Source organism: Tenrec ecaudatus, chromosome 14, assembly GCF_050624435.1.
Source record: "Tenrec ecaudatus isolate mTenEca1 chromosome 14, mTenEca1.hap1, whole genome shotgun sequence".
NCBI classification, from domain to species: Eukaryota; Metazoa; Chordata; class Mammalia; order Afrosoricida; family Tenrecidae; genus Tenrec; species Tenrec ecaudatus.
Window position 1 is genome coordinate 106,234,317 of NC_134543.1, and position 144,179 is coordinate 106,378,495.

The following is a 144,179-nucleotide window of genomic DNA, read 5'->3' on the forward strand; positions in this document are numbered from 1 at the left end:
GCTTCCCCACCCCCAATCTCATGATCCCCATTCTACCTTGCAAGTATGGTTGGACCAGAGGATGTACACTGAGACAGATAAGGACTGAAAACACAGGGAATCCAGGGCAGATGATCCCTTCAGGACCAATGGTGAGAGTGGCGATACTGGGAGAGTGGAGGAAAGGTAGAGTAGAAAGGGGGAACCGATGATAAGGATCTATATATAATCTCTTCCCTGGGGAATGGACAACAGAAAAGTGGGTGAAGGGAGACATTGGAAAGTGTAAGATATTTATAAATTATCGAGGGTTCATAAGGGTGGGGGAGTGGGGAGGGAGAGAGAAAAATGAGGAGGTGATATTAGGGGCTCAAGTGGAAAGCAAATGTTTTGAGAATGATGAGGGCAATTAATGTATAAATGTGCTTTACACAACTGATGTATGTATGGATTGTGATAAGAGTTGTACGAGCCCCCAGCGGTGGGGGAAGGCCAGCCCCCACATCTAATCCTGGGCTTAATAGGTGCAATTGTATGATTGAAATATATAAATATTATAATAAAGTCATAGAGAACATAAGAGATAGAAGAGAGATTGAAATAATGGAGTCAGACACATTTCATAGTAGTATGCCCACCTCAACCTCACATGGAGAGAGGGGGAAGATAAGGAGGACAAGGGGAAAGGGAACAGGGGAGCGAGGATGTGAGAGGAGAGGGCAACTGATGAGGGGCCAAGAGAGCTATTTATCGCTAACCCAGGCCTATATCCCTTTGGGGGTGTGCAAGCCCACTAATTACAGGTAAAGACATACATCACAGGAAGGGGTTGCATTATAGGTTATACAGCAATGAGAGGGGGACAATCTAGGGATATACATGCAATAGGAAGAGGAGGGACTGGGAGCACCCATGTGATTCAGAGTGGCAGCCTAACTTTGGATGTCCCTGAGCCGGTTTGACCTCTGGATCTGCATAGAAACCATTATCAGTAGGGTGTAAACCCCACCTACAGGGACTAGACTAATGGTCAAAAGCCTTTTGGGAGAAGTAGCCCATTGTCCTTTACAACAGGGAGTGGGTTCTACCTGTGGTGGGACCAGACAGTAGTCTGGCAACTGACTGCCTTTAGGGAGGTAACTTGACAATCATTTACCACTAGCTACAAGCAGTGTCCTAAGTCTAATAGATATTTGGGGGATACATCTTTCTGTTTCCCACACCCAATAAAATACCAAAAAAAGAATAGAAAAGCTAAATTATAATCATATTGAGAAAGAGTAGTTATAGGTTGATTATAGGTACATAAACAACCAAGCCAGTGAACATGAAACAATCATTCATCCTAGGGGTAAAAAAAAAATTGTATAAGAAAATGTCATCTGAAGTTAGCAGAGGGACATTGGGCCTCTATCCAAGTACTCCCTCAATGCAAGAACAGTTTGTTCTATTAAACTGGCATTCCTTGATGTTCACCTTCCCAGCACGATTGCTGAAGACAAAGCCAGTGCATAAGCAAATGTGGTGAATAAAACTGATGGTGTCTGGCTATCAAAAGATATAGCATTTGGAGTCTGAAAGGCTTGAAGATAAAGAAGCAGCCATCTAGCTGAGAATCAACAAAGCCTACATGAAAGAGGCACACCAGTCTGTATGATCATGAGGTGTTGATGGGATCAGGTACCAGGCATCAAAGGACAAAAAAATCCTATCACTGTGAATGAGGGAGAGTTTGGCGTGGGGACTCAAAACCCATCTGTAGGTAACTGAACACCCCCTTACAGAAGGGTCGCAGGGAGGAGACGAGCGAGTCAGTGTGCAGTGTAGCAAAGATGCAACATACAACTTTCCTCTAATTCCTAAATGCTTCCTCCTCCCAACTTTCATGATTCCAATTCTACCTTACAAATCTGGCTAGACCAAAGGATGTATACTGGTACAGATAGGAACTGGAAACACAAGAAAACCAGGACAGATGAACCCCTCAGTACCAGTGGTGAGAGTGGCAATCCTGGGAAGGTGGAGGGAAGTTGGGGTAGAAAGGGAGAACCAATTACCAGGATCTACATATAACCTCCTCCTTGGGGGAGGGACAACAGAAAAGTGGTTGAAGGAAGATGTTGGACAGTGTAAGACATAACAAAATAATGATAATTTATGAATTATCAAGGGTTTGTGAGGGAGGAAGGGTGGGCGAAGGACGCGAAAAATGAGGAGCTGATACCAAGGGCTCAAGTAGAAAGCAAATGCTTTGAGAACGATAAAGGCAACAAATATACAAATGTGCTTGCCACAATGGATGTGTGTATGGATTGTGATAAGGGTTGTAGGAGACCCCAATAAAATGATTAAAAAAAAATAAAATGTCATCATGATACAAATATTTGACTTTGAGGTGAGCTGTGTGATGTACCAGCCCCCATAATCAAATGGATCCAAGGGGCGGTTGTGCAATTGAGGGGTAACATTAAAGAGAGAAACATTAGACAAGGTAACATTAGACAAGATAAAGCATGCAATTGCTCACCTTCAAGACAGCCATATTTTCAGCAGCCAGATCCACGCTGAGTGAGAGAATATATTTCCAGCAAAGGCTTGTATACACTCTAGGGGTGTGCAAGCCCCACTAATTACTGCTACCTACCTGCATAACAGGAAGGGGTTGTACAATAGGCATACATGTGACAGGAAGGCATACACTTAACAAGATGGGCGGGCTCTCGAGTCAAGATGGCAGCCTAACCTTGGTCATTCCTGAGTTGGCTTAACCTTAGTTGTCTTTGGACTCTCCCTCAGGGGAACAACCCATCATCCCTATCAGAAGGGAGTGAGTGGGCTCTACTTAGGGTGGGACAGACTATAGAGTCTGATTGCTCTAGATGGCAGATAACCTTTAAGAAGTTGACCTCCAAGTGTATAGTCAATGCCTTAAGTTTAGCATATATGATGAGGGGAAATCCTGGGGAATAACTTTTCTGTTTCCCACAGTGAACAGCACTAACATAACTATACTATCATACACACAATATCAGTTTAACTAAAAACTGATTTTAGAAGAACAGGGGAAAGGAAATTTGTGTGTGTGTGTTGGAATAGTAATGTCAGAGAACTATTTAGTTCTGTCATTGGAATTTTCTGTCAAAGGTAATAATTAAAATATGAAGAATCCTGAGAAATAACACTATAATCATATTACTTAAAGTATTGAGGATGTAAATATGGATTATTCTTTTCATTGATAAACTAAATTTAGAAATTGATCTATAAGGGTAATTACTAGAAAAATAGAAATATGATTTCTAATTTTGAAACTACTAGAAACAAACCCTACAAAAGCTCAGTCGACCTAGCTATAGGGTGACTTAAGGATCATTTTTTCTTTAATGAGAAAAATGGATCATCAGGAAGTGTTAGGTAGCTTAGCCTAGGGAATTGGGAAGTCCATGTACGCATGTCCAGGAGAGCCAGCAAAGGACAAAGCTGGATTTTCCCGCCAGTGGGTGGAGATGGGCGTTACACCTGGAGCAGCCCACCTGGGCCAGGTGATTGCAATTCAGCCAATGGGATCGACCTGGGGTCGTTCACCACGCCTCCCCCGGGAACCCTTGAAAAGGCAGGGACCAAGAGGGAGAGGGGTCTTGTCTTGGCTTGTCTTGTCTTGCTTGGTGGTCTGGTCGTCTTCTTGGGAGGAGAGAGATCCTTGCGTGTCCCGGAGCAGTCTCTGCCAGGCCGCATGGTCACGTAAAACCTGAAGCTTCTTTTAACACTCATTAAATTCACTTGGATCACGAGCCTGGCTTCGGTGTGAAATCTTTCTCGCGCAGAGCCAAGGACTGAGTCTGGAATCTAGTCCCGGAGAGAGAGACCTTACAGAAGCAGTCGGTGTCTATGGCAGTAATCCTGATGTGTCTCTTGTATACATAGGAATCACCTGGAAATCTTTTACCATAGAGATTCTGGCTCGGCTAGGGCAGAAAGGTAAATTCTCAGCAAGAGGGTGAAGTGGACTAAGCCCATTCAAAACCTATGTTTGGTGATAGATGATAATTGGGCAAGAAAGACTTAAAAAAAATCGAGTCCCATGATATTTGTTATCCTAACAGTCTTCTTTGATGCTCTCTGCCCTTGAAATATGCAACCTTTCCCCCTCTCATGAATTTAGAAGCTTCCTATCAAAGAGTCTATTATTTAAAAATAAAAGAAGATGCTTGCTCATGCGGTACAGACTTACTTACGCTCTTCTAGCAACAGTCTTTGTAACTCCCACCAAAGACTGGGTAGGACTATGCAGATGTTAGGTGCTTGTGACCCACCAAAGGATAACTGGGTAGCTTGTTAATTATGTAAATATAGTTCATGGCACCATTGTGGGGGTGGGACAAAGCCAGTACCGTATATGGACACCATGCAGGATTAGTCAGGTTGCCACTCCACCTGAGGATTACAGTGAGCCTGGGGGTTTCATGACCGTGAGAAAGAAGAGTCAAGACTGAAGTGTGTCTTTTGGACTTGAAATTCTCATGCTGTGAGCTTCCTGGAGCCAACAGAGCGCGGGTGATACCAGAGACAGCAAGCAGCAGCAGAGGAAGCAGAACCCAGAATTAGCCTGGGCTGGTGATCGCAGTTTTCTTCCCCACTTATGAAACCAGAGAAAGTCAGATGTCCCCACCGCACCATTTCTACATTGATAGAAACACACACACACACACACACACACACACACACACACACTGTTGCCATCAAGTTGATTGCGATTCATTGAAAACCCACAGGACAAGCCAGAGCTGCCTCACAGGGTTTCCAAGACTGGAATCCCGACAGAAACAGGCTGTGGATACTTAGAGCAATCTCAATAAGGGCAGTAGATTTGTCAAGTGTCCATTTCCTGGAACACGATTTCCTGTTACATTTCCTGGAACACGGCGGGAGAAGCCCAGTAAAGGGGGTCACTCTACTATTGTTGCTTCTAGTTGCATGTGAGCCTGCATGTATCTCAAAGGGAAAACGTGAAAATGCAAGTAGATGAGTGGGGACTCCAAAGCGCTTTAGAACGTTCTCTTGATGCTTGTGAAGGACGACACGGGGGTGAACACCTCTTCACTGGCAGCCCTCGGCCTCCAGATTCTACTTCTGACGAAAAAGCTTGCAACACCCAAACATCTACCTTTGCAGAGCTGCCTACTTTCTTCCAACTACTTCTCTGTCGCTTCTCTGGCGGAAGGATAGACATGGGAGTACTGTGATTTGTCTTCATATCGCACATTTTGACGCCCCCAATATGTTTCGGTGTTTGTACCTATATTTTTTCCTTTTTACTAAATACTTTTATTGGGGCTCTTACATCTCTTATCACAATCCATACATTCAGCCAGTGTGTCAAGCACATTTGCACATATGCCGCCATCATCATTTTCAAAGCATTTTCTTTCTACTTGAGCCCTTGATATCAACTCCTCATTTTCCCCCTCCCTTCCCTGCCCGCCCTCCTTCATGAACACTCCGTCGCCCTTCACCCACTTGTCTGTTGTTTGTCTCCCTGGGAGGGGGTTATATGTTGATCCTTGCAATCATTTCCCCCTTTCTGCCCCCACCTCCCCCTAATCCTCCTGGTATCTCTATTCTCGTTGTTGGCTCTGAGGGGTTATCTGTCCTGGATTACCTGTGTTGTGGGGCTCTTACCTGTAGCCATGTGCATGCTCTATGTATCTATTTTTATAGGACATTTAGTAAGTGAGCAAGAGTGGCATGTTTCAGCTATAACAATGTTGACTCTCATCAGTGCTCCCGGGCTCTGAAACAATTCTGGCTCACGTTTTCTAACTTTCAGCCAATTTAAGGATCATTATGGGGCTAAAAATCAGGGTCGGGGGGGGGGGGCTTTACTGAAACTTGTTACGTGTTACTTGTTGAGTTGGGCTTGGGTTTATTACTGTGGAGTCCAGTCCAACTCCTGGTGACTCCATGTGTACAGAGTAGAAGTGCTCCATCGTGTGCAAGGATGTGCCATTGTAGAGTCAGATAGCCATGCTTATCTTCCGAAGCATCTTTGGGTGAGTTTGAACTGCCAGCCTTTCCAATAACCGTCAGCCATGAAGAGATTCCATATATCCCTTCAAGAGGTTCCCAGAATTGGGTCAACCTCTACGGTTCCCAACTTTGTGATGACGTTTAGGAATGTGGGACACCGTCAGTTCCCGATGCCCTAAAACAGCCCATTGGAGACTCCAATGGAGCCAGACTCTTCTGAGATCTCGTGAATGTGTCTGTGGAGACCTGGAACCAAATCCATCTAGCTGAAGACAGTTGACCTTGACATTGGGCCCTCAGCGTGATGGTGGCTATATATTTCAGGGTCCAGTGCAATGCACTGGTCTATTTTAGTATACCAATGAAATGGTATACTCCAGAACTGCTACAGGATGTAGGGGATACCCAGCAGCGATCAAGCCCAGAAGAGGAAATATCTAAAGTGCATTATTTGAAGTGTATTATCCACACGATGCTGCATCCACATCTAGTGAGTAGCCGCCACTAGACATCCTACAGGGCAACCTCCTACAAGACAGAACTCTCCTGCCCAAAGTAGTAGCACACAATACTACCAAAGTCATGAGAACTCTGATGAAACCAGCAATAGTTCATTTGTCTTGTCAATTAATTAAATCTTTTAGCTTGTGGTTGATGTCCAATTTATGTGGACATCAATTTGCCTATGTACCGTTTTTTTTGTCAAGGCTGGAAAAATATAGAATATTTGTTGTAGGATGACAACTAGCTGTAAGAACGTAATGATAGGATGCTAATCGAGGAACGAAGCCTACAGCACTGCCTCTCGTGCCCACAGCAGATGAATGCAAGTGCAGTTCCAGAAAGCAGTCTCTTTTTCTTTCTTTAATCATTTTATTGGGGCTCGGACAACTCTTTATGACAATCCATAACCATCCATTGTGTCAAGCACCTTTGTACATTTGTTGCCATCATCATTCTCAAAAGATTTGCTGTCTACTTGAGTCCTTGGTATCATCTCCTCATTTTCCCCCTCCCTCCCTGCCCCACCTCACAAACTCTTATAATTTATAAATTATTATTATTTTGTCATATCTTACACTATCCGATGTCTCCCTTCACCCACTTTTCTGTTATCTGTTCCCCAGGAAGGAGGTTATGTGTAGAACCTTGTGATCAGGTCCCCCTTTCTACTTCACCTTCCCTCCACCCTCTCGGTATCACCACTCTCACCACTGGTCCTGAAGGGATCATCTGTCCTGGATTCCCTGTGTTTCCAGTTCCTATCTGTACCAGTGTATATACTCTGGTCTAGCCAGATTTGTAAGGTAGAACTGGGGTCATGAGAAAGGAGGGGAGGAAGCAATTAAGAACTAGAGGAAAGTTGTATGTTTATTATTGCTACACTGAACCCTGACTGGCTTGTCTCCTCCCTAAGATTCTTCTGTAAGGGCATAACCAGTTGCCTACAGATGGGCTTTGGGTCCCCACTTCTCACTCCCCTTCATTCACAGTGATATGATTTTTTGTTCTTTGATGACTGCTACCTGATCCCTTCGACACCTCGTGATCGCACAGGCTGGTGTGTTTCTTCCATGTCGACTTTGGTGTTTCTCAGCTAGATGAATGGCTTTCTTCCCTAGCAAAAGGCCATGCAATTATGCTGCAGTCACTCTTTAAATAACTCTCAGACAATTTTACCATCTCTTCCAGATGCTTGTTCTGTGTTAGTGGCTTCAGATTGAACTGTGGCTTGAGGGCTAATTTTTAAAAAAATAAAGTTTTATTTAAATAAAGTTTTATTGGAACACAGCCACAGCCACTCATTTATGGCTGTTTCTCTTTGGCTGTTTTCATGCTATAACAGAGTGGAGTAGTTGCAATAGAGATCTGGTCTGCAAAACCTAAGATGCGTATTATCTGATTCTCTAAAGAAAAAAGTTTCGTTTTTGGTTAAACCAACCACAAGCCATCCCGGAGTCAAAGGGAAGGAATGGCTCGCACCTCTTCTTAGAAGAATTAGAGGGTCTGCATTAATTTAACAAAAATCAATTTGATTTTGACATTTGTTTGGTTCTTAATTTTACAAGCTACTTAAATAGCTCTTCTAATAATTTGAAGGCATGTGAAATTTTCCTGTTAGAGAAAGTTGAAAAGTGGAGATCAATTGTGTTATTTTAAGTCATAGTCTTTTGAAAATTTCCATATCAGTTCCTTTTGGTAAAAATTTGGCTAATAATCCTTTCCAGGATAGGTTAACAGGGTTACCTCATATTACCAGAAATAATACTAAGTATAAAGAAGGTCTTTAGTGCCTGGGAAAAAGGTATCATAGTAAACATTTGTCTAAAGTTAAGCTATACTCAGTTAACCAGTTGCAGATTTTGGAAATCAACCGATTGAAGGATTGAATTAGATGGCATGATGAAAAGTGATGCTATTACGTTGTGGAACAGTAAGTAGTCGAGTGTTTGGCCAAACCACAGGGAATGATAGTCTAGTTAAAGTCAGCATCAGAGAGTCTAAAACCTAAATTCCATTTGTAACAGCAGTTTTCCCCCAGTACACTCATTTCTTAGGAAACCTCTGAACCACTAGAGGGGTTGAAGCCAATTATGACTCTTTCTTCAATGTACACATCTTTATAGCACCTATGAGAACATGTGTGCTGCAAAGAACTTTCCCAGAGATGAATGTACCCAGGGCTACAGAATCCCCTCAAGAACCTGGCGGGAAAGTGAAACGTTGGCAAGGAGGATTGGAAAGAAAGCGAAAGAAGCGTGTGAAAAAGCATTTGAACGTGTAGAGATGTTGTATGTAAACTGGTGTGTTGTTTTCTTCTCAGTGGAGCAAGTCTGAGCATTTGTCACCTAAGACGGTGATAGTCAGTACCATCGGGTTGTTCCCACCCATCACGACTCCATGTGCACAACAGAACAAAGCACTGTTCCGAGTCTCACGCCCATCGTTGGAGCCACAGTGTCAGCCCATCTCCCTGAAGACCCTCCTCTCTTTGCTGCCCCTCAACTTTACCAAACACGATGCCCTTCTCCAGGGACTGGTCTCTTTTGACAACATGTCCAAAGTACGTGAGACAATTGGCTGGAAGGTGGTATTTCCAGAGAGGAAGACGTGACAGCAGACCCCTTGTAACTTACAGATAGTTGTTTTCCCACCTTGCTTTCCTATTTAAGCAGTATTACGTGATCATGCCTCACGCGACACTGATTGTCTAGGTTCTGGGGACACGGCAATGAGTAAAACTGACAAAAATCCTTGTCCTTGTGTATTTACCTTCTAGGATAAGGGAGAATGAAAATAAACAAACTACATAATAACTGGTGGTAAATGCAATGGAGATGAATAAATAAAGGAAGAGGGATAGAAAGTGTCAGGTGGTGGGGTGGGAGAAGGAACTTGGAATCATCTATAACATGGCTAGGGAAAGACTCCCAGTTAAGCAAAGCATGCTAACCCAAGCATGAAGGACATGTGGGTTCAAGCTATGTAAATAGCTGGGGCCAAGCATTCATTGATCAGAAGAGCAGGAGCAAAGGTCCTGTTGTGAAATTAGGTCTGGAGTGTCTGGCAAAGAAGTCAATGTGGTTGCAGTGGTGTGAGGAAGGGGGGTTGGGGGAGATGAAGCTAGAGAGATAACAGGAGCCAGGGTTTGTAAACTTCTGTACAAATATTAACTATGAACAAGACAAAACAAACATTAACTATGACGTGCGTGTGAGCTGGGAGGTGGAGGTGTGGCATGATCTGGCTTGCTTTAACAAGATGCTTGTAGGTGCTGAGTTGAGACTCGTCTGGGCAGGACATGGGGAAAGGCAGAGAGAGGCTTAGGAGACCTTTCCGATCACTCAGGGGAGGAATGACTGTGGCTTGGGACAGGTCTTAGCCATGTAGCTGGGAGAAGTGGTTAGATTGTGGATATATTTCAAAGGGTGACTAGATTTCCTGGAGGATTAGCTGTGACCTATAAGTGAAATGCAGGAGTCATGGGTAAGCCAGTCATTCAGGGGACCAATACACAGATGAAGAAAGGCTCACAGACACTAGCCATTTGTGAGAGGCAAATCACAACGAGACACCACTTCGCGCCAACATTAATAACATAGCTAAAAAATACAAGTAACAGAAAACAGCAAATCCTGGCAAAGTCGTGGGGAACCTGGAACTCTCCAACACTGGTGGGGGGGGGGCTGTGGAATAGTGCAGGCCTGTGGGACAGCACAGCAGTGTGGGGTACACTGACAACGTTGCAAAGAGAAATACCCTATGAGTCAGCAACACCTCTCCTTGGCATGTATCCCAAAGAAAGAGAGCCATGGCAGGAGTAGAAACAGGCACACACCATGTTCCTCACTGCACTGCTCTCTATAGCAAAAAAGATGGAAATGGACTAAATGTCCATCAGTAGGACTGATAAACAAACTTTGGAACATACACACAATAGAAATCTATCCAATATTAAAGAATAACGAATCTGTGAAACATCGCCTAACAGCGATGAACCTGGAGGACATAAAGCTGAGTGAAATGAATCTGTCTCAAAGGGATAAATATTGTCTGAGACTAGTATTATAATAATTCAAGAAAAGGTTTCCACACCAAAAGAAGCATACCTTGGTGGTTCCAGGGATAGGAAGAGAAGGGAGGGAGGGGAAATCGCAGGTTAGAGGGTAGGTAGGTGCTAACTTGGGTGGAAAAAAAAACTAACCAAGACTCACTGCCATCAAGTTGATTCTGACTTATGGTGACCCTATAAGACAGGGTAGAACTGCCCCTGTGGGTTTCCAAGACTGTAACTCTTTATGGGAATAGAAAGCCTGGCCTTTCTCTTGTGGAGTGGCTTGTGGTTTCAAACTGTTGACCTTGTGATTAGCAGCCCAATGCATAACCACTACGCCACCAAGGCTCCTTAACTTGGGTGAAAGAGAAGACAATGTACGATAAGAGCTAGGTGGGGGGAAAATGATGGAAGGAGGGCAAGGCATTGGGAGTTTTACAAGACTTAAAGGCAATAGGGGCAAATGCTGTTATACATACAATCTTCCAGCAGTTGTGACCTAAGAGTAGATGCCTAGATAGATATGTAGACTGAGCAAGTCTAAGAGGGAAAGAAGGAGTATACCCACAACCATATAAATATATTTTAAAATAGTAAGCAGTTCTATTGAAATACAATGTACATATCATACCATCCAGTGGGTTAAACATATTAAAAAGATTTATGCAATCATCACCACAATCAATTTTAGAATATTTCCTTCTTTCTTGTACTCATTATGATTAGCTCCCCACTCCCCCTTAACCTCCTTTGCCATAACACTAAGAAACTATTCATTATAGCCACTGGCTTTATAAACTTACCAATCCTGGATTTCATATAAAGAGAAAACATACAAAAATAAACCCCAAAAAGCCAACAGCAATAACAAAACAGAAAAACCTCAATTAAAAAGAAAGCAAAAAAGAATAGAAGAGCAAATTTAAAATAGGTTAGAGGAGAGAGCAGAAGATAAAGTGTTAAAATTTAACTTAACTCCATCGGCATCATTCTAGTTTCCAATGCACTCTGGCAGCAAGTCTATTCACAGTCTTGATCAATGGTCAGAGGGGATTCACGGGACCCTGCAGATGAACTCTGGCTATCACTGTCATTCACAGCCTTCTGCAAAGCAAGTGCTCAGAATTTAAGCTCTAATACCATTCCCTCCTCTGATCATGGATTTTATTACTTACAATCCTTGAATCACACAGGCTGGCACGCTTCTTCCAATGGACTTAGCTGACACCCCACTTAGGTGGTTGCTTGTTTTAAGAAAAGCCTTTTTAAGACTCCAGGCACAATTTTTTCTGATAGCTGGGCACCATTTGCTTTCTTCATCACAGTTTCTGATAGCATTCAAATATTCAGTGGTCTCTTCCTGAGGGTAAGTATGGAGGAGCGTCCTGTAAAGATTTGACAAGTGATATTTGTCCATGTATATATATCTTTGCTGCAAGTGTGTCTATAAATGTGATAAAGCATATAGGAGACAAAATTATGAAAACTTCTAAACACTACCAAACTCCTTGAGTCTTTATGCCTGAAGGATAGGCCCATGTCTCAGGATAAGTTCTATTGGCATACCGTAGTTAACAAAGACAATGGTCTGCATCCTACCTCATTGGGTAGCTTTGGGATGTGAGCAGCGTTGTAAGGTATAACCACTGGTCTTTCTCCATTCAGAGGAGCGAAGATGAAAATCGAAAGACAGCCCTTCTTTGTCGCAAATAGTATCTTTAAACTTAAAAAAAGGAAAGAAAATCGAAAGGCATGGAAACACTTAGTCCAATGGATTAATGGAGCCATTAATCCTGAGGCCTGAATACTAGATGGGGCCTGGGTACCACTAATAACGGCTCTAAAGAGGATTCCATTCAAAGGTCCTGGAAAGAGAGAAAGACAAATGTGGAACAAAACCCCAAATCACAAGAGACCAGCCTTGCTGGTCAGATAAAGACTGGTGGGACTCTTGAGACTTTGACCTTTACCATTTGGTGTGGAATTCAACTCACCCCTGTGGTAGAATAATGAGCCAATTGAAGAACAGACGGACAGCATTTGCCGAAGGGCAAAGTTCAGAGGGTGAGGAAAGGAACCAGGGAACACCAGAATTGGGACAAGTGCTGGTACATTAAGTCAGCGGTTCTCAGCCTGTGGGTCTCAACTCCTTTGGGGGTCTAACAACCTTTTCACAGGGGTCACCTACCATCAGAAAACACATATTTTCCACAGGGAATCCAGGGCACATGATCCCTTCAGGACCAGTGGTGAGAGTGGTGATACCGGGAGGGTCAGGTGGAAAGGGGGAACCGATTACAGGAATCTTCATATAACCTCCTCCCTGGGGGATGGACAACAGAAAAGTGGGTGAAGGGAGATGCCAGACAGTGTGAGATATGACAAAATAATAATTTATAAATTATCAAGGGTTCAAGAGGGAAGGGGAGCAGGGAGGTAGGGGAAAAATGAGGAGCTGATGCCAGGGACTTAAGTGGAGAGCAAATGCTTTGAAAATGATGAGGGCGATGAATGTACAAATATGCTTTACACAATTGATGTATGTATGGATTGTGATAAGAGTTGTATGAGGCCCCTAATAAAATGATAAAAAACTAAAAGAAAGAATATATTTCCAATGGTCTGAGGAACTGAGACACCACTCCTCTATCGGTCTCCTGGCAGGTCCGCCCACCTGCAGATACGCCCACCTACGAGTACTTGAAGGGATGCCTTCATCGCGCCAACCCCATCACATACACACCATACAAATAGAGGTGTATGTGACAGGGTTGGCGACATAATGTACTTATGTGGATCAGTCACACATGTGTAGAGAGCAGCTGCTGTGTTGAAAGCAGGTACTCTGTTAAAAGCAGCTACTGTGTTGAAAGCAGCAGTATTGGAGGTAAAATGACACTTCACGAATTATAATTACTGGGTAAATGTAAAATCATCAACTACTATATATACATACCTATATACACACACACACACACACACATTTACATATCTGTACCATGGGAACTTGATCTGGATGCTGATCGGTCTTTTTATATTCAGCTGTGGTTGATGTGAATACTGCCCCCTTGTGATAGTAGCAGTATGTAAAAAACAACACAGAATGGTTAAATCACAGGAAACTTTAATGAACAGTATTGACTGAACTATGTCATGTATCATCTTTTGTATTATTAACGCTATTGCTATATATTATTTTCATTAGAAAACCATCCCTTGACAATGGATCATGTAGAGAAGAACATTAAGAAAAGAAAATATAGTGAGGGTTTTTTTACAGTATGGTTTTACCTCAGTAATAACAGCAGGAATTGAGAAATTGCAATGTGTCATTTGTTGTGAAGTTCTATCAGCCGAATTTTTGAAGACAGACAAACTAAAACACCATGTTGCTAGCAAGCATCCGAGCTTCGCTGGTAAGGATACCAACTGTTTTAGAAGCAAAGCTGATGGACTCAAGAAAGCCAGACTTGACACTGGTGGCAAGTACCACAAACAAAACATAGCGGTTATTGAAGCTTCACATTTGGTGGCACTCAGAATCTCCAGAGCTATGAAACCTCACACCATTGCTGAGGATTTACTGTTGCCAGCACCAAAGATGTTCAAGTTATGATCGGAGACTAATTTGTTGTGAAATTGAGTGCAATTTCCTTATCTAATGACACTGTCTGCAGAAGAATAGATGACATGTCTGCTGATATTCTTGATCAGGTAATCCAGGAAATTAAATCTGCTCCACTTCCAATATTTAGCATCCAGCTTGATGGCTCTACAGACATTGCAAACTGTTCAGTTACTGGTTTAAATGAGTTATTTTAATGATGGTGATTTTAAAGAGGAGTTCTTTTTGCAAACCTCTTAAAACGACAACTACTGCACATGATGTATTTGACACAGTTGATTCATTTCTGAAAGAGCAGAAGATCCTTTGGGAAAAGGTTTGTGGTGTTTGCACAGATGTGCTCCAGCTATGCTAAGATGTTGATCTGGATTTCAACGTTTGGTACTGAATGAGTCACCAAAAGTCATCGGAACTCACTGTATGATTCATTGGCAAACATTAGAAACAAAGACACTGCCAGAAGAGTAATGCAAAGCATCACAAGTTCTGTCAATTTTGTAAAGGTAAGCACTTTAAACAGTTGACTGTTTTCACAACTGTACAATGAGTCGAATGCGCTGAATAATGCTCTGCTATTTCACATTGAAGTGAGATGGTTGTTGAGAGGAAAAGTTGTAAAACATGTTTTTGAGCTTCGTGATGAACTCAAAATGTTTTTTCATCAGAAGCAAGACCGCAGTTGGAAGCACATTTCAATGATAAAAGTGAACTGCAGAAAATAGCTTACTTGGTTGCCATCTTTGCTATCATGAATGAGTTAAATTTATCACTGCAAGGACCAAATGCAACATGCCTCGGTTTGTCTCAAAAGATCTGATCATTCCAAATGAAACTTCAACTTTGGAAAAAAAAATTGGACGAAAAGAAAATTTACATGTTGCCTACCTTAACTGCTTTCTTTGAGGAACATGACATTGAACCAGACAAAAGGATGACAATGATAATTTCTGCGAGAGAACACTTGTGCATGCTTGCAGACGAAATTTCATTGTACTTTCCAAATCTACCTGACACCCCATTTGCATTTAGAAGCCCATTCACAGTCAAAATTGAAGATGTTCCTGAAATAGCACAAGAGGAGTTCATTGAACTTATTAACAGCTATGCAGTGAGAACTGATTTCTCTGCAATATCAGTTATAAAATTCTGGATCAATTGCTTGCAGTCATATCCTGTTCTGTCTGAGACTGTGTTGTGCCTTCTTCCTCCATTTCCAACAACATATCCTTGTGAAACAGGGTTTTCCAGCTTGTTGGTTATCAATATAAATATAGAAGTATGTCAGGGGAAGCCAGCCCCTAACACATCATTATGGGTCCGGTAGGCGCAATTGTACAGTGATAATAGGTAAAGATCATAGTAAAGTTATAGAGAGCATGAGAGATAGAAGTGAAGTATTGAAATAAATGGAGTCAGACACAATTCATAGTAGCATGCTCACCTCAGCCCCACTTGATAGTCCACGTGGAGGGAGAGAGAGAGAGAGAGCTCTAATGCTAGTCCAGGACTTTTATATTCTCTGGGGACGTGGAAGCCCCCTAATTACAGGTGAGGACATACTTCACTGGAAGGGGCTGTCCTATGGGTAATACAGTAATGAGAGGGGGGTAGTCTAGGGACATACACGCAATAGGAAGGGGAGGGATTGGGGTTATACATGTGCCAAGATGGGCAGATCCTAGGTTTAGGGTGGTGGCTTAACTATTCCCAAAATCTATTCCCTAGATCTCCATAGGAACCATTGTCAGTAGGCTGTAAACCCCACCTACTGGAACCAAATAGATGTCTGCAGGCGTCCATTGTCTTTTACAGCAGGGAGTGGGGCCCACTGCAGTCTGGCAACTGGGAGGATGGCTGTGAGCCTCCCCCTATAGAAGTAGCGGTGTTGTGGAAGATGCTCTTTGTTGTGCTCTTGCAAAGAGTGCCACAAAATTTCTGATTTGGTGAGAAAGAAGCTATCAACCTTCCTAGTGATGTTGACTTTTTATGCTGCATACTGTCGCAAAATAGAGCAATGTAGTTTCCTGTTGTTATATTAAGACTGTTACCCATGCTACAAGACCATATATATATATATATTTTTTAGAGACGGGGTCTCGCTATGTTGCCCAGGCTGGAGTACAGTGACTATTCACAGGCGCGATCCCACTACTGATCAGCACGGGAGTTTTGACCTGCTCCGTTTCCGACCTGGGCCGGTTCACCCCTCCTTAGGCAACCTGGTGGCCCCCCGCTCCCGGGAGGTCACCATATTGATGCCGAACTTAGTGCGGACACCCGATCGGCATAGCGCACTGCAGCCCAGAACTCCTGGACTCAAGCGATCCTCCAGCCTCAGCCTCCCGAGTAGCTGGGACTACAGGCGCGCGCCACCACGCCCGGCACAAGACCATATTTTTAATCAGAAATATTTCACAATATATAATTACATATTGTTTTGTGATTAATCACTATGCTTTAATTGTTCAATTTGTAGCAATGAAAATACATCCCGCCTATCAGATACTTACATTATGATTCATCACAGTAGCAAAATGACAGTGATGAAGTAGCAATGACAATAATGTTATGGTTGGGGGTCGTCATAACCTGAGGAGCTGCATGAAAGGGTTTGGGCATTAGGAAGGTTCAGATCCACTGCATTAAGGGGATTTCAAGCAATGCACCGACACAAAATGTGTTTGAATTGCTGAATGTAAAACTGATGTTTTGCTCTGGACACCTTCACTCAATTCACAATAAAAAAATGCTGTGTTTTTTAAAGGGAGGTGAGACAAAGGTTTTTAGTCTGATTCATTCAGAATCATGCCATCTTGAACTAAACTTCAGGGAGAAGCGGGTGTGGCGGTGGGGAGGGGGGTGCTGGGGCGGGGGCGGTGCAGCCAGCAGTGCAGTGAGGACTGAGGCGATTCCTGGAGGAGAAAGTGGAATCCGAGACTTTCTCCTCTTGTCAGTGCTTGTTTCCCACGGGGGGGGGGGGGCGGTTCGTCTTTGTCCTACGATGTCGCCATGAGTTCAAATCAACTTGCTGGCAGTACGTTTTCGAGTGAATTTGAGATGTTATGGGCTGGAAACATGAATTTGGGAATCTACGTGGGAATGAAAGACATGAACCTGAACGAGATTCCCAAGGGAGAGACTGTACTAGAGAGGCTACCATCTGGGCCCTGGAGCGCTGGGATGTTTCAAATCAGAGGATTGGGGGTGGGGGGCAGCAAAGGAAACTAAGTAGCTGCTCCCTGGGAAAGAAAGACAATGTGTTGAGGGATATACGGGGAGCAGCCCTCAAACGCCAGTGACGGGGGGAGGGGGGGGATGGAGGGGGGAGTGTCAAGGGGAGAGAGTGGGGCATGAGTGACGGGTGTGTGAATGAATGGGAGGAGGGGATTTGCGGGGAGGGAGGAGGGATGATTATTTTGTGGAGTTTTCCTTTGGAGGAAGCAGAAACGGAACAGTGGGGGAGACGAAGTGAGGTTGAGAGAAATGCTTTGTTTTTAATGGGAGAAATAATTATATATTTGATTGGTAATGGGAATATTTATTTTTAATAATAACAATAATTTATTTTTTAAAACGGGAATATTTAGTAGACAGAAAAAATAAGTTGATGCATCAGAAGGCCGGCAAAGTTGCTGGACAAGCTTTAGGCGTCGCCTGCCTCATAGAACTAAAGAGCCTGACTTCGTGCAGAAGTGTCTTCTCTTGCTAGGCGCAGAGAAATGCTTGCTGTCTGGGGATGGAAATGGTTTCTCTAGGGACAGAAGTAGAGTTTGCCTGACGCTTTTGAGAGTCACAATCTTTATATTTGCAGTGTGTGTGGATGAAAATGCTGGCCTGCCTCAGATCTCACCTAGGGATACATTTTTTCTGACACCCACAAATACCACGCAACCTTTACCATCCAGTCGCATCTGACACCTGGTGACCCTAAATACAACAGAATGGAACACTGCTCAACTTGCCCTCACGAAAACAGATTTACCAATGGTATTGTGATCAGCTGAAGGGACTGGTGTACGTAGTTAAAGTTGAGTACTGCTGGCTTAGTTCACGTTGGGCTGCTAACCACAAGGTCAGCAGTTTGAAACCCCAGCAGCTGCCTTGGAGAAAGACGAGAGGCTTTCTATTTCCATAAAGAGTTGCAGTCTTGGCCACCTGCAGTGACAGCTCTCCTCTGCTACCTATCGGGTTGCTATGAGTTCGAATGGACTCAATGGCAGTTGAGTTTGGTTTTTGGGGTTTTTTTGGTGGGGGAGTTTATTTATCTGCGGCTGGTCTAACAGAAAAACCACAAGTGGGTGACTTTAACAAACACATCTATTTTCTCTCTGCCATCAAGTTGATGTCGGCTCATAGCGACCCTGTAGGACAGAATAGAATGGCCCCAAATGGGATTACAGTAACATGTGTGTGGTTAGAACTTTCAATACAATTTGTTTTGATGGGGGCACATTTTAATCCATCACAGGGACCAAATAGAAGCTTCTCCTTTTACCTCAGAGATAAATGTTTATGTAAAAAATTAAGGTTGTTTATAAATTATCAAGGGTTCGTGAGGTGGGGGGAATGAGGAGAAGATACCAAGGGCTCAAGTAGAAAGCAATTGTTTTGAGAATGATGACGGCAACAAGCATACAGATGTGCTTGACACGATGGATGGATTGTGATAAATTGTACTAGCCCCCAATAAAATGATTTTTAAAAAATGATTTTATCCAGTTCAAGAGTTAACCAAGAGAACGAAAGTAGCATATTTTACGTCCCCCTGAACTACTGGGCAATGTTTCTATGCAACTACAAAATGACACACTATCAAGCTATATCCCTATTGTTACATATTAATATATTTACATATGTACATGCCTATGTTTAGACCTCTATAAATGTCTTTTGCCTTCTAGTGCTTTCCTCTATTTCCTTTTACTTTCCTCCTGCCCCGCTATCATGTTCGACCTTCATTCAACTCTCTGTACTTCCTCTCCGCTACATTGCACTTACAAGTTACGTATTAAGGTAGCAGGCGGACATTGGGCCTCTACTCAAATCTTTCCTCAATGCAAGAACATTTTGTTCAAATAACCTGACATTCCATGCTGGCAGTTCAAGTCCACCGGCCACTCTGTGGGAGAAAGATGAAGCAGTTTACTTCCATAAAGATTTACAGCCTCTGCCTGGTAGGGCATGATCAAGAGTAATGTAACCAATAGGAATTACTGAGACCCAAATGAAGACTGAGCATGATAGTGGGACAAGAGGAAAGTCAAAGGAAACAGAGGAAAGAGCTAGGAGGCAAAGGGCGTGTATAGAGGTCTAAATAAAGGCATGAACATATGCAAATATATTTACAGATGTAAATATCTGAGGCAGGATGTATTTTCATTGTTACAAATTGAACATCATTAAACATAGTGATGAATCACAAAAATGTGTAATTATATATTATGAAATATTTGTTTTCTGATGGTCTTAGGTGACTCCTGTGAAGGGGTCGTTCAACCCCCAAAGGGTTGAGATCCACAGGTTGAGAACTGCTGCTCTAGATGCTTCCCTAAGTCAAGAGAAGAACAGAGGAAACCTTCAACAGAACACTGAGCTATATCTACTGGTGATCAGAGGCACAAAGTTGAGGGATCACACCTGGTGGGTGGCTTCCCTGTGATCTGAAGATCTAAGGTTTGGAAATAGCTATGGAGAAGGAGAGAGGGGTGTGTGATGAAACTGCAGAGTGGGATTTAAGTCTGGAAGCATATTCATAGTGTGTGCACCACTCCATACAATTGTATGGATTTCATAAGAAAGATTTGGTTCAAGTGTGGGGCTGATGGTTGTTTCTCTGCTGGATGAAAAGGGGCAGAAAGGAGTTAAAGGGACTGGGAAGACTGAAGCCTAGGACTCATCTCAAACCACACATTCCAGCCTGACATTTCAGACTTCAAAACATTTGCTGATTTGAGAGAAGAGGCTATCTATCTTCTTCCTTCTCAAGACTGGAAACAGCTCTACACACTAAGAAGGTATTAAAAAATATTTATATTTTGAATTACTATCTCACTCCGCTCAATATTTCTGAATACAAGGATAAGGTCTAAGTTTTTATCTCCCAGGGATGAATTTTGACCTAAGAACTACATATTTACATACAATGAAAATAATTAGGCTGGTGAAAAACTCAGATAAAATCCAATATGGTACACAAAAATGTTTATTAGAATAAAGTTAAATGGATTATATCCAAAATTAAAATTATTTCACATCACACGGAGGCTTTATCCCCATTCACTTTTTAAACACTTTTTATAGACTATGCTTTAAATAATTTGCACACCTGTAAACAAATCTTAGATTTCCAAAGATGCAATGTCTCTATGAGCTATTGAACATCAAAATTTATGGAGGGGAACAGGCACTATTTCTCATTGCGCTAAATATGTCTGAAAAATTTTGCCAAGAAAAGTAGATTAAAATAATTCACTTGACATCACTTGACATGAGGCTTTAAGTTATGAAAAGTTTTTTAGTAGCAAACATTACCAATGCTGAGATAAGAATATTAAAACCATTCATGGCTAATTCACTTAAGTGTTTGCATACCTAGGTTATTTTTTTTTATGAAAAATTACCCAAATTTCTTATTAGAAAAGGAGGCAATTGTCTGATTCCACCAAGATCTGAGTACATTCTAAACCTTTCATTCAGGAGGGGAAAAAAAAAAAAGGATACAAACATTCTTAACCCTACCAAATAGGAAGAAAAAAAAATTAACATTAGGACCAACCTTTCAAGCTGCCTTTTGGAAAATAAATTTAAAAACAGAGGTAGATGGTTAAATATTAGTGGTGAACTTACTCAGGTGAGTGATTTTTGTCTCGATACTGGTGCACTCATCAAATTTTAACGCTTGAAGCCAAGTAGTAAATAATTTTAGAAGTGGAGAGTAAGAACACGAGTTATTTTCCTTATGTCAGAGAAGTAGTAAAAATAAACCAGGCTGTAGACCCCCTGCCAGGAGCCCTGGTGACATAGTCATTCAAGGGCTCGGCTGCTAACCAGGTCAGTGGTCCAAACCCACCAGCCGCTCTGTGGGAAGAAGATATGGCAGTCATCTTCCATGAAGATTTACAGCTGGGGAGACCCCATGGGGCAGTTCTACTAGGTCCTAAGAAGGGAGCAATGGTTGGAATCGACTTGACGGCAGTGGGCTTGGTTGATTTGGTAAGACCCCTGTGAGTGATAGGATTGTTTCAAGCACTACGATTCATGCAACTCTGTAAAGTAGGAGAAGGAGCAGGGCCCTAGCTGTGTCTGAGACCAAGCCAGAGCTTCTACAGGCCTGCTCAGTCAAAGTAGGACCGCAGGGTGCCTCGGCGGCGGACGTCGCAGGTCCAGCAGTGGAAGCCTCCTCCCAGGGAATTGGCGTGGCGAATGTTAACCTTAATGGTGCCGATACCTGTATGGAAAGAGAGAGGCCTGGTTAACAAGATGGACCGAGACGGAAATCTCGTAGACAGTACGCCTACAGACTGGTGGGGATCCTGGGATCTGAATTCTTCCATCTACCCAAACCCGGGTAACTTTTTCTTTGGATTTTATTTTCACCATCTCTGTTTGACCTGTTCCATTGTGAATATAAAATCACTAGAAATCCAGCAGATGCTGATGTTTTATCCCGTGGACTAGTCAAAATTCGGTAAGCGGGGTGCAACAGATAAACCTACCAAATGTTCAAATTGGTAAAAAAAAAATAAAACGTCAGGTCTTTTACAAGCACGGTTTAAGTTTGCCAGATGGTTTCTCGCTTTACTCTTTGTTCCGTTGGGGAAACCTAAGTCAACCTGGAAAGTTCACTTTACACACTCCCGTGTAAGCAGAGTTTACCTGACATGGAGGTGACTTTACCAGGCTACCTTATGGAACAATGGACAATGTTAGTAGTAGTTTAATGACATGTTGTGATGTGCATGGCCCATCAACCAGTTGTATTAATGTACTGTGGCATCCATCAAACAAACAAACAAAGCAACATCTCTCTGTAGACCCCTCAGTCAGTTCCACCTCCACACCAACTCGACTTGTCAATGGAGAACTATACTCCCTCAGATTGTTGGGCTGTGAACCGACAGAAGTAGATTGCCAGGAATTTTTTCTGCGGCACTGCTAGGTAGATTCAAATCACCAACCTTCCAGTTAGTAGCCCAGTGCAAACTGTTTACACCACCCGGAGACGTGTGTGAGACATGCTGTTGTATGCTGCTGAATCAATTTCGCCTCATCAAACTCGTAGGCAGAAGACCTGCTCCATGTGACTTCTTAGCTACAGGGGCAGATTGCCAGATCTTTCTTCTTCCATGGAGCGACTGGTGAGTTCAAACCAACCAGCCTCTTGTTTAGCCGGCATGGGCTTGGCCATTACTTGCCCTGGGCTCCCCATGCGAGGGTGCAGAAAGACGATTTGTCTCCTTTGACCAGTGTCAGGAGTCAATTCTGACTGGACAGCCGGCATGTCAGAGTGGAACCGTACTCCACAGGGGCCACTGGCTGACTTTTTGAGCAGTATAACCAGGCCTTTCTTTTTTTTAAATTTTTTTTTTAACCAGGCCTTTCTTATTAACTGCCAGCACAACTCAGGGCCTCCTTCCTCAAGGAGCTTATTATTTCAGGGCAGAAGATGAACTGTAGAGTCAAGAAGGGGTCTATGTTTACCCTTAGGGATGGGGAGGTGGGATGAGTCATTGTGGGAAATTCTCCTGAGGAAGTGAGACTGAACAGGGAGTGAGAAAGGGTTTGGATGGGGCAAGGAGTAGGACTGGGGTGCGAAGTGGCCTCAGGATTAAGGTCAGGCTATCTGTCCCTGTCTTGGAAACCCTATTGCTGTAAGAAAAATTAACTGGTGGCAGCGAGTTTGGTTTGGTAAATGTAAAACACAATTAAGATGCTAAGGACGGAATGTGAAAAAATAATGCAAGATACTTTATTAGTAATTTTGTAGTGATGATACAGCTAAACAAAAATCATAATGGTAATAAAATATATTCAAACAGAAAAAAAAGAAGCGGACTTTTAAACATGTGCATGGCAATCTTCCTCAGCATGCTAACCAAAGCCCCAGCCCACTAACCATTCCCCGCCCACGGGATTTCTTTTGGAGCCTGGCAATCTCTAAGGAAGCTGGTAGTCAGTCGCCCCGGGAGCCGCTGGGGGGTTTCATTGCCAGCAGAGCGCCTCCTCAGGTAGCTAGGAGCACGTTACTCCCGAATGTTTTTGTCAACCGACTTTACTTTATAAAACAAACAAACAAACAAACAAAAACCCTTCTAAATCGTAATAGGCATCTTTCAATATTTTAAGTTGAGAAATAACTTTATAGTCTTCCTAGGCAAAGTCACTGAACCCAAACAATTGTTATTGACTGAAAGCCAGACACCCCGCTTACTGCCCCCCCCCAAAAAAAGTTGACATAGTATTAGAGGCCAAATAGTTTGAGCATAATCTAAAACTGATAGGTGATCAAAAATGGGATGTGAAAGGAGCAAGATAATTTTTTTTGAGTAGTGTAGGTGAGATACGAAGTATAAATTAAATAAAAATATTGAAGTTTCAACAGGAAACTTACGGCCTGGCTTCAGCAGACACTTATGACCCACCAAGTGTACCAAGAGCACATGTATTCCTATGTAATCGCCCATGTGAACTCCCTCTCTTCCACGTTTTCTCCATCGGATTGGAATCACTGGTTTAAACGTTGACTGTCAGAACCAGCGCTCACGCGTTCGAGTGAAAACTATTTAGTTCAAAGGAAAATGGTCTAGATGGATATCTGCGATTGTTTCATTGTTGCTTCGATCGTTTTGTTACGTCATTCAGTGTGCTTACCTGGAGGTCGCTTCTGTCATGGCACCTGGTTGCTGTGACCTACCATGGCGTTGGCCCGACTCATGGCAGCTCCGTGTACAACGGAATAAAATGCTGGTTAGCCCTGTATCATCCCCATGATCGGTTACAGTTGACCGTTATAACCCACAGAGTTTTTTATATCAGCTGGTTTTTTAGAAATAGCTCGCCAGGCCTTTCTTCCTGGTCTTACTGTGGAAGCTCTGCTGAAATACGTTCAGCATCATTGCAATATTCAAGTCTCTCCCTCACAGCCCCTTTAGACTATGTAATGACAATTGCACACGGACTTGGCGACCCATGGGGTTGGTCTGCCCTGTCCTACTGCAGAGCTAGGAGTCCCAATTGACTCAATGGCAGGGAGTTGCTTTTTGCTTTTCCCAAGGACTGTCTCGGGAGCGCTGCAGGCATCTCCGACCTTTCATAAATTTGAAAACTAAAACATGGTCTTTCTACAAAATAGTCATCTGGTGCTTCTAAAAGGAACAGAAAATGGAATTAGATAAATTATACATCAGACCGACAACATTGACTTACTTCTAGTTAAGCGTTTTCGTGTGTGCCCAAGTGTTGCACTTATTGTACATACCCAGCTTTTCAAACATCTTTTGAATTGGCACTTCGTTGGCGTCCACCATTACCCGCTTCTCATCCAGCATTAAGACATTCATGGAAAGCCATTTGGATGACATCCAGAGTGGGTGGTCTGAAAGCAACAATATCATAGCACATCTGTTATAGAATTTTGTGTAAAGCAAGGATTCATGAGGGAAGAATATTACGGTGATGGCCCAACTCTGTTTATTGTCCACCTTCCCCCACAAACTCTTATTTTAAGATTAAGGCAGATTTATCTATAAAGGCCATGAATCAATCCATACCTATCACACCACTTTCTGTTAGAAAGTCATTTTGTGCTTTAAGGGATATTTGTCTCATATTGTTTCCCCCCTAAATTGCTAACATTTGGGGTGTTTCCTGTTGGCAACAGATCCTTGATTATTAAAATGAGAAAGCTATTTGCCCTGTGACTGTGTCAAAGTAAACGTACCGTCTGGGATGACTGGTTTTGGAGGAATAACGATGGTCCATCCTGCTTTCTTGAAAAGATCAATCTGCAAGACACACACATAAACCCAAAGATCTTAAATCTATACATACTCTTTATTTTTAAAAGTTTTATTTTAGAGGGGGAAGGAAAGATGGCGACTGCAGGATGGGGTCCCAGCTTCTCAGATGCCCCCTTTCACCCGTGTTCTCCTTCCCTGCCATCCCCTCCACCCCGGGGGAGGGCTTCACACTGCCCCCACCCCACCCCCACTGGGAAGCCTCAGGCTTGGCCCTGGCCCCGCCCCCCGCCATGCAGTTCCCATCCCTGAAGGCCCATGGCCCCGCCCCCGCTCTGGCCAGTCCGCTGCCGAGCTCCACCCCCCAAAAGTTTTATTTTACTGATGATAGGTATTACATTGATTGATTTTTTAACAGTTTTAGTGACATATAATCCACGTACTATGCAGTCCAATAGTTTGAATGTTACAGTTATTCAATCATCACTGCAACTTTAGAACATTGTATTCATTTTGTGTATTTGTTATTAGCTCCCCATTTCACTCCAAGCACCCCTACCATAACTCTAAGGAACTATTATTCTAGATATTGTCTGGATTTCATATAAAGAATATCATAACACCCTCCCCCTCCCCTAACAACAATAGCAAAATAAAACCCTGAAAAATAAACGATAAGATGGTAAAATTTAGCCCAACGGTATCTTCTTCCATTCGTTTTCTTACGCAGTCTGACAAGGTCACCATACACAACCCTGGTCAACGGTCTGAGGGAATTCAATGGAAGCTTAAATGTGTAGGGATCCTGGAAACGGAATTGGAGATTTCACTGTCCTCCATAACTTTCTACAAACTGGATATGCGGAATTTAAGCTTGAGTGCAATTCCCTCCTCTGATCCTTGATTGTATTATTTACAACCCTTGAACCACACCGCTGATGTTCTTCTGTGTGAGCTTAGCTGACTCTTCATTGACACAGCTGCTTGTTTTAAGACCCCAGACACTGTTCTTTCTTTCTGATAGCCAGACACTATCAGCTTTCTTTCTTTTTTTTAAAACAATAACCCACAACATTCGGACCAACTCAGCTTTCTTCACAACACTTTGCTGAAACATCGGATCTTCAGACTATACCACAACTCTTAGTCCTGATCTCTGATAACTTCATTTATATATAATTCTTATTGAGAAGCTGCTTTCTCAACTGCAAAGAATTAAGTTAAAATTCCAAAACATTTGGCTTATTTTGCCCGAATCCTAATCTTAAAATACAGACGACATCCTCAGATTAAAGTTAAAACGGATTAAAAACCATAAAGCTTTCACCATCAATACCTTTCTCCAGTTTCAAAGACTCAACATTAAAGGCAGTCCCTGAGTTCCAGGTGTCCATCTCCCCAAAGCACCATGCACTGACCACTCCTACTGGACCTTTAACCATCGTGTTTATTTGCCTTCAGCGTTGGCTGAGCGTATCGCCTAGACCACAGATTGCTAGAAGAATGAACAGATCTTTGCAGTATAGCCTGAATGCGCCTTGGAAAGGAAGATGGTGAGACTTGGTCTCATTGTCTCTGGCTAGGTTACCAGGAGGGGCCCGTTCCTGGAGAACGACTTCAAGGGTGGGCACACGACTGTCAGCGAAAACGAAGCCCTTCGATGAGCTGGAGAGACGCCACGCTACAGCCAAGGGCGCCAGCACAGTGAGGGTGGCGAGGCTGGTGGAGGACTGCTTTATCTCAGGTGGGTACAAACTGGGGGAGCCGAGGGGATGGCACTGAATAAATGTGCCCTCCCTTTGAAATGACTGAGCCAAACCGCACTCACAACTAATTCTCCAGCACACGCATCTTCACCTGCTTCACGCACAGTTCTGTAAATCATTGACAAGCTTTGAGCCTTTTCTTGGACGAATCAGACTAATGCCGTGGAGTTGATTCTGACTCGTGGACCCTATAGGACAGAGCAAAACTGCCCACAGGGATTCTAAGGCGATCTACTTACGGAAGCAGACTGCCAGAGAGAGTGGCTGGTGGGTTTGGATCAGCCACCACTTTGGTTAGCAGCTGGGTGTTTTAACAGCTCCCCCCCCCCCCCAACCAGGGCTCCCTGTTGCAATGAAATACAGTTAGCTAAGAAAAATGACAAGATTTTCTCTCTAATAAGAAAAATTCAAGAACGTCTTTCTAGGTCAAACCCTCCGTCGGTGCACTCCATCCTCCTTCAAGCCTCTCCTGTTAGTGTCTATCCCGTGTCCGTGACGGGGAGAGGGAGGTGCTGGGCTGTCAAAGAACCATACGGCTCCTTGAATGACTCTTACTGACAAATTCAGTCGTCCATACAGTCTACATTTCTGCTTAGCAGACCAATGAATTCGGTCACAGTGAAAGGAGGACGTCACCCTGATCAATGGAAAAGAAATGAAGCGACATGGCACGATAGTGTACACGTTTTAAAAGGCCCGCTCCAGCCTAGCACAGCACACCAAGTGACTCACTGCCCCAACGGAAGGCAGGAGGCTGCAGGTGACGGGCGAGACCAGCTCTAGGGCAGTGGCTCGCTCTGCTCCTCCCTACCAGGGGGCTGGCCAAGGAGGCAGAACCCACTGGCGAGCAGAGCAGACCCCTGTTCCCCCGGGGTCATCTTTGCATCTCAGCTGCTGTTGCTGAGCCTCTGCTGCAAGTTAGGACAAAACACCATTTCGGTTGGGTGACACCTTGAACTTGGGACTTAGATGACAGCAAGCAAGCCGAGGTCAATGCCTGGTGGCACTGCAGTCAAGACCTTGATGGCACTGTCTACGGCTCAGTGTTAGATGTCTGGTTGCCAACACTCAGCGCCACCCGATGTTTGAATGGCACGGAGCACCACTGATTCTGTCGCTTGGAAGCACATAGGCACCGAGAAAATGCTTTACATAAAATTGGCAACTACTTCTGTTGCTAGACTTTATTGCTCTGCCAGAATCCTACACAGGGCTCGGGCCTCTTACCTGGTGACATGGTCTGTCGGGGTTGGAAAGCACAAGGCCAGGTCCGATGATATTGAAGGTCGCATCGATGTGCATTGGATTGGGATCACTAAAGGAGATGATGTGCACTCTGTAGTCTGGCGCAAGATGCCGACGCATCCATTCGATGCCCAGGTAGTTTGTAACCTGGAAATAAAAGGAAGCCATGCAGTGTAACCACCTGGTTCTACGTTTAGGTACCCACAGATGCTCAGGATGAAAAGATTTTCATTTAAAAATAAGAAGCACAGTAAAAACAGTGTAAAATTCCAGACACAGCCCTTTCCAACCTGGCTCCTCTGAGCAAAGATATCTCTTCCAGCTCGGATGAAGTCAGCAGCATCGAAGCACGGCTCGAATTCAGTTGTGACAAATTTTCCCTGAGCAGCCAACCTGTGCCTGTCTGCCACCGAAGTGATGGGGTAATCCTACATGGAGCCATAAGAAACACAGAACATCTTGGTACACGAATGCCATTTATCACGCAGCCATGACTAAGAACGGGAGTTTACATTCACCATTTCCTTCACCAATAAACACTACACAGTCCTAGATGACGACATGCTGATAATAGTGATACTTCCTAGTCTTTCCATGAATGGCCCAAACACAGGTGCTATAAGGACACACACTTCCTTTCTCTGTGAGTTCTGTTCTGGAGACCAGGTTCTCTTTCTAAATGAACCACGTGGGACTTCCCTAGTCTGTGCCCGAGGGAGGCTTTCGGGAGCCTAAAGGGACCTGAGGTTATAAATAAAGCACTGGGTCTAGGACCTCGCATGGTAAGGACAAGTCTTACCGGCTACCATTATTGCTGCCGTTTGTATCACAAAATCATTTACTTTTTCTGGCAGTTACATAATCTGCTGTCAACTTGCAAAGGGGTGGAGTCTATCCTGTCAATCAGGTCGCAGCTTGATGACCTCATTCGGAGGCTCCACGGAGATAAATAGCTCACTGGGAGGCCGGATACACAGACTCTCTGCTGGACATTCCTGACGACAAGAGACATGGAGCTATGCTGATGGAACCAGAGCCTTGGAGCTGGAGGAGCCACGTGGAGACCCACGCCAGTGGTACGATGCTTCCACCGCCACTGGATCTACAAGACTTTCCACACACTGGCCTGCGTTCCTCCTTCACTCAGCATCATTGCATGTGTTGAGTGAGTCTGAAGAGGAATTTACAGACGGGTATCAGACATATATGGGCTAATACTTAGGGGCTTGATCAGAACTGAGCCGGGATGTTTTCTTAATATCCAGTTGCTCTTTGATGATATAAAACTCTTATACACATGCGTCCACCTGGATTTTGTTTCTCTAGTCTAGCCAGACTAGCACGCTTTTATTTCCATCACCAAACACTCATTTCCAAAACAGCAGTGAGTGCTCTCAGTGTCTGACGTGTACACTACATACAAAGAATCAGAGAATCTCAATCTTGGCCTTTGTGGTACATCTGCAAAACTTACTCAGAAGACTGCCTGTCATCCGGGACTTACTTGGTCATAGAGCTCATTGGCCATGGTGGGCTTGGGAGCCGTTGTCCACTTGGCCCCGCGGTGGAAGTAGTCTTTGATGATCGACCGGTACGCGCGGTATTCAAAGAAGCGTGCACGCCACGCCATGGGCGCCTCGATGATCTCATTTCCCACGACGATCAGGATGTCCCGAGGCATCGCCCCATACAAACCTGTCAGGTCAGAAAGGTGGCAGGGCAACCTCAGGAATGCTCATTTACAAGGCAGCAAAGTCCATATACAATGATCCCATCTGCTTGGCAAACAAACAGCATCTCTACACGTGTGTGCATGCATGTAATCATTTGAAAATGGAAACACCTAGGATGGTACATACGAGGGCGCAAGCACGCCTTCTATGCAGAGGGCTGAAGCCAAGTAATAATAACAATAATAATAAAAATAAAACTGAAGCACTAGGGTCCCTGTTCAGAGATCCTGAGCTACAAAGTTTCCACCATATGTAAGTGCCGTGCTTGCTACACAGAAACGGTTTCTTCCTTGAATCCCAGGATCACACAGTGACGGTTGGAGCCCGGAGTCTTGCCAGGGCTGGAAACAGTTACCTTGAACCCAAAGAGGTGCTCCTTCAAGTAGAAAGAAAATGTTTTGAGAAGGATGATGCCAACCGATGTACAAAGGTGCTCGACACGATGGACGGATGGATCGTGCTAAGAGCTGTTTGAGCCCCCAATAGAATGAACAATAAAAAGACGGTGGTCTTGCAGCAATGCTGGTTAAACATAAAATGAAAACGTTTGTTGTCTTCATTTCCATTCTTGAGGCAAAGTCGATGAAACCCACACTTGTGTGAAGAAATGATTCTACAGTTTAGGAGAGGCCGCTTCTCTCAAAGTGACCACAGATTTGCGACGGCACTTAGAAGGTCTTGCTCATCTCAACAAAAAGCAAACACAGGTTCCTCAGACCTGAATACTCTTTGAAGTCTTGTGAGAGATTAAAGCTCTGAGAAATGACCAGGCCTTTCTCTTTACTACGCAGCAGAGAGAAGACATTAAGATTAACCCTAGCAGGTGTAGCAATCAGACTCCCACTTACCCGTAGACTCGAAATCAGGAGTTTTATACTTCAAAGACCAGTCAATAGGGTCAGGTCTCCTCACTGTCACTCCTTCCATCTTCAAAATATTGCACATTTCTTCAATTTCAGCCACAGCCTTCTTCAAATGTTCTTTGGGAAAATATTGGCCCCCGTGTTTCTGGTAAAACGGCCAGTACTTCTCATATGTGTTGGCCTAGAAGCAAAGAGAAAGTCAAGAAAACACTTCCAGGAGAAACATGCGAGTCCTCCCAAGTTCAAAGGCATGTAGAACATATCCGAACGAAGGCCAGGTCCTGCTCGGGGTGGGTCCCTGGCATGGGGCACACCGTCTCTTTGGGCAGAAATGCCATCCGTGGAGCACAGAGCCCTAAATGCCCTTGCTGTCAGGAGTTCTCGCACGGCTTCTGCCGTGGCAGCGCGCTCCCATGCACAGCGTCCCTGTGCTCACAGACTGGGCTGCCTCTTGCCCAGTGTTTACCTTGATGCACAGACACAGCAAAGGGTCAAAGGTGCTCTGCTCTCCAGTCTCAAGGAAATTCAACGAGAGAACAAACACAGTGGCACAAGAGAACGGAGACACACCTAGACGAAGTCAAAGGGGCCCTGTGCCATGGCGGGGCCACGCCTGCTGGACTGGCACCTGGAAGGCTGTGGGCACACCTCACCAGCTGCTCGGAGACTCAAGGGAGCGCTCTACTCCGGCCACTGAGCGGCGACAAGCCGAAGAAATGGACCTGATGGGAGTCCATCTGTCTTTGCTCTTAAATAGGGAGCCAAGAAACCCAGGGGAATACCTGTACTGGGAAATAGTTCTTTGTGGGAAAATAGGACACTCTCTTCTGGAAGGTCAAGGGCCAGCCTCTCAAATAGGCTTTGTTCCTCTTAGAAACCCCTTGTTGATTTTCTGCCCAACAGAAAAGCACTTGGCGAAACTGTGTGGCAGGGCGGGCAGGCCTGCTGAGGGCCCCTCCCACCCTGTCCTTTCTTTTTTTTAAAACATTTTATTAGGGGCTCATACAACTCTTATCACAATCCATACATATACATACATCAATCGTATAAAGCACATCTGTACATTCTTTGCCCTCATCATTTTCAAAGCATTTGCTCTCCACTTTAGCCCTTTGCATCAGGTCCTCTTTTTTCTCGCCTCCCCGCTCCCCCCTCCCACATGAGCCCTTGATAATTTATAGATTATTATTTTGTCATATCTTTCCCTATCTGACATCTCCTTTCCCCCCCTTCTCTGCCGTCCGTCTCCCAGGGAGGAGGTCACATGTGGATCCTTGTAATCAGTTCTCCCTTTCCAACCCACTCACCCTCTACTCTCCCAGTATCGCCCCTCACACTCCTGGTCCTGAAGGTATCATCCACCCTGGATTCCCTGTGCCTCCAGCTCCTATATGCACCAGTGTACAACCTCTGCCCTATCCAGTCCTGCAAGGTAGAATTCGGATCATGGTAGTTGGGGAGAGGAAGCATCCAGGATCTGGGGGAAGGCTGTGTTCTTCATCGGTGCTACATCGCACCCTGACTGACCCGTCTCCTCCCCGAGACCCCTCTGTCCACCCTGTCCTTTCATTAGCTGTCCCCCACCACCTGCCCCGCCCCGCCCCCCATCCAAGCACTTGCAAGGCCTCGGCTTCTTCTGTCTGGAAGAAAGTGAGGGAACCGAGAAATTCCAATCTTTAACAGCTGAAAACATGCTCCACACTTAGAAGGTTCCAGAAGAGATCATCTGCTCTTTTAGTCGACAAGACCGTTGGATTAACAACAGTGGACAATTCCAGAAGCTCCGTCAGTTGGCTAAGGAAGACTTGAACGAGACTTGAGTGAGGCTGGCTTTTAAAAGAAAACTCTGGTATTCCTCATTTTCTATCTAAATTCCTAGTCAAGTGAAAGGAACTATATATAGGTGATGCTTCTTGATGTAGTTTATCACAAGAGAGCAGAATTCCAACCAGGAGATCCAAGCTCCAAGAAAAAGCCATGGCCCGCCATCAAAAGACTGTTAAAGCAATGTATATTCATGTAGTGTTTTAAGTATTGAAAAAATTTAAAGTGGTCTCTTAAGTGTTTCTATCAATCAGATGCTCAGCTGGCCGTCCTGAGCCAGTCCGATAAGAGGGCTCCCATCAACCAGGCAGCTTCAGAGAATGCTAAGTATTGGACAGAAAGGGGACACTTCCAGGTCTAGAAATGAACTCACCTCTAAGGCTTACTTTTCAGCCCAGCAAGAGCCCGGGCTTGAGGGGGAACAGCAACACTAGCGAGGAAAGCGAACCTTCCAACAGTCAACCTTTGAGATGGAGCGGGCAGCACGGACCCAAGGACGACGTTCAGAAGGGGTAGGAAGGGCGGGATGGAAACAAACACGGGGACACGTGGGATGAGTGATGTGACGCTGCGGCAAATGTGCGTGAATTGCTGAGTGGGAAATGGATCTGCACTGCACACCTTCATCCATGCACGATAAAGAGGTGTTTTTTAAAAAGCGGGAAACCTGCACGACGGGATAGTGTATTCGAGTGTGTCCACTGAGCCAGACGTGCTGTTGAGTCTATGAAATAAAGTAAGCACTCGGTCTTCTTTCACAGACAAGGCAAGTGGCTCAGGGGAGCAGCACGCACCTTACTTCCGGGACAGGCCAGACTTGAACTCGAGACCACTCGACTCACAAGCATTGCATCAACACGACAGTGGCATCAAACTGGAACTCAGACAGGTCCCTGGCAGTTTTGGCTCCAAAGGACTCCGCCATATCCGACTAGTTGTAACGTTATTAACCTGATGTGTAAAAATGCTTAGAACTTGCTCAGCACGTTTCTTACTGTTCCCAAAGACGACGCTCATCTCAACGGGACGAAATGTCCAGACGTCTAGCTCTCTCATGTCCAAGACGGTAGCTAGATTGCTTAGTGTGTGCTTCCATTTTTCCTTCAGGCTGCTAAGTATCAAACAAATGGGAGCAGATCTGCCTTTTGCTGGTCCAGGATCTAGTTTTACATCAGGGAGGCTGTAAACAAGCCTGATGCGTGAGACAGACAAAGCGGAACAAAGAAGTTACGAAATAAAGCTTGCCAGACTCAGCTCTAGGGGCCACATTTTGCCTGCCGCCTGTGTTTGCGGGTGAAGTCTTCTGGGAACGCCAGCGTGCCCGATAGTTTCTGCCTGACCTGCTTTCTCACGGCAGTGGCTGCGTTTCAACCCTAACGTACTGTCCACAACGAGCCTGAACGATTTCCTACTTGGCTGTGCGCACGACTGACTACCTGATGGTTCCCACTTCTCAGTCTGGCCTCGCTTTGCTTTTGTGGCCCTACAAGCAAACAGCAGTCTCGATTTCTGGCCCAGAGAAAATGTTACCATCATTAAACAGTTGAGTTTTTTTTTTTTTAAATAAAGCTCAATCCACACTTAAAAAAGTGGGGCGAGGGTGGTGACTTCCCTGTTTTCCCTCCTGGGAAGTCCTGCCGCAGAGACCAGAAACAGAATAATAATGACTCTTTATATTCTTCTCAGACACAGCCTGAGAGGAGGCCTCCATTCACCACTTCGTCCTTCTCATGCCAGGCACATCGCTTCCATTCTCCTCCAGGACAAGCAGCCTTTGAGATTGTAACACTGGGGCGACAGATGTGCAGCTGCATCGCACTGCCCCAAACCTCCCCAGGCATCCTGCCTGACCGCTTGTGCACAGCAAAGCTTGTCTTGATAAAGTAAACTTTCCTGGGAGAAGAAAAGTATTTAAACATGTGTGAATGTGTTTGTGTAGTCTAGAAACTGGCCACGGTTGGACAAAGTCCAGATGAGCGAAGCTGGAATTGTCTACAGTTCGTTTATAGGCCTGTCAAAGTTGAGTTAGCAAGCCTCTACTGAGTGATTGCAAATTAAAGTGCATCCCATGAGAGGCATCTATGGCACAGAGCGATCAGCCGCACGAGAACCTGGACAGCCCTTGGGAGCCTAGAATCCTTCAGGGGAGTTTGCCAAACAGACTCCAAGTACATGACAGTGTGTCAACCTTGATTAGTCTTGTATCTTTCTTTATTTAAGAAAGATAAAAAAAAACAAGCGGGGAGCGGGGAAGGAAGGGGAAAAATGAGGAGCTGATACCAAGGGCACCAGTAGAAAGCCAATGTTTTGAGAATGATGATGGCGACAAATGTACACATGTGCTTGACGCAATGGATGGATGTGCGGATTGTGATAAAAGCTGTATGAGCCCCACAAACGTGTTGCATGAGCCCCCAATAAAATTATTTAAAAAAAGATAAAAACAAAATACAAAGTATGTATCTGGTAGGAAAATAAACAACATCATTTTAAGAAGCAGTCCTCCTGACAAATAACATTCTCTCGTTTCCTCAAAATTTCTCTAGCACTTATATTTTACAACATATCTTATGCTCTAATTATCTATAAACAGCTATATTCTGTTTTATTATTTCCAAACGGATGAATTTTCCATGCCATTTTCTCCAACTAGAAGGTTGGATTTTGTCTTAAAGAAAGCATGTACAGTGGAACAGCAAGGGAACTGAGCAGTGAGGTCCCCAGGGAATGTTGAAGGTGGACTTTGGGGCCAGGGCGTGGTGCCCCAACAGACTGGACTGGAAAACACTCCTAAAGGCCAACAAATGATCCTTGAACTAACTGCAAAAAAGAAAAAAAGAAAGCATGTGTATTTTGGATTTATAGTTGGACACTCAAATTGTGCAAGGGACTGACTGGCTCCAGGACCCCTCCAGATGCCAAGGTCTGTGGATGTCGATTCTGACCCTTGAATAATACAGGTTTGAACCGCAGCTCTGCGAACATGGGAATTTGCTTTTGATGTGTTTTTTTTTAAACTCACTGTGATGCTGAACGAGCAGTTCATCTCCCTATTAAATTGCACATGTCAAATAAATAAGATTAGACATTTCTAGAATTTCTCCCCTATATTTTTCAAACCATGTCTTTTGTGTCAAACCATGCAACATCATGGGGCCCATAGAAGCCCCACTGGTGATGCCGAAATCCAGGGTAAGGACTGGTGAGATAAAGAAAAGGAATTCCCGAAGCCCTACCTGCATGCAAGCCTCGCACTTGAGAAAAAAAAATCCTTTTTAATCTTGGGTTACAGCCCCCCTCCCCCTCCCTCACTCCCTACTGATGGTTCAGGATGTACTGTACTTGCATACAACCGAAGCACATCACACATCTCCTATTACACTTCCACTCATCTCTAGGATTTATAATGCACAATATAATGTACCACACATACTTGAGTATAAGCCGACTCGAATATCAGCCGAGGCACCTAATTTTACCACAAAAACTACACTAAAAATGTGCCGAAAAACCTGGCTTATTATACCCGAGTATATGTGGTAAATGCTACATAAGTAGTGATGTATGCTCTCTCTTCGCCTCTGTGGGATTGCTTAGATAATTGTATTGCTTTTTCCCCAACCCCAAATACCTGCCATCGGCGTTTGGTTGAATTGGCAGATGCTGAACCTGTGGCTGTGTAGGGCCCACCGGATGTTTTTTCACCCTCCATACTGTCCTGGCCCACAGCACAGACCAGAAACAGTCGGACAGACAGACGAAAAGAATGCTGCTGATGGTACCGATATCCACAGCCAGTGTGCTTGCCATTGTGATTATTATGGTTTCTGTACTTTCAATTACTTAGCATGCTGCCTTTGATCTTCACGTTGAATCCTGTCAGGCAGACAGAGAGTCTGAACACAGGCAGGCCCTCAATTATGAATGAGTTCTGTTCTGAAATGCCTTTTCGTTGAATTTGTACGCAAGCCAGAATAGGCAGGCACAATTCATGTCTAAAGTCAATTACTTGTTTTGGTAGACAGTGTACCTGCTTCTGCTTAAAAACATAAAACAAAACACTCCCAGGCACATGGGATCCCTTTAACACAGTAGTGCAGTAATTGTACTGGTGATAATGCTCTGGAGCATGTCACAAAGTCGTGCCTGCTTGTCTTACGGACCGTATTTATTATGAGAGCCTCCAAAGAGTTGGTGGCAAATTCCTACTATCTTTTCATTCCATCTGCCCACAAGCTTTTAGACGCTTTATAGGGACTGGTTTGTAAGTAGGGGTTTTCTGTTACGTTGGGCATCTGTAACCTAGTGCCTATATCTTCCAGTCTACTTGGGCTCAGACATTTCCGGAATCTTGCATAAACAAGGTCAAAGAACTGATTAAAGGAAGCGAACTATCAAGTTTTTATCAAACACCTAATTGATTCCAGGTCTCCTGACTTTGGCATAGTCTACTTTCCGTGGCGACCAGACCATTACAAAGTCTAAAGTCATAAGTCAGGTGACAAAGAACTCAGAATGCCTGAGAATTCTGATTCTATACTATGACACAATATAAAAGTCAGTGATTTTAAAGGCCAACGGAAGGATAAACTGGAGCCTGAATTTCACATTTTATGCCACCCAATTAAAATGGTTAGTGGATAGAGTACTAAAGACCCTCCCTTTTTGAAATATGTAGATAGCTTGCATGCATTTGGAGCACTGGCCCAGAACCCAGAGCAGTTTCAAACAGGATGAATACTTTTCTGTTACTCCGTCTTCCAGGAACCATCTCCTTCAAGTCTGGAGCACATCGCGTGGCCGTTGCTTTCTCTTGGTCCGCACGGCACTCCAATTGCGCGCTTCGCCAGGTGGCTGGCCCAACGCATTCAGTGCCAGGCATTGTCCCTGGGAAGCCACCCTCTCGCTTCAAGATAGCAATTCCTTTTGTGTTCATACCTGAGGAGCCTTGGTAGGCAAGATGCTAAAGAACTTATTTCCTCAGTTCCTATTCGGAATAATAGTGTAACCAGTCAAATTTAAGTACCGTGAAGATCTCTCTGACCCACTAGTCTCAGCAGCTAAGTGGGGTCTAACTGGACAGGACACCTTTCTGTAGGTGGCGCCCTCGGGCAGCATACATTCCACGGCCACGGAGGCCCTGGCAACACTCCCCATTAACAGAAGGGCACTGTACATTTTGCCAAGTAAATCCTGAAAGGCTTTGTGAAAGGTGCCAATGGAGGTAGGTAGTGGAAAGAGAATGGCTGGTTATCTTTGGACTGCAGATAAGGACACGGGAATATTTGGGGGAAAAAACAGGTGGGAATGACAGCTTGTTGGGAAAAAGTTGTCTAGTTTGGCTGATATGGGGTTAACCTATAAAGGCTACTGAAAACCAGGGTGGACCACGAGAGGAGAAAATGACTCAAACAGGAATAAGTATCTGCTAACCTGCCACACTAATACACAATCTGTTAAATCGGGGGGTTCAGAAAGTTCTTAGGGAAAATCCCATTATTTTAAACTATTTTTTTTTACAAACTGTTGAAGCCCTCTCATACAGAGGTCTCCTTCGCCCCAAGATTAATATATAAACCATAGCCCTGTTTTCTTCTAAGACTTTTGTGGTTTCAGTTTTCACATTTAATCATCCCCTAAAATTAATTTTTGTATAAAGAACATTGTTTGCATGTTTAATTTTTCTGAACCCTTGGCAAGGTGTTTCAACACAGAAGAACACGATTTAAAGGAAACACTTGTTATAGACCTTATATTCTGAGCCAAGGAAATCTTTCCAATTTAGAGATTGACCTCTTTTCCTAAAATAATAAGCATAATAATTACAGAATAATCAGATGGCACCGTAACTGTTTTTCAAATATACCAGGGTAAGTGAAAACGAGTACTGCTGTAAAATCATGGAGCCCTTTGTTAAGCAAAAATATCCACACGTGAAGGAGCCATGCTAGCATGGTTGGGTAAGCACAGGGCTGTTAAGGTTCCCAGTTCAAACCCACCAACCTCTTCTCAGGAGAAAGGTGAGGCTCCTGTAAAGATTTACAGCATCAAGACTCAAAGGTCAGTTCTACTCTGCCCTAAAGGAAGTTTCAAAAAACAGCTATTAGAGGCTTCTGAGGGAAGCTCTCCTCTTGGATCTAAGGGGCCCTGCAGCTCCCCTTTGCAGCCCCTTTGTTTCGACTGGAGTTTTTTTCACCCCCGCATAGGTGCTCTGGAGAGCAAGACCGTGGATCGCTAAGCAGACTTGTCTGTAGTCATCCACTGACTGAAGAGATGTGCTTAAATGTTTGCTTTGGCGTAAACCCGTGTGTGTGAGTGTGAGTGTAAGTGTGTCTGTGAGACCTGGTTTGCTTTGGCATAAACCCGTGTGTGTGAGACCTGATTTGCTTTGGTGTAAACCCGTGTGTGTGAGTGTGAGCGTGTGTGTGTGTGAGACCTGGTTTGCTTTGGTGTAAACCCGTGGCCACCACACTTTTTGACTCTCGATGACTGGGATGGGGAGTGGTCGGATGAGAGCCAGATTAGGAAGGCTCTTTAAGGTCTTTACCCTAAGCAGGGGGAAACATGCAGAGTAGAGGGGTGAAGGGAACTGGATGAGTCACATGATCAAATTCAGGTTTTAAAAATCACCGGTGGCAGATGGAAGGTGACATGGAGCGGAAAAATGGGCAAGACATTTCTAGGCGTTTGCCACTAATAGCCTGGGTAGAAGACAAGATCCCAACGTAAAGGAAGTGCCAGAGAGGAAGGAGAGGAAATGGATATGCGATTCACTTTGACAAAAGGCTTATTGGCTCCTGGAGGCAGGGTGCGGATGAAATAACAGAAGGGAAAAATCAAAGGTGATTTTTTAATACGAGAAACAAGAATGGTCTGGCTTTGGAGGATGGCTCGAAATTCAACTGTAGCCGTGTGGAATTGAGGGCGTGTAGAGCCACATCTAGGTACAGGGTAACGAGCTGCTCTAGACTGCAGTTAGGAAGGAGATCAGACTGCAGATGGGAGTGGAAGCTAATAGCCAAGCGACGGGAGCCCAAATCCAAACCCGATCCCAACATTATTATAGGCGGTCAAAGAAGATGTGAGGGATTGTCAACAACCGGTACTCCCAGAAGCGGTCTCTCAGAGCCCAAGGGAAAAATTTCAAGACGGAAGGGTTTGTCATCAGTATAAACAGTGTCAAGTGACGGCATAGTGGGTTACCCACTGGGCTGTAACCACAGTCCGCTCAACGGTTCAAATCTACCAGCTGCTTCTCAGGGGCAAGGTGAGGCTTTCTGCTCCTGTGAAGATCTGCAGCCTGGGAAACCCACGGGGGCAGTTCCACTCCGTCCTATTGGGTCCCCTTGAGTTAGAATGAACTCAATGGCAGTGGGTGCGGCTTTGATTGGAGCCACTGTATTTGGGAGGTCGTGTGAGAGCAGATATAAAACACGCTGGGTGTGGTAACCAGATTGCAGAGGATGAGTGAATACGGTTACTTTACCTTCACTTCCTCGGTGAAGGGTGGGACACAGGCGTTCTCTGCTCTGCCCACGATCACTTCCTCTAAGGGATCCCATTCGTTGTAAGAGGAGACTGGGCAGTCCTTGGGCAGAGGATCAGTGGCCTTGTCTTCAGCTGCGCAGGCGTTCCCGGAGGAAGCTGGCGCTGCCTGGGTGCTCTGGAAAGTTCGCTGCACCCATCCTGTTAGGTTTCTTCCAAGCTTTTGAAAACAAAGAAAAGATTACAGTGTAGCCTTGTATAGTGTGGGGCTGGGGGTGGGAAGAGGAGGTGGAGTGTAAATCCACAATCACACAAGTCAGACACTTCAAATCCTTTAGGCAGGGTATAAATATAGATGGTAATGATACATAGCTCACCAAGAAGAGGTAATGATTACTCTCTTGTTGATCAGCAGGTTATCAATTTATCTGCATATATGTTAATGGGTATAATTCTTTAAACCCCGCTCCCCCCCCAAAAAAGGTTTTGTTCCCACTGACCACAGACTGCCACGGAGGACCCAGAATGGGGTTCTGCAATCAAGCCCTATGGGAAGCACTTCAGACGCACCAGTTTCAAACTAAAGAGCCGCACCTCACATTCTCTGGCGCCTCAATTCTGAGAGTGACCAAGGGCCATCTGCGCCGCTTTACAGATGTCCACAGTGCCCACGCGCAGATAGGGTTAACGCACGCATACAGCGAAACCAAAAGGAGCCGCCCAGAACTTCGCAAGCGCTCTTAAATCTGCAAGGAAGGTCTATAAAACGGGAGAGCGCTCATCGACTTACGTAACCCCCCTGCCCCCCATTTCTGCTCCACTTGGCTGCCTTAGGAAAGGGGCCAGAGCAGAGCTGGGGACTGACAGCTGTCCCGCAGGCAGTTGCTGGGGGAAATGAAGCCGCCCAAGCTATTCCTGTCCGGGCGTAAGGGAGGGTCTGCAGGCGCGCGCTCGCGTCCCAGGGAAGAGGAGGGCGGGACGGGGCCAAAACTGGGCAAAGACGGAACGCGGTCCAACTCTTCTGACCACTCGGGCCTCCATTAGTACACGTGGGCTCTCTCGTTCCCTAACACCCCCCTCCATTCCTCCCTCCCACATGCCCCCCCCAATATCCCTAAACCCTATACCCACCCTCGACCCTGAACGCCACCACCACCTAGCTTGTTCTCATCAGTGCCACTCGCCGTCCTTGCTTATTGCCAGACCCCCCCACTGCACCCACCCCCTCTCCCCAGGGACGCTCGGATGAGCGCAGCCGAGGTTCGGCAGCGGAGCGGGGTGAGCCCTGCAGAGACGACCGCACCCCCCACCCCCACCCCTGGCGACGCGCAGGGTGGGGACGCAAAGCGCGCAGCCCTTTCCCAGAAGACCACCAAGTCCCCTGCCACCAGCCCGGGCCTGGCAGGGCTTGCCCACCCGCGGCCCCGCGGCGCTGGCGTGGGAGCCTCTCTGGGGGCGCTCAGAAACCCCGAGGCTCCGGGCGGGGCTCCGCGCGCTCAGCCCGACGCGGCCCGCGGCGCGCTCACCCGAGACCCGATGTAGTGCACGGCCTCGGCGCCGCGGCTCCCGCCGCGCAGGCACCGCACCCGCAGCATCGCCGCGCGCCGTCCCGGTGCACGAGTCCAAAGTTCCGAGCGCTCGGCGCCTGCGTCCGGTCCTTCCTAGAGCGCGCACGGGCAGGCCGTCCGCGGGCGAGCGCAGCCCGCGGCCTTTTGTAGGCTCGGCCCGCCCTTGGCCGTCACCTAACACCCGGGCCGAGCGCCCATTGGCTGCGGGAGCAGGTGGCGCGGCCTTGGGTGCGGGGGGCCGGCCGGGCGGGGCCGCCCCGAATTAGGAACTGTCGCCGGCCAGCGGCGAGGGCCCCTGTGCGCTCCACTTTTCAGCCTGTGATCAACTGACGCTTCTGCTGAGCTGGGCGCGATCCGAGGGAGTAGTGTTTCATAGGGGGTGGGGTGTGTGTGTGTTGCGGGTGGTGGTGGCCGACTTAGGACGAAGCCACTGAATGCATACAAAGTTTTAAAATGTACGGCTATAAATTTAAATATACGTACAGATACACGCGCGTGCGCTGACCCCCGACCCCTCGGTGGGCAGCTAGTAAAGGTTTAGGTGGCTTCTTAGAACGACCGCACTATCGAGTTTCAGACTGGACAGGGCTCAGTCTGGAACTCACTGCCTGCTGGGCGTTCTTTGGAAAACTTGCCACGTGGAATTAACTTTGCGGACTTCTGGCTTGAGAAAATCATGCAGAGGGACAAAAGCAGACAGTTTCTTTCCTTGACAATTTAAGTTTTTTTGGTGTGTGTTTCAACTTGATTCGGATACTTTTTGTTAGTAAAGCTGTTGCCTAACAGGGCAAGTCTTGGTTGCTGCAGATTTGTGCAAAACTAGAAAGTTGGGTTTATCCTCTTTTAAGTTCCTAGCTGCCGAAAGGGCAGGGAGATTTGGGTTTGTGTACTTACAAAACATGTACCTAATCCTTTTTAACAGGTTGTGTTTGGGATTCTGGTGACTCAGATTTCTTGTCCAGGGTCCACGGTGGAAAAGTCCCAAGCAAGCAGGATGGTTTGGCAGAAAGAGTGGTGGACAAGTGGTTCCCAGGCGCATTGCCTCTGCTAGAGGTTGATTACTATGTGTCTTTCTGAGCTGCAGTCTTTCTTTATCCACAAAACCGGAACAATTGCCTAACTGTTCCTGGCCCACAAGGTTGTTGAGGGGCCCAACGCCAGAAAGTAACAGACACGAACGAACCTGGTGTTGCACTAACAGCTTTAATGAAAGCCAGGGTCTACTTTTCCCAGTTCTCACAGAAGCAAGGCCCTAGAGGTGCAGCAGTGAAATAACTAAAACACTGGGCTGCTAATGGCCGGAACCCACCCAGCACGCTGTGGGAAAAAGACGCTCCTAGCTGCTTCCATAGAAACGTACAGCCTTGGGAACCCCATCTGAGCAGTTCTCCACAGTCACTATGAATCAGAACCAACACGATAATGAATCTGATGTCGGTTTTAACAATCGGGAAGTACCCAGGTGAAGCCATTTTCCGGTTAATCAAAAGGCCCCTTGGAACAAAGGCCCTGTGGTCTACTGCTGAGGAATCAGCCTGGAAAGTCTCCGTGCTCATAGAATCATGCTGAGTTTCAACAACGCAACAGCAGGTGGTGGTGGTTTGTTGTTGTTTGTTTGTTGTTTAAACAATAGGGAAGTCCCTACATATAAAGAGTCTGCAAGCCTAGATTAAGATATTAGCTCTGCTACTAATTTACAGTGGGAGTGGAACCCAAACTTTCCTTCTCCCTAGTGAAGGCTCACATCAGATCACAAAATAGAGGGGCGTCCGTGTAGCTTCCCAACCCCTGAGAATCAAGATGACACAAAAACTTAACGATCAAGTCTGTTTTTTCAACTTGGCATCTGTCCACATCTCCTTCAGTCATAATCTCTAGAAAAATTATAAAGTCATGGGAAACAGAAAAGTTATTCCCCAGTTTGTCACCCCATAATATACGCCAAACCTAAGGTGCTATTTGCAAACACTGACTATATACTTGGAGGTCAACCGCTTAAAGGTTATCTGCCTGTATGACAAAATAATAATTTATAAATAATCAAGGGCTCATGAGGGAGAGGGGAGCGGGGAGGGAGGGGAAAAACGAGGACCTGATGCCAGGGGCTTAAGTGGAGAGTAAATGTTTTGAGAATGATGAGGGCAATGAATGTACAAATGTGCTTTACACAATTGATGTATGTATGGATTGTGATAAGAGTTGTACGAGCCCCTAATAAAATGATTTTAAAGAAAGGTTATCTGTCTGAAGATTATCAGACATCTCGATCAGGGTTGCTCATACTTTTTCAGCATGAAAGCTACTTATAAAATGGTTAAGTCAAAATGATCTACCAACTACAAAAAATGCAAAACATATTTATTACATTTATTCATAAATGCAGAGAATTCTTTATATGTACAATGTATGTTTATGTATCTTGCATAACCACATGAATCCATATTGCACAATATAAATAACTATGTACATTTTTTGTCATTACCAGTTTACTCTGAAGAATTGCACTGAATGGAATGAGCCAGGGATGCATGGTGTGGACAGTAGCTGCTGACAGCCAGCCTCAAGCACACTTCCAACTGATCATCAGTCGTGGTGGAACAGTACTTAGACTTAATGATCTTTATGTGGGAAAGGCTGACTCACATTAATAAGTAGAGCCGAATAATGCAGTCAAGGAGGTAGCACATTTTCTCAAGTTTGGGTACTTTCCCTCTGCGAGTAAGTTCCAGAATTGTTCGGGCATTCTGGACTTCAGCTGAATGTTGGCTTGTAGTGTCAATATCTCCCATTCCAAAGGAAAGTGATATGTTTTTGTCTTCTTACTTGGTCCAGCTCCCCCACTCATTTTAATACCCTTTCTTATGTTTAAGAGGAAAAAAAACAAGGTCTAAAAATTGGTGATAATTTAGCTCGTCAGTTTTGCTGCATTTAGCAGAGTTGTTTGCACATGCATTTGACACCAAAGATTGCATCTGATTGACTGCGCTGTATATCAATTAAGTGAGGGGATTGATGATAGGCTTACATCTATTTTTTTAATGCCATGTGTTCTATCCACACTACATTTGCGATCGACTAGTAGATCACTATTGACATACTGAGCACCCCTCATCTAAAGCAATCAGACCCTATAGTCTGTCCCATCCTAAGTAGAGTCCATTCACTTCTGGTAAGGATAATGGATTGTTCCCCTGAAGGCGATCCCAAAGACACCTAAGCCAACTCAAGGACGACCAAGGTTAGGCTGCCATCTTGACTCTAGAACCCCTCCCCCCATCCTGTCAAGTGTATGCCCATTGTACAACCTTTTCCAGTTACGCATGTGGTTAACCACCTGCCATTGGGTGGACTGGTGAGAGTGTGTATAAGCCTTGGTTGGTAATATATTCTCTCTCTCTACAGATCTGGCTGCTGAAGTCATGATGGTCCCACGGGAAGCATTCACAGGCTTTATCTTGTCTCTTTGATTTTACCCCTCAATTACACAACTGCCTCTTGAACTCATTTGATTGTGGGGGCTGGTATCCCATATAAAGTCATACTAGCATTTATCACGTTACAACTTAAATACAAGGGGGTACCCACACCCCTCCACCTCCAAAATGGAAAAAAGCTTGCTAGGGGTGCTTTCACAGTACACATTTTTCCTCCTAGGTGAGCATCCAGCAACTCCCTCTTGAGTTAGTGCACCCAGTGGCGTCACCTGGGAAGGTTCTCTCTGGTCACAGTGAATTTTTTCATAAACAAAGTTTTGCTCGAACCTCATTTTTTGGAATGGATGATTTAACAGAACAGTGTATGGCTGTGAAATTTTGTTTCCTGCCCTAGAAAAATGCCACAGAAACTGTTGTGATATTGAATACAGCTTACAAGGATAGTGCTATGGGAAAACCGCAAGTATGTGAGTGGTTTTTCTCATTTCAAAAGAAGTGAAATGTCAATTGGTGACAAAGTTCATTCTGGATATCTGTCAAGTTCCTGAACAGACAAAAATGTTGGCTTGTAGTGCGTTTGGAGTTTGTTCCATTAGGTCAGACTGTTAATCAAGCTTTCTATTTAGAGGTTCTGAAAAGATTGCATAACAGAGTGTGACAACAAGTCCTGATTTATGGCAGACGGGGGACTGGTTGTGCTACCACGACAATGCACCCGCTCATGCAACCATCTCAGTGTGTCAGTTTTTGGCACAAAACCCCCCCTAAAAAACCCAGCATGTCTCGCTTGCCCCACACACCTTACTCAACTTGCCTCACTGTGTGACTTCTTTTTGACTCTGCAAATGAAAGGACAGTGATTTGATGACATAGAAGAGGTGAAGGAAAAAACAAGGGAGGCACGTGCTGTAAGCCATCTAAACAGATGAGTTTGAAAATTGTTTCCAAGACTCAGATTTGACAAATGTATTAAGTGTAATAGAGAGTACTTTGAAGGCGATAAGATTGTTTTGTAACCTATTTATAGGGGTGGTTATTTTGTTGTGTTGTTGTGGTTTTTCTTCTTCTTCTCTCTTTTCCTTTTTCTCATGTCTACCCGTTTAGGAGAGGGGGGATAACCGATCCGGAGGAGAAAACGACAGGGTCAATGACTCTGGGGGACACTGGAGAGGAGAGGCAGGAGGAAGGGAGCCAACAAACCCAGTGTCAAGGGAACAAGAAGAGACCTAAAATTGATGGTGCGGAGGGCGGAGAATGCCTGATGAGGTTTGCTCAAGTGCAATATAGCCAAGAGAGAGTACTGAGAGTTGAATGAAGGTCGAACATGATAGTGGGACAGAAGGGAAGTAAAAAGAAACAGAGGAAAGAACTAGGAAGCAAAAGACATTTGTAGAGGCATAAGTTGAGGCATGCACATATGTAAACACATTAATCCAGCGGTTCTCAACCTGTGGGTCGTGACCCCTTTGGGGGGGGTCAAACAACTCTTTCACAGGGGTTTCCCCATTCATAACAGTAGCGAAATTAAAGTTAAGAGGTAGCAACAAAAATGAGGACCTATATTAAAGGGTCGTGACATTAGGAAGCTTGTGAACTGCATTAATATATAATGATAGGGATAAAGGTCATGTACATACATTTAAATATTAAGCATTAAGCTAGCAAATGGGCATTGGGTCTCTAGCTCAAGTACTCTCTCAATACAAGAACACTTTGTTCCGATAACCCGGCATTCTGTGATGTTCATCTTACAGACATGATCACTGAAGCAAATGTGGTGAAGAAAGCTGATGGTGCCCGGCTATTAAAATATATAGTGTGTGGGGTCTTAAAGGCTTGAAGGTGAACAAGCGGCCATCTAGCAGGGAAGCAGCAAAGCCCACATGGAAGACGCACACCCGCCTGTGCGATCACAGGGTGTCGACTCCTGAGGAAAGGAGACAGCCAGGGTGCAGCACAGCACCAACGGAACACACAGCATCCTTCTAGTTCTTTCATGCTTCTCTCCCCGCTTTATTGTTATCGTCCAGCGGTACAGACCTTCAGTGAGTGAGGACCTGAAGAAAAAGGCTGGCCAGTGGACTGATGATCCGAAGGCAAGTGTTATTTCCAAAGTACAGCTATATGTATAATGAGGCAAGGGTGCATAGAGCGAATAGTGTAACAATAGCATCGCGATAAGGTTGCTCTAAGCACAAACAGTCCCTGGGACCCTGCTTATCTCAACAAATGCAGCCGAGTTCTCAGTGTACTCAGGGCATCCCAGAATGTGGGAAAACATGTTGCCATCGTCCCAGCGTTCCAGGTTGTACAGTGTCCTCAAGTGCTCCAGAGAGTCACCAGTAAAATTCAGTGACTTGTGACTCTCTATAATTCCCCTTTTTTATTTTATAGCTAACGTTAAAAAGCTAAAATCAAACAAACAAAGCAGCTATCTGCCAAAGCTATGTTTTTTTTTCTTTCTAAAAAGCTGCAGGATACAGAAGTGGACCATTTGGCGACGTTGGACTTGTAAGCGTGGGATCATCCCAGCTTCTTCTGTTCTTATTGCAAACCTAGAACAATTTCACCTGGAACAATGCCAACTTCCTTATCACCTAGATTCTACGTCCTAGAACAATTCCAACTCCATATCACATTGCTCCTCACATCCTTGTCACATTTCTTATCAAATGCCTCATCAAATCCTCAAGACATTTCTTATCACATTCCCTATTGCATTTCTTCTCACGTGTCCCACTGGTTTCAGGTCAACACGGGTCTCCAGACGCAGTTGGGGATGGGCTTCATTGCGCTGTCGAAGGGCCATCAGTTTTACTGCACTCACTCCTGCACAAACTTTGCTAAAGCATTTATAAGGCAAGGGCCAAAAATTAGTAACACGATTAAAATGACGAAAGGCCCTGGAGGGCCCACAGGAGGGGTGTCAGCCACAGGGATACAGTGATTAAACCATGCTTCACACCAACCTTGTCCTTTGTCTTTCACCTAACTCCTTCCTTACTTCTGCTTGGGTCTGCCTAACAATTCCAGTTTTGTTTGCATAAAAGCAACAATCGTTCCTAGGGCTACGCATAAGCCACCTTGCTGGGCTGTAACAAGGGCAGAGGGCCCAGGGCTGAGGATGCTGTCACTCCTAGACCTACTAAAAGGGGCACGAACACAGGGACAGCTGTGCGAGATCCGGGGCTCTTAGAGATTCTACCCAAGTGTACCCCTCTTTCTGTCCCACTAAATAGGGACACCTGGGGAGCAGGGCGGATGTTACATGAACTAATACGCACAGCTCAGAGTACTTGTTTTGGTTGAAAATAGGGACCTACAGACAAGGAAGGGGTGGGTACAAAAGTACAAACAAACCAGGTGGTAGCGGAGCTTTAAATGGGGTGCAAAGTGCTGCTAAGGGCAGGAGAGCCACCCACCCAGCCCAGGTCTCTAGAATTAACTTAGTTAGGGTCTCTTTTAGGATCCGATTCATCCTTTCAATCTGCCCTGATAGCCACTGCGTAATTTCCAATTTGTGCCTAAAATTTTCCTTAATGTTTGTATGTATAGTTTTAGCAACCAATCCGGGTCTATTGTCTGACCCAATGCTGTCAGGCACCGCTCACCTAGGAACTATTTCATTTAATAACTTTTTACCTACTACCTGAGCAGTTTCTTTCTTGGTGGGGAATGCTTCTACTTAACCTGAAAAGGTGTTTACAAAAACTAATAAACACCTATAATTCCATTGCCCTTATTTAATCTCTGTAAAATCTACTTCCCAGTGCTTTCCTATCTCGCATCCTCGTACCCTGGTCTCAAAAGGGTGTGGAGCGCTGGCAGGTCGAACCTTGACTTGCAGGCAACTCTGGCAGGCAGTAACCCCTTCTTCCGCATGTTTGGCGAGCCGGGGGCCCAAGTAATCTAATTGGACTAGTCCTGCCAGTTTGCTAGAGCCTAGATGCGTACAGGCAGTGTCCGTGTGCAGCTGCTTCACAAGGCTCTTCCCTGCCAACAAGGAGCCAGTACCAGGTCCATTCTTAAAGAGGTGGCTGAAGCGGCTTCATCTGCCTTTTGGTTCCCTACGCCACTGGGTCTGTTACTTTTTGATGGCCAGGACAATGCATAACTGTCAGGGTTAACCAGCCCCTCACACATCATCATAGGTCCGGTAGGCACAATTGTACAGCGATAATAGTAAAGATCATAGTAAAGTCATAAAGAGCGTGAGCGATAGAAGAGAGATTGAAAAATGGAGTCAGACACAGTTCATGGTAGAAATGCTCACCTCAGTCTCACTTGGTATTCCATGTGGAGAGCGAGAGGGGGGAAGCAGGACAAGGGGAAAGGAAACAGGGGAGTGAAGATGGGAGAGGAAAGGGCCATAGGGGAGTGGAGAAAGGCCAAGAGGTCAAGAGGCCCGAGAGAGCTATTTATTGCTAACCCAGGCCTATATACCTTTGTGTGGGGGGGGGGGATGCAAGCCCACTAATCACAGGTAGACACACGTCACAGAAAGGGGTTGTACCACAGGAAGGGGTTGTACTATAGGTAATACAGCCATGAGAGGGGGACAATCTAGGGATATACACATAATAGGAAGAGGAGGGATTGGGGGGCTCACATGTGACAAGAAGGGCAGATCCTAGGTTCAGGATGGCACCTAACTTTGGATGTCACTGAGCCGATTTGACCTGTTCTCTGGCCCACCATAGAAACCATTATCAGTAGGGTGTAAACTCATCTACAGGAACCAAGCTAATGGTTGCAAGTCTTTAGGGAGAAGTAGCCCATTGTCCTTTAACAGCAGGGAGCAGGCCTATCAGTGTTGGGCCCAGACAGTAGTCTGGCAACTGACTGCCTTCAGGGAGGATGTCTCTAAGCATCTGACCTCCCACCATATGTTTGTTGGCCAAAAGCCCCAAATGTTTGACATGTCTTTGGGGGAGACAAAGCTGGGGGAAAGTCTCTTTAAAATCCCACAATTCCCCCTTTTGTTTTATATATAAAATTCAAAAGAGCCACATGGGCATTTTCTATACATTAAAAGCCGTCAAGGCAAAACTTCATGAACCAATTAATATATCCAAAAATTCAGGCTTATGGTAAACATTTTGATTCCAGGCACTGGGGGATAAAGTCCTCCTAAACCTATCTGCTATTGGAGGAAGATATGAAAGGGATTGGATGCCACGGCAGAAAGAAATAGAGCCGATAGGAATGTCTGCTTCTATAGGGAGACACAATCAAGCATTTGCTCCCTTTGAGGCAGCACAGGTTAAGGGGAGAAACTGTAAATGATAGATTACCGCAGGAAAATGTACTTGGACTACATCTCCAACTACCAGAGTGGCGGTCTTCCTACCACTCAGGGATTAAGTCCCAGTTCTGTTCCCCTTAGTGCTAGTAGCCCACATTTCCCCCTTCTGCATTACGTTTAAAATTTAATAGTGTCATGGAGGCAACTTGGTCTCTCTTCACATCTCTTAGCTTCCTACAGAAGTGACACGAGACTGCGGGCATCAGAATTATGATGAACAACACAGTCAGACTGGAACTTCAACTATGTGACATGCTTTTAACCCAAGCACGTGGGAACCAGTCTTTTTCTGTCTTCCACCGTTTGTTTAATCACCTCAGCTAGGGGAATGCCTTAAATCCACCCTTGAATGTATAGAAAATATCCTATTTTAGCTGGATCACATCTAAAGAAATGTTTCCTTTAAACCCTTGCAAATGTTTCCTAATCCAATCCCAATCATGCAATGTCTTATTATATGGTAAAGAGTTATACAAAAATCAGTTATATTCTATTCACATTATAGTATTAATTGAGAAGTCCAAAATCTTAATCTTTCAGCAAAACAACAGTCTGTAGTAATAGTCCAGTCACTATTGTATCAAATGTTCAGTTTTGATAGAGTCCCAGAGGGTCCCTTAGACAGCATCAGCAATGGAAGAAATATCTCAGCAGTCAGCTATCGCCATTCTAAGGAATCTGCAAGGTCTTCTTGACATTTTGGATAAACTCAGTAGCAGGATGGGGTCAGGTCACGCATCAGCTTCCCTCATTTCTTCTGGGCCTTGCTGGCAGGAAACAAATCCACCTATCTCCTTTGCCTGTGAAACCATAAAACATAAACAAACCCCTCTCTTCTGGGTGTCAGCAACCTGGAAAAATAATTATGACTTTGTGGTTTCTTCATCTCCTTTTTGCTCATCTTTTTTCCAAACGTGGTTGCGTCCTCCTAAGGGAAGTCTATAAGGTTACTCTGCAATAACATAAATGCACAGCCCTTTCTCCAGGTGACAAATGGACCTGGATCCCAAACGCAGTTTCCATCTTCCTGGGACTCCTTAGGATCAGCTTTTTCTGTAGAAGCAGAAATGTGTTTATCAGTCCTCACTTTCTTACAAGCTTTTAGTAAGAAGAACATTTTTTGGTTACAGTGACTAAATAAACTTTGTCATACATATGATTCCTCTTCTCCCCCTTCTGTTTTGACAATTCAGCTTTCAAAGCACTGCTAGCAATCTCCATTAACTCCCTAGGTTTTGACCCAGTGTAACTACTAGTTAGATGACCTTCATTGTATGTAAATGTTGGCAGCCAGCTCTCAGAGGATCCAAAGAGCTGACTAATTGGGAGAACTTCTTACCATACTTTGAAAGACTGAAAAATTGTTTAATAAATTTGTCTAGCTGTTCTTGAAGTAACTTACCAAACAGACATTATTTTCTCCAAGTTTACCAATAAGGTTACAGGTTCAATAAAGCAGTATTGCTGCTTAGGCTTCCCACACTGTAGGATTTTACAGTCTTGTGATAGTCTGATTTGCTTAACTTTTCTCATTCCTTTCAAGCTGGATTTAGAGGAAGTTACTGCCCCGTCTTAGGCCCACATGGATGTCTTAAGGAAATGACCCCATATTCGGAGCTTAAAAACCTTTCCCCTCCAATTTCTAATTCCACGTGGGGGTGCTGTTATTTTCCCCACAACAGCATTCCAAAAGACCCCTTCATATATAGGGTGGTCAGACTTCGCAAGTAGTTTTTCCTGAGAGGTATTACTTTTAACTCTAGAAATGCAAGGAAACAAAAATTGGCTAAAGTGATCTTCTTTCTTTATAAATCATGGTATATCAGAATTTATCACTGTCTCAATTTCTCCTTCATAATCCTGGTCAATGATTCCAGCAACAACGTGAACCCCTTGAGCATTTAGGTTGGACTTTCCTAATAAACATCCCATAGTTCTTTTAGGTAGCGGATCCCAATTACTGCTCTCAATAATTTCTGATTTAATCACAGCTTTGGGCTTTTCCTCACAATTCTGATCAACTCCAGCATCAATTTTAATTCTGTGAGTACTAAGGTTAGCTCTTTCTGATAAAAACTGTATTACTCTTTCAATAAGAGGTTCTTGCTTTTCAGAATCAACAGGCTGCTGTGAGGGCTTCTGAGCCTTTTCTTGGTTAGTGGAACTTATTGTGGTGAGATCAGAGGCTGGGGTTTTGCAAGTCTGGCTAGGTCTGGTTTCCTGCTGTAAGACTGGGTGATGCCTGCAGTTTCTAAGATCTTTGCTCTGGCAGGAAGGCACCTTGCCGCCCACGCTCTGCTGGGCGGGGTGTGCATCAAGTTCCTTCCTCTATTTTCCCACTGGGAAGCTTTGGCTAAAGGCAATCCTTCACTGTGAGTCTTGAGTGACATTGACTCGCCCAATGGCTTCCCTTCCTGCAGCATGGGCAAAGTTCAGGGTCTTTTCAACCCGACCTCTGATGCAGGTTGCAGCTTGCTCTCTGTGGCCAGGCTGATTGGCCTTCGCTGCCTACACTCTCTTTGAAGATGACTTGTCTTCCCACAGCTGAAGCACTTTCTTCTGGGTCTGGTGGAAGTTGCCAAGGCAGCTGCCACGAGGTTGGCCTTGTATTCCTCTGTCTCTACATCCCTGCATATTCTGATAACAGTGTGCCCAGTTCCCTGTAGGGGCGCAAGGCATGTTCACAGTGTTTATCAGAGAAATCATAAGGTAGCTTATGCAGTAGGCCTCTTACTGCCTGGACATTTTTTACACACTTGGAAATAGAGTCTTCCAGTCGGGACACAAAGTCAGCATAGGATTCGTCATTCCGCTGTCTTATAGCCATGTAACTCGGCTTTCTCTCTTCTGATGGAATTCCCTTTTCTCAGGTCCTTAGGCAGACCTCACCTATCTGTGCTATTGTCTGTTCAGTAAACTGTAGTTGGGAGTCAACTGTGATATAATTCTCATCCCCTAGCAGCTGACGAACCCCTATATCTATGCCCTCTTCTGCATTTTTGCATGCTTGTGCAAGGGCTGCTTCATCCCACAGCATTTGATATTGCAAAGATTCTGAAGAGTCAAGACAAATTTTTGCCACAACTTAAGTCTGTAGGGGTCCAGCTCTCAGACTCTGCTGAAGCCCTTGTCATGCTAATTACATAATGTGAGTCTGGGCCATAACTAGATACTACTTGTTTGAGATCTTTCAATGGCTTAAAGGGAAAGGCAGTATGTCGCTGTTCTTGATTCCCTTCGGGTGCTGCTCGTCAGGCTCCCTGTCTGTAATTCGAATGGGATAAGCCATTCTGAATTCTAAATCTGCTTCTTGAGGCATGCTCTTCTCCACCCGAGAGCACAGGTGCCTTCCCACTCCTGGACTCTTTGCTTCTCCCTTCCAGAGCCTCACCTTCTATGTTAAACCTCTGCATTTGCATTTCCTTGGATCTATTCTCTTCTCCTCCAGCACTGGCTTGCTTGGTAGCATTGTGATTTCTTATGCTATACTCTGGAGGGGCAGATGCTTCTACTCTGCTATCTCCTTCTGATTCAGACCTCATTTTCTCAGCTATGCCTACCGTAAAATCTTCTCATCTGCCCGACTCTTATCCTGCTTGTTTCTCACCTGATTTAAACTTGCATAGCTTAGAGGGTTCCCACTGCTCTGCTTAGAGGGTTCCCACTGCTCTGCTTAGAGGGTTCCCACTGCTCTGCTTAGAGGGTTCCCACTGCTCTGCTGGTCTTGTTCCTTTGCTCTTTCACCCTGAAGGGACTCCAACACTGCTTTAATCTGCACCCGAAGTGCCCAGGTCTCCCTGTGAGGCCTTCTTAAATTAATGGCTACCTTAGCCCAGATCTCCTTATCAAAAGTTCCTGACTCTGGGAAAGAAGAATTAAATTTCTTTACCACCTGAAGAAACTCTTTCAGTCTCTTATTTGTTACCACTACATTTTGCTTCTGCAAGTAGTGGCAAAGAGTGATACCGTACTCTGTAGCCTTGCTCTTTGCCTGACCCATATCTCACTCAGACTAATAAAAACACACTTAAAAGCTGGCCCCAGCACCATAAATTAAGTGGGTTCCTGCCCCTCCCCCCAAAAGAATTTGTTCCAAAGGACGACATTGACTCTGCAGCTCCGGGAGATGGACATATCTGATCAGAGCACACGGGAGAAGATGAAGGGGCAGGAGGAGAGAGTGGAGCACAGCCTGGCCCACCAGGCCGTGATGATGATGTTCCTGAGTAGAGCAGCCAGTCCACAAAGAAATCAACATGGCTGACCCTACTATGAGACATGATGCCCCTCAGTGACTAAGGGTGATACACGGGACAGCACCGGAGACACAGTGTGGGAATTGCACCTGACCTGATCCCACCACACGGAGGCAAAGCACTGGGGGAGTGCAACGGAACAGCAAGGGAATGGAGTGGCAAGGTCCCCAGGGAATGCTGAAAGTGGACTTTGGGGCCAGGGCGTGGTGCCCCAACAGACTGGACTGGAAAACGCTCCTAAGGGCCAGCAAACGATCCCTGAACTAACTACAAGCTTTTCTCTTGTGAACTGTTTTGTTCTGTTCTTTTTCAGTGGTTTGTTTTTGTTGTTTTGTTGTCTGGTTGTATACTGTTGCTTTGTTTTCCTCTGTCTTGTTTTCGTGCATGTTAGTGACTCCACAGGTCTGTCTGAATAGGACAGGCTGGATGAACTATCTGGAGGAAAAACAACGGGACCGACAGTTCCGGGGGGACTTGGGGTGGGGGGGTAAGGAAGTGGTGTTAACAAATCCAGGGACAAGGGAAAAACATGGGACCCCAAATGGTAGAGAAGGGGGAGTGGCAGGCCTGGTGGGAAATGATCAAGGGTAAGGTTGCTTAGAGAAGAGGTATACTCTAGCCCAGGTGGCGACGAAGCATGGTAGTAGGGCAGGAGGAAGGTCAAGGGAGATGGAGGAAAGAGCTAGGAGTCAAAGGGCATTCATGGAGGTCTAGACAAAGACATGTACATGCAAATATATATAGGAAGATGGGGAAATAGATCTATGTGTCTATATTTATAGGTCAAGTATTAAGGTGGCGGAAGGACCTTGGGCCTCTACTCAAACACTCCCTCAATGCATGAATACCTTCTTTTATTAAATTGGAACTCTATGATGCTCACTCTCCCAACACAACGGCTGGAGCCAAATTGGGTGAACAAGTAAATGTGGTGAAGAAAGCTGATGGTGCCCGGCTATCAAAAGAGATAGTGACTGGGGTCTTAAAGGCTTGAAGATAAACAAACAACCTTCTAGCTCAGAAGCAACAAAGTCCACATGGAAGAACACACCAGCCTGTGTGATCGAGTGGTCCCAAAGGGATCAGTTACCAGGCATCAAAGAACAAAAAATCATATCATTGACTGCACACCTCCATGATAGGATCGCTGTAGACAAATGGGTGCATAAGCAAATGTGGTGAAGAAAGCTGATGGTGCCCGGCTATCAAAAGAGATAGTGTCTGGGGTCTTAAAGGCTTGAAGGTGAACAAGCGGCCATCTAGCGCAGAAGCAAAAAGGCCCACATGGAAGAAGCACACTGGCCAGTGCGATCATGAGGTGCCAAGGGACCAGGTATAAGGCATCATGCAAAAAAACAAACAACGATATAAGTGTGTGTATGTATGTGTATATATGTGTATATGTATATGTATATATATATATATGCCATATTAAATGAAGGGGGAAGTGCAGAGAGGAGACCCAAGGCCCAAGTGTCGGCCAATGGAGATCCCCTTATAGAGGCGTTTAGGAGAGGAGATGGGTTAATTAGGGTGCGAGGTAGTACCGATGAAGAACACAGCTTTCCCCCAGATCCTGGATGCTTCCTCCCCCCAACTACCATGATCCGAATTCTACCTTGTAGGCCTGGATAGGACAGAGGCTGTACACTGGTACATATGAGGGCTGGAGGTACAGGGAATCCAGGGTGGATGATACCTTCAGGACCAAGGGTGTGAGGGACGATGCTGGGAGAGTGGAGGGTGAGTGGGTTGGAAAGGGGGAACTGATTACAAGGATCCACATGTGACCTCTTCCCTGGGAGAGGGACAGCAGAGAAGGGGGGAAGGGAGACTCCGGATAGGGCAAGATATGACAAAATAACGATGTATAAATTACCAAGGGCACATGAGGGAGGGGGGAAAGGGGAGGGAGGGGAAAAAAAAAAAGAGGACCTGATGCAAGGCGCTTAAGTGGAGAGCAAATGCCTTGAGAATGATTGGGGCAGGGAATGTATGGATGTGCTTTATACAATTGATGTATGTATATGTATGAACTGTGATAAGAATTGTATGAGCCCCTAATAAATTGTTAAAATTAAAAAAAAACACTTAAAAAATAAACTCAAAATTTTTCCCCTTGATTCACCCTCTCTGTCTGATGAGGCCGGACAATTGTTACAGGGGATATAACTCAAAAGAGTTCTTTTCCTACAAGGGCCAACACACAATGGGCACCATTTGTTAGGGTTAACCAGCCCCTAACACATCATCATGGGTCCGGTAGGCACAATTGTAAAGTGATAATAGTAAAGATTATAGTAAAGTCATAAAGAGCGTGAGCGATAGAAGAGAGATTGAATAATGGAGTCAGACACAGTTCATGGTAGAAATGCTCACCTCAGCCTCACTTGGTGGTCCACGTGGAGAGAGGGGGGAAGGAGGACAAGGGGAAAGGGAAACAGGGGAGTGAAGACAGGAGAGGAGAGGGGGGTGGGGGAGAGAAGAGAGGCGAAGAGGAGAGAGCCTGAGAAAGCTCTTTATTGCTAACCCAGACCTATATACCTTTGGGGGGGCATGCAATCCCCCTAATCGCAGGTAGACATACATAACAGGAAGGGGTTGCACTATAGGTAATTCAGCCATGAGAGGGGGACAATCTAGGGATATACACATAATAGGAAGAGGAGGGATTGGGGGCTCACATGTGACAAGAAGGGCAGATCCTAGGTTCAGGATGGCACCTAACTTTGGATGTCACTGAGCTGATTTGACCTGTTCTCTGGTCCACCATAGAAACCATTCTTAGTAGGGTGTAAACCCACAGACAGGAACCAAGCTAATGGTTGCAAGCCTTTAGGGAGAAGTAGCCCATTGTCCTTAACAGCAAGGGGCAGGCTTATCAGTGTTGGGCCCAGACAGTAGTCTGGCAACTGACTGCCTTCAGGGAGGATGTTTCTAAGCATCTGACCTCCCACCATATGTTGGCAAAGAGCCCCCAATGTTTGATATGTCTTTGGGGGAGACAAAGCTGGGAAAAGTCTCTTTATAATCCCATACATAACAGATACTTTACTAAGTGTCCAGACAGCTTCTAACAGCTGCAAAATTTCTTTTTTATTTTAAATTTCAGTCCCTTCTGAGGTCTGCAAACTCTTTTTTTCATCTTTACGGAGGACAGGGTGCTGATGGATTGCCGCTGGGCTTGCTCCTGGTTCTAGCTGAACCCCAACTGGAGACACATGGGCTGCAAGTCCAGAGGGGCTATCTTCTCCAAACTCCCTGGACTTCAGTCAATAGTCTTCCCTCATGTGCTCGAGAGGAAGGCTCGGTGACTGTCCAAAGATAACTGACATTCATGGGAAGAGTCATAGAAACTCGCCAGGGGGGTTCTTCAGGCCCGCCCAATGTTATTTGGGTACGGTCGGGTTGAAAGCTGATACCCACTTAAGTTTGTGTAGAAAGTCTCTTCCTAGAAGAGGGTGGGACAGTCTGGATGAGGTGGAAAGAATGTCCAACCTCACCTTTTCCCAGGTGTATTTTCCTCCCTGTAGTCCATTAGACAGTTTCTCTTTTTCTTTCTTTCTTTCTTTCTTTCTTTCTTTCTTTCTTTCTTTCTTTCTCTCTCTCTCTCTCTCTCTCTCTCTCTCTCTCTCTCTCTCTCTCTCTTTTTCGCTGATAGAAAACTGTTTAAAAGGAGATAGTTTCTAATTTGCCTGTTCCTCCTAGAATGGTAGTCTTCTTTAAAAAAAAAATTCGAGTGGGGGCTCATACCAACTCTAATCACAATCCATACATCCATCCTTTGTGTCAAGCACATTTGTACATCTGTTGCCATCATCATTCTCAGAACATTTTCTTTCTACTTGAGCCCTTGGTATCAGCTCCTCATTTTTTTCTCTTCCTTCCCACCCCGCCCTTCATGAACCCTTGATAATTTATAAATTATTATTATTTTGTCATGTCTTACACTGTCTGATATCTCCCTTTACACACTTTTCTGCTGTCCATCCCCCAGGGAGGAGGTTATATGTAGATCCTTATAATTGGTTCTCCCTTTCTAGCCCACCTTCCCTAGACACTCCTGGTATGCCCACTCTCACCACTGGTCCTGAAGAGTTCATCTGTCTTAAATTCCCTATTTCCAGTTCCTATGTGTACCAGTGCACATCCTCAGGTCTAGCCAGATTTGTAAGGTAGAATTGGGATCATAATAGTGGAGGGGGTGAGGAGGAAGCATTAAAGAACTAGAGGAAAGTTGTATTTTTCATTGGTGCTACATTACACCCTGACTGGCTCGTCTCCTCCCCGTGACCCTTCTGCAAGGGAATGACCAGTTGCCTATAGATGGGCTTTGGGTCCCTACTCTGCACCCCCCCTCATTCACAATATGATGTTTTGTTCTTTGATGTCCGATACCTGATACCTTCGACACCTCGTGATCACCCAGGCTGGTGTACTTCTTCCATGAGGGCTTTGTTGCTTCTCAGTTAGATGGCCACTTGTCTATCTTCAAGCCTTTAAGACCCCAGATGCTATATTGTTTCATAGCTGGGTAGCATCAGCTTTCTTCACCACAGTTGCTTATGCACCCACTTTGTCTTCAGTGATCGTGTTGGGAAAGTGAGCATCATAGAATGCCAATTTAATAGAACAAAGTATTCTTGCATTGAGGGAGTACTTGAGTGGAGACCCAAAGTCCATCTGCTACCTTAATACTAAACCTATAAATATACGCACCTTGATCTATTTCCCCATCATCGTATATAAATATAGTTACAAATGTGCATGCCTGTATTTAGACCTCTATAAATACCCTTTGCCTCCTAGTTTTTTCCTCTCTTTCCTTTGACTTTCCTATTGTCTCACTATCATGCTCAGCCTTCATTTGGGTTTCAGTAATTCCTTTTGGTTGCATTGCCCTTGATCAAGCCCTACCAGGCCTCTTACAACCTCCTCGCCACTGATTTTGGATCACTTGTTGTTCCCTTGTCCCTGGTTTGTTAACAGAGTGGTAGTCTTCTTTTGGCTGATGGGGCCTGCTGCTTCCTTGAGGACCAAGTGGGTTGCCCCTGTGTCTACAAGGAACGTGACAGGTCTGTTTCCCACTTTCAGGGCTATCATGGGCTTCAGGGGGATAGTGATGCTCTGACCGCCTCATTCCAATTCTAAGACTGGAGTGGGTGGAGTCTCCGCCCGGAGGTCGTTTGGGGCATTTAGACTTCCGATATCCATCTTGTTTGCAATAGGCACATTGGTTCTTGCCTAGTGGTTTGCTCATATTCTCTCTGTTCTGCCTGCCTGGCCCCGGATGGGGTTCTGGTTTCCCTGCGGTCATGGTGAGGATTCTGGCCATTGCTTTGGCTTGTTTCTCTTCTGGTGGGTTTCTATTATTATAGTCTTTTCTGCTATTTCTAATAATTCACTAATATGTCCCCCTACAAACCCTTATAGCTTCTCTAACTTTTTCTGATGCGGCTTGGGCCACAAAAGCTACATTAATGGCCTTGTGATTATCTGGGGCCTCCGGGTCTACTGGGGTATAGCCATTAGGCATCCAACAATCTCTCTAAATAAGCTGCTGGACTGTCATCCTTGCTCTGAATTATACTAGTTACTTTGGACACAGTAATGGGACAGTGTGCTGCCTTCTGGAACCACTCATCAGAGTCCGGCGGCAGGTGACAAGGCGTTCCCTACCTTCCTTCAGGGCGGTTTGGGTCCCAATCCAGGCAGTGCAAGGGGAAAGCATATTCCAACTCCTGGGGGTCAGTCTCATGTCACACGCTTGCTCCCAGGACCTGTTTCTGACTGTCCCTGTGAGCGCACCTCAGCTGTGAAGATGGTCTGAAGTAGCTGTTGACAATCATCCCATGTTGTCCAAGAGGGTTTTGACTCCACAATATCAATATGCAAGGGGATGTAGTTGAGTTGGTCTGAATGTCTGGCTTTTCCACGTATCCGACCTAAAATAAGAGCTATGACAGGGTAACAGAGAGAGAGATTAAAACTTCCTTCAGAGGGCCAGCTCAGGTCAAAGAGTGGCCAATCATAGGAGCAAAGGGTTAAGAGGGTATTACGATTAACTTCCTCCATAAGAGGCGGCCCTTTTTCCACAGAGGCAAATGGCCAGCATGAAGACTGAACAGGGTGGACTGATGTTCTCCTGGGATCGATCGCATCCCTGTAGGAGGAAACGTGATGGCCACAAGACAGATAGAGACCAAAACACAGAAAATGTGTACAGACAAACACTGCACAGGCACCTCAGACTCTCTTTAGCTGCTCTCCACAGAATCTTCCAGCACACGGATAGATTACCCAGCATTACCATGAATAGCTTTATTCACTTCTTCTGGCAAGTGAAAGCAGATAAAAAGCTTATTTAGAGCATCTGCTGCAGCATCGCCCATGGCCAAAGATCCTGGGAGGCCCGAATGGGCTCGGATATGGGTGATAAACAGAAGACAGTGATGCTGGCGCAATAAGCATCGAATATATGATGATAAATGTAAAATAGGCCTATCCTGGGACCCTTTCAATACAACGGTACTAAGTCAAGGTGCAGCGTTAGCAAGAGATAGAGAATCACATACAATATTTAAAGGAAAACAATTACCGTTGAAAAGGACAATCGCGGCCTGTAACTCGTTTTGTTGTGCAGAAGCATTAGGGGTGATTATACGGAGGGAACCTAGAGAAGACCATCTAGCAGCAGGATGGGCTGTAGTGGCATCCACAAAGAAGGCTGGGGCCAAGGCGTGGACCCCGACTAACAACATTTTCAACACTCCATTCTGTCCTTTCAAGTAAGCCAAACAAGTGAGAAGAAGGCTTACGGGAAAAAATATTTCCAACAGAATGCAAAAAGATGAACTGAAAGCTAGGCAATAACATATCTCATTGTTCACACTGATCTCTGGTAAGAGGTGATAGGATTTCATCAGGCTCAAGTCCCCAGAGCTGAAGGAGCCAAGTATGGCCTAGAATAACGAAATGGGCAAGAATCTCAAAATAAGATGTCATTGATTTAGAAGGTATATATGAAGGGTAAACCCATTCCATAGGTGAACTACCTTAAAACAATAGCCCTGTAGGCGAATGGGGAGTGGGAAAAATCAATGAAGACAGGATCAGCTTCCCTGATATGGATAAAGAACGCTTTCTGTCCAGCATGCTCATCACCACTCAGCGTGCTGGGGCTAGACAGATCAGGATCTCTTTGCAGCGTCTGAAAGAAATTCTTTAACATTTAGTTAGGAATAATACCCAAAGACGGACGGACCCAATCAAGGTCTCCCAGAAATTTTTGGAAATCATTCAAAGTAAGCAAATGTTCAGGATGCAATGTCATTCATTGAGGTTTAACAGCATTCCTCTCTAATCTATGACCTAAATATGTATAAGGTTTCCTGTTTTGAATTTTTTTCAGGAGCTATAACTAACCCGGCTCATTCTAAATTGTTTAGCCAAATCAAATAAATGTGTTCAATGAGAGGAGTTGGCAGAGGCAAAATGTATGTCATCCGTATAATGAATCATTAGATCTCGAGGGGAAAGCTTCCTGCACTGGCTCCAGCACTTCACTGACAAACGTTGACACATAGTAGTAGAGTTCATCATCCCCTGGGGAATCACATGCCATTGATACTGCATAGTTGGGGCCTGCTGGTTAACACTGGGACTAGTAAATGCAAAAGGGACAGTCATCTGGATGCAGTGGAATGGTCTAAAAGCAGTCTCGCAGGGAGAGCCATCAGGCCATGCCTACACCACTTTCCCCCAGCAAAGAGCATAGTAATGCAAACTGCTGGAGCAGGGAATCTCACCTCATCATCCAAATAGGCTGATTCCTCAGTGCCAAACGGGTCATCTTCACAGGGAAAGGCAGGATGTTTAAACGATTTCATCTTGTAGTCATCCTAAGATGGGCCTGCCTGAATGCCGGCATCCCTATGGTTACCAGGGATAGGTGGTAAAGGCGCAGAAGGAAGAATCTCACTCAAAATTTTACGCCCTTCATTTTCTAAGTTTACACCATCTATTTCATATTCATGTGGACAAGCACAAGTCTTCTCCAAAATTTTCTTGGTAGACACCCCTTCAGGGTAAGGCGTGAGAGCTGCCCGCACCAGTGCCTGTACAGGCATAGCTTATCCCTGATGCAAGCCCTCTGCACATCATCCTTTGCTCTAACCAAGTCTCGTCATCCAGGGGGCCATCATCTGGAAACCAGGGAGCAAACTCTCGGATTACTTCCCAACAGTCAGTAATCCTATTTCTAGAAACAGAACCCCCACCTCACCCCCCGGTTTTTTAACATATGGCGGGTAAATCTGGGAAAAGCCTCGGACTTTCCTTGGAAATTCCCCATGGAGTCACTGTTCCATAACCCCTTACCTTAGGGAAGTCGTCGCTCCTCAATGAAACTCTAGGCAGCTGATAGGCCCGTGAGGTCCCTTTTCCAGGCACCAAATGTTACTGTCCAGCAGTATGGACCGGCAGTGAGTGATGACCTGAAGGCAAGTGTTATTTCCAAAGTACAGCTTTATATATAATGAGGGAAGGGTGCATAGAGTGCATAGTGCAACGATAACATCGTGATAAGGTTGCTCTAAGCACAAACAGCCCCTGGGACTATATTCTTTTAATTTTTTTAACCAATTTAATTTTTATTTATTTTATTTTAACTTTTACTTAAACACTTTTATTGACACGAAATATGGCCTCAGGCTTTTGACTGACTTAGCCAGGGCAGGGCGCTCTATCAGCCACTTTGACTTTCCATTAGCCACTTTTCTTAAAAATCGTTTTATTGGGAGCTTGTACAACTCTTACTACAATCCATACATACTATTGTGTCAAGCATATTTCTACATCATCATTCTATTACCATTTGCTTTCTACTTAAGCCCTTGGTGTCAGCTCCTCATTTTTTTCCCTCCCTCCTTATCCCTCCCTCCCTCCAAAACCCTGATAATTTATAAATTATTATTTTTTCATGTCATATACTGACCAATGTCTCCCTTCACCCACTTTTCTGTTGTCTGTCTCCCAGAGATGGGGTTATAAATAGATCCTTGTGATCGGGTCCGGCTTCCTCCCCCACCTTCCCCTTCTGGTACCGCTACTCTCATTATGGTCCTGAGGGGTTTATCTGATCTGGATTCCCTGTGTTTCCAGCTCTTATCTGTACCAGTGTACATGCTCTAGTCTAGCTGGATTTGTAAGGTAGACTTGGGATTATGATAGTGGGGGGAGGAAGCATTTAGGAACTAGAGGAAAGTTGTATGTTTCATTGTTGCTACACTGCACCCCGACTAGCTCATCTCTTCCTCGCGACCCTTCTGTAATGGGATGTCCAGTTGCCTTCAGATGGGCTTTGGGTCCCCACTCTGCACTCTCCCTCATTCACAATGATATGAGGAACTATTCTTATCTTAACAAATGCAGCTGTGTTCTCAGTGTCCTCAGGACATTTTGAAATGTGGGAAAACATATGGCCATCCTCCCAGCATCCCGGATTACACAGTATCCCCAAGCACCCCAGAGAGTCACCAGTAAAGCTCAGCGACTCTCTACAATCATGACCCCAGTTCTACCTTACAAATCTGGCTACACTGGAACTTGCCCACTGGTACAGATAAGAGGTCTCCACACATGGAATCCAGGACAGATAAAGCCCTCAGTAACGGCAATGGAGTAGCAATACCATGAGGGTAGGGAGGAGGTAGGAGGAGAAATGCACAACCGACTACAATGACGTAACAATCTGCTCGCCCCCTCAGGACAAACTACAATAATGTGGATGATGGGAGACAGTGGGTGGTGTTAGAGATGAAAATAATAGTGATTTATAATTTATCAGAGGACCTTAAGGATGGGAGGGTGGAGGAGGAAGGAAAAAATATAAAGGAGCAGATACCAAGCACTCAAACAGAAAGAACATATTTTGAAAATGATGAAGGCAACATATGTACAAATGTGCTTGACACACTGGATGTATGGATTATTATAAGAGCTATAAGAGCACCAATAAAATGATTTATAATAAATTTAAATACATAGCTTTGGGAGGGGGGATTCCATTTTTTGGGTACCTCCTTGTATGTACAAATTCACTAGCTTTATTTATATCTTAAATTTCTAATAAGCAAAAAAAATTTCTAATAAGCAAAGGGCATTTATAGAGGTCTAGACAAATACATGTACATATGCAAATATATTTATATATGAGGATGGGGAAATAGATCTATGTGCCTATATTTATAGGTTTGGTATTAAGGTGTCGGAAGGACATTGTGCCTCCACTCAAGTACTCCCTCAATGCAAGAATACTTTCTTCTATTAAATTGGCATTCCATGATGCTCACCCTCCCAACACAACCGCTGAAGACAAAGTGAGTGAACAAGCAAATGTGGCAAAAAAAGCTGATGGTGCCAGCTATCAAAAGATATAGCGTCTGGGGTCTTAAAGGCTTGAAGATAAACAAGCGGCCATCTAGCTCAAAAGCAACAAAGCCCACATGGAAGAAGCACACCAGCCTGTGTGATCATGAGGTTCCGAAGGAATCAGTTATCAGGCATCAAAGAACAAAAAATTGTATCATTGGGTACACACCTCCTTGATACGATTGCTGAAGACAAATGGGAGCATAAGCAAATGTGGCGATGGAAGCTGATGGTGCCCGGCTATCAAAAGATATAGCGTCTGGGGTCTTAAAGGCTTGAAGGTAAACAAGCAGCCATCTAGCTCAGAAGCAACAAAGCCCACATGGAAGAAGTGCAGCAGCCTGTGCGATCACGAGGTGTCGAAGGGATCTGGTATCAGGCATCATCAGAACAAAAAAAATCTTACCATAGTGAATGAAGGGGGAAGTGCAGAGTGGAGACCCAAAGTCCATTTGTCGGCCACTGGAGATCCCCTCACAGAGGGGTCTAGGGGAGGAGATGAATCAGTCAGGGTGTGATGTAGCACTAATGAAGAATACAGCTTTCCTCCAGTTCCTAAATGCTTCCTCCCCCCAACTATCATGATCTGAATTCTACCTTGCAAGTCTGGATAGAGCAGAGGATGTACACTGGTGCAGATAGGAGCTGGAGGCACAGGGAATCCAGGGTGGATGATACCTTCAGGACCAGGGTGTGAGTGGCGATACTGGGAGGGTGGAGGGAAAGTGGATTGGAAAGAGGGAACTGAGTACAAGGATCTACATGTGACCTCCTCCCTGGGGGACGGACAACAGAAAAGGGAGTGAAGGGTGATGTCGGACAGGGCAAAATATGACAAAATAATTTATGAATTATCAAGGGCTTATGAGGGAGGGGGAAGCAGGGAGGGAAGGGGAAAAAAGAGGACCTGATGCCAAGGGCTTAAGTGGAGAGCAAATGCTTTGAAAATGATGAGGGCAAAGAATGTATAAATGCGCTTTACACAATTGATGTATGTATGGATTGTTATAAGAGTTGTATGAGCCCCTAATAAAACATTAAAAAAATTTTCTAGCCCCAATAAAAAGATTTATTAAATTAAAAAACAAACAAACAAACACAAAAAGAATGTAGCAAATGGAATTGAGGGTGGGCAGGAAGCAGGGCTGTTTGTACTGTGCAGAGAACAAAAGATGCCCGAGAGGGAATCGCAACATCCTTGGGACTGGAACGAACCTTGGTAAACCTCAAATTGACTTTCAAAAAACTGTCAAATATCATTCCAATTACAAGGAAAGAGGGAAATGTTGTGATTAAGAACTCATCATTGATGGTGCATAAGTATTAATGGCATTGTGTTAAAATAAATAAAGGCAACTTTCTTTGGCCTGATAAAAAATTTCTAATAAGTAATGGAATAAAGGGAAGCAGAAAGCAAAGGTATTCTATATACATATATATTTAATCATTACTATACATGTGTAACAAAAAATTAAAAACAATTACAGTCCTTATATCTGCAACTGGCCACATGGTCATAGTTAGCACTTAGAACTATCATTTTAAGACGGGCTGCATGAACAATCTGGAGGAGAAAACAATGGGAAGGCAGTTCCAGGGGGGCATGGGAGAGGAGGAGGTGGGGGGAAGTGTAGTGGTGTTAACAAACCCAGGGACAAGGGAACAAGTGATCCAAATCGGTGGTGAGGAGGGTGTGGGAGGCCCACACTACTCTTCTTTACCTCTATCATGTAATATCAGTCTGATTTCCCCCTTGGTGATCAGGTTCAATCACAACAGCCAGTATAGTAACCATCTTCTCTGACTGTTGATCTAGAGACACAAGGACCCCATAGAGGCCTGGTGACATTCTTAACTTTCAGTTCAAAGGGATCCGTTTTATATCTCTTTGGGGGGAGCACTCTTCCATTAGTAACCAAGCCCTCTGGGCTTACGGAACACAGGGCTGCAGAGACAGAAAGAATAAAAAGAAAAAGTAAAATGTGAGTGGGTCTCTTGGGGTAATGGTAAATGGTGCCCCTTCCTTTTCCACCCCTTGGTTTTTGAACCCATAAATCCTGGCTATGGGGGAAGCAGCAGCATATATTGGATGCTGGTTTAGAGCATATACAACCTCCTGGAGAACACTGGCCCAGCCCTGCAAAGTCCTGTCACCTATGTGACAGCACAGTTGCGTCTTTAGAAGGCCATTCCATCATTCTATCAAGCCAGCACTACTGGATGATGGAGTTCATGGACGAACCAACAAATTACGTGAGTATGGGCCCACGGCTGTGCAGTTTGCTGTGGCTTGGGTTCCTGTTCTGAGGAAATGCTGTGCAGGACACACCGTGATGGTGGATGCGGTATTCTTTTGAGTCCCCAGAGGTTAGCTTTGGCAGAAGCGTTGAGTGCAGGGAAGGCACGTTTGTATCCAGAGTAAATGTCTATTCCCATAAGGCAAAAACATATTCCTCTGTCCATGATGGGGCTGTGTGGTGGGTGGAAGGAGCCCTGGGGATAGTGTTTTAAGAGGTGGATTGCTAACCAAAAGATCAGCAGTTAAAATTTACTAACTGAGCTGTGGGAGAAAGATGAGGCAGTCTACCTATGTAGATACTTATAGTCTTGGAAACCCTGGAAGATGCATGGGTGCAGTGGTTATGAATTGGGTTTCTAACTGCAAGGTCAGCCACTCCTCGGGAGAAAGATGGGGCTTTTAAAAAAATCATTTTATTGGGGGGGGTCATACAACTCTTATCATAATCCATCAATTGTATAAAGCACACTTGTATATTCGTTACCTTCATCATTCTCAAAACATTTGCTCTAAAACATTTGCTCTCCACGTAAGGACTGGGCTTTTTATTCCCCTAAAGAGTCATAGTCTCAGAAACACAAAAGGGCAGTTCTACCCTGTCCAAAGGGCCACTGTGAGTCAGCAGGGACTTGACAGTGAGTGAGTGGAAACCCTATGGAGCTCTTCCATCCTGTCACCAGTCATCCTTTGGTGAGCATTCACATAAGACTAACATCCTCCCTTCTTTGGCCCACTAAGGGCGAGCTATCCGCATCTCTCTTCCCATACTTCTGTGCAGCCAACTTTTCAACCCTTTTCCTTCCAAGTCTTTGGTCATCCAGTCACTGGTCACTGTCCCCTTGAAGTAGGATGCAGTCAAAAATCTGGTCTCTCCTCCCAAGTGAACTGAATAATCAGGTCTGCTGCTTGACTTTCTGTCCACTGGAAGGATTGCCCTGCACCACTGCTTTCAGTCGGCATAGGGCTACAGGGCCTCCACCGTCCACTTCTGAGCGGTGCCTGCGTCTTGTACAGAAGTATCTATGAACCAGGCATGAGCGCATGCAACCCCCCATCTATGATGGGAAACCCAGGCTGCAAAGTGACTTGGTGGCTCTTGGGTAAGGGTTCCTTCTCTATTACAGCTCAGTATAAAAAGCCAAACCTTGTTTCTTCAACAGGGAGCAGGGACCTGCAGTGGATGGCAGTGCTCCCCTCCAAAACCATGCAGATCTTCTCTGTGCTGTACCACTGGGGCACACCTGACTCCAGACGGCGTCTCTGTTTCTCACGGACACTTTCAGGATCACTGGTGAACAAGAAGGCACTGTAGTAAAAGAGTAGCCGTTGCTCTAGGTGGTACTGCAGTCAAGCAGGGGGACCATCAGGAAGGCAAAGAGCTCTCCAGAGTGATCTCTCCCATCAGGTTGATTTTGGAACATTTACTAGCTCTCTACCCCGTTTGAGTTCAACCTTAGAACTTTTGTTGGTGGCAGTGGTGGGGAGCTATGATATCTTGTAAATATTGGACTAACTACAAGGTCAGAGATTTTAACCCATCAGCTGTTCTGTGGCAGAAAGCGGAGGCTCCGATAGGATTTACAGCCTCTGAATTCTATATAGGGCCACTCTGAATTAGAATTCACTGAAGAGCAATGAATAAAATCACTCTACCCACCCTGCTGGAAAAGCTTTCCCTCACGTTTCTCCCTGGGTTGGCAATTCCCTTTCTTCACTCAGGGCTGGGCCATAGCTAGCCATTTCCTCAGCCATGTTCAGAAAGGGCACTGAGTTAGTAAGCCAGTCCCCTGATGTTACTGCACTCAGTGCCACAAGGATGCTTCTGTTTGTGAGCTATTCGGTGCTGCAGAAGTGCGGTGCCACCAGCGGAGGTGGTGAAAACATGAAGAACACGCCTTCTTCTCACATCATTCTGGGGGCTAGTATGATGAAATCAAGGTTTTGGCAGAGTGGATCTTTTTGAAGGCTTTGAGAGGGAATCTGCTCCACGTTCGCTCCTGCCTTCTGGTGGTGGCTGGCCATCCTTGGCATCCCTTGGCTTGCGGCTACATCAGTGTCGTTTCTACCGTGGTCATCACATTGCCATCTTTCACTGTGTCTCTTCTTTCTCTTTTAAGGCAACACTCAGATGGGACTAGCATCCATCTTACCCCAGTAAGACCTCGTGTTAACGGATAACATCTTAAAAAAATATTGGGGGGTCTTACAGCACTTAAAACAATCCATCCATCCATCCATCCGTCTACCCGTCCATCCATCCATCGTGTCAAGGACATCTGTACATATGTTGCCATCATCAATTTCAAAACATTTTCCTTCTACTTTGAGCCCTTGGTATCAGCTCATTTATTCCCTCCCTCACCTACCCTCCCACCCTCATGAACCCTTGATCATTTATAAATTATTATTATTTTCATGTCTTAAACCAACAGCTCTCTCCCTTCACCCACTTTTCTGTTGTCTGTTCCCCTGGGAGGAGGCTATAAGTATATCCTTGTGATTGCTTCCTTCTTTCTCCACCCACCTTCCCCTTGTCCCTCCTGGTATCACTGCTCTCATTACTGGTCCTGAGGGGGTTATCTGTCCTGGATTCCCTGTGTTTCCAGTTCCTATCTGTACCAGCGTACATCCTCTGGTCTAACCATATTTGTAAGATAGAATTGGGGTCATGATAGTGGGGAGGAGGAAGCATTAAAGAACTAGAGGAAAGTTGTATGTTTCATCAGTGAACAGATAATACCTTCAAAGACCCTGTTTACCAAACATGGTAATGTCAACAGATTCTGTGACTAACAACTGGAAAATAGTCCAGGAAAATGCAAATTTATTAAAATGAATAAAAATACCTTATTTGAGGATTAAAAATGAATAAATAAAATTTGTCACAGACTGAGATATCATATAGCCACTAAGAAGAATATTTACAAATTTTGAGAACCTAGGATAATTCTTTTTCTCCTTTAACCTTCCTCTGCTGTGCATGCAGCTTTATTCTTATTTACTTATCTTTACCTTTTACTGTGAACGGGGTGGAGCATTACAGAGCAGATCAGTTTTCCTTCCAACATTGTGTACGTCTTTTGTTTCATGTCCCTGATGGCTGGCCCCATAATATCACACCACGTGTCCCACTCCCTCCCTCTGCTTCTGTGTCCATTCCTCTTTCCCCAACCTTTCTGAACTTTGCCCTTGGGTAAAGGCTACCCTTTTTATCTTGAAAGTTTGATTAATACCTCCCTATGTCACTGTTTCCTATTGGTTGCTTGAACATTAAGCCAGGGGATTCCTTTCCAGACCTGAATGATGAATAAAGGCCAGGGTCTTGGGGGTTCCACCAGTCCCTGTCCATCCAGTGAGACTAGGACAATTCTTGGTCATGATGTTACGGTACAATGAAATGTGAAATTGCACAGTGATCTCTCAACCATATTGAAGTTGTGTGTGTATACCTAAGACCTGCACAGAATTGTGATGGTGAGTAGTTTGGGATAACGATATAATGGGTTATCTTTCTGTTCTTTTCTATTTTTCTGCAGTTTGATGCACTTTCCTTTATGAATAGGCTTCACATTTATAAGTGGGTGGTGGTGGGGGGGAACGGGCTTTTCTATTTATTCTTTCTCTAAGAAGCAAAATGCTGTGTGTGCTTAAAAATAACTTTCTTATCATGGGTGTTTTCCTTTGCAGTTCTGCCCCCAGGAAAACTGTGGCCACTGCTCTGGGAGAAAACCTCCCACGGCCACCTGGCTCCTCTCTTGTCCACACATGTGGTGGGTGACCTGGCAGGAGCAGGCAGATTAGCGTGGGAAGGCACTTCTGTCTGTCTCTCTGTCCTGCATTTTGCCCGTCTGTCTCAGCTCTGTGCTTGCTACTTCACTCCTGTCTCTTTCACTTGTTTTCAGTGAGGAATTTTCCAGCATTATCCCTCCCAGTAAAAGCTACTTCTTTAGTTAGACTCTGGGATATGGATAAGTAACATTCCCTCTCCTCCCCCCATCTTATGTACCTGCCCCTCCTGGTATTTTGACTTGCTTTTGTACATCTCAGAGAAAACACTCATCACTCCATCCCAAGTCACTTGGGGGGCATGATTTCCCCCTCAGGCATCTCCTTCCTGCTCACTAAATAAAGATCGGTTCCACTATTGAGAGTGGCCATAGCAGGAGGGGAAGGGTAAGGTGCGGGGAGAAAGGGAGAACCGATCAGAATGACCTACCTATTACCCCCTTCCAGGGGGACAGACAACAGAAAGGTGGGTGAAGGGAGATATCGGTCAGCGTAAGACATGACAAAATAATAATAATTTATAAATTACCAAGGGCTCATGAAGGAGGAAGGGAAGGGGAGAAATGAGAAGCTGATACCAAGGGCTCAAGTAGAAAGAAAATGTTTTGAAAATAATGATGGCAACAAATGTGCAATGTGCTTGACCCAATGGATGGATGTGTGGACTGTGGTAAGAATTGGCACAAGTCCCCAGTAAAATGATTTTTAAAAAACCAGGGGTCTATTCAAATGAATTATTCAAAAATTGCAGCCTAGGGTCAAAGTAGGAGCCACTTTTAAACTTTTGCTTGGGAACCCTAAGTTTCTGTTTCAAGCACAGAAGTAGATGCAGAGGGCCAGTAACTGCTGCAATGGCTTATCTGGGATGTGGAGGGGCGATGGGAGGGGGGAAGGGCGAGGGGACTTGGGGAACAAACAATGAATGCAGGAGGAGGGAGGGAGGGGACATTAGAACTGGTTGTGATGCTGTATCTACAACTCATTTTTATAAGTACTTTAACCATGGAAGTGTATGTGATGTGAATACCATATCAAGAAAATAAGGAAAGAAACCAAACTGGACCAACGGTTACCGTTGGTGAAAGGGAAAGAGTTGTTGCTTAGGGGCAAAGAGTTTATGACAAGGATGGTAGAATAATTTGGAAAATTATATCAACAATGGCTGTACAACACAAACAATATAATCAGTGGCACTGACTTGTACAAGTAGAAGTTGTGGAATTGGAGAATGTTCCGTTGTGTATATTTTTTGCCACAATCGAAAAGAAATACACGAATAACGATGAGTACAAGAAGATCATGTTCTAGAACAAGAAGAGTTGTACAACTCTTGATTGATATGATTGAATGTGATTGAATTATTCAATTGTCTGACATGTAGACGAAGTCGTAATAAAACTATTGAAAAAAAAGTTGTGATAACTGCCCAATGGAGGGACTAGACTTCAACCCAGTGCTCCAAGACACGAATGCAACATAGCAGCATGAGCAGGGAACCAACAAAAGGTCTGAGGGGTCAGCCCCAATCCCAACGACATGGACATCCCCCTCCCCGCCCCCCAAAAAATTCACTTCAGAGGACAGCACTGAAGCTATAGCTCAGGGAGAGGGACATGTCTGATCAGAGCACATAGGAGCAAATAAAGGGGGAGGAAGGGAGAGTGGAGCACATCCTGGCCCACCAAACCCTGAGGATGATATTCCCGCTCAACGCAGCCAAAGCACAGAGAGGACCATAGGACCAGCCCCACCATGAGCCACGACACCCCTCATTGACCCATAGCCCTACAGGAGACAATATTGGAGACACAGTGTGGGAATTGCGCCTGATCTGACCTCACTACACTGAGGCAAAACACTAAGGGCATGCAACAGAACAGCACGGGAAACAGAGCAAGTAAGTCCAGAGGGAATACCAAAAATAGACTTTGGGGCCAGGGCGTGGCACCCCATCAGACTCCACCAGAAAACACACCTAAAGGTCAACAAACAGACTTTGAACTATTTACAGGCTTTTCCTTTTTTTTTTTTTTTAGCCATTGGTTTTTGTTGTTTTGTTTTCTTTTGTTGCTTTGTTTTGCTCTGTCTTGTTTTTGTGCATATTATTCTCTCTGCAGGTCTATCTAGATAAGATAGGCGGGATAAACAATCCAGAGGAAAAACAAGGGGATCTATGGGTTTATGGGGACATGGGAGATGGGGAGGAGGGGAAAAGGAAGTGGGTGTTCACAACCCCTGGGACAAGGGAACAACAAGTGATCCAAAATCGATAGTGAGGAGGGTGTAGGAGGCCTGGTAGGGCTGTTCTAGGGCAATGTAACCGAGAGGAATTACTGAAACCCAAATGAAGGCTGAACATGATAGTGGGACAAGAGGAAAGTAAAAGGAAATAGAGGAAGGAACTAGGAGGCAAAGGGCATTCATAGAGGTCTAAATAAAGGCATGTACATACGTAAATATATTTATATATGATGATGGGGAAATAGATCTATGTGCATATATTTATAGGGTTTGTATTAAGATAGCAGATGGACATATAATCCCTCCCTGGGGGACGGACAACAGAAAAGTGGGTGAAGGGAGACATCAGTGTAAGATATGGAAAAATGATAATAATTTATAAATTATCAAGGGTTCATGAGGGAGGGTGAAATGGAGATGGAGGGGAAAAATGAGGAGCTGATATCAAGGGCTCAAGTAGAAAGCAAATGTTTTGAGAATGATGATGGCAACAAATGTATAAATGTGCTTGACACAATGGATGTATGGATGGATTGTGATAAGAGTTGTAGGAGCCCCCAATAAAATGATTTTATTTTTGAAAATCTGCCCATTGTCAGTGTTAATAAATGACAGATTCAAAGAAAAAAAAGTGTTTCAACTATACTGACTTGGGAAGCAAATGTGCATGAGCAGACGGAGGGTTGCAAGGCCTCAGGCCAAAGCATCCATCTGGAAGACAGAACTGGAATAATCCGAGAGACATGAATTGTGTATGTAGGCCTGATGTAGAAACGACACAATATGACAGTCAACACATTGCCTTATAAGGTTGCTCATGTAACCGCAATTAAGTCACTTCAGGGGACAGATTTCCCGCCTATCAATATTCCTCAGACAGTGATTCTGCAACGGGAGACACTGTCACAGCTAGATTGCTGACTCGGGACCAGTTTATCTCTGGGAAAACCCAGTCACCCTCAGTTTTTCATGCCCAGTCAGTTAACATGAGTGTTTGCTCTGAGATTGGTTCCGCCCTCACTTTGATTTGTTCAAAATGTCATATTTCACGAGAATCTTATTTCCTTATGCCAAAGCCTTCTGTCTTCTCTTCAGACGGAGTAGAGCGATGTCTCCCATGCGCCAGGGCAGCGGGTTATCTGTCACAGCACCCATCACGTGACTCACAGCTTGTTACAGACCTGTCTCTTCCCAGCCCGTGCATGGAGAGGCTCTGGGGGGCATGCCAAGGGTGATGCTCTCTAAACGTATGGAAGCTTATGTATCAAGTGAATTTATCTGATTAAAACATTTTAAATCATTTTACTGGGGGCTCTTAGAGCTCTTATCACAATCCATACATATATCCATGGTGTCAAGCACATTTGTATATATGTTGCCAACATCATTTTCAAAACATTTTCTTTCTATTTGAGTCCTTGGTATCAGCTCCTCATTTTCCCCCCTCCCTTCCCCAAACATTTTTTTAACTTAAATTTCTTGTGATTTAAACTTTTGTCTTATTGTGACGTAGGTGAAGGCTTACAGAGCAGGTCATTGGTTTTACATTCAGCAGAGCACACACATTTGTTACAGTTCATCCCTTGCAACGCTCTGAGTGACCCTGCTCAGCCACTTCCTCCCTGCTGCCTGCTGCCATCCCACCTTCTTTACTAACCTCTGCAAACTGTCCTGGGAAATTAAACACCTTTTATGAATTTGTGACCAAGTATACTTTTATTTTCCATGGATGTTATTGGATTTATATAAAAGCTACAAAACTAGCAGAGTCCTGTCTATGTTAGTTTTCCCCATGTTATCATCTTTTAAAAAATAATTATATTAAAAAATCATTTTATTGGGGACTCATACAACTCTTATCACAATCCATCCATCCATTGACATCTTATATTACCATATTATATTTGTGGAAAAAAAACTAAGAACCAACACACTAATGGCATATGACAATTAACTAAATTTGACTTTACTCAGATATCACCAATTTCCCAATAATAATCCTTTTTTGTGTTCCAATATCCAATCCAGGATACATATTGTGTTTAGTTGTCATGCCTCCTCTGCTGTAATGGTGTCTTCATTTTTTAGTAACCTGGACAGTTCTGAGAAGTACTAGACAAGTATTTGTACCATGTCCCTCACATGGGTTTGTCTACGCTTCTCTCCTGGTTAGAATGGGGTTATCTGTACAGTCATTTGGAAAGAATCCCACGGAAGGGAGGGGCCCTTCTCATCAATCCAGATGTCCAACTGGTGATTTGTCATTTGATTAAGGCAGTGCTTCCCAGATTTTTCCAATGTACAATTAGGATCTGTTATTCCTTCCACAGTCTGTTCGTTGAAGTGAATCATTCATCGTCAGCTAAGAAGATTAGCTTAAAGCAGGGGAAGTTATTTACACGTATTATTTGGAATTCTTCTGTAAAGAGATTTTTTTCTTTACTCCTTATTTATGGGCATTTTAGCTTGTTGGATCAAGCAATCTCTTGTACTTGTGGGAAGTTAAATTAAAATAATGCCTCCCATTCCCGTGTCTGCCTAAGACACATCAAATGCTTCCGCAGTCTTGAATGGAATGTCCTGAAGACAATTTAACCTTTTTAGTAAAAGTTACATTACACCAAACTTTACGGCTATGATGATGATTAGCTAGATGATGTCTAAGATTTCTTCCAGGCCACGTTTCTATAGATTAGTAACTAACAGATCAAATTAATGAAATGATGAATAATCAAGGCCTTCTTGTTTTCAGGCTGAAGTTTTTGCTTAGGTGGGAAACAGTAGTCTGGACCAGAGAGAAGCAACAGATGTGCATTCACAAAGTATGCAGGGCAATACACATGAATCCCTCGGGGAGCTTGCTAAAAGGCAGATGATGACTGGGACCTGGCATTCTGCATTTTCAACAACCTCTCGGTTAATACTGATGCTGCCAGTTTCCCATCCCACGTTGCGTAGCAGGGCCCCATGCCTGACTTCCTACACGGGCTGTTGAGGGAGTTTAAGATGTGCTGAGCATGTTCTTCCTGGTTGGCTTCCTAATTATAGGTCTTTGTACATTTCATTATAATATTTGGCTCTGTCGTCTCAAAATGCCTTTTGCAATGTCCTATTCAGCTCTTTGACTTCCTCCTACTTTCTATTTGCTTTAATTACAATGAAGAGCAAGTTCAGAGTCTCTTTGGACATCCACTTTGATCCTTTCTTTCCTGTCTTTTAAAAAAATTAAATCGAGTCACGTAGCTCCGGTTCCCGGCTTGCGGTCGCCGCGCGTGGCTGTCCGAGTGTCCGCCCGTCTGGCCCGCCGCGCCGTCCGTCCGCCATCATGCCCACGTTCGTGGTGAACACCAATGTGCCCCACGCCTCCGTGCCCGACGGGCTGCTCTCCGAGCTCACCCAGCAACTGGCGCAGGCCACCGGCAAGCCGGCCCAGTACATCGCCGTGCACGTGGTCCCCGACCAGCTCCTGGTGTTCGGGGGCTCCGCCGAGCCGTGTGCCCTCTGCAGCCTGCACAGCATCGGCAAGATCGGCGGGGCCCAGAACCGCACCTACAGCAAGCTGCTGTGCGGCCTGCAGCCGAGCGCCTGCGCATCAGCCCGGACAGGATCTACATCAACTACTATGACATGAACGCCGCCAACGTGGGCTGGAACGGCTCCACCTTTGCCTGAGTCCCCCCCTCTCCTCCCCCCCCTCCCCCCCGCGAAAGAAATAAACGGTTCAGAGACCAAAAAAAAAAAAAAAAATTAAATCCTTTCATTGGGGGCTCGCTCATACAGCTCTTATCACAACCCACACATCCATCCACTGTGTCAAGCACATTTGTACATTTGTTGCCATTTTTTTCTACTTGAACTCTTGATAATTTATAAATCATTATTATGTTTATTCCTTACACTGACTGATATCTCCTTTCACCCACTTTTCTGTTGTTCGTCTCCCTGGGGGTGGGGGAAAGTATATGTAGATCATTGTGACCAGTTCCCACTTTCTCTCCCCACCTTCCCCTTTCCCTCCTGGTATCACTGCTCTCATTGTTGGTCCTGAATGGTTTATTTGTCCTGGATTCCCTGTGTTTCCAGCTCTTATATGTACATGCTCTGGTCTAGCCAGATTTGTAAGGTAGAACTGGAGTCATGATAGTGGAGGGGAGGAAGCATTAAAGAACTAGAACAAAGTTGTATGTTTCATCGGTGCTACACTCCACCCTGACTGAGGGGATGTCCAATTGTATGGGTCTTTAATGCCTAACACCTAATCCCATCAACACCTCATGATCACACAGGTTGGTGTGCTTCTTCCATGTAAGCTTTGTTGCTTCTCAGGTAGATGGCCACTTGTTTATGTTCAAGCCTTTACGACCCCACTGTATCTTTTGATAGCCTGGCACCATCAGCTTTCTTCACCTTTGCTTATGCACTCATTTTGTCTTCAGTGATTGTGTTGGGAAGGTGAGCATCACAGAATGCTGGGTTAAAGTGTTCTTGCATTGAGGGAGTACTTGAGTAGAGGCCCAATGTCCATCTGCTGCCTTAATACTTAACATATAAGTATATGCACATAGATCTATTTCCTTATCTGTGGGATATAAAAGGGCTTTCCCCCTGCTTGTCTCCCCCAAATATATGTCAGACCTAGGACACTGCTTGCAACTGCTTAGAAGTAATCTCTATCCCCACACAGAGGGGTCTCAGGGAGGGGATGAGTCAAGCAGGGTGCAGTAATGCACCAATGGATCACACAATATACCTCTGACCCCTTGATGCCTCCTCACCCCCATATCATGACCCCAGTGTCACTTCCCAATCTAGACTAGACAGGAACATGCACATTGGTATAGGCAAGATAAAACTCACAACACACGGAACCCAGGAATAGGAATGGGAATAGAGATACCAAAGGGTAGGGGGAAGGTGGGGAGGGCAAGGGGTACCCATCACAATGAATGGCATATAACCACACACCCCCATCCAGGGGGAAGAACAACAGAAACCAGAGGGGAAGGGAGACAGTAGTTGGTGTGAGATTTGAAAATATAATTTGAAAACAACAATCTATCAAAGGGCCACAAGGGTTGGGGGGCGAGGGAAGAGCTGATCCCAAGGGCTAAAGTGATGTAGATATCTAGAAAAGAATGATGGAATATATGTACTAATATGTTGGATACAATTGATGTATGGATTGTAACAAGATTTGTAAGAGCCCCCAATAAAATGATTAAAAAAACAAACAAAAGAAGTCATCTCCCTGAAGGCATCAGCCATCCAGAGCAATTAGACTACTGTCTGGTCTACTGCAGATGGGGCTCACCCCCGACTGATAGGGTTGTTTCAATAGAGATCCCCAAGAAGTGGTCAAACCAGCTCTGACAACCAAGGTTAGGCTGCCATCTGAATCTAGGATCTGCCCATCTTGTCATCTTGTCACATGTGTACCCCTAAGCCCTCTTCTTATTGTGTGTACCCTCCTAGATCGTCCCCCTCCCATTGCCGTATTGCCTATGTTACAACCCCTTCCTGTGATGTACATGGTTACCTGTAATCAAGGGACTTGCAGGCCCCAAGTATATATAAGCCTTGGTTAGAAATAAATCTCTCTCCTTCCTCCTCCTTCTACCCTGTGCGCAGACCTGGCTGCTGAGATCATGGCCATCCCAGGAGGTAAGCATGCTACTATGAAATGTGTCTGACTCCTTTATTTTACTCATCTCTCCTATCATCTATGACTTTACTATGATCTTTACATATTATTGATGTACAGTTGCGCCTACAGACCCCTGATATTTGTTAGGGGCTGGTCCTGACATTTATTGTTATATATAAATACATTTCCATATGTACATGCCTATATTTAGCCCTTTGTAAACATCCTTTGACTCCTAGGTCTTTTTACTTTCCTCTAGTCCCACTATCATGTTCAGCCTTTATTTGGGCTTCAGTAATTCCTTTTGGTTACATTGCCCTTGATCAGTCCCCACCAGGCTTCCTACACCCTCCTCACCATGGATTTTAGACCACTTATTGTTCCCTTGTTCCTGTATTTGTTGACACCGACCTCCCTTTCTCCTGCTCCCTCCTCTCCCGTGTCCCCCCAGAACCATCAGCCCCATTGTTTTCTCCTCTGGATTGTTTATCCCACCTATTTTATCTAGATAGACATGCAGAGACAACAATAAGCACAAAAACAAGACAAAGGAAAACAAAATAACAACAACAAAAGCCTATAAATAGTTCCAAGTCTGTTTGTTGACCTTTAGGAGTGTTTTCCGGTTGAGTTTGATGGGGTGCCACGCCCTGGCCCCAAAGTCTGTTTTTGGTACTCCTGGGGGACTTCACTGCTTTGCTCCCCTTGATGCCCCTTTGCCCGCCCTTAGTGTTTCGCCCTGGTGCTTTCCTGTCTTTTAATGACTTTTTGCTTTCTTCATGATGATGGTCTTAATCTTCTCCCCCAGCTCATCAGGTCTTGTGTCATTAGCATGCAGTGTGTCAGATGCATTCTTTCAATGTTCTTGAATTCACGTGGGATAGACTCAGTGTTATGCTTTGTCTCTTGTGCACTTGTATTAATGTTCCCCAGTTTTATCCTGAACTTACATTTGAGGATTTCATGGTCTTTTGTACAGTCAGCCCCTGGTCGGGTTTTAACTTCTGATATTGAGTTTCTGCACTGTGTCCTCCTACAGTGTAGTTAAATTTATTTCTGTGCATTTTATCAGGGGAAGTTCATGTATATAGCTGCCTTTTGTGTTGTTGAAAAAAGATATTTGCTATGAACAAATTATTGGTTGTACAAAATTCTACCCAGTTAAAAAAAAAAAGAAAAAAATTCTACCATTTAATTACTATCACCAAGACCATGTTTTCCAACTATTGTTCCTTCCTTTCTCTTTGTTTCCAGTTTTTGCATTCCAATTGCCAATAATTATCAATGCACTTTAATTTCATGTTTGATCAATATCCTACTGAAGTCATTGGTAGAATTCTTTGATTTCTTCCTCCCTAGCTTTTGTGGCCAGTGCATAAATATGAATACTAATTATATTCATTGGCTTTCCTTAAAGGCAGATAGATCCAATCCTACCACAGACAGCATAGTATTTCATGATGGATTTTACAATGTCCTTTTTGGCAATGAATGTCACAGCATTTCCTTTTATTGTGTTATTCCCAGCATAGTAAATCATGATTTTTCTGGTACAAAATGCCCAGCACCTGTCCATTTCAGCACACTAATTCCTAGGATATTAATCTTTATGCATTCAGTTTCATTTTTGACAACTTCCAATTTTCCTAGATTCATACTTCCGCACATTCTAAGTTCCGATCATTAGCAGTTGTTTTCAGATGTTTCTCCTTACCTGGAGTCTTGCCCTGTCAGCTAATGAAGATCCAGAAGGTTTTACTTGACCAACATCACCATGGTTGACTCCTCTCAGAGAAGTCAGCTCTTCCTCACATACAATTCGAATGTCTTTAGGTCTGGGCGTCTGTTCTCCAGCACGCTCTTTGACAGTGCTCTGCTTCCATTTGTTAGACCATAAATGTGTGACACTGTTTCGAAGCTATGCGTAAGGTTTTCAGTGGCTCTTTCTTTTGAAGAGGGAGCCGAGTCTTTCTTCATTGCCTGTTCTTTTGTGAATGATATAATATTGGCTAAATTAAAGACACCACCAATAGAATTACTTTGTGCCTCTACTTGATGCTCACCTTCATGAAGAGGTCACTGAAGAGATGAGTACTATAGCAAAATACAGGGAAGAAACCAGATGGTGCCTGGCTGTCAGAAATAATGGCATCTGGGGTCCTAACGGCTTGTCTTAAAATAAAAGAAGCCATCTAAGTGAGCAGTAAACTAGTCTTCTGGAAGAAGTCCACATGGAAGAAGCCTACCAGCCCGTGTGACCCAAGTATTGTACATAATAAAATCCAAATCTGAAAGAGGGAATAGCATCAGAGCTTAAATTGTGAATACCCAGTTTGCAGAAGGCTATGGATGACAATGGGAGCCCCAAATCCATGTTTTTTAGCCCAAAATTTATTTCCAGGGTCCACACATGGATTAAGTCTCCTATGAATTCAGTCTCCTCTCTGCCCAAGTGAATAGTCTTGCTGCTAGACAGAGAGCATTGTAAAGTCAATGATGGCTGATAAAGTTAGGTTAAAATGTAACACCTTATCATTTTATCTCCCCTTTGACCCATTTTAAAGTTATTTCAGTTTCTGACATTTTCTGTTTTCCATTTGATTGTGCTTTTCCTGTGTTTTATATAGTTCTTATTGGTTTTTGTTTGCTTGCTTGCTTCTTGTTTGTGTTTTGTATGATTTTCAGTATATGGAATCCAGGATCGGTAAATCTGTGGACAATAAGTAGATTAATAATGGCAGGGGGAGTGGGGAGCTAACAATGATTATGAGAAAAATGTTCTGAAATGGATTGTGGAGATGATCCCACACTCTTCTTAATATGATTGAACTATTAAGTTGTATGATATGTGAAATATATGCCAATAAAACTATTTTAAAAACTAATTTCCGTAACAGAAACCAAAGGAAGGAAGGGAAATTCTTTCTCTTAAGAACTATATCGGAGGCAAACACTTCCTTGACTCGGATTCTTTGGCAGTGAACGGAAATGCCCAGGACACATTTCAAAGGCAGCACACAAGTTGTAAGCAAAAATTGTTTTGTGCAGAAAATGTCCTCTTCTACAACATGAGTCTTTTTATCCTAAAATTTCACATGAGGATTTTTGGGTTTTATAGGATTCCTGGTACTGCTAATCTCTCCACAAAGAGAATGTGATTTTGCCTATCCTTCAGAATCTCAGTCACAATAGACAAACGCTTCCACTATCAGCAAGTCAATTACAACTGATAGTGACTGTGTTAGGGTTCTCTAGAGAAACAAAACCAGGACACTTATGATATATATATCCCTTCACCAAAGCTCTCTGCCAATGAGTACATTCTGATTTATAATGACCCTATAGGACAGGGTAGACCTGCCTCAAGAATTCCTGAGCTGAAACAATTTATAGGAGTAAGAGGCCTTGTCTTTCTCCCACAGAGCAGCTGGTGGTTTCAAACTACTGACTTTGGGGTTGTAACCCTAGCTGTTTTAAAATTAAGTGAATATGACATATGGAATCTGTAACTTACTCAAACTTAAAATGTAGTCTGTATTCTGAATGAAAAGTAGTATCTTTATTGTAATAACTAATAATGGCTTCTCAACTGTAAAAAAGTCTTTCACATCTGTGTGGTGGCAGCCTGCCATGGTCCCAGCCAAGGGGCTGTGCTGAGGGAAGTGCTCTATGCAGGCTGATCTGGAGACCTGAGTTCTAGCCCCTGCTGGGGCACTAACCACTTGGATAAGCCCAAGGTCCAAATAAGTCACTCAACCTCTCTGGTTCTGTGTTACTTCAGGTAGACTAGAGAAACAAATCCAGAGACATTCATGTTGTATAAGAGAGAACTTTATATCAAAGAGTAACTGTACATTAAGAAAATATCCCAGTCTGGTCCAGTCCAGATCAAGTCCATAATTCTGATATCTGTCCATATGTCCATTACCAATCTATAAATTCCTCTTCAGACTCACGCAACACATGCAATGAATGCAGGAAGATCACGGGCCAGTGGTGGAAAGTCCTGTGATTCCAGTGGCAGTGGAAGCATCTCAGGGTTGGTAGGGGGCTCCTTCAGCTACAGGAGTCTAGCGTGGCTCCATGTGTCTTGTCAACAGGACTGTCTTGCAGAGAGTCTGCGTGTTTGCCTTCTTTCTTTCCATCGCCAAATCTGCCTTATAGGAAGCCCACAGCTGTCACTCTGTCTTCTCCTATAGGGTAGCTATGAGTCAGCATCGACTAGATGGCAGAGCTGGGGTTTTATTGTTTTGTTTGGTTTTAACCTGGCAAATGTGCAGCTAAGGCAGTGGTGGGCACTACTGCAGGGTGAAATGTCATGTGTCATAGTTGGGAAGAGTGTGGCTGTCTATAATCCTAGGGCCACAGCCCAATTCTACAACTTGTCAGCTGGACGGTGATACTCCACACTGGCCCTCACCTTTATAATAACACCCCACTGGGGGAGTTGTGGTGGTTAAATAAATCACACACAGAAAGTACTTCAAGTAGCGTGTTCACTATTGTCATCATGAGGAACTGACATGGGACAGAGACACTTGAGGGCACATTCAGAAATGGGGAAGAAAGTACTTCAGTGGGAGGATGCAGCAGCAACCTTCAGGAGCCCGTCATTACTTATGGACGGATTATTCCAGAGAGTATCCCAGAGAGACTCATGCTCCTCATTTCACAGCAGGATCCCCAGTCAAGGGAGGGAGAGCAAAAGCTAGCAAATACTCTGACTCCCACAGAGTGTGGGCTGAGCAGGGCCCAGCAGGCCTCCGCCCCTCCCTGAGTAGATGCCGAGAAGTGGGCTTGCTGAGCTCTTTTATCTGTGTCTGAGATGTGAAGAGGAGGCCCCTTTGTTTCCCCAGGTGACCGACATCCAGAGTTGCCAAAACCATTTTACTGGACCACCTTCCTAGCTTTGCCCTCACTAAATATACCACATGTTCCTGGCTCGCAAGCACATTTTCCAGCCCCTGCCAGCCTTGGCTACTTCAAAGTTGCCAGAAAGAGCATTTTTCTGCATTTCGTCCCATGAGATACTTGTATTGGGGTTTGGCTTTGTTTTGCTTTTGCTAAGGGAGCAAGGCAATCTCCTCTGGCTCAGTGCCACACTAACATTTCAAGGGCAATTAGGGAACCACGAGAAAATAGCTACCTGCTGAGAGCACACCACCCAATCACTACTCACCTAATGGGGAATATGTCTCAAGGAGGCTTCTGGCACTGAGCAAGCTCAGTAAGTACTTGTTCAATAAACAGGGCCCTAGTGTAGTTGTGGGTTGTGAGCTGGGCTGTTAACCAAAAGGTCAGTAGTTCAAAACCACCCGCGGTTCCTTAGGAGAAAGATGAGGCTTTCCACTCCCGTAAAGAATCATTGTCTCAGAAACCTCCAGGGGCAGGTTTTACCCTGTCCTCTAGGGTTACTGTGAGTTGGAATTGACTCGATGGCAGTGAGTTTTCCAGGTAAGATAGGTATTACTTAATAGACAAAACCCTTTATGATGTCTTTGGTTGGTGAAAATTTACACAGAAAATGAGGTTCACATTTCACAATTTACCTCTGTACATTGTTCAGTGAGTGACATTGGTTACACTTTCCACAATCCAGCAGTAGTCTCATTATTCCCATTCTGGTTGTTCTGTTTTTGTGAATCAAGCTTCCTTGTTTCAGGGTCTCATGTAAATTCTTTTTAGAAACCAGTGGAGAGGTGTGGGAGGCTGGCCCCAGCACCATAAATTAAGTGGATTCCTGCCCCTCCCCCGAAAAGAATTTGTTCTAAAGGATGACATTGACTCTGCAGCTCCGTGAGATGAACATATCTGATCAGAGCACATGGGAGAAGATGAAGGGGCAGGAGGAGAGAGTGGAGCACAGCCTGGCCCACCAGGCCGTGATGATGATGGTTCCTGAGTAGAGCAGCCAGTCCACAGAGAGAACAACATGGCTAGCCCCACTATGAGAAATGATGTCAATTAGTGACTAAGGGCGATACAGGGGACTGCACCAGAGACACAGTGTGGGAATTGCACCTGACCTGATCCCACCACACCGAGGCAAATCACTGGGGGAGTGCAGCGGAACAGCAAGGGAATGGAGTGGCAAGGTCCCCAGGGAATGCTGAAAGTGGACTTTGGGGCCAGGGCGTGGTGCCCCAACAGACTGAACTGGAAAACGCTCCTAAGGGCCAGCAAACGATCCCTGAACTAACTACAAGCTTTTCTCTTGTGAAAAAAAAAAAATTCTTTTTAGAGAGCACAGTACTTGTGGGTAAGGTTGTTTATTATTTTGAAAAATTACTAAACAAGCTGAAGGATGATCCCTGGGAATGGTTGAGAGGTAGCTCAGGGCAATAGTTTTGGGAATTCCTCTGGTCTCTACAGGTTGAACAATTTTAGTGCATGTTTTTCTCCCATTCTATCGAGGGTCATCTACGCGTCCTTGAGAGTGGAAGTTGGTAGTGGTAGCCAGGCACCACCTAGTTCTGGTCTCAGGAAAGATGAGGCCGTGATGTAGGTCGGCAATTAGACGTGTAAGGGACCCTGGTGGCATAGTCGATTACACAGTGGCCTCTAACCCAGAGGTCAGCACTCTGAACAGAAAGATGAGCACTTCTATTGTCATAAGGATTAGTCTCAGAAACCCACAGAGCAGTTAGACTCTGTCCTATAGGTTGCCGCTATGAGTCCGGATCAACTTGATGGCAGGGAGGTGGCGTTTTGTTGGGTGCATGCTATCGTTTCTTCTTTGAGTCTTTGCTTCCTTCTCTTTCTCTCCAGATGAATAGACGGCCACTTGCAAGCTTTCAAGACACCTGACACAACTTGCCAGACAAGAATGGTATCACTTTTATTTCTATTTTACGGATAAGGAAAACAAGATTTAAAATGTTTCAGTGGGGGGCTTGAGTGGAGAGCAAATGCCTTGAGAATGATTGGGGCAGGGAATGTATGGATGTGCTTTATACAATTGATGTATGTATATGTATGGATTGTGATAAGAGTTGTATGAGTCCCTAATAAAATGAAAAAAGAAAGAAAGAAAAGAAAATGATTAGGGCAAAGAATGTACAGATGTGCTTTATACAATTGATGTTTGTATATGGATGGACTGTGATAAGAGTTGTATGAGCCCCTAATAAAATGTAAAAAAAGAAAAGAGGAGAAAAATGATTAGGGCAAAGACTGTACAGATGTGCTTTATACAATTGATGTATATATATGTATGAACTGTGATAAGAATTGTATGAGCCCCAATAAATTGTCAAAAATAAATAAATAAAAGATTAAAAAAAAGGAAAAAAAATGTTTCAGTGTTGCCTAACGTCACCACCACTAGGCTGTCAGTCCGTCACACTGTAGAGGCATGCGTGTTGCTCCGACGCTGGAAGCTATATATTTCAAATAGCAGCAATCACCACCCCACGCGAACAGATTGCTTCAGAGCTGCCAGACTAAGAACAGACTACTAAGAAGGAATAGGCTATTCTTTCCCTTATTCTTTTTTCTTTTCACCACAATCTGCTTCCAAACATTCTTTTTCTATATGGACCCCTTGGTGTCATTACCCCTTCACCCCACCACCACCTCTGTGCCCCGCCCCCAAATGCTTATTCCACTTGCTGACACCACAGGTTCCTCAGCCCTGGTTTTCATACACCAACAAAACATATACCGCGTGCTTGCTTCGGCGGCACATATACTAAAATTGGAACGATACAGAGAAGATTAGCATGGCCCCTGCGCAAGGATGACACGCAAATTCGTGAAGCGTTCCATATTTAAAAAAAACCAAAAACATATATACCGCAACTTCAAGAGGGTGACCCCCAATGACGTAACACCCCCGAGCTACAATCAAAAACCAAACCAAACAATACAACCCCAAAATACATACGATTCTGGATACCAGACCCAGTCCAGCATGCATCAAAGGGGTAATCTGCTGACAAGTTTGAACAGGTTAAGTCAGGCTTCTGCCTTTGCACTCACCAATGTACTCCGTTTAGTGGTTTAGTGACCACTGCCTTCCTGTCCCTCAATTGTGGAGAGAGGGAGTTCACCGAAGGTTCATTGCCTGCAGAGTTCCACCGATGACTCTCGGGCTCCCACGGTCATCCGTAGCCTTCTGCCAACTGCCAACCAGATTCTTGGACTTTAGACTCTGATACTAATCCCTCCCTTCAATTTCGGCTTATATGCTCCATAATCCTTTGGTGGCTGATGATGGTGTGCTTCTTCCATATAGACTTAGTTGACATCTCACTGAGATGATTGCTTGTTCAGGGACAAGCTTTTATGACCCCAGATGCTATTTTATCTGATAGCCAGGCACCATCTAATTTCTTCATCACATTTCCTCCTCTGTGTTCTCTTCCTGAAAGCCAATCTCGAGCAGGGCCACGATGCAACAACTAGTTGTTCTTAAATTGGAGCTGGGATTTAGTATGAGTCCCCAAGCCGTTTCCAGTTCTGTTTGTTTGGGTCTTTCAATTTATTCTTCTTTGGGAATGAACCCAAATGTCATGGCATTGCATCATTCCATCTCATCAAGCAGAACTGTACCATTGCTTCCATAATCAATTCCCAAACATCCTATTTCTTCCTGGGTACCTCGACACCATCTCCCTTTTATCACTCCCTAACCTGCACCCCCTCCCAACACTGTTGTTCTACATGCTATTCCTATAGGTTCATCAATCCTGGATTTCATTCACCAGAAAACAGGAAAACTTATTGCACAACTTCAAGAGGGTAATCACTTGTGAGGAATTAGCCACCCGGCAAAGTAGAAGGGCAGCAACCCCGGAAGCCCATCAATGAGATGGACGGACACAGTGGTTCCAACAATGGGCTCAAGCATAACAATTGTGAGGATGGTGCAGACCTGGGCAGTGTTTCATTCTGCTGTGCACAGGATTGCCGTGAGTCAGAACTCATTTGATGGCACTGAAGAGCAAGGTCATATAATTATTAAGTAACCAGTGGACATTGCTTGAAAATTCAAATTTGATTCTAGCGCCAGTGTGTGGGAAAGAGAAAAGTTATTCCCCAGGTTGTCACCCCATAATATATGCCAAACCTAAGATGCTGTTTGCAAATACTGATTATACACTTGGAGGTCAACTGCTTAAAGGTTATCTGCCTGGCAAGTCTGGATAGAGCAGAGGATGTACACTGGTGCAGATAGGAGCTGGAGGCACAGGGAATCCAGGGCGGATGATCCCTTCAGGACCAGGGTGTGAGTGGCGATACTGGGAGGGTAGAGGGTGAGTGCGTTGGAAAGAGGGAACTGATTACAAGGATCTACATGTGACCTCCTCCCTGGGGGATGGATAACAGAAAAGAGGTAAAGGGAGACGTGGGACAGGGAAAGATATGACAAAATAATAATTTCTAAATTATCAAGGGCTCATAAGGGAGGGGGGAGGGAGGGGAAAAATAAAGGACCCGATGCCAAGGGCTTAAGTGGAGAGCAAATGCTTTGAAAATGATGAGGGCAAAGAATGTACAGATGTGCTTTATACAATTGATGTGTGTATGGATTGTCATAAGAGTTGTATGAGCCCCTAATGTTAAAAAAAAGTTATCTGCCCGAAGGTTATCAGATATCTAGAGCAGTCAGATCTTATAGTCTATCCCACCTAAGTAGAGCACACTCCCTTCTGGTAAGGATAATGAATTGTTCCCCTGAAGGAGAGCCCAAAGACACCTAAAATCAAGCCAACTCAAGGATGACCAAGGTTAGGCTGCCATCTTGACGCTAGAGCCCCTCCCCCACCGTGTTCAGTGTATGCCTTCCTGTCATATGTATGCCTATTGTACAGCCCCTTGCTGTCACACATATGGTTACCTGTAATTAGGGGGACTGAACCCCCAGAAAGTATATAAGCCTTGGTTAGAAATATATTCTCTGTGTGTGTGTGGATCTAGCTACTGAAGTGATGATAATCTGGAGGGGAGCATTCATATGCTTTATCTTGTCTGATGTCTTTTTAATTTTATCCCACAATTACCTAACTGCCCCATGGACTTTTTGATTGTGGAGGCTGGTACCCCACACCAGGGTAGTGGTCAGAGTGGGAACTTTGGAGTCATGTGGACTACCTGGCTCTGAATCCTAGCTCTGCCATTTACTAGCTGTGTGACACTGAGAGTGTTATTTAATCTTTCTGTGCCCCAGTTTCCTTATCTGTCAAATAGAAGTGCTGGTAAGAGCTCCAGGCAGCCTCCCGGGATGACTGTGTAGTTGAACTCGATCATACATGTGAAGCACTTTGACCAGTGTTCGGCACTCTATCAGGACAGACACTGTTGCTTAGTAGAGTTGTGTTACATGCCGATAATGCTTTCTGCTTTTTGAGAGAACATTTTATAAATTCTCCTTTATTCTCGTAACATCCTTATAAGGTGGTGGTGGTGGTTGCTATTGAGCTAGTGCGGAGTCATGGGGGCTCCTAAGGAGTGGAACTGTTCCTTAGGGGTTCTTTTTTTAGCTGTAATGCTAATAGAAGCAGCTTGTTAGGCCTTTCCTTCTTGGACCGCTCTTTGGTGGTGCTGTGGGTTAAGTGGAGGACTGCTGGTCATAAGGTTGGCGGTTCAAATCCTCCAGCTGCTTTGCAGGAGAAAGGCTATCTGCTCCTGTACAGATTTACAGTGACAGAAGCACGGGACAGGTTGCCGTCAGTTAGAATGGCCTCTCTGACAGTGAGTTTGGCATTTTCTTCTTCTGTGGTCCCGCTAGATGGGTTTGAACTGCAAGCCTTTAGATTCAGTGGTTCTCAACTTTCCTAATGCTGTGACTCATTAATACAGTTCCTCATGTTGTGGTGAACCCCAACCATAAAATTATTTTTGTTGCTACTTCATCACTGTCAGTTTGCTACAGTTATGAGTCAGGTGACCGCTGTGAAAGGGTTGTTTGCCCCCAAAGGGGTCACGACCCACAGGTTGAGAACTGCTGCTTTAGATTAACAGCTGAGTGCAAACCATTTATGCCACCTGAAGTCTTCCTTATGGGGTCCCTTAGTCACTGCAGCTAGCTGATTCTCACTCACAGTGACCTTATGGGATAGGATGGGGCTGCCTCTTTGTGTTTCTGAGGTTGTAAATCTTCAAGGGAACAGAAAGCCTCTTCTTTCTCCCAAGGAGCAGCTGGTGGGTTTGAACTGCTGACCTTGTGGTTAGCAGCCCAGCTCGTAACCCACTCACCAGCAGGGCTCCTTCCTGCAAAGGTAGGTGCAATCATGACCTCACTCTATCGCTTCATCTTCATAAGAAACTATTTTGCACATGGTACGAATCAGAGTCAGAAAGGTTTCATGAATTATTCAAGATCACACAGACAGTGCATACACTGCTGAACGGAAAACTAATTTTCTCTCCATCTGTCACCCAAATGACAATTACACAACAAAAATGACTGTGGGAAACAGAGAGATTTCTCCCAAGTTGTCTCCCCCAAATATGTTAGACTTAGAACACTGCTTGCAGCTAATAATTGTCAAATTACTTCCCTGAAGGCAGTCAACTGCCAGACTACTGTCTAGTCCCACCACAGGGAGGCCTGCTCCCTGTTGCTAAGGACAATGGGCTACTTCTCCCTAAAGGCTTGCAGTCATCAATTTGGTTCCTTTAGGTGGAGTGCACACCCTACTGATAATGGTGCCAGGGACAGGTCAAACCTGCTCAGTGACATCCAAAGTTAGGCTGCCATCCTGAATCTAGGATCCGCCCATCTTGTCATATGTATACCCCCAATCCCTCCTCTTCCTATTGCATGTATGTCCCTAGATCACCCACCTCCCATTACTTTATTACCTATAGCACAACCCTTTCCTGTGATGTATGTCTTCACCTGTAATTAGGGGGGCTTGCAGGTCCCCAGAGAATATAAAAGCCTTGGTTAACATTAAATATCTCTCTCCACGTGGATCACCAAGTGAGGCTGAGGTGAGCATTGCTACTATGAAATGTGTCTAACTCCATTATTTCAATCTCTCTTCTATCTCTCATGCTCTCTATGACTTTATTTTAATCTTTACAATTGTGCCTACTGGGCCCATGATGAGGTATTAGGGGCTGGATTACCCTGACACATGACAAAGGTCGTCAGTAGTCCTAGAAGGTTGTATGAATTGGAATAGGCTAGCTGGCTGGGAGTCAGGAGAGCTGTTGGGAGAAGGTAGAGTGAGAGACATCTCAGATAGGATGTCAACCCTCAAAACCACAGGGAACAGAGGGAAGACAGATGGGAAAACAATGAACACATTCAAAGCAGCATGAAGGCAAATTCTTAAAAGGGGAGCAGGAGGAGGAAACCCGAGGAACAAACTACTGATTCTGCCTGGGAGGTGTCTGCTTGTCAAGACTCCCCCCTCCACAGCACCCAAGCAGGCCACGTTGTTTGATGGTTCTGGAGCAAAGGGTTCACTTGCAGTCGGAATGGTGTGAAGGTCTGGGAGGAAGAAAGCAGCCCAGAAGCAGTCTACAGAGGATTGGGAGACGTGCCGAGGAATTCATAACCGTTCCCACACATTTTTGTATGTGGGGGAGCAGTGACCTTCATTTCAAAGGATAATCAAAACATTTAGTACCCAAGACAATGTGGCTATTCTAATGAAAGTTCCCCATCTGCCCCATTGGAGCCCGGGGAACAATTTCTTCTGAGTCAACCTTGCCACGTTGTGGCCCAAATGCCATGAGGCTTCTCTCATTCCTCTCCCCACCTGTTGCCACTGAGTTGATTCTCAGGGCAATTCCAGCTGGCAGAGCAAACTGCTCCACAAGGTGTTCTTGGAGGTCATCTTTGCACATAGGTACCTAGGTCCATATTTTTAAAATAAACAAATTTTTATTGTCAATTAGGTGTGTGTGGGGGGGGGGCTATATTCAGATCACCAACTCTGCATTCAACAGTTCAAACCACTCAGCAGGTCCCTTGGCTTTCCTGCCACCATGCTGCTAAAGGAGTTCGAAACACCAACCTGTCGGTTAGTAAAAATCCACACCTACTGCCACTGAGTCCTTCCTGACTCAAAGTCACTCCCTGTCTAGGGATTCTGAGACTGTGAATTTTTACAGGAGCAGACAGCCTCATCTTTTCCCCATGGGGTGGCTGATGGGTGAGAACCACTCACCTTGTGCTTAGCAGCCCACGACCTGACCCCAGCAGCACCAGGACTCCTTTGTAGGGAAGTAGATGAAGTGGACTGTTTGCACCACGCAGGCCGCTCTCTTTTCTGCCAGGATTCCTTTCTTTTCTCTTTTAGCAAGATTTTGCCAGAGAAATTTAATAACACAGCAAAAAGGTTCTCCGAAGCTCTTCCTGTCTAATCTTGGTACCTTGGGAAGTAAAAATGAAAGATTCCAAGCCATTCTTGGATGTGGAGAGCAAAGCATTAGAAAAAAACCTTGAAGTCCAAGGAGGCTTTTAAAAAGTTCACGACAAAATCAAATGAAAAGATAATAAAAATTTCCTATGAAGGTTTTGAAGCCCCCTCCCTGTAAATACACTGTAAACTTTTAGGTTGGCCTTGTTTCTGGTTCAGTTTCCAAGACCAGATCTTATATCATATGGGGTCAGTTCCTTGACAAATTTGTGAATTTTGAAGTTCCAGAAAACATCGTGATGGACTACAATGCTCAGATCTGTTATACCTCATATATAATATTCAAGCCTACCAAAATAAAGTCATTTTTGATTAACAATAGAGTGGCAATTAAAGGAGCAAGTGGAAGGACAGAATTTAGTTGAGACTGTTGCAATAATTTGGTAAAAGTGGTAATGATTTCTATCCATGGTAGGAAGAGAAAGGAGGTGGGCACATGTTTATGTAAGTCAAAAGCAGATGGATTTCCAATGATATGAGCATGCTACACTCAACCCAAAGATATAGTTTTTGAACATTAGGAAGGATGTTTACTTGTGTTTTATAGACTACACAAAGCATTATATTGAGTGGATCATAACAAATTATAGACAAAATGGAAAAGAAGAGGAGTTCCAGAGCTGTGCCTAGAACAGGAGGCAGTCCTTCAAACGGAAGAGGGGGGCACTGCATGGTGTAAATAGGAACGATGTGCGTCAGGGTTGTATCCTTCCCCCACACTTAGTCAGTCTGTGTGCGGAACAAACAACCCGAGGAGCTGGACATGTAAGTATGAAGAGTGCAGAATCAGGATCTGGGCGGGGACGGGACTCGTTCACACCTACCATATTCAGAGCACACAATCTTTCTTGCTGAAATTGAAGAAGATCAAAGACTACAGCTTTCACTACAGATGGGACCTCAACATCAGGAACCCAAACCTTCACAAAGTAATTCATAAACAGTATCATGATAAGCAGAGAAAAGATTGAGGTTGTCACAGAATTTATCGGACTTGGATCCATCATCAACCCTCGTGGAATGAACACTGAAGAAATCTAAGGACACATTGCATTAGGTAACTGCCACACAGACTGATTTAAAGAGATAAGACGCAAAGATGTCACTTAGAGGAATAAGGCGCAGCTGACGTAGGTCATGGTGTATGTAACCACCCCATACGGGGGTGAACATTAGACAAATGTGTAAGGATGACCCATGAATTGATGCCTTTGAACTATGTCGTTGGTGAAGAATATTAAGTACATCATGGACATCCAGACTGTAGCCTTGAATAAGGAAGTTAACATTAAGAAAAAACTGTGAATATACCACTCCAGGAAAATTTCACAAAAGAAATAATTTAGTTAGCAGAGATACTTAAAACAGTTCAAAGCTGAAATAAAAAAATTTTTTTAGCTATCACAAGATAAATCTGGTTTATCTGGATTTGGATCCACTACTAACTTTTGGATTTGGGGAAAATCTCATTGTGATATGGAATAGAGCAATAACATTTGAATTTGGAAACTGTAACAATAGTTTTAGAACTGAGTACTCTATGATCTTAAGTATGTGTGTAGAAATTGTTACAATAAGATGCTATATAGAGATAACCCGACCATATCATTGAGTGTGAGTTTTGGGGAAATCCTGTGGGCGGCACAGCTGGGACACTTAAACTGCAGTCCTGTCAGGCTTACTTGGTTCTGGGCTCCCTCTAGTGTTCCATCTTTTGTGGTTTGATTGACACTCGGTTCATAGAATTACCAAATTGAGGGTCATATTAAAGACAAAACACAAAAGAACCATACATCTCCCTATAACGTGGTTTTCCACAAGAGATGACTATACCATTGAATGGTATGTTAAAGGTGGATGTTAACAGGGTTGGAATAATAGTCTTGCAGCCTGACTTACGGGGACAAGGACTGACTAGGATGGCCAGTTACAGCAAGCGTCCTGCTGGGAGCGAGTTGGTAAGGATGCTGGCCTGGGAACAGGATTCCTGGTTGTTTTGGTTTGCAGTGTAAGGGGAATACTGGCGCTTAGAGAGCATGAGATGAATGTTTCCTGGGCACATGGGTTCTGCAAGGTCAGCGAATTCTAGTTTGACCCTGTGTCATCAACAAAGATACACTTAGGTTCACTCAAAACCTCAGAATGTGGACTTATTTGGAACTAGAGCCTTTGCAGATATAACTAGTTAATATGAGAATTAGTGTGGGCCGAAAAGCTAATGACTGGTGTCCTGATCCAAAGGCCATGTGATGATAAACAGCAAAGGAGGCCATGTGAGGACAGAGACCTCTAGAGACAGGAGTGGGGCGGCCGCAGACCACGGGGTGCCCAGGGTTTCTGGCAGCATCTGGGAACTAGGAATGGCGACAGGGGACAAGCTCTTCCCGAGAAGAAAGCATGGGCCTGACACCTTGATTTTGGACTTCTAGCCTTCCGAACTTGTAAGAGAATACGTTCATTTTGTTTTAAGCTGCGACATTTGACGTTAGTTTGTTGTAGCAGTCACAGGAAGTAAACACTCCACGTCCACCTCTCAGACTAATCCAAAGGGACAGGTCTCCTCCACAGGATAGCCATCAAATTCCAGTCTCTACCTCAATAGCCTTAAATGAATGCAGAGAAGCGCTAAGCTTGATTTCATTGTATTTACCTCTATTCTCACTGTCTCACTGTATCCAGTTCTGACTCATGGCGACCCTGTAAGACAGGATAGAATTGCCCCTGTGGGCTTCTGAAACGGCAGCTCTACGGGTGTAAAAAGCCTCATCTTTCTCCCCCTATTTTGCACCTGTTGGCTTTGATTATGCCTCTGGACTGGGTCTATACTATAAGTCATGTATAAGAGAGTAGTATATAAAGGTTAAGTGCGCATCAAGAAAACATCCCAACCCAGTGCTGCCCAAGCCCACAAGTCCAACATTAACCCATATGTCCAACACCAATCCACAAAGTCCTCCATCTCACAAAACAGACACAATAATGCTGACTGCAGGAGGAAAGCCAAGTCAGTGAATGTGTAAACATCTTAGAATTGGCAGGGGTCTCCTCACGGCTGCCCCAGCACCCAGAGCTGCATCATGTGGCTTCTCCTCAGGGATGTCTTGCCTGAAGTGAGCCTTGCCAGCTGAAGCCGGGAACTGGCTAAGGCAGCTGCACCCTGGTCCGGCTATCAGAGAGCAAGAGCCCCGAAAACTAGAAAGGCGAGGCTCACGGAGCAAGCCATTTATCCCTCTGCCCTTCAATTAACCCCATATGTGTTTATCAGCCAGGTTGGCACAATAAACTAACTACCTCATCTCCTATCTCTTCCATAGGACTATAAAAAAAAAAACTGAGGAGGAAGATGACTCGATTCACTCTGTTCAACTTTCATCTCCAGGTGAGTTCTACCCTCTGGCTATACAGAAATCTACCAGCTCTTTTACATGAGAGTCCTTTATTTATTTAAGACTGCGACCATGTGGTTAAGCGCCATCTCCATAAGTGGAAGTACGGATACAACAGAATTATTTGATAGGTATTTCATTCACAGCTTCAGCAGTCAGTTAAAAAAAAAAGGCAAAGGAGGGGAGGGGTCAGGTTTGTACTTCAACAAGTGTAAAACTGTTTTTGAAGTCTTTAAAAAATCATTTTATTGGGGGCTCATACAACTCATCACAATCCATACATACATCCATTGTGTCAAGCACATTTGTACATTTGTTGCCATCATCATCGTCAAAACATTCGCTTTCTGCTTGAGCCCTTGGTATCAGCTCATTTCCCCCACTCCTTCCTTGCTTCCTCCTCCCTCATGAACACTTGATAATTTATAAATTATTATTTTGTAATATCTTACACTGTCCGATGTCTCCCTTCACCCATTTTTCTGTTGTCCATCCACCAGGAAGGAGGAGGTTATATGTAGATCCTTGTAATAGGTTCCCCCTTTCCACCCGACCCTCCTGGTATTTGCCAGTCTCAGCACTGGTCCTGAAGGAATCATCTGTCCTGGATTCCCTGTGTTTTCAGTTCCTATCTGTACTAGTGTACATTCGCTCCTCTAGCCAGATTTGTAAGGCACAATTGGGATCATGATAGTGGGGGCTGGGTATTGAAGTCTTAAGACCAGAGAGAATAGAAGCCGTTGTGGTTAAGAGAAAGGCAAAACTAGGCACTAACGAGTGACCAACCCATCCAAGGACCTGGGACCGCTGCTGCTACTTTCTAATTCCTTTTAAGATTTCCAGCAGGTGAGCTCAGTTACTGGGAAATATACAAGTCTGTCATGTGTGCCGTAAGGTTTGAATAAAATGAGACCAGGGATTGGCATTGATCTTAAGATCCTGTGTCCGACAGTGCCTTTCATTGAGGGCACATTACTCTCTGTGGGGGCTTCAAAAAGCTTGCCAAAAGTTCCATTATCTTTAAAAAAATCATTTTATTGGGGGCTCATACAACTCTTATCACAATCCATCCACCCATCCATTGTGTCAAGCACATTTGTACATTTGTTGCCATCATCATCCTCAAAACACTTGCTTTCTACTTGAGCCCTTGGTATTAGCTCATTTTTCCCCTTCCTCCCAAACCCTTGATAATTTATAAATTCTTATTTTTTCATGTTTTACACTGTCTGATGTCTCCATTCACCCATTTTTCTGTTGTCTGTCCCCCAGGGAGGGGATTATATGTGTAGATCATTGTGATCAGTTCCCCCTTTTACCCCACCTTCCTCTTCCCCTCCTGGTACCACTACTCTCATTATTGGTCCTGAGGGGTTTATCAGTCCTGGATTCCCTGTGTTTCTAGCTCTTATCTGTACCAGTGTACTATGCTCTGGTCTAGCTGGATTTGTAAGGTAGAATTGGGATCATGATAGTGGGGGGAGGAAGCATTAAAGAACTAGAGGAAAGTTGTATGTTTCATTGGTGTTATACTGCACCTGGTCTAGCTCATCTCTTTCCTGAGACCCTTCTGTAAGGGGAGGTCCACTTGCCTACAAATAGGCTTTGAGTCTCTGCTCTGCACTCCTCTCATTCACGATATGATTTTTTATTCTTTGATACCTGGTCCTATTGACACCTTGTGATCACACAGGTTTGTGTGCTTCTTCCATGTGGGCTTTGTTGCTTCTCATCTAGATGGCGGCTTGTTTATCATCCACACACTATATCCTTTGATAGCCGGCACCATCAGCTTTCTTCATTACCTTTGCTTATGCATCCCCTTTGTCTTCAGAGATGTGTTGGGAAGGTGATCATTATGGAATGCCAGTTTAACAGAACAAAGTGTTCTTGCAGTGAGGAAGAGGAAGGGATCACTTGTTGTTCCCTTGTCCCTGTGTTTGTTAACACCACTTCCTTCCCTCCACCTCCCCTTCTCCCATGTCTCCAGGAACCATCAGTCCCATTGTTTTCGCCTCCAGATTGTTTATCCCACCTATATTATCTAGATAGATCTACAGAAATAATATGTACAAACAGAGCAAAACAAATCAATGACCAAAAAAAGCATTAAATAGTTCAAGGTCTATTTGTTGACCTTTAGGAGTGTTTTCCAGTCAAGTCTGCTGGGGTGCCATGCCTTGGCCCCAAAGTCTTGGACCTCTTTGCTCTGTTCCCCTTGCTGTTCTGTTGCACACCCTTAGTGTATCCCCTCAGTGTGGTGGGGTTAGATTGGGCACAATTCCTGCACTGTCTCCAGTGTTATTCCCCGTGGTGCTCTGGGTCAGTGACAGACATCATGTCTCATAATGGGGCTGGCCATATGGTCCCTCTCTGTCCTTTGGCTGCTCTGAGTGAGAATATTGTCCTCAGGGTTTGGTGGGCTAGGATGTGCTCCACTCTCTCTTCCTCCCACTTCATTTGCTCCTGTGTGCTCTGATCAGACATGTCCCTCTCCCTGAGCTGTAGTTTCAGTGCTGTCCTCTGAAGTGAATTCTTTTGCAGGGTTAGGGTGCTGTCCACATAGTGTGATTGGGACCGGCCCTTCATACCTCTCTATTGGTTCCTGTTAGGCAGCTTAGCTTAGGGAATTGGGAAGTCCATTTACACATGCCCAGGAGAGCCAGCAAAGGACAAAGCTGGATTTTCCCGCCAGTGGGCGCAGATGGGCGTTACACCTGGAGCAGCCCACCTGGGCCAGGTGACTGCAATTCAGCCAATGGGATCGACCTAGGGTCGTTCACCACGCCTCCCCCGGGAACTCTTAAAAAGGCAGGAACCGAGGGAGAGGGTCTTGCTTGGGCAGTCTGGTCGTCTTCGTGGAAGGAGAGAGATCCTCGCGTGACCTGGGGAAGTCTCTGCCAGGCCGTATGGTCAAAGGAATCCTAATGGGTGCTGCATAAAACCTGAAGCTTCTTTTAACTCTCATTAAATTCACTTGGATCACGAGCCCAGCTTCGGCGTGAAATCTTTCTCGTGCGGAGCCAAGAACCGAGGTTGGAATCTAGCCCGGAGAGAGAGACCTTACATTCCCATCTGCAGGTTTTTTTCTGAGGAACAGCCAGAGTAAGAAATATATCCCATCCAGATGGAGCCGATTGCGTAGTGGTTACATGGTGGGCTGCTAACTGCGAGGGTGAGATGAAGCTTTTGACTCCCGTAAAGATTTAGTTACAGTTGTGCAACCCCAGGACAGTTCTACCCAGCCCTGTAGGGTTGCTGGGAGTCAGAATTGACTTGATGCCAGTGCGTTTTAGATGTGGTATGGAAGATGAGGAAGGAGGGATTTCCTGTGGAGGAAAAAGGTGGAAAGCCTGTGGAAGTAATCTTCGTAATAGAGCCAATCAGTCACCTCTAGTGCAGGACTTAGTACTGCGGGGCCCCAAATTGGCAGTATGTACGGCTAACAAAGTAGTTGTGCTTTCGAAGGTTTGAAGTGGGGATCCGAACAAAATGTAGTGCTCAACAAATACATCAGACCACCTGGTCTTTCCGCCAAGAAAGATAAAATGCCACCCTGTATGTATCTTTATTATAGTAAGGCTGTGGGAGACATTCCAAACTGACAGGGTCCTCATTTATGGTTACTTAAAGCACCAAGTCTGTTTCCTCAGATATCCTAACTGACATATGACCTAGCACCAGAAAATCAAGCAATACTATATGCTGGAGGGTAGCCCAAACGCCTACAAACTCATGGCCATCGGGTCGATTCCGCCTCATAGCGATCCTATGGGGCATTGTGGAATGAATTGTCCTGGTGTTATAGTGGATGGGCGTAGGGCTGCTCCCAACAAAGTCAGCAGTTTGAAACCACCAGCTGCTCCTCGGGAGCTCGACCCCGTTTTCTCACCCCCAGGGTTACAGTCTCGGAAACCCGCGGGGAGCAGTTCCACTTGTCACTACGAGTCGTAATCGACTCCAGGGTGGTGAGTTTGGTTTTTCTTTGGTGTGTTTTTGAGACTGCAAATCTCGCGAGTGGAGATGAGTGAAAAAGCCTCATCTGCGCCCTGCAGAGTGGCTGGTGGTCTCAAAATGCTGACCTTAGGGTCAGCCCCTCACGCATAACAGGGTGCCACCGGGGCCCCGGCGCGTGAAGAGAGTCCTTTTCTTTTCAAGATAACCGTCTGGAGGTCGACACTCCCAAAGCCACAGACCACCCTGCTCCAGCCCGTGGGCCAGGGGCAAAGGGCGCAGCCGGGGACTTCCGGAGCCATTAAGGTGCAGACTTACACGCTAGTTGAGTTCGCCTGGGCGGCTTCCCAGAGAACGCGACCGAAGAGCACGACGCAAAGCTGGGGGCTGGGCGCCTCGCTGTCCCCCAACCAGGGAGGGCGCTTTTACTTCCGTCCCGCACTTCCGACGTCCACTAGGCGGCTGGCACCCCGGCGCTTTCTGCGGCGCATGCGCGCAAGCCGCTTCCGGCCGCGGCGCGCGGTGCGCCGGCCTTGGGGGTCCGGGCGGCGCGCCGGCGGCGCTCTCCGGGCGTCCGGCCCGCGTGTGCGTTTGCGATGGCTGGGGACTCGGCGCCCGTCCCCGAAGGGCCGTCCTTGCAGTTGCTGCCCTTGGACCCGAGGGACCGGGGCACGCAGCGCTGCCGCCTGGGCCCGGCCGCGTTCCGCGCCCTGGGCGCGCGCCTGGGCTCGGCTGTGAGGATCGCGCTGCCGGCCGGCGGCTCGTGCCTCTGCACCGCCTGGCCGCGGCGCGACGGGGCCGACGGCTTCGTGCAGGTGGACCCGCAGTGCGCGAGCCCCGGGGCGGCTGCGCTCGGGGAGCCCGGGGCCCGCGGGAGCCTCGACCTCGGCCGCCTGGTCCCGGTGCCCTGCCCGCCCCTGCGGCGCCTCACCGTGTGGCCCGTGCTGCGCGAGGCGGCGGGCGCGGCCCGGGCGCCGGGGCCGGACGCCGTGCTGGAGGCGGCGGTGGAGCTGCTGCGCAACCGACCGGTCTGTCAGGGCCACGTGTTCGCCGCCCCGCCCGGAGCCCCCGGCCCCGTGGCCGCCCTGCACGTGCTGGCAGGGACCCCCAGCCCCGAGGCGGCCGGCTTGGTCACCCCTCACACCCGCCTCGTGCTCAGCGAGACCCCCCCGCCGGTCGCAGCGCCGCGGCCCCCGGTGCCTCTGGGCGGACTGTCGCCAGAGGCCGACTCGCTGCGGGAGCTCCTCTCCCTGCCGCTCCGCTACCCGCGCGCCCTGGCCGCGCTCGGGCTGGCCGCGCCCCGCGGGGTGCTGCTGGCCGGCCCCCCCGGGGTGGGGAAGACGCAGCTGGTGCGAGCCGTGGCCCGCGAGGCGGGCGCCGAGCTGCTGGCCGTGAGCGCGCCCGCGCTGCAGGGCGCCCGGCCCGGGGAGACGGAGGAGAACTTGCGGCGGGTCTTCGAGCGCGCCCAGCAGCTGGCCGCCCGCGGGCCCAGCCTGCTCTTCCTGGACGAGGTGGACGCGCTGTGCCCGCGGCGGGGCGGCGCCGGCCGGGCCCCCGAGAGCCGCGCCGTGGCCCAGGTGTTGACGCTGCTGGACGGCATCGCTGGGGACCGAGAGGTGGTGGTGGTGGCCGCCACCAATCGGCCGGACGCGCTGGACCCCGCCCTGCGGAGACCCGGGAGATTGGACCGCGAGGTGACTAGGTGCCGTCCCGTGCGCCCGGGGACCTTGGTTGGCTGCAGGGAGGCATCGCCCCTGAAGCCGGGCAGTGAGTGGGGGCCGAGTGGGGCGCTTGGTCAAGTGAACCAGGTTCGGTGAGCCAGGGCCAGCTGTGCTTGTTGAGGGTTCGTTTATGGTGCACGCCCAGAAGATGCATGCATTTGATCAGGATGGCTACACGCATGTTGAACTCGTTTGGAGTTGGAATTTGAAGTAGAATTAATTACTTACTGTGGACCTGTGAAGGAGTTCATAGCGGCGACCCCAGAAGGGTAGCCTCAAGAAGTAAACGCGTTGTAAGAAAAAAATGGGAGACCAGTGAAGTAATTTAAAGCAGGCATTAAGTCCCATTATTGAAACAAACAACCCCAAACCAAATTTGCTCCCTGAATTGCCAGTGGTCTAATATTCAAAGTAGCCTTTTAAAATAAGCTTTGGTCTTAAATTGATTTTCTTAAAGGCACCTAGAATGAGGAGCCGAACTCACAGCGAATCACAAAATTTTAAATCTTACAAATGTCACAAATATAACAAAACCAGGAAAATAGCATGTATGTATATTCCTTAACTACCCGACATACCTCTGCAATACTTTTTTAAAACTTTGCTTCCCCACACACCCCCACCACACACACACTGTGTAATTATTAGTGGTCTTTAAAAACCGATTGTGATTTAGATGAAGGTTCACGTAGCAGATCATGAGTATCCATTCAACAATGGACACCATTTCAACTCATCCTATTCAATCCCCTGTACCCACTCTTCCCACTTCCTCCCAGTGTTTTAAAATGGATTCTGGATTGCTATTAAATAGTAGAAGCTTCATGATTGAAATGATGTGTGAACTTTGTGGTAGGATCTAAATAAGTGCATACCTTTAGTCTAACCAGTCAAGTACTTGAGTGAATTTCTTGCATCATCTGGTACCTGTCCGAGGAATAAACTAATGCCATATGGACAGGGATCTAAGCTGATCCCTGTCCCTGCCTTCTAGGATATGGTGTAGGTTCTTGAAGATACAACATCTAAAGTGCTATGTACAATTTTCATGATGTAGCTTTTTGAGTAGTATTATTCCTCTGAAAAATTAGGATATCAATTCCTAACTTTTTATTTGTTTAGAATCTGAAATAGTCTTCAGAGTTGATAGCAGTTCCAAACCTAACACCAAGCCCCATGCCAGGCGTCCTCGGACTATGACCTGCAGGCCACATAGGGCCCGCCGAGGACATTTATCCGACCCTCCGGGTATTTTTGCCCCATTCAGTTTTTAACTTCAAAATAAGATATGTACAGTGTGCATAGGAATTTGTTCATAGCTTTTTAAAAAAAACTATAGTCTGGCCCTCCAACAGGTCTGAGGGACAGTGAACTGGCCTCCTGTTTAAAACGTTTGAGGACCCCCCCCCAAAAAAAAAAGTTTGAGGATCCCTGCTCCATGCCAGTAAGTGGTTCCAACTTAGAGCAATCCTATTTAGGGCTTCCAAGAATGTCAATATCCACTAGAATAAATAGCCTCATTTTCCTCCCAAGAAGTGGCTGGTGGGTCTGAACCACCAACTTTGCTGTTAGCTCAAAGCTGACTGGACAGTGCGATCAGTGCTCCCTGTAGATCCAAAAGGGTTACGGTGTTGCACAGTATTTGTGAGAGTAAACATACACACATACTGAAGCTGTAGCAACTTTCTCTCTCTGATATTTTTGTTTGCAAATAGGTTGTCATTGGGACGCCTACACTGCAACAGCGGAAAGCGATTCTGCAAGTGATAAGCTCACAGATGCCCGTCTCCAGTCTCGTTGATTTGGGGCTCCTTGCGGAAATGACAGTTGGCTATGTGGGCGCAGACTTGACAGCCCTCTGCAGAGAGGCTGCCCTGCACGCTATGCTTCGCACCGACAAGGTAAGAAGGATGCATTTGTGACCACTGTCCGTGTTAGTCACCATGGCAACAAAACCAGTCCCTTGTCTGCCACAAATCAGGCCTTTTTTGTCTCACACTGTTCACGCTATCTTTTTAGAGCCTCTAAGTAGAAAACTTGATTAACAGTCTGAACGAACTCCAAATGTACGACAAGTTGGTATTTTTGTCTGTTTGGGAAGTTGACGGACATTCAGAATGAGGTTGTCATCAGTCAACATTCCACCTTTTTGAAACAAGAAAAACACGCATCTACTTGAGTTTTCCCCATAGTGCTGCCCTTGTAAGCTGTGTTCAATATCACAGCAGTTTCTGGGGCATTTTTCTGAGAGCAGGAAACAAAATTTTATAGCCCTACGCTGTTCTCTTAAATCATCCATCACAAAAAACGAGGTTTGAGCAAAACTGCTCTTAATGAAAAAATTCACTGTGACCAGAGAGAACCTTCCCAGGCGATGTCACTGGGTGCACTAAGCCAGAGGGAGTTGCTCAATGCTCGCCTAGCAGGAGAATGCTTGAAAGTTCCACTCTGCCCAGCACAATTCTGGTTGGTTTTTTTTTTGCAACCCCTTGTATGTGTTTTTGGGGGTGGGGAGGAAGAGAAGGTAGATTTACACTTAGGACTCCCTCTGCTTTAAAGTTCCAGGTTTGACCCTGAAGCACCGTGGCTTAGGGAATGGAGGACCAGTCATCTGCTGCCGTCCTCGGGTGGAGCCCACTGCGGCAGGGTAGTTCCCACACCTGAAGGCTGAGCTCAGGAGCCACCCAGGGGAAGTGAAAGGAAGAAAGGCAAACAGGAAGAGGGACAGAGGCACCTGGGAAGGTACTGGCTCCTTTTTCTTCTTTCCCACTCCACGCAGCTGAGGGCCTGCTGCTGCCTCAATCTGTGCCAGGGCAGACAGGGACATGGTGAGGGGCCTTCCCCTTTTTGTGACAAGTTCCTATTAAAGGATTTAAAATATACCTAGTTACATTAATTACCGAGAGGAAAGAATTCAATCTGCCTGGAAGGATTGTTAGGAGAACCAGATAAGATCAGAATGTGTTCCATCTTTCTCTCAATGTAGACACAGTGCTCTTGAACTAGAAAGGAAAGTTTCAGATACTACTTGTTGCCTATTAGTTCATTAATATTCAGGTACCCAAGATTGCCTGTCTATTAAAATTTTTTTCTTGTTATTATAATAGTGTTTGTGTGTTTGTAAAAGCACGAAAGAGAAATTGTTAAAGTTTTACTTCTTGGACATTATAGTTAACAGTATTTTGGGACGCTGGTCAGAAAAGCCTTGTATGTACATGTTCACGTATACTAGGAGGTTTCAAAACGGTTGTGGAAAAATAGAATTAAAAGATAGGGCACATTTCCAGGAAATTTTGAAGCCCCCTAGTATAATCTTACATGAATGAGACAAAACGTTTCTTACTAGAAAGGCGAGTTGATGGAAACTGAATGGCATGCACATGGAGTTCAGAGCCCTCATTGCTGACGTGGCACAACGCACAATGCGAACTCCTGTGAGCGTCCGTTAGTAATTGGAATGCAGAACATGCAAAGTAGAGATAAAAAAGTAGAAGTTGTCAAAAATTAAATGGAACATGTACAAATTGATATCCTAGGCATTCGTGAGCTGAAATGGAATAGTTTGACCATTTTGATTGAGATAGTCATATGATTCACTGAGCCAATTTTGACAAATTGAAGAGGAACTGTATCACATTTATTGTGAAAAAGAACATTGGTGGTGGTGGTGGTGGGAGGGGTTTGTTAAAGGGGATGATGTTAAGGAGTCCAGGAAGAAAAAATGTGTTTGGAAACTGATTGTGGAAGCAATTGTACAATTCTGCTTGATGGACTTGAACCATGTACTTATATGACATATAATTCCAAGTACTAATACATTAAAACAAAACAAAAAACCACAGATCCAGGAATGGGTTTTGGACTCACACTGCATCCTAGCTCCAACTTAAGAACAATTTATTTTTATATCATGGTCCTGCTGGATACTCACCTTCAGGAAGGGATCACAGAAGATACGGTGCTCTAGCAAAATGTGGTGAAGAAATTCGATGGTGCCTGGCTATCAGCTAAATAGCGTCTAGAGTCTTAAGGCTTGTCTCCAAACAAAGCGCCATCTAAGTGCGATGTCAACTAAGCTCACATGGAAGAAGCATACCGTATCAGTCACCAGAGGATTGTAAACCATGTAATCAAGGTCGAAGGAAGGATTAGTATCAGCGTCTAAATTGTGAGAATCTGGTTTGCAGAAGGTGAGGGGAAACAGCGGGGGCCCAAGACCCATTTGCGGGAACGACACTGGAAATAAGCCTCCCGTGATCTCCCTCTGTCCATAACTGAGGGGTGGGAGGAAGGGGGTTACTAAGCAGAAGGCATGGAAGAGAGAGTACAGAAGATGAAGGGATAAACCTGATTTGGACAGTTACAACTTTGCCAGTTAATCCCCCATCTGATGCCCATTGGACCTGATCTGGTTTCAACATTTTTTGTAGTTTTGTTTTCGTTTGTTCATACTAATATTTCTCTCACAGATGCATTGGGGGAGACCCTCTTGAAGTTGTGTTATATGTTTTCAGTATCTGGAGCATCAAGTAGAATGAGGGTTTGTGGGGGAGGAACGGGGGTGGGGGTGGGTGGGCGGAAGTCGTGGTGGTGGTCTCAAAGGGAGACAATGTCAAAGAGTCCAGGAAGAAAAAGAATGTTTGGAAATTATGTTAGCAGTTTTACAATTCTGCTTGATGTGATTGAATTATAAAATGATATATATATTAACTCCCATATAATAATAAAATTAAAAAAGAAACATTTCAACATCTATCCTGATAGAGGAAAGAAATAGGAGACAGGGCATTTATAGAGGTCTAAATAAAGGCATGTGCATATGTAAATATATTTATATATGAGGATGGGAAAATAGATCTATGTGCATATATTTATAGGTTTAGTATTGAAGTAGCAGATGGACATTGAGTCTCCACTCAAGTACTCCCTCAATGCAAGAATACATTGTTCTATTAAACTGGCATTCCATGATGCTCACCTTCCCAACATAATCACTGAAGACAAATGGGTGCATAAGCAAATGTGAAGAAAGCTGATGGTGCCTGGCTTTCAAGAGATATAGCATCTGGGGTCGTAAAGGCTTGAAGGTAAACAAGTGGCCATCTGGCTGAGAAGCAACAAAGCCCACATGGAAGAAGCACACCAGTCTGTGTGATCATGAGATATCGAAGGGATCAAGTATCAGATATCAAAGAACAAAAAAAATCAAATCATTGTGAATGAGGGGGAGTGCAGATTGGGGACCCAAGACCCATCTGTAGGCAACTGGACATCCCCTTACAGAACGGTCGCGGGGAGGAGACGAGCCAGTCAGTGCAGTGTAGTAACGATGAAACATACAACTTTCCTCTAGTTTCTAAATACTTCCTCCCTGCTATCACGATCTCAATTGTACCTTACAAATCTGGCTAGACCAGAGGATGTACCCTGGTACAGATAGGAACTGGAAACATGGAATCCAGGGCGGATGATCCCTTTAGGACCAGTGGTGAGAGTTGGTGATACTGGGAGGGTGGAGGGAAGGTTGGGTAGAAAGGAGGAACTGATTACAAGGATCTACATATAACCTCCTCCTGGGGGATGGACAACAGAAAAGTGGGTGAAGGGAGACATCGGACAGGGTAAGATTTGACAAAATAATAATAATTTATAAATTATCCAGGGTTCATGAGGGAGGGTGGAGCAGGTAGGGAGGGGGGAAATGAGCTGATACCAAGGGCTCAAACAGAAAGCAAATGTTTTGGGAATGATGATGGCAACAAATGTACAAAAGTGACACAATGGATGTATGAATTGCGATAAGAGATGTAAAGGCCCCCAATAAAATGATTTTTTAAAAAGTGCACTGAAGTGCAGTGCTGTCAGTGGTAGGATAATATTCATATACCTACAAGAAGAACCTGCGAATACAATCATTCAGATTTGCTCACCAGCCACTAATGCCAAAGAAAGATTTTTACCAACTCTACCATCTGAAACCGAGGAAACGTAATTAAGATGCAGTGATAACTGCTGCTGATGGGAATGTGAAACTTAGAAATGAAACGTGTGTAGGTGGAAAATGAGAGCCTGTTAATGCAAATGAAGTCAAAGCTCCAAAAGACCAAACTCCTGACATCATGTGGATTCTGGGTTGCCATGATCATGGTAACAGTCGAATATTTAGAAGACCAATGACACTCATTACAAATAACCCCCCCTTACACACACACACACACACATGGCGTGCCTCTATGTTGTCCTCCCCAGATGGAGACAATGAAGAAGCCAGTATATTAGAACAAGACAAGGGCCTGTCCAGTGGACTTACTCCATAGGTGCTCACCTGCAAGCTCCAGGTGAAGCTGAAGACAAGGGAAGCAGGTGCTGCCCCCTGGTGGGGGGACTTCAGGCTGAGCGTGTGCCCTTCTCAGGTCTTGCCCAAAGCACTCTGTTAGGAAGAGTGAAAGAAAAGGCAGTTTTCCTAACTGTTCTCCTGTCTCAATCTCTTCATTGAAGGAGTTTAAGAACAACAGCTGTCGGAGGGCCCATCTTGAAACATGGGGAGCTATCCAGTGCTGGAGACGGGGTGGGGTGGGGTGGGATGGGGTGAGGGTGGCAGTTCCATAGCATTATTGGAGGACAGTAAATGGACACAGCTAACTTTGAGGACAATTTGGTAACAGCTGCCAATACTTAAACCCAATAATTCAATGTCTAGGAAACTATTGATTGCAATACTTCAAGGTGTGCATAAAGACTTTAATGGGCAACTTTGGCTTTTGGTAACCAAAGAGTTCATCCGAAGGACGTGGTAAAAGACGGTGCACTGTACAGCAAGGTGTGATGTGAAGAGAGTGGCGGACGGTGTGCGTTGCCATCAAAAGGTTTCTAAGAGAGGTGGAAAAAGCAAAGTAGAGCGATCGGTGTGTACTGCATGGTCCCATATCTGTTTGCAACGATAAAACAAGAAGAAACTGTTGATATCCTCTGGAGATGAAGGCTGTTGGGAGCAGGGAGGGAAACTTTAATTTTTGTGTACCTTGTGTCGTGATGACAAAGAGGAAAATTCGAAAGAGGATTTTTAATTAAACAGGCAGTTGTGCTTTTGTACCACAAAAGTGGCCCCCATGGTTTGATTAGATTTTTGCCGTATCGCTTATGTTTTCTTAGAATCGGGACAAGTCAATGATTGACGAAACTGACTTCCTCGAAGCCTTTAAGAAGATTCAGCCCTCCTCGTTTCGCAGTGCCATTGGATTGATGGACGTCAAGCCTGTTGCCTGGGAGCAGATTGGTGGTCTTGACGATGTAAAACAGAAGTTAAAACAGGTAGGAGAGAGAATGCACATAAGCCTGCAGGGCAGTGGCTCTCAACCTTCCTACTGCTGGGACCCTTTAATACAGTGCATGTTATCCCCCCAACCATAAAATTGTTTTCATTGCTACTTCATCACTGTCATTTTGCTACTGTTATGAATCGGGCGACCCCTGTGAAAGGGTCATTGGACACTTCCCCCCCCCCAAGGGGTCACGACCCACAGGTTGAGAACCACTGCTGTTGGCTACACCAGCTTAGGTGTAGTGCATTAATGTTGGAAATAAATTTCCTTGGAACTGCTTTTGCCACAGTCGCGTGTAATACCAGAATCACATGTTCGCCGCTCAGTCCTTGCACTTCTAGGGGCCTCCGAGCCGTCTTCATGTTTCTTTTACAGTTTTCCGCTCTAACGCGCTTGTGCGCCAGAACAGGGGAAGCACACCCTGTCTGCAGTGGCCCGAGTAACAGCTTTGTAGTGTGGCGGGCTCTGCAGTCTCAGTCACAGCTATTCAGCTCCGATAGAGCATGCACCGTATACGCTATAGACAGTAAACCACTCTGTTACATGACGCAGTCTGCCTGTGCTCCAGTGATACTGATGAACACTGAAATCTGAGTCTTGTGCCATTTTGACATGTCACAAGATTCCTGTATGAGACCCCCCCCCAATCAGTTACAGATGTAAAAACTCATCTTCATGTCTGGTGTAAAGGGACAAAGGCAGACGTGGTGGGCCGTATGTGCTTGCACTTCTGATCCGAAGGCAGATGGCCCAGTAGAGATAACGAAGAGCCCCCGTCACCTGCATGGCTACTTGATTTGGGTTCCCACCGTGGTTGTGGAGGGGCCCACCCCAGCGCCAGCAGGTCCAGTCCGATCTGCAGCAGCCCCGTCGAGTGGAGGCTGCCCCGGAGGCTTTCCAGAGCAAACGGCCTCATCTTTCTCCTGAGGGTTCAGACCCCACTTTATCTTTCAAACGTGCCCCCACCTTTGCTACCTGTGGCAGATCCAGCTTTATTGTCTCCTCCAGAGTCATTCCCTTCCAATCCGTTCTCTTGTCTGCTTGGTGAAACGCTCAAGCCCCGCTGTGTGATCTCACCCCCACTTCCTCTTCACGTCCACTGCTCGGCTTTCCTCACCCCTCTCCTCTGGTTTGAGAAATAGAGTAGTTGTGTGGCCCTCTGTGTGTATGGTTCTTTCCCCTTCGAATGTCTTTTTTATCCCCTCAAATGTCTTTTACTCTCAAATTGTTAGCTTACAACTCTGTCTCCCCAAGTCAAATCTGATTAACCTAGGCACGAGGGTCTTACCGGTCCCCTTTTCTAGGGTGCCAGTAGAGCCGTGGTTAAGGGCTGTGCACCTGAGTCACACTGAGTGGGTCAGCCCAGGGTCTCTCACCAACTGGTGTTCATCTACTGGCTTGCTGTCAAGTTGATTCAAACTCACTTGTCAGAGTAGAATTGTGTTGTGTAAGTATGTTAGTCCGGGTTGACTGGAGAAAAATTAAGAGACACTCGTGTGTGTAAGAGAGAACTTTATATCAAAGAGTAAATGTATATTAACAAAACATCCCAGCCCAATCCAGATCAAGTCCATAAGCCCATTAGCTCATATATCCAATACCAGTCTATAAATTCCTCTTCAGACTCATGCAACACATGCAATGACGCCGCGTGTAGGAAGATCACAGGCCAGTGGATGGAAAGTCTTGTGGATGCAGTGACTGGCATGGGTCTCCCTGTGGCTCCTCCAGCTGGCATGGGTCTCCCTGTGCTGGCATGGGTCAGTGCTGGCATGGGTCTGGCTCCTCCAGCTCCAGGGCTCTAGTTCCTTCAGGGATCTCCATGTAGTTTGTCAGCAGGAAGGAAGACAAGCAGAGAGAAAGAGTGTGTGTGTGTGTGTGTGTGAGAGAGACAGAAACAGAGATAGAGACAGAGACCCACCTCCAGGGAGGAAAATAGATGTTCCCAGAATCGAGGAGAGAGAAAGAGAGAGAGAGAGAGAGAGAGAGAGAGAGTGTGTGTGTGTGTGTGTGTGTGTGTATGTGTGTGTCCGTCCCCCACCTCCAGGGAGGAAGACAGGAGTTCCCAGAATCCTCGGGAGAAGGCCAGGCCCACACAGAAGCCTCACTGGCTGTGACCTGATTGACTCCACCCCTTAGAAATTTGACAGGAGATTATGTAACTGCCACAGTAAGGTTTTAAATGATTTTTCAGAGTTGGATTGTGAGGCCTTTGGGTGGATTTGGTTACGGATTGGGCTGCTAACCACAAGGTCAGCAGGTTGAAACCACCGGAAGCTCCTCCAGAGAGAGGTGAGGCTTTTTACTCTCATAAAGAGTTACAGTCTTGGAATCAGCTAAATAGCAGTGAGATTTTTGGTTTGTTTCTAACCTTTCTGTTAGCAATTGAACTTATTAACCTTTCAAACCACCCAGGAAGCACTAACGGTAAGCCCTGGGCTAAGTTACACGTACAGTAAAATAACCTTTTGGCTAGGGGTCAAACCAACCCCTTAGGGGCCAAGTGCTTTAACCACTGCATCACCAGGGCGGCTTTTAATTCCTCCAACCCAGCGGTAAGGAGGACCGACCTGCCATCGAGTGGACAGGTTTTGAATGCCTGGTTTTGTGAAGGTGTCATTCATTGTAGGAGTTAGAAATTTAGAGTCGAACCTTGCGTACATTCTAACAGGAGCAGAATGACAAAGCCAACACAGAAACAGTAACTTCTGGTAGCAGAAGGCACATCTCTGAGGTAGACGTGGAGCAGCAGCCTGGCGGAGGGCTGAGAGAGGGAGGCTCGGCTTTGTAAACTAGGGCGGTGGCTGGGGAAGGGAATGGCGTGGAGCTGAGACCTGAAGGCTGCAGCAACAGCCACAGGAAGACAGATCTGTGAGGGAAGTGTTCCAGGGAGAACAGCAAGGATGGAGGCCCCGGGGCGTTGGTGAGGTAGAGGCTCGTGTGCCCGGGCCGCGTGGACAGGCACTGCCTGCGTTCTCTAGGACCCGTAGGCCATGTGCAGGAGGGAGTGTGCCTTTGGATCGCATTCTGGTTCTTAAGGGAAGTCATTGAAGGCCTGTCCGCAGGACACGAGGCTGTCAGGTGACTGGCTACTGCGTGAAGAGTGGCCTGTAGTCCCAGGGAACTGGGTGAATGAATCCTTGTGTTTCGGACGACGTTTGAAACATTCGAATTACTTTGATCGTTTATTATGATACTGAAACAATCGTGTCTCCTTGTGTATCCTCGCAGAGTGTTGAATGGCCTCTGAAATTCCCCCGAGAGTTTGTGCGCATGGGCCTGACACAGCCAAAGGGGGTCCTCCTCTACGGCCCCCCCGGCTGTGCGAAAACCACCCTGGTGAGGGCTCTGGCTACCAGCTGCCGGTGCTCGTTCGTCTCTGTGAGTGGAGCGGATCTCTTCTCACCTTTCGTTGGCGATTCAGAAAAAGTCTTGTCCCAGGTTGGCTTGCTTTTTTCCAATGTAGTTACGTTTGCCTTTGAATTTTCATGTCATGTGTCACGAACAAACACGGAACTTAAGTTTTTCTTCTGGGTTACAGTGGCTGCATTTGTTGTTAGAAAATGCCAATAAGGAATTCTCCATAATCCCTCTAGCAAACCCAACTCAACCCCCTGCTGTCTCATCGATTCTGACTGGACATGACCCTGGGGGCCCCATAGGCTTCACACGGCTGTCATCTTCGCAGGAACACTCTCTCCTGTGGGGCAGCTGGCAGTTCCCTTGCCACCCTTTGGGTTAGGGGCTGAGCAATCCACCTATAGGTCAAGCGATTTAACCACTGCATCACCAGGGATGCTGCTTTCTCTATCTTTTTAAATCATTTTACTGGGGTCTCGTACAACTCTTATCACAATCCATACATCTATCCATTGTGTCAAGCACATTTGTACATGTGTTGCCATCATCATTCTCAAACATTTTGTTTCTACTTGAGCCCTTGGTATCAGCTCATTTCCCCCTCACCCCCTCCCTCCCTCATGAAGCCCCTTGATAATTTACAACAAAAAAATTTTTTCATGTCTTACACTGATTGATGCACCAGGCTTCTTATAAGTCCTCTGAATATTTTTCCCCAAGCAAAACCAAAGGTGACTCGCATGGTGTATTTTGCATTCAACTTTTTAAAGTTCTCATTAAAAAAATTCCATGCTGAATACCTTTTGAAAAGGTGATCTTTAACTCCTATACAACATATTGTTCTGTTTTATTTTGCTCCAAATCGTTAGGCATTTAGGCTGTTTCACACTCACTTAATGCCATTGAGTCGATTCCGCCCCACAGTGACCCGTGGGGCAGGGTAGAAAGTCCACCCTCCCCCTTGGAGCAGCTAGTGGTGTCGGGTGGCGTACCTGCCGTTAGCAGCCTAACTCGTAACCACTCCAGGGTGCCTCCTCAACGCTCTTGAGTTTAAAATTAAAAAAAAAATTAAATAGTGATGTACCACCAGCCTGTGTGATCACGAGGTGTCCATGGGATCAGGTATTAGGCATCAAAGACCCAAAACAAAATTATACCCAATGTGAAGGGGCGGGAGGTGGGAGGCTTGAAGTAGAGACCCAACGCTCATCTGTAGACAATTGGATGTCCCCTCACAGAGGGGTCACAGGGAAAAGATGAGCCAGTCAGGATGCAGTATAGCACAACTTTCCTCTAGCTCTTTGGTGCTTCCTTCCCCCCACCCTCAATTCTACCTTACAAATTGGATTAGTCCAGAACATGCACACTGCTACAGGTCAGAACTTGCAACACGGAGAATCCAGGATAGATAAACCCCTCAGGCCCAATGATGTAAGACGAAAGTAATAATCTATAACTTATCAAGGGTTGGTGACGGAGGGTAGGTGGGGGAGGGAGGGGGAAGAAATGGTGAGCTGATATCGGGCTCAAATGGGAAAAGAATGCTTTGAAAACGATGATGGCGGCATATGTGCAAATGTGCTTGACATACTGGATGCGTGTATGGATTGTGTTAAGAGATGTAAGAACCCCCAATAAAAATACGGGGGAAAATAGTGATGTAGAGAAGGTTCATTTGGGTCAATAATGCACAATATAAAGGTTTTAAAATATTTTCCTTTTCCTAATAAAAGGTATTTCGACAAGCAAGAGCAAATACTCCAGCAATTGTATTTTTAGACGAAATTGACTCAATCGTGGGTTCTCGATCAGTCAGCAGTACTGGCTGTGACGTTCAAGAGCGAGTTCTTTCTGTCCTCCTGAATGAATTGGACGGTGTTGGACTGAAGCCAATAGAGAGAAGAAGTAAGCCAAGCCAACAGGGTAAACACATGGACCTGAAGCAAAATGAAGAGGTAATTATTCTCAGGGCTGTAATGTTCACAGTGCATGATGAATCGGGCCAACATTAACTGGAATGCACGTATGCTTTTCCTGTGGTGAATTCATGTAGTGGAGGGAAGTCTAATTTCAATTTTACTCTGTCAGAATTTTTACAGAACTGGTCGAAATTGATTCTACTACAAAACTGAGGCAAATTTTAAATCCATTCTCTTAGACGTGTATAAATAAGAATTTTGCTTTTCAAAAAATAGAAATGTAGTCTTACTTATAACTAATGAAGAAGGGAGTTTATTCTTATTTCTCAGTCCTGAAAAACCTGTGCTTACTTTACCCCTCTAAATATTTTTATGTAAAAATACCTCAGATTATTAGTTAGCATAATCTTAGTATTTGAAAATATTTTAATTTTCTTGAGCAATAGTTTTCCTTCATTAGAATGACATTTAAAATTCCTCTCCTTTATTTCTGTCCTTTCTTTTTTTAGAAATCATTTTATTGGGGGCTTGTACAACACTTACCACAATCCATACACTTATCCATTGTGTCAAAGCACATTTGTCATTTGTAGCCATCATCAGTCTCAAAGCATTTGCTTTCTACATGAGCTCTTGGTATCAGCTCATTTTTTCCCCTTCCTTCCCGCTCCTTCCTCCCTCATGAACCCTTGGAAATTAATAAATTATCATTATTTTGTCATATCTTACATTGTCCAATGTCTCCCTTCACCCACTTTTCTGTTGTCTGTCCCCCAGAGAGGAGGTTATATGTAGATCCTTGTAATCAGTTCTCCCTATCTGCCTGCCCCACCTTCCCTCCACCCTCCCAGCATCATCACTCTCACTACTGGTCCTGATACTACATCTGTCCCGGATTCCCTGTGTTTCCAGCTCCCATCTGTACCAGTGTACATCCTCTGGTCTAGCCGGATGTGTAAGGTAGAATTGGGATCATGAGAGTGGGGGGGAAGGAAGCATTTAGGAACTAGAGGAAAGTTGTATCTTTAATCGTTGCTACACTGCACCCTGACTGGCTTGTTTCCTCCCCGCGACCCTTCTGTAAGGGGATGTCCAGTGGCCTACAGATAGGCCTTGGGTCCCCACTCTGCACTCCCCCTCATTCACAATAATATGATTTTTTGTTCTTTGATGCCTGATCCCTTCGACACCTCTTGATCACACAGGCTGGTGTGCTTCTTCCATGTGGGCTTTGTTGCTTCTGAGCTAGATGGCTGCTTGTTTACCTTCAAACCTTTAAGACCCCAGACACTATATCTTTTGATAGCCGGGCACCATTAGCTTTCTCCACCACATCTGCCTATGTACCCATTTGCCTTTCTGCTATTTCTGAGCAGAATAGTATCCTTAAATTGCACTGACATAATCTTTGTTTTTTCTTTACTTTCCTTCCACAGAAGGGGAATTAGTGCAGCACAGCCTTAGAAGGACCCCAGGGACTATCTGATCAGAAGCAGTGTTCCAAACGTGGGGATACCACCTCCTAGGGGGCGCTAGGAGCATCCTGGGGCCCACAAAAGCAGTACTGTACTTGATCTTGGCTGATGGGCCATCCTACAGAGTTTCTGATTGCCAGCAGGGTGCTGCGTAGGCCAACTACGTTTGTGAACCAATGAATCAAAGCTTAGAATAGAGGGCTCCTTCCGGAGCATCAGCTGGGAACCGCTGGCTATTCTGTTCACAGTTTTCCTTTTGAGTGGTTAGTGTGTATACAGTCTTGCCAGGCTGCTTTTCAACATCTCTTCCAGAACCTCCATCCAGAATTTTCAAGCCTGCCGTTTGTTAATTATTGTCCTCTTTCTGTTACTCAAAAGGAAAACAGGAAAAGCCTCCCTCTTCCAGGATCGGGTAGTCTAGGATCTTCACAGCAATGCATGTCCTCGTGTTGACCGTGTGTCTGTCTGCGATCTTTTCAAGTCAATCTTTGAAGAGATTGTCGTCTATTGGGGGTTAGGTACTTGCTGGCGCAAAGGGGTCTTCTCGGGCGGTGTAAGGTGTTTGGGGGTTTCTCTGGGGCCTGGAGAATTGCCCCTGACTCTCCGTTGGCATTGCAAGCAGAGTCTTTGATGAATGGCTTGCTTCTGGGATGGCATGCTACCAGGAAGGTGTTCTGAATGGAGGGCCATTCCCAAAAGAGGGTACCCGCCTGTGAAAACAGATGGCCTTTTGAGTTAGACTTTTTAAAAGACACAGTAATGAACAAGCTGATGCTTCAATTAGCGTCTTACCTTGTGTTTTTCCTTAGGAAGAGTTTCAAGAGCTTCTTAGTCAAAATGTCATGATTGTTGCAGCAACCAATAGACCCGATGTCTTAGATGATGCCTTGTTACGGCCTGGAAGATTAGATAAGATTCTCTATATTCCACCCCCAGATCAAAAGGTACTCGCGCCCGGTCCACACGGTTTCCATGTGTGAGCATTCTCAATAGCACTCCAGCATTGGAGCATCAAGGAGGGGGGCCAAATCAGACTAAATGCATGTTCTACTAGGGACCGTACCCCTGGGTTTGCCCCCTCCCCCCCTTTCTGGCTCTCTGTGAAATCACCGTTTTGTGCTGAGTGCTCTGGCCTGCCCATTCTCAGAAAAACATAGCCTAAAAGTAAGAAGCTTTTCTCATTTCAGCGTTGTGGCCGATTCAGACTACTGAGGCTTTTGAGTCTAGTCCGTGTTTTGCAGCCAGGAGAGAAGAGCCCTAGCGTGGGAAAGGGCCGTGAGGGTTTCGGAGCCCTCTGGGTCAGCCCGGCTTCACAGTGGGGGATGGTCTGCTGTTCATGTATCCTCTTCTTAAACCATGTCTCGTGGTACCGAGAGGGTCACCGTGTCTTTTTTTAAATTTGTTTTTCATTTTTTTTCCCCACCATGTCTTTTAAATACCTAAAGCCAGCAGTCTTTAGAAATTATGAAGTAAAATATTTCTTTTTTAAAATATTTATTTTTAAGGAAAATATTTCTTATGATTTTTAAATTTTTACCATTGCCATAAGGGTCACTGTTGAGTCGGTTAATCTATTTTTACCTCTCCAGAAGCAAGTCGTGATATTTTTAGGTTCTCTGTATATATATTTCCTGAGTATGATAGAAAGCTCCGACTAGAACTGTTTTAATGTTGCATTTTATCAGACATGAATAAGGCTGTTCACAGCACATTTTATTTCTCCACAGGGAAGGCTGTCTATTTTGGAAGTCTGTACAAAAGCCATGCCTGTTGGACCCGATGTTTCTTTAGAAAGCCTAGCTGCAGAAACTTCTTTTTTCTCTGGAGCTGACCTTAGAAACCTCTGCAAAGAAGTGAGTTCATAAAGACATGTGCGGTTCGAAACGTTTCCTTGACAAAGTCTGTCAGAAGACTTCTATGTGATGGGCACCCCCCCCCCCCCACAGTGCTAACAGGCAAGGGGAGGCAGCGGCCCAAACTGCCAGGCGGAATTGGCGCTGGTGTGTGTGTGTGTGTGTGTGTGTGTGTGTGTGTGTGTGTGTGTACAGAGTCGCTGTGGGCAGACACCAAACCAAACGTGGGGATCCAGGGCGAGCTTTCTGAGAGAGGCTGTGTAAGCAGAGTCCTGGTGGATTGGGGAGTCAGCCTGGCACAGGGAGGGAAAGCGAGGGTGCCCTTGGAGGGGGAAGAGGCCACAAGCCATCACTGAGTCGGAAAATTGGGAACAGCAAAAGGCAAGCTGCCAGGTGAGCCCCGCGTGGCCAGATCACACAGGCGCTTGTCAGCCATCAGAAGGCGTGCGGACCTTATTATTTTCAGGGCAAAACACACCATTCTGTTTTTCTTTTTCCATAAACTTTTCTTAAATACCAGCTTACCGAAAATGTGTACATCACCAAAGGGAGACATATGTATCATCTCCTCTTGGGTGATGAGAGGAAATATTATCAACAGCTCAGAAACATCCGCTGGGCCTTTTCCTAACCGCAATCCCGCCTCCTCCCCAAGGGGGCACTGTCCTGATTACCCTGTTTCCCCGAAAATAAGACCATGTCTTATATTAATTTTTCCTCCCAAAGATGCGCTAAGTCTTATTTTCAGGAGATATCTTATTTTTCCATGAAGAAGAATACGGTACACATTTATTATTGGGAAAAAAAGGAAATTTATTACCTGTATGCATTATAATAGAAGTTGTCATTCACAAACCAGCATAACCAGACAAACTGAATCCTCCAGTTACAGTATCAAGAATTTCTTGTTACTGTCATTATTTCCATGTACAGCAATCTATGGTACATTCACTCGCACTTCCTGTCTGCTGCACTGCGGCCAACAGTGAGCCGTGGCCCCCCGCGCTATGGTTCAGAGTCCAGAGTTATGTTAGCTTGGGGGGCCTTATTATCACGGAGGTCTTATGCTCAGGGAGGTCTTATTTTCAGGGGGATGCCTTATAGTTCAGTGAGGCGAAACTGTAAGTAGGTCTTATTTTCGGGGGATGTCTTACTTTGGGGATACAGGGTAGTACACCAAAGATTACTTTTGCCTCCTTCTGAACTACGTGTAAGTGGAACTATACAGTACATACATATTCCATGGTTTCTGCTTTAAGATTATGTTTGTGAAGCTCACCTGAGCTTTTTTGTAACAGTAATTTATTTACTCATTTTCTAATTCCATCTTTTCACATCCGTAGAGTGAGTGTTAATTTCCCTGTAGGAGCTACTGCCAAATGATTCAAAATACTAACATATGCTCTCACCAGTGGTGGAGTAAGCACCATTTGCTTTACAGCTTACCCACAATTTGGCATTATCATGCTTTTAAATTTTAGCCATTCCAATGGGTACATAGTATTACCTTACTAACTTGCAGGAGTGATTTATATAGTCTGTGTTTCACTATTATGTGGACTGTAAATATCCCCTCTCCACCTTGTCTTGTGATTTCACTTTATGGTATCTTCTGGTTTAATGTAGTCCAATGTCAGTCTTTTCTTGTGTCCTGCATTGTTCCTATCCTGAGGTTGAGAAGCTATCCATTCATTTTTAAAAAGAGATATGACTTTGTAGTTTATATGTTCCTCTGAAATGTCCTTCCTTTTCCTACGCAGCATTTCCCAAAGTGGGCGGATACCGTGCCCTTGGGGCACGTTGGAATGATCTAGGGGGCTTCAAAAGCAGCTACTTAACACTTTATCATGAATTACGGGCCATTGAACAAAAGTTTCTCATTGCCACAGGGATGCGGAGTGGTTTTTCTTTTAAAGAGATGGCAGACCAAAAACGTGTTTGAACCTAGAGCATCATGTAGAAGAAATAAAAGATGCTCTCCTATTACCTTATCCAACTCTAACTTACTGTTAGGAGTACTGGGACCTTCTGAAAGGAAATTGAGGCTTTGCTTTCATATTAAAAGACAAGCGAACATATCTTAATTGTTTTTTTAAAGAAGGAAATTAATTCTTTTCTATTGCTCGTCTCACAGGCCGCCTTGCTGGCTCTTCAAGAAAATGGACTAGAAGCAACTGCAGTGAAACAGGAGCACTTTCTAAAATCACTTAAAACTGTAAAGCCATCTTTAAGTCACAAGGACTTGACTTTATATGAAAACTTATTTCAGAAGCACATTTCTAACCATTAGTCCCGTGGTCTAATGGACTATGCAAACATTCGTCTGCGGAAGAACTAGATGGTGCCCCGCTGCTGCTGCCCACTGCTCTGGACAGGATCACATCAGAAGGCCCTGGATAGAGTGGGAGAAATGTGTGGACCAGAAGTCAAAGCCATCGAGGAGCTTGGGCGTCCTGGCTGGAGACTGATCGAGCCTCCAGGCTCTGGTTCTCACCTTCGGGTCTGGAACTGAACTCTCCTCCTCCTTCGACTCGTCAACCCTTTACGACCCAAATGGTAGCATTCGCCTGCGGACAAAGTGCAGAGGGTTAGGGGAGCAGGAGTGGAAACAGGAGCCGACAGGAAGTGGGATAAGTGATAGTACACGGAGGAATCTCGATGAAAGAGCTGCACCGGAAGGCGGGTGAATTCCGGCATAGGAAACCGATCACCTCTGTCAACTCGCCTTCTTCACAAAATGCTAACTTGGAGGATATTTAAAAAAATAACACCCTTGTTAGAGGATTAATTGAAATGAGAACTTATTAGTTTGTAACTATTTTTGGGTTTAAAAATTTTTTTACATTTTATGTAACTAGAACTTAGGTCCGATAAGCAACAACTTTACTTATTTCTAAAAGGTGTATTAAATGCCAAACTTAAGAATGTGTGTGAATATTTTGTTTTTTGTGTATGGTTTTTTTTGTTGTTGTTTTAACATTTTATTAGGGACTCATGCAACTCTTATCACAATCCATACGTACATCAATTATATAAAGCACATCTGTACATTTTTTGCCCTAATCATTTTCAAAGCATTTGCTCTGGTATTTTTCTTGAATCATTTTATTAGGGGCTCATACAACTCTTATCACAATCCATACATACATCAGTTGTGTCAAGCACATTTGTACATTCATTGCTCTCATCATTCTCAAAACATTTGCTCTCCACTTAAGTCCCTGGCATTAGCTCCTCATTTTTTCCCACCCTCCCTCCTCACTCCACATCTCCCTCATGAACCCTTGATAATTTATAAATTATTATTTTGTCATATCTTACACTGTCTGACGTCTCCCTTCACCTACTTTTCTGTTGTCCATCCCCAGGGAGGAGGTCACATGTAGATCCTTGTAATCAGGTCCCCTTTCCAACCCACCCTCCCAGTATCACCACTCATACCACTGGTCCTGAAGGGATCATCCACCCTGGATTCCCTGTGTTTCCAGTTGCTATCTGTACCAGTGAACATCCTCTGGTCTAGCCAGATTTGTATGGTAGAATTGGGATCATGATAGTGGAGGTGGTAGAGGGAGAAAGCATTTAGGAATTAGAGTAAAGTATGTTTCATCGTTGTTACATCACACCCTGACTGGCTCGTCTCCTTGAGACCCTTCTGTAAGAGGATGTAAAATGGCCCAAAAATGGACTTTGTGTCTCCACTCTGTACTCCTCCCCCCTCATTCACTATATGATTTTTGGTTCTGATGATACCTGATCCCATCGACACCTCATGATCACACAGGCTGGTGTGTTTCTTCCATGTGGGCTTTGTTGCTTCTGAGCTAGATGGCCACTTGTTTATCTTCAAGCCTTTAAGACCCCATTTTTCCCTTTATTATAAAATAATTTAGAATAGAACAAAAAATATCATTGGCTGCACACCTCCATGATACGATCACTGAGGACAAACACGTGCATAAGCAAATGTGGCAAAGAAAGCTGATGGTAAAAAAAAAAAAAAAAAAAGCTGATGGTGCCCGGCTATCAAAAGAGATAGTGTCTGGGGTCTTATTTTGAAGGTGAACAAGCGGCCATCTAGCTCAGAAACAACAAAGCCCACATGGAAGAAGCACACAAGCCTGTGCGATCACAAAGTGCCAAAGGGATCAGGTATAAGGCATCAAAAAAAAAAATCACCATAGTGAATGAAGGGGGAAATGCAGAGTGGAGACCCAAAGCCCATTTGTCGGCCACTGGAGATCCCCTCACAGAGGGGTCTAGAGTCAGTCAGGGTGCAACGTAGCCCTGATGAGGAAAGAGTACAGCTTTCCTCCAGTTCCTAAATGCTTCCTCCCCGCCCCACTACCATGATCCGAATTCTCCCTTGCAGGTCTGGATAGAGGAGGAGATGAGTCAGTCAGGGTGCGATGTAGCACTGATGAAGAATATAGCTTTCCTCCAGTTCCTAAATGCTTCCCTCCCCCCCCCCCCCAACTACCATGATCCGAATTCTACCTTGCAGGGCTGGATAGGGCAGAGGTTGTATACTGGTACATATGAGGGCTGGAGGCACAGAGAATCCAGGGTGGATGATACCTTCAGGACCAGGAGTGTGAGGGACGATACTGGGAGGGTAGAGGGTGAGTGGGTTGGAAAGGGGGAACCGATTACAAGGATCTACATGTGACCTCCCTGGGGGACGGGCAACAGAAAAGGGTGAAGGGAGACACCGGACAGGGCAAGATATGACAAAATATAAATTATCAAGGGCTCATGAGGGAGGGGGGCGCGGGGAGGGAGGAGAAAAAAGAGGACTTGATGCCAAGGGCTTAAGTGGAGAGCAAATACTTTGAAAATTAGTGCAAAGAATGTACAGATGTGCTTTATACAATTGATGTATGTATATGTATGGATTGTGATAAGAATTGTATGAGTCCCTAATGTTAAAAAGATAATTTAGAATGCTAGAAAACAGAAACATACAGAAGAAAATGCATTGGTATTTGGCTCTTGTGGCCTTTCCTATACATATATATTTAACCAGCAAGGAACGATCCTGCGAAACTTGTTCTCCGCTCCTAACGTATCTGGTAAACCTCTTGCTGAGCCGTTTTCTCTCACTAGGTGCTGTGTGAAGTGCTAGGTGCCCGGGGAAGCACAGCGGCATGGCGTCGGCTAGCCAGCTGGGAGCAGGCATTAGGGAGAACTGGGAATGAAGTAGTCACAAAGGTGAGAGCGGCTGCAAACAGTTTAGTTTAGCCTCACCGAATGAGCATTGCGGACGGATTTGCCTGTGTCTAACCCTCACTGTTTTCTTCAACTGCCTCGGTAACAAGTTTTTCAAAAACAAAAAATGCTGGGTACTAGGAAAGCAGAGTGCTTGAAGCCATGCCTTCTAAACAGTTGAAGGAATGCAGCCAGGACTACTGCCGATTTGGCAAGACCTCACTCTTTGGGAATAATGAAGGGAAAGATCTGTTTGATTTTTAGGTATAAAATAGAATTCAGTGAAACGTCTTGTTCACAAGCAGTAGAGAAGCCACGTTAGAGATGTCAGGAATGCTATTCCCCTCTGTCTCTTGATTTCCTGGGGCAAAAGGCCGTTACCGTCTTCGCCATGCGTAAACCCCATGTCCACCGGCACCAGCCCAAACCCCTTCTAGGGCAGGCTTCTGGCCTCTAGAGAGAGCCTCTAGTGACCAGGCTGGAAATACAGTACTTACAGTTTTGCTCAAGGCTTTTTGTATTTGATAACGACTGTTTAAATTGCATGGGAGGCCTGGTGGTAGAATGGATTTCACATGGGGCTGTGATCCTCATGGCCGGCAGTTTGAAACCACCAGCAGCTCCGAGGGAGAAAGAAAGACGGGGTTTCACCTCCCGTAAACAGTTACCGTCTCTGAAGCCCACGGAGTTGCTGAGAGTCAGCATTGGCTCGATGCCGGGAGTTGGCGGTTTGGGGGCTCAAACTGCCTAACTTCCCCACAGACATTTGGGAGCTTCCGAAGATGATGATCACGTGTTCCCGCTCAAGGAAATATACACGATGAAGTCAGATCAAAGATCTTTTGACTCAGTTTATAAGGTGCTCTCTGGGAGGATGGCGAAAATTGCGTCCTTAAATCTGTAAGACAATGACAGCACTTCAACTTTGAAGCCCCTTTCTGGGGCATCGCAGAGTGAAGAGCTTTCCTGAGCCCCAGCTCCTGGGACACGTGTTTACAGCCAGTCTTCATATAGCACCACTCCCAGGTCTAGGCAGCCGCACAAACCAAGCAATCAACCGGGAAACGGAGTTTCAGGATTACTTCCTCCGGGACTTTCAGAAGTCATTTCAGCAAAGAATATTTTAGATTTTTTAACTCTAATGTCTGAACTATGCTGATCAAAATCTAAATTTAAATCTGTAGGCTGGCAACCGAATAACCCTGGTTCAACGTCCCTGCAGGCCTGGGTGGCAGGTGGCTAGAGGCAGAGGTAATTTTGGTATTTGGGGTGGGGAGTAGAAACCCCATCAAGGGTAGCCCTCTAATGGGCCTCAGAGAGTGATGCCGTGAGTGGCCTGCGTAGATGTCCGGCCAGGGTGGGAGGGGTTGGGAGCTGTGCCTGTTAAATAGCCTGGTTGTCCTGGTGGCACTGGCTTAGTAGCACCTTCTGGGGACTCGAGCCAGTGCAGGGTGTAGGTGCACGAGGGCCCTGCTTTCATCCACATCTACCCGCAACTTGCCAGTGATCAGGCTTTGCCCTTGCATTTTGTGGTGGGGAATGTTTTTATTGCTAAGAAACTGGATGGCATGCAAATTAGTTTTTTCCCCAAGCAGTCTTCTCACTCATAGCAAACTTGGACAAAAGGGCAAAAAGCAAACAAACAAAAACTTTCATCTTATCCTATTTTTTTGCAATGGTATTTCTTGAGTAGATAAAAAAATTAAATTTCAACTGCTCATTTGCCTTACGATATATATACTTGATTGACTGTAAAATATAAATTTGCTGTCCAAAGTATGACATCATGATTCTCTGAACCTAGGGAAGAACCACGCTGCGTCTCCTAAAGCTCTTAAACCAAGCTGGCCTCTGAACAGCTCAAGAGGCCTGGGAATTCATCAGAAGAGCAGCAAATACAGATTTCTGGGTTTTAATTTCATTGTAGCAAATAGAAATAAGCAGATCTTAAAGGTTATATGAGGGAACTTAAAAAATTCATGAGGAAATTCCATTACTTAAAAAAAAAACATTTATGGGGGCTCTTTCAGCACATAAACATCCACACATCAATTGTATCAAGCATATTTGTATATATATTGCCATCATTACTTTTAAACATTTACTTTCTACTTGAGCCCTTGGTATCAGCTCCCCTTTTTACCCCTCCCTCTCCCCTCCTACTCTCTTGACCCTTTGATAAATTATTTTCATATCTTACACCGACTGCTGTCTCCCTTCCCCCTGGGAGTGGGGGTGGGGTAGGGCATTATTTTCAATTCCGATTTTCCACAAACTTTTGAAGCCCCTCATATAGTGTGTGAATTTTCTCAACTTTTAATTCTGATTATTTTGAAATATACATAAAAAGAGGATAGCAAACCTTGACATACCTATCACCTAGATTGAATAATTTTTAATATCACCTAAAGTAAACCTAATATTATACTCATGTCTCCCTTATTTCTACATACATTTTCTAAACGATACTCTATTGCATAAACACAGTAACATTATCACACCTAATAAAATAAGCAATATACCTTTATTATCTCATATCTGATTTACACTTCAAGTTTAAGTACCACAGATGCCTTCTTACATTGAATTGTTTGCTTTTACGTAGTCACATAAGTACTCCCCCCCATTCCCTTTGGTAAATGAGCTCAATTTATGGGCGCGGAATAGCAAGCACCTGGCAGCCCCTAAGGACAGGATGCAAAAAGGCCGTGGTGTGGCCTTTAGCACCAGGCAGCTTACCAGCTGCTACTGAGGGAGCCTAAATGACAGACACTTGGCCAAATCGCCCCAGCAATCTGGTACCCCATCCCTAGTTTGCTGGGATGGTTATTTCTGTAGATTAGCAGGTTCTGGTTTAGGGGCGAATTAGGAGGTGGTGACCTTGGAAGAACCAAGGCCTTAAGAGGTCACCTGCGCAGATTGTCCTTTACTGGAAACCTTTGTAGCTGGTTCTTCTGCCCTCCCCGCCCCCTCCTTCGGGAGTTCTTCTGAAGCGGCCTGTTGCAATTTCAATGTCCCTGTTTCCACAGGTGCGTTGCATTCCCATGTGGGGCTTCGGCTCCTGATTGAATTGTTTCCGCGGTACCTGCCTACACCTGGGAAACTCCCTGCGGACCTCAAGGTCCCTTTCCCACATGGGAGCCCTCCGGAGCCCTTGCCCACGCGGGGCTCCCTGGCCGCCCGCGGGCAGCGGGCCGGGCCGGCCGCCAACGGCAGGGGGCGCCCGCGCTCGGCGGCTCCCGCCTGTGGTGCGGTCCCTCCCGGCAGGGGGCGCCCGCGCTCGGCGGCTCCCGCCTGCGGCGCGCTCCCTCCCGGCAGGGGGCGCCCGAAGGCCGCGAGGACGCGCGGGGACAGCCGGCGGCTCCCGCGCCGACCCCGCCCCGCGGGCGCGCGTGACCAGAACGCCGCGGGCCGCCCCGGGGCGGTTGCGGTCGGTAGGTACTTAAGGTGGCGAGAGCGCGTCTCCCTGCCGTCCCGGGGCTCAGCGCACCTGCCCGCCCGCCCGCCACGCCCCCAGGTGAGGAGCCCTTTCGGAGGCGGCAGTGATGTTCCCGCCCGCCCGGGACGCGCTGGGGCAGCTCCGCGTCCGCAGCTGACCGTGGGTGCCCGCGGCTGAAACGTTGATCGTTACTGTGGATTTTTACATTCTAGATCTGACCCGCCACCCTGAAGTCATCATGAGCTTTTTCCGACTCCTGATGAAGAAGAAGGAAGTAAGTGGGTTTTGTTTTTTTTTAAGCGATCGTTAAAAAAGAAAAAAAAAAAGACTAACTATGTGAACTTTTAAAGAGGAGCGACTAGGCGGTGCAGATTTTGAAAAAAGTAGAAACTGATGTCTGGGTATTTGGCTGTATTTAATTAAGGTGTTTCAGGTGGAAGCATTTCTGCACACATTTACCCGCACCCTTTTATCTGCTAGCTTATTCCTTTGGTTCTGTTTATGACCGCCGCGGCGAGCGGAGCCTCGTCCTTTGCTGTCTACTCCCTTCGAAAATCCGACGTGATGTGAGTAGCCGTTATTTACATAGTAAGAGCGATTTCAGGTGGTAGTTGGCTTTCAGCGTATCCGTGATCACATTTTCCTAGGGTTTTTTTTTTTGTTCCCCGACCCCCCACCCCCTCCTCCTTACCCCGGGGAAGAATTTCAAACCATGAACTTGAAGGCCAGGGCCAGAAAGCATCTTTGATAGGCAGGAGTCTTTGAAAGGACACTGATAAATTAGTTGGTTCCCTGTGTCTAAATAGCCTATCATCCGTGGGTCCTCTTCCATCTCCTCTACAGTAAAGTCAGATTTGATTTTCTTAAGCTTTGAAAAGTAAAATTCTTAAAAATGGTCTTTTGGGGCTATACAGCGTCCAACATGAATAATCAATGGCATTAAAAATTTAACCTATTAGAAAGATATTGCCTAATGTGGTAAATATGATAGTTAATTGTCTACAATCAACCTCAGCTTGGCTTTGGCTCTTTCACTGTGTGTCTTGGAATATAATAAAGATAAACATGAAATTGATCTTGGCTCAGCACAACGGAGTCGCTGCCAAGAGAATCTGAGTACCAGTTCATCGCCTGAGAACTTAAATCCAGGCCCTCCTGGTAGCAAAGCCAGAGAGCAAAAAACAGTTTTGGTTGCTCCTAACCTGGCAGCTCCACCCCGATGCCATTCAGCGGGTCTCTCAGAATAAAGGGAATAAGAGACACTGCTTAGAGGGATTTACCCTTCATTTTGGAGCCAAACTGAAACTCCCTGCAGGATTCTGCCTCTGGTTTCTGTTCCTATTGGAATTCGCCAGAAGGTGAATGCCTTGGTCACGTTTCTAGACTCAATATTACTGTTGTTTTAACAATACACTTTAACATTGAATGAGCTTTCTTTTATTTTTAGCACTGATAGAAAAAATAATCCAGAACCTTGGGAGACTGTGGATCCTACTGTACCTCAAAAGGTATTGCTAAATGTCCAGGAAAGGATTTATACTTTGCCCAAACCTTAGCACCCTGGTCAGCAGAACGGATTCAGTCTTTCGGGGTGTACGGGTGGTGTTGAAGAACGTGAGAGAATAAGGAATCCAGTTCAAACGCTTGCTCCCTTATTAACAGGAGGCTTTGGACAAATTGACCGCTGTGAGGCGCTGCGTTTCTGTAAAATGAGCACCATGGGCCTAGAGCTCCTCCCTCCTCGGTGTTGTTAAAGGCAGAAAGATGGTAACATACAAACGCGTAGGGCCCATTAGCACAGCGCCTACTACTCAGCCAGCCCGCAGGTGATTGTAATATGTTATCTCAATTAACGTGTACCGATCGGACAATGTAAGGAGTAGTGTGATCAATAAGAGCGCTCAAAAATCGTCTCTTTAAGCAAATATTTGCTGCTGCTTTTAAGATTCTTGCAGAGACATTTTTATATTTTAAGTATTTTTTGACGTATAACATTGACTTTGTAGTTATGAACCCTAACTTTTCAAGTTTGTTTGTTTTTTTTTGCCTTAGTTTGTTATTACAAAGCTCTCAGGGAGCGTAACTTGGCCTAGTGAGGAGACATTACGATGTTTAAAACTACCTATATCCTGGAGGAATAGAAACACTGCCGGCTCAATGAAACCCCCTAAAGGGGAGTTCTCTGACAGTCAAGAGCTATCCAATGTACAGCACCGACCCTTGTCCTCTAGTGTGCGTTAGGGCACCTGTACCCTGTTTGAGTAATTACAAGGAGGAACCTTAATTAAGAGTCGACTAGATACAAAGTCCTGTGGTCGAAGCTTTTGTGGCCGTTACGTATCTACCATGAGGCACTCTCTTTAAAACCCAAGGCTCACATGAAGTCGTGAGAGTCAACAAAACAAAGCAAAACACTACACGCGTTGTGCTTGAGTGGGTTCCAACTTTGGTAGCCCTCGAGGGTGTCCGAGGAGAATGGAGCTCCACAGGGTTCCTAGTGTTTCCTCCTCAAGGGCCTGGAGGAGCGGTGGGGCTGGCAGGCGGGACTCAGACCTCTTTGCATGAACACCTATATATACATTAATCGTTCGTACAACTCCCAGATTTTGAAAATAAGTGCATCTAGATCCTGTTCTTTGATCTCATAACATATAGGAATTCTAAGGCTTCTGAGAGAGCTGGATAGAGACCAGCCCCAGCCCACTACATTTAAGGCATGGTTTACAGCTAGCTGGGAAAACGTGGTTCTTTGGCCCCAAACCAACAAAAAGGGCGATGCTTTTCCTGAAGGGGACATGGACTCGCTATGAAAGGGGGACCTGAGGACAAAGGGCAAGTCTTTGTAATCAAAGTGTTTTGTTTGTTTCTTTGAAGCTAATTACAATCAACCAACAATGGAAACCCATTGAAGAGCTGCAGAAGATCAGAAAGGCAACCAAATGACCAGCCACCGCTTCTGTCTTCCAGAGAGGGCTCTGTGCATCCAGGGGAAACACTTCCGCACCCTAGGTTCTGGAAACCAGTGTTCGGGAAGGCTTCTGCTACATTTTTAGGGTGTTATCTACAGTTTAGACTTTGAATAAGAAGTTCAAGGTAGTGTAGCAAGACCCACCTGGTCCAAAATGGAATTCCTGTGTTTATTTTTCTTGTTGTAAATTTGAATTTTGCATATTGAAAATAGTTTTTGATGCCTGAGTTTTCCTTGAAATGTGTAAAGTTTTATAAATCAGATTGTCATATTAATAAAATACCATTTGTGCAACACTGTTTGAAGATTAGATGCATGCTTAAGTGGAGGATACGTTTTATGGAGAACACACACACATTCTGAAGCTCCAAACATTATCTTTTAAATAACACTCAGTATACATTTTCTGTGGAAACTTTTCCTCCACGTGCATGCATCAGAAGTAAACTGACCACTGACCATATTCCAAGCACGGCTCTATGCCGGTAAGACAAAGCAATGAGCCAAACCAAAGAGCAGAGGGATAGCAATCAAATAGGGTAAGTATGATGGAGGATAATGAAGAGGGAGGAGATGGGTGTGTGTGTGTGTGTGTGTGTGTGTGTGTGTAATTTGTGTGAGGACTGGTTTGGGAGGGCGTGCTGGGGTTCTGTTGGTGCACAGGAATGAGGGGTGTGCCACAATGGGCTTTAAAGATGCCAAGGGCCCTAACGGTGATGCCCCTGGGGAGGGCACAGGGAGAGTACACAGGGGCCATTCTTTACATGGCCAATGGGGCGTTGGAGCTGCCAAAGTTGTGATCATACCCAGCCTGCTCCTGGGCTCCCTCTGGGTTGCCCTCCACATTAGGACCAAATAGTGACTTTTTCATTAGCTTGAATATAAAAACCTTGAGACATAATTCATATAACGTAGCTTTTGTCCTTTTAAAGTGTGAAAATGCTTAGTATATTCACAAAATTGTGCAACTGTCTAATAACTGATCTAATACTAGAACAAGAACAGGTTCCTCTTCCCATCAAGAAACCTCGGGCCCACTAGCAGTCCCTTTTCCTCTTCTAGCTCCTGAAAAACAAACATTGTGTCTGTTTCTCTGCATTGGCCTAGTGTGACATTTCATACAAGTGGGATAACACCGTGTGGGGCCTTTGTGTCTGTCTGTATTGAACATACGGTCGTCAGGCTCATGTATGTTGTAGCAGGAATCGGCACTTCACCCCTTTTGATGGCTGCATAATATTCCGTGGGATGAATGTTAGGTGCCCTTGAGTTGGTTCTGACTCTCGGCGGCCCTGTGCACACCAGAAGGAAACCCTGCGCCAGCCCCAGGACTGCGGTTCGGTTTGAGCCCACTGGTGCAGCCTCTGTGTCAGTCCATCTCGCTGAGAGTCTGCCTCTTGTTTGCTGCCCTTCTACTCTACCACACCTGGTATCTTTTCCCAGACCTTGCAGTTAACAGCCCAATGTGTAACCACTGTACCAAACATCAGCTGAGAGATATTTGGATCATTTCGAGGTTGGGGCTCTCATGAAGAGTCATATAAGAGTCATAAATGACTCATGAGTCATTTATGAAGTCATAAATCATGGAAAATGGAATTGAAAGCTAATGGAAAATGTCCACACACTTTTGGAGGTCCCACAAATAAATTCTAGGGTAGATACATTTTCAATTATCTTGAGTAAATACCGGGGTTCATTAACTCTTAAATTAAAATAATTTAAATTTCCATGTGACTGTAATAGAAATTTAAGAGAAGAGTAACATTCTTGTCAGCTACATAACATTAAAAACCAACCCGCCTTTGCTGGAGACTTGCCAAGACTTGCCCCCTTGTTACCTCAGGTGTTCCCAATGAAAATGTTTCATGGTTGATCTCAAGGATGTGCATGTGCTAATTGGGAAGCACTTTTGGGGGTGGGGCAGGGCAGGGAGTAACCGCCAGGCTTTTCTTCCCTGGAGGTGGTGGACGGTGACATGGTGACATTGCCCTGCCCTGCGCCTTGTCACAATTGTTCTACGTTTGACCCCATGGTTGCAGCCACTGTGTCAATCCATGTGGGCAAATCTTCCTCGTTTTCACTGCCCCCCCTGCTTTACCAAGCCTTAAGTCCTTCCCCAGGGACTGGTCTCTCCTGATCGCATGTCCGAAGTCCGTGAGGCTAAGTCTCACCATCTTCGGTTCTCAGAAGCACGATGGAACATCGGTTTGGTACTTCTCAGACAGATTGGGGGGCTCTTGGCAATCTATGGTGCTTTCAACATTCTTAACCAGCACCGTAATTCAACTGCATCCAGTCTTCCTTAATGCCCAACTTTCACGTGCAGTGAAGATGATTGAAAACACCAGGGTTTGAGTCAGGTACACTTCAGTCTTCAAAGTGACAGCCTTGCTCTTCAATTCTTTGGGGAGATTTTGGGCAGCAGACTGACCTAATTCAAGGTGCCCTTTGATCTCTGGACTGCTGCTTCCACGCGCATTGATTGTGAATCTAAGTGAGAGAAAATCCTTGACAATCTGTTTTCTGTTTATCACGATGTTTTCCATTGCTCCAGTTGTAAGGATTTTGGTTTTCATTGAATTGTAATCGATATCGATCTTCATCAGCAAGTGCTTCAAGTCCTCCCCGCTTTCAGCAAGTAGGGTGATGTCATTTGTACATTGCATGCTGTTAATACGGCGTCCTCAATTCCGATGCTGCATTCTTCTTCAGCTAGCCCAGCTTCTTGGATTCTGGCCTCAGCATACAAGTGGACTAAATATGGGGGGAGATTACAACCCTGATTTTAAACCATCCCCTATTTCCCTTTCCTGTTTGTATAACTACTTCTCAAACCATGCGCAGGTTCCATATGAATTCAGTGAAGTGTCTGGAATTAATGCTATCCGTAATTTGTTATCCACAGTCGAATACTTTTATATTACATGTCAATAAAATATGAAGATCTGTCTGGTATTCTTTGTTTTCAGCCAACATCCACCTGCCATTAGCAATGCCATCCTCTTCGAAGACTCAGCTTGAGTTTCTGGCATCTCTTTACTGATGCACTGCTGTCACCATTGCTGAATTATCTTCAACATTTTCCTGGAAATGATAGTAATTATATTGTTCAATAATTCTCACATTCTACTGGGTCACCTCTCTGGAATGGGCACACATAAGAATCGCTTCCAGTCAGTTGGCCAGGTAGCTGTCTTTCAAATTTCTTGGCATAGATGAGTGCTTCTAGGGCTTTATCAGCTTGTTGAAATATTTCATTGGTTTTCCATTAATTCCTGAATCACTGTTTTTTTTTTTTTTGCTAATCACTGCAGCCTGGAATGGCTAAATGTCAACCAGTTCTTATGGTCCAGTGTGTATATTTCTTTGTCTTTTAATGCTTCCTGCATCATTCAATATTTTGTCCATAGAATCTAATATTTTTTCTGGTCTATTTAATCATTTTATTGGTGGCTTGTACATCTCTTATCACAATCCTTACATCTATTGTGTCAAGCACATTTGTACACATGTCGCCATCATCATTTTCAAAACATTTTCTTTCTACTTGAGCCCTTGGTGTCAGCTCCTCATTCTCCTCCCACCCCACCCTTCATCCCCTCAGGAACCCTTGATAATTTATAAATTATTGTTTTTTTCATGTCTTACCCTTTGCCCACTCTTCAATTGTCCAGACCCCATGGAGAGGGTTGTATGTAGATCATTATGCTTGGTTTCCCCTTTCTCCACCACCTTCCCCTTCCCTCCTGGCATCACCTGCCGCGGTCAGCCACAGCGGGTTCGGGTCCCCCGCTAGGTGGGTAAGGCTTCGACACGTGGGAGACGGAAATCACACAACTCAAAGGTTGCGGTGACTGTTCCAATTTTATTCATGTAAAGCTTCAACTTATATATTCTTTTTCTTGGCTTAAAGCTTATGGCCTGAGATCATACATTAGGAAATTCTCAGGCCACGAGACCGTAACAAGTTACATCAATCACATTATGATTCTTGGTTAAAACTTAGTACATCTTGAAACTAAAACATTCTTATACAAGGGTGATAAACATAAACCTTCCAACAATAACTGAGCACACTTCATCCAACTAGGGTGCATTGTTCTAACTATGAAATCAATAAAGCATTAATACATTTCATTATCAAAAATTACTTGACGGGCTTTGGCTGTTCTTTCTGTTCCTTCTTAGGCTGTTCCTCTAGGGCTTTCATTTCTTGTTCTTTCTTTTCCACTAAGTTCCCATAAATTAAACTCCCAAAAGTCTTTCTGTACCAAGGTATGAGTTGCCTCACAATAGGTAGCTTTGCTTCAGTGGACTTCAAACATCACGGAGGCCCTCTTCTTGCCGACCTTTCCATAAAACTTAAGCTACTAAAAGGAACTTGTACACCTTTCTTTGTTAACTATTCTTATGCCATTTTCATTGTAAGCCCTCGTATAAGGTAAATCAGGGCCAGGAACTCTATTTCTCTTTGGGGTATTTCCTGGAGGGGGATGCCGTATTCTACCCCCTATGCGGTAACCAAAATAAGGAAAGGGAAAAACTGGATGATAAGCACTCCAAATAATTATGGCAAGGCCAATCAAACAAGTCCAAATACATATTGAGAGCGGGTTTGGGCAGCCAACTCCCACCGTCCAGCTTCTCTGAAGCCGGGCCAGGCGTCGTTCGACTCTTGTCTTCAACGTCACGCAGCAGGACTGGTCCCCTCAATCACCACTGTCATTGCTGGTCCTGAGGGGTTTATCTGTCCTGGTTTCCCTGTGTTTCCAGCTCTTATCTGTACCCATGTATATGCTCTGATCTAGCTGGATTTGTACGGTAGAATAGGGTCATGATAGTGGGGGAAGGAAGCATTACAGAACTAGAGGAAAGTTGTATGTTTCATCAGTGCTATACTGTATCCTGCCTGGCTCAACTTTTCCTTGTGACTCTTCTGTAAGGGGATGTCCAATTGTCTACAGATGGGCTTTGGGCCTCCACTCTGACTCCTCCTCTTTCACAATGACATTATTTTTTGTTCCAGGTATTTGATGCTTGATACCCGATCCCATCAACACCTCGTGATCACACAGGCTGGTGTGCTTCTTCCTTTAGAATCCTTTAATAGTTTAACTGGGGGCTTGGATTTATTTTCCAGTTCTTTCAGCTTGAGACATGCTCAGCATGTTCTTCCTTCTGAGTTATAACTTCATGTCTTTGTAGAGATGTTTCATTAGAATTAATTTAAAAACTCACTTTAAAAAAAACTCACTTTCTAATGCAAATGTCAGTACTTAAAATTGCGAGTTTTCCCTTTTTGACTTTACTGTAAATTGAGTGAAGGTTTACAGAGGTCAGTTTTCCATCCAATGATTCATATACATTTTGTTTCACATCACTGATTGCAATCCCCACAATGTAACATCACTTTTCCGGCTTCCTCCTGGTTGTTCCTGTTTGCATTTCTCTTTTCTAACTTTCCTGAACTGTGTCTTTGGGTAAATGCTGCCCTTTTGATCTCAAAATGGTTCATTATTCTAAGATATTCAGACCTCCCTAGTGGGATTATTCCCCCTTATAAATCTGTCTATTGTTTAGCTGAAAATTGAGTAACAGAGGTGATTTGTTTTCAAGCCTGAAGGGGGACTTAAGGCTCCACCTGTCTCTATCCAATGACTAAGCCTGGCCTTTTTCAGGTCTGGGTTTTGTTACGAGTTTTCTTTCGTTCTTCCCAAGATCTTCTAACTGTGATCTCCTTTAGAACAGTTGTTGTTTTTAGCCTTGGGGTTGTGGACACTGATGGTTGTATGGTCTATTAGTCCCTTGGACTCATTTTTTTGGTTCTGAAATTTATTTTAAATCATTTTATTGGGGCTCATCTCTTATCCATCCATCCATCCATCCATCCATCCATCCATCCATTTTGTCAAGCACCTTTGTACATTTGTTGCCATCATCATTCTCAAAACATTTTCTTTGTACTTGAGCCCTTGGTATCAGCTCCTCATTTTTGCCTCCCTCACGAACCCTTGATAATTTATACATTATTGTTTTCTCATGTCTTACACTGTCCAATGTCTCCCTTCACCTACTTTTCTGTTGTCCATCTCCCAGGGAGGGGGTCAGATGTAGATCATTGTGATCGGTTCCCCATTTCTCCCCCACCTTCCCTTTCCCCTCCTGGCATCACTACTCTCGTTATTGGTCCCGAGGGGTTTATCTGTTCTGTATTCCCTGTGTTTCCAGCTCTTGTCTGTACTCATGTGCATGCTCTGGTCTAGCTGGATTTGTAAGGTAGAATTGGGGTCATGATAGTGGTGGGGTGGAGGAGGAAGCACTTAGGAACTAGAGGAAAGTTGTATGTTTCATCGGTGCTATACTGCACCCTGACTGGCTCATCTCTTCCAGGAGACCCTTCTGTAAGGGGATGTCCAGTTGCCTACAGATGGGCTTTGAGCCTCCACTCCGCACTCTCCCTCGTTCACAACGATATGATTTTTTTGCCATGGTCTCATTTTTACCATGTACCTTCAATTGTCTTCACTCTACTTTCTTCTGGACAAGAACATATGAGTATTGCCGCTTAGGTGACTGCTCATGCATGAGCTCTTAAGACACAAGTTGCTACTCACCAAAGTCATCTAGAACAGCTTTTGTGTGGACTATTTGATGCTAATTCACCTTGATGTCCCGAGGGCATGGTGCTAAACCTCCAATTCATAAGCTGTTTGGTTGTGTCCAAGGAGTTCTCATGACTTTGGTATCGAATCTCATGGTGCTATGGACATGGGTGTTCATATGTCTGTCTTCTCTGTGTTCCTTATTTCCTCGCTGTCATCAGCATAGATCCATGTGTCTTGTCAGGAGAGAGGGGATCCGCAGAGAGAGAGTGCCTCCTGCCTCCAAGGAGGAAAACGGGAGTTCCCAGAATCCTCAGGAGAAGACCATGCCCACACAGAGACCCTCATTGGCTATGACCCAATCGAGAGACTAGACTCTACCCCTACCCTCTTAATCCTCTCAAGTCCCAAATTGACACCAGACTGTGTAACTACCACATTATGGCATGCACTAGTCTGGAAGGAATGGTTCTGCCTTTGTGAATTAATGTTATTGAACGTTTTGCCTTATCAGCCTCCCACTATGATGTATATAAGTATCCAGTCACTTAAGAGTTTAATCTGTACAATTCAGGATTTATGTACTGTGGGTGGTAGCCAGCCTATACTTATGTAGTTTGCTTCTACAACAGTGATGTAAAGTTTATACCCTGGCTAGATTCGTATCACTATCAATGGAATTACCTTATGCTCCAGGGGGATGATCTATATTGCTCGCTAACATAATGACGTCTCTAAAGTGAACCAGAGACATATATAAAATGCAGATATATGAATGGATTTTGGGGCTCACACTTAATTCTAGTCCAAATCTAAGAACAAATAGTTCTTATGGCCTGGCCCAGGTTGGTGCTCGCCCTCATGGAGAGATCGCTGAAGACATGGGAGCGACAGCAAAATGTGGCACAGAAACCAGATGGAGGCCAGCTATTAGAAAGAGTAGCATCTGGGGTCTTAAGGCTCATCTTCAAAAAGTAGCCATCGAAGTGAGGCAGCAACAAAACCCACCCAGAAGCGTCCAACCAGCCTGTTGGATGATCAATAATAAAGCCCAAATCTGACTGAGAAAATGGCATCAGAAATAAAAGAAGGAAAACCTAAAGGCACATCTCTTAACAGCCTTTTAATAAAAATAACTTACCGTATATACTCGAGTATAAACCGAACAAAACATTAGCCGAGGTACCCAATTTTACTGCAAAAACTGCATTAAAAATGTGCTGGAAAACTCGGCTTATACACGAGTATACAGGTACTCATACCCAGTGGCTATGATTTACAATACTTGAGGCTGTCAAGTTGATTCTGACTTTATAATAGATTCGTATTATAAAGAGTTGCTTATCTGGACAATGGGCCTGAGTTAGTTGCCATCAAGTTAATTCTGCCTCCTGGTGGCCCCTGTGTGCTGAGTGAACCGCTCCATAGGATGCTAAGCTTATTCCCTTCCAGAGGCAGATCTCCAGGCTGGTCTCCCCAGGACCCTAGGTTTAAAAATATCACACTCCATATTTGTGTACTTCAAGTAATGCATGTGATGTTTTTCATTACTTAGCTATGTGTAATTATGAAATTGATACTGCCTGATATAAGGTTATATGTTCTCAGGCCAGTTAACTGTCTTAATTATTTTTAATCATGCCTTTGCTAATTTGAAATTTCAGCATCAACATCCAAGAGAAATGGATTCTCAAAACAGGTTAATACCACAAGCCAATCCCATCTACTTTTTTTTATTTCGAAGAGTATTGTAACTATTACTTTTAATTATTTAAATTTTAAAGAAGCACTACTTATTGCATAAATCACATTAAATTTAAGTTTAACTCTACATTCAATAAAATGCACACGTCTTCACTGTTTGGTTAGAAGGATTTTACTAATTGTACACACTCATGTAACTACCCAAACCAAAATCTAGAGCACCTTTGTTACTCCAGAAAGTTCCCTGGTACTATTTATTTTAAGTTAAAGACATTATTTTAAACTAGGAAATGTGTTCATTTGCTCCAAAAATCAAATCAGCCCTATGGAAAAGCCCACGCAGAGAGGAGCCGAAATCTCTTGCCAACAGACAGCAAGAGTTGGAGTTCTTGCCAACAGCCATGTGAATAAGCCGATAGTTTTGCAATACATGCCAGACGATCAACATAATGGGCAAAATATTTGTAAATTATACATCTGTTAAGATATTTGTATAAGGAACTGCATGAATTGGAATTGACTCTATGATAGTGCGTTTGACATTTTGGTTTTTATTGAGACTCAGGAATAAAAAGAAAGACAACTCAAAATTTTAAATGGGCAAAACACTTAAGAGCCATTTTTCCAAAGAAGAAATACAAATGGGCAATAAGCACATGAAAAGACGCTCAGCACCATTACACATTGTAGAAATAAGTATCAAAATGTAACAAAACTATAGAGATATACTTCCTACCTACTAACCCAAGCCTCCTGCCACTGCCGAGTGGCCTCTGACTCACAGCACCCTATACAGATCTTTACAGAAGCCCAGCGCTCCCCCAAACTGCCATCAGAGCTCCGGCTCACACCTACTAGCATGGCTGTATTCCAAAACACAACATCGACAGGGTTATGGAGAATTTGAGCCCTTGGTGCATTGCTGATGGGAATGGAAATAGTGTAGCCTCTTTGGAAAAGAGTTTCACAGTTCTTCAAAATAGGAAACATTTCTGCTCCTAGGGACATACACAAAATAATCGAAATGGTATTTGAGTGAAGGAGGCCAGGAATGGGGGAGTGACTGCTGGTGGGTAGTTTCCATTTGGGGGGATGAAATGTTCTAAAATGAGCTCGTGGTGATGATTGCACAACTCTGTGATTATACGAAAGAACACTGAACTGTTTCTCCCTGTCCAGAACAGGGAGGAGTGAGGAAAATCAAAGACTAAAGAAAACAACTCCAAAGGACTCATGGCCCATGAGAACCTCAGCCTCACGCCCATCCTGCTCTCCTACATTCCACTCCTCTCGTTTAGCCCAGTGGATTTAGTGTCTTCTGATAGCAAGCAACGCACTCCCATTGAGTTGATTCAACCCACAGTGAGTATTGGCCAGAGTAAAACTGCTCTATAGGCTCCTTTTTATGTCGGCAGGTTGCCGCATCGTTCTCCTTTGGAGCAGCTGGTAGGTTTGAACCACAGACTTTTTGGTTTGTAGCCGAACGTTTAGCTCACAGTGCCACTGGGACTTCCTTCTGGTCATTGCCAAATACAACCCACTGCTGTTGAATTGGCTCTGATGCGGAGTGACTCCACAGGACAGAACAGAACAGCTCCATGGGGTTTCTGAGGCTACAAATCATTATGGAAGCAGATAGCCTCATTTTTCTCCTGCAGAGCGGCTAGCGGGTTTGAACCATCAATTTTGAGGTCAGCAACCCAACACTTAACCCATGGCGCCCCATGACTCCTTAGTCATTAGGGAAATACAAATTCAAACTGCAGCGACGTATCACTACACACCTACCGGAATTTTATACTTAATGCCAAATGTTGGTGAAGCTATGGAGCGATTAAAAATAGCGTACAATGCTAGCAGGAATACAAAATGGTACAGTCACTGCAGGAATCAATGTCCAGAAATAAAAACTCCTGCCTACAAAAGGACTTATACACAAATCCTGAGAGCATCTTTGCTCATAAAACGAGCAAATGGGAACGATCCAAATGACCTTCAACTGGTCACTAGATAAATGGTAGCATAGCCACATAATAAATTGTCACCATCCAAGGAAAAGGCTTATGAACTGTCTTTTTACCTGTTATAAAGTGGCTTCGGTGTCTCAGGATGGTACTATCATGAAGTTACCGCTTGTGAGGATGGTGCCGTTTGGTGTACGGAGTCAACTCGACAGCCCCCAACAACTCCAGCTGCCTGCTAGATGATTTGGAGGGAACGATCCAGCCTTTTGGGACTGAAATGTGGAAAAAATGAACTACATCACTTAGCTCTTGCGTCTTCCTCTCTCCACCTGGCTGCCCTTTATACAAACCCTCAGTGAGTGCTTTACTCGGAAGAGGGGGTGATTTACCTGCTCTCGAGGCAGGGACATCTGTACGCAGCGATGACGTTGCTGACCGCCCACGTCAGAAGAGTCTGGGGACGTCGCTGGCCCTGATAACCAGGTCTTACATGGATTCGCAGCACACCCAGTGAGCCACAGCCCCCAGAACCTCCCTTTGTGGGTTTCTCTCAGGGGTGAGTGTGTGGTTACTGCTCAGCAGCGTTGCACCTGAACTGATTTTCCTCGGCATGTTCTCCACCCCCTTTGCTCTCTTCCCTCCAGCTGGACGGCAGGGGCTCTCCTTCCCGGGGGTGAGGGCTGCAGACCTGAGAGCAGCCTGGTCAGAGTGTGGGTGGTGGGTGGCAGCATCGGGGTGCCAGGGAGTGATGCCCACTGGGGGTCTCCCCTCAGGCCTGCAGCCTGGGGATCTTTAGGGAGGCTCCGGAGTTAGGGTTCACATGGTTATTCTTCAGGGTAGCCTCATCGCATGGTGGACACGTGCAAAGCTTCTGGGCTAAAGTTTGAGAGGCGCTGGCTTAGAACAACAAAAACGTTTCAAATGAGAGGCTTCAAAAATCTCAAAGAGAGCCCATGTGAAAGGCAATAGACAAGCACATTTATTGTATACAGCATATTGGAAGAGGTGCTTTTATTGTTGTTTTTGTTTTTTTAAGCTTGAGAAACGGAGCAGAATGTATGGATTAAACCAGGCCACAAGGTAGGGTTTGTGATGACTACCAGCCATCTCCACGCTCCAAAGGGAAGTTTGATGGGCAGGACAAGCTGAGGCCTTGCAATGTTCCCATCTCCTTTTCAAACGCCCCAGAGGGCCCTGGCTTGGACATTTTGCTAAACCAGTCAGATTTTCCCTCCCAAGGGCTTGCAGGAAAAGTCAGAGAGGGGTCGGGGTTAGAGGTGGCCATTTAAGAAGAAAAGTCAGCGATGAGGAGGCGGGGGAGTGTCCATGGCCCTGCAGGCGGGTGAGGAAGTGGAAAGGGCCAGGAGGTGAAATGAACAGCACATGCAGGGCCCAGTGGATGACGGTCCTGAGCGACACGCACTCCAGCCAGACGATGCCACTCACAGAGAGACGGGGGCAGAACCGCCCCTGTGGGGTGCCGAGAGAGTGGCTTACAGGAGCAGACAGCCTCCTCTTCCTGCTGCTGCTTGACCCTGGAAGGATGGCAGGGGGGCAGAGCATGGGTCCGAAAAGGGCCACTGGCACTTCCTGACTGCTGACAGTGTGAGCTGCGTGCCATAGGCCGGCCCGAGGCCCGTCCATCTCCTGACCCTCTTTGACTTCATTGCTCTCTGCCGGGGAGCGGGGTGGGTGCGTGGGAAGAAACGTTGGCTCAGAGGGACTGGTACCCAGGAGGGATTCCTCTTGGGAGCAGGCCTGGAGGAAGGGCCCCCCTGTCAGTGTTCCTTCTTCCTCCCCTCCCTCTAGCCCCCCACTACTCTTAACAGGCCAACCTCCTCAGAGGCCCACACTGAGGTCAGTGTCCATGTAGCCTGCTGGTATGAGAGAGGGGACAGAAAACGGACTCCTAAGAGCTGTTTGAAAGCAGTGTCTAGGACAGGTGGTCACGGCTTCAGGTGATGAGCACTCACGACACTCCAGAAACCAGTCCACACTCCTTCGTGAGCATACCATCGCCCTGAATCCTTACCACAGCCCCCGAGGCAGGTGCCCCCTTTCCTGGTTGAGTTCTCCGTCAGGATTGCACAATCCTGTCATCTGTTGGGCTATCGGGGAGCAGGAGCGGGCCTGTCTAGGAGTTTAGGGTGCACAGGGACTCGCTAGGCTAATTTAGCTCTCTCCCAGTGCTGGCACTTTCTGCCTCGCTAGTGATTAAGTTGAATAAGCTCAACCCACAGTCTGGCCAAGGGAGGCCATCACATAGGAGCCTGGGATAATTAAGGTTTTGTGTCAACTTGGCTGGGCCACGGTCCTCAGTGGTTTGGCAGTTAAGACCTTGTCATCCACCAGGGTGAGATCTGCTTGAAGATGTGGCTTGCTTCCAATAGAAGTAGACGTTATGGGAAGACTTGTTTGCTTTCTGCTAGGTCTGGGTCCAGCATCTGGTCCATGGACCTACAGTTCTTTGGACTTGTCAATGGCTTGGCAATCATCCATGGCCTGCTATCTGGGCTTAATTCATCTCTGCAGGCGCAAGCCTGTCTTCCTACAGATCTTGGGTTCGTCAGCCCCTTTAGCTACAAGAGCCGGGAGAAGCGTCCAGCCTAACACATGCCTTATGGACTAGAAACTCACAGGCTTCAACTACCGTGCGAGCTGTTTTCTTGATGTGACTACCTTGCGCTCTCTCTGTGTGTACGTGTTTTAGATGTCTTCATTACTTCCCTACTTTTTTCATCCTTCTCTAGGAGCCCTGGTGGTGTAATGGCTGCACACTGGACTGCTAACCACAAGGTGAGCTGTTCAAAACCACCAGCCTCTCAGTCTCAGAAACCCAGGCGGCAGTTCTACGATGCCCTTTTGGGTCATTGTGAGTGGAAACCGACTTGTTGGCAGTGAATTTGGGCTTTTGGTTTGAGAGAATGCAAAGCTTAAGGCAGGGGCCACTCATCTTTTTCTAATCTTCAGTCCCAGGATGTCCCCACGGTTTCCCCTCACCCTGGTCAGGTGCATAGGAAATGGCTTCACCTGCCTCCTGGGCTTCCCTGGGAGGGATAACGAATGGGTCAGACACCGTGGAGGCAATGCGTCTTATCCCCAAGGAGCACTAGTTTTGAGCGTGGGAGCTTTGCTTTCTTTACCAGTACACGGCACGTGGAAGGTGCTCCTTGAGTGTGCTCTGAATGATTAAAGCAGGCCATGAATTCTTTTTTTTAAAAAAGCATTTTATTGGGGGCTCGTACAACTCTTATCACAATGCATCCATCCATCCAGTGTGTCAAGCACATTTGTACATTTGTTGCCCTCATCATTCTCAAAACATTTTCTTTCTGCTTGAGCCCTTGGTATCAGCTCATTTTCCTCCTCCCTCCCCCACCTTCCGTCCCTCACGAACCCTTGATAATTTACAAATTATTCTTATTTTTTTTAATGTCTTACACGGTCTGATGTCCTTCACCCACTGATGTCCTTCACCACTGATGTCCTTCACCCACTTTTCTGCTGTCCGGTTTGAAAAGATGCATGCCGTAATCATCTCTAGCATGATCTCAAGGTTGTATGCCAAGGAGTCCCCGGAGATCACAGAGAGTGAGGTGCTCAACGGTGCCATAGCAGAAAGGCCTGGCAGTCTGCTTTGAAAAGCCTCTCTTCCAAAGCTCGCACCATTGAAAACTCCGAGGAGGGTGGCTCGGCTGTGACACACGTGGACTCACCACGAGTCAGAAGGGAGTCACCAGCAACATATGTCTGGTCCGGTGTCCTAACAGCTGGCCTCTCCTGGAGCTGCAGTTTGTTGGGAACGAAAGAATTCCCCTTCCAGGGGCATGGGAAATGAAAGCAATGCTCAACTTCCTGAAGGAAGGGACATGAAACTATGACAGTATGAGCCAGAGGGACTGCCCAGGGTTAAGGAAGACTTCCTTGAAGAAAAAGATCCACCTACCCAAATACCTTCCTATTACATATCATACTCCAGAGGGAGTTTCCATCCTAATAGCCAAGTGGGCCTATCTAGAGTCAAGGTCAATGGTAGAAATGCCACCTAAGTAACTTGCAGGCCACACTACACTCTCAGTTATCAAACAAATAGACACAATGACACCCACTGTTGGCAATGTTATAGGGAAGTAGGAACAAGTGATACATCATTATCAGCACTGTAAGCTAAACCTTTCTTGAGAATTACCTGTCAATATATAACCAGCGTGTTTGACACTTTGCTCCAGGAAGTATTCGAAAAGAAAATACTATCCATAGCAACAGAAGCCATTTGAAAACGGAAACAAGCTCATGCTCAATACAAGAGAAGACTTGGATATACTAGTAGCTGGAAGACAAGAACGTATGAGCGTATGACATGCAATGTCTTCATTCAGAGTGAAGAAGGTATCAGAGGCCCTGACGTGTGGACCGGTGCAGACAAAAGGCGAACGGAAGAAAGCAGAGCACAATGTAGACGGCACGTGGGGATTCCGACTCCACAACTGATGCACTTACCGTTACCGAGGGTCACAAGTGTCAGTGCAGGTAGACACTTTTATCACACAACATCATTCTGTTTTAGAGCTCGTGTCCTGAAAGCATTTCAGACGTACAGAGAAGTTGGAGAAGGTGGCGAAGACCTCTCCCACACCGCCCTGCTGTCTGCCAGCTGTTCACCTTTTGCCTCGTTTCGTAGGGTGGTGTGGGCTCCGCGGGGGCAGCCGGAGGGCTGTAACAAAGAGGGAAGAAAGAGTTCCCTGGGGGAAATAGCAAATGGTAGAACCGTGAAGCCAGAGCAAAAGGCCGCTCTGTCTACCCTGGAAAATATTCCTTCAAAATTCCTGCCAGCCCCTCTCTGGCTGTGGGGTCTCCTGCCCCAGTGGGGGGGGGCGGGAAAAAAGGCTCTTAGCTTGCAT

At 45.2% G+C, this 144,179-nt stretch overlaps 3 protein-coding genes, 1 long non-coding RNA gene, 1 other non-coding gene and 1 pseudogene across 10 annotated transcripts; 4 read left to right on the forward strand and 2 right to left on the reverse strand.

Moving 5' to 3' along the window:
- Positions 1–20,451: 20,451 nt before the first annotated feature.
- GATM (glycine amidinotransferase) lies at positions 20,452–40,188 on the reverse strand. The gene is made up of 8 exons (XM_075530940.1): positions 40,059–40,188; positions 30,734–30,929; positions 29,657–29,847; positions 28,443–28,580; positions 28,135–28,299; positions 25,126–25,189; positions 24,664–24,780; positions 20,452–21,633 (listed from the first exon to the last, which is right to left on the reverse strand). Exons 2-8 carry the CDS (start codon positions 30,828–30,830, stop codon positions 21,521–21,523), a joined length of 885 nt encoding a protein of 294 aa, XP_075387055.1. The 5' UTR covers positions 30,831–30,929; positions 40,059–40,188; the 3' UTR covers positions 20,452–21,520.
- A 3,822-nt stretch (positions 40,189–44,010) lies between these two features.
- Positions 44,011–100,222, reverse strand: LOC142426375 (uncharacterized). Of its 6 annotated transcripts, XR_012779745.1 has the most exons (8): positions 100,059–100,222; positions 68,495–68,638; positions 66,773–66,996; positions 65,458–65,537; positions 63,000–63,115; positions 62,429–62,552; positions 60,300–60,577; positions 44,011–51,417 (listed from the first exon to the last, which is right to left on the reverse strand). It is a non-coding gene; the product is annotated as an uncharacterized LOC142426375 (long non-coding RNA). The 6 variants fall into 6 exon arrangements; XR_012779748.1 differs by lacking the exon at positions 68,495–68,638 and having other exon boundaries at positions 100,059–100,221; XR_012779746.1 differs by lacking the exon at positions 66,773–66,996 and having other exon boundaries at positions 100,059–100,221.
- On the forward strand, positions 76,703–77,049 carry LOC142426326 (macrophage migration inhibitory factor pseudogene; annotated as a pseudogene).
- LOC142426981 (U6 spliceosomal RNA) lies at positions 86,688–86,794 on the forward strand. Its single transcript, XR_012779830.1, has one exon. It is a non-coding gene; the product is annotated as a U6 spliceosomal RNA (small nuclear RNA).
- A 68-nt stretch (positions 100,223–100,290) lies between the features above and the next one.
- Positions 100,291–120,302, forward strand: AFG2B (AAA ATPase AFG2B). Its single transcript, XM_075531911.1, has 8 exons — positions 100,291–101,434; positions 103,177–103,362; positions 108,614–108,772; positions 112,015–112,224; positions 113,877–114,098; positions 116,347–116,481; positions 117,265–117,390; positions 119,525–120,302. Exons 1-8 carry the CDS (start codon positions 100,337–100,339, stop codon positions 119,678–119,680), a joined length of 2,292 nt encoding a protein of 763 aa, XP_075388026.1. The 5' UTR covers positions 100,291–100,336; the 3' UTR covers positions 119,681–120,302.
- A 5,702-nt stretch (positions 120,303–126,004) lies between these two features.
- On the forward strand, positions 126,005–129,290 carry COXFA4L3 (cytochrome c oxidase associated subunit FA4L3). The gene is made up of 5 exons (XM_075531254.1): positions 126,005–126,115; positions 126,250–126,311; positions 126,518–126,603; positions 127,485–127,545; positions 128,912–129,290. The coding sequence occupies exons 2-5, from the start codon at positions 126,276–126,278 to the stop codon at positions 128,978–128,980; spliced, it is 252 nt and encodes an 83-aa protein (XP_075387369.1). The 5' UTR covers positions 126,005–126,115; positions 126,250–126,275; the 3' UTR covers positions 128,981–129,290.
- Positions 129,291–144,179: the final 14,889 nt, after the last annotated feature.

Bases quoted from the DNA above. Each gene is read 5' to 3' on its own strand.
- GATM (XM_075530940.1), bottom strand. From the start codon at position 30,830: ATGTGCAATATTTTGAAGATGGAAGGAGTGACAGTGAGGAGACCTGAC. The intron at 29,848-30,733 runs GTAAGTGGGAGT...CTGACCTGACAG, and splicing joins TCCTGATTTCGAGTCTACGG to GTTTGTATGGGGCGATGCCT. The intron at 28,300-28,442 runs GTTGGAAAGGGC...TTTTATTTCCAG, and splicing joins TCTTTGCTCAGAGGAGCCAG to GTTACAAACTACCTGGGCAT.
- AFG2B (XM_075531911.1), top strand. From the start codon at position 100,337: ATGGCTGGGGACTCGGCGCCCGTCCCCGAAGGGCCGTCCTTGCAGTTG. The intron at 101,435-103,176 runs GTGACTAGGTGC...GTTTGCAAATAG, and splicing joins CCGGGAGATTGGACCGCGAG to GTTGTCATTGGGACGCCTAC. The intron at 103,363-108,613 runs GTAAGAAGGATG...ATGTTTTCTTAG, and splicing joins CTATGCTTCGCACCGACAAG to AATCGGGACAAGTCAATGAT.
- COXFA4L3 (XM_075531254.1), top strand. From the start codon at position 126,276: ATGAGCTTTTTCCGACTCCTGATGAAGAAGAAGGAA. The intron at 126,312-126,517 runs GTAAGTGGGTTT...TTTATCTGCTAG, and splicing joins TCCTGATGAAGAAGAAGGAA to CTTATTCCTTTGGTTCTGTT. The intron at 126,604-127,484 runs GTGAGTAGCCGT...TTTTATTTTTAG, and splicing joins CTTCGAAAATCCGACGTGAT to CACTGATAGAAAAAATAATC.